Source organism: Perissodus microlepis, chromosome 5 (assembly GCF_051167445.1).
Source record: "Perissodus microlepis isolate ML-2025 ecotype Zambia chromosome 5, ASM5116744v1, whole genome shotgun sequence".
In the NCBI taxonomy this organism is placed as follows: domain Eukaryota; kingdom Metazoa; phylum Chordata; class Actinopteri; order Cichliformes; family Cichlidae; genus Perissodus; species Perissodus microlepis.
The window spans coordinates 9,650,759-9,768,820 of record NC_140465.1 but is presented as its reverse complement, the minus strand read 5'-3'; the positions used below and the strand labels follow the sequence as shown (position 1 = coordinate 9,768,820).

The window sequence follows — 118,062 nt, the reverse complement described above, 5'->3', positions numbered from 1 at the left end:
CGTGACTCTGGCCAAACGAATCAAGCTTCGACACAGTGCTTCTGAAGTAGTGTGTTGATTTTTTTGACACACGCACCGGAGCTTCAGCTTCAAACGGGCCATCACTAATAAAACCCATTTTTTTTGAAGATTACATTTGTGCCTGTGTGTTCCTGGCTGCTTGGTTCATGACAGTCCTTTTTAGAAATATTTGGAAAGTTAGTTATGACTTTAAAGCAGTAGTTCTCAGACTTCAGAGGGCATATCCTCCAATTTTTTATCATAATATAATTAACATTATAATTTTATCAATTATTAAATCTTTTAATCTTTTTAAAACGTTCCTTTAAAAGGCTGCTGTTGGTTGAATAACATTACCTTAATTGCTTTATTAATTTCCTAGCTCAAGCTGTCTACACTAATTCCCTTTATTCAGCCAGTAATAAAGATTTGTGATACAGTTTCTATAAGAAAATGTATGTTGGTGTAAAATGTATTAAATAAAATCCTGAATCTTTGCCCTTGTGGCTCGCTGCAATGTGAAGTGGTGGGGTTTGGAAAGCTTGAAAAGTTATGAAATGTGTCACACACATCTGGCACGATCAAGACCAGTGTTGGTCAAGTTACTTGAAAAAAGTAATCAGTAACTAATTACTGATTACTTCCCCAAAAAAGTAATCCCGTTACTTTACTGATTACTTATTTTCAAAAGTAATTAATTACTTAGTTACTTAGTTACTTTTTAAAAACACGATTTACAACCTGAATAGGTGATAAAGCGATAGATCTGTCAGCCCAATTCTACTTTTTCTGCATAATCCATCACAAAATGTAATCAAATGGAAAAGTCCCTTTTTAAAACTTGTTTTATTAGTTTTAATCTTTTAACTTTATGCATCAAGCAAAAATTAAATTATATGCAACATTCTCTGACTGGAAGAAATTTGTTTAACATTTAAACCTATTTTCTGCATATTCCAGCACATAAAATATTTTTTTGTGTGTGTTTACACTCACTCTTTCAAATATTTGCAAGGAAAACACAGCAGAAAAATAAATAAAGTCAAAGACTAGCGGTCCTGTTGCTCTATTTTCACCTGTAAAGCAGGAGCAGGGTAGGCGGAGGTTTACCCTGGTGCAGGTGTGCCGCAGCGGTCAGTGGAAGAATCCGCGAGTTTCTCTGTGAATTTCCCATTACATCGTTGCACACTCGGTGTTTGCTTGCAAGCTTAGGGTTTTTTTTCGCTGTAAAAAGAAGTTTTCTTCCCACGCACAATGGACACTAATGTTTTTGTCACTTTTTATGGAATCAAACTCAAAATAAGGTCACTACTTCCACGCTTTAAACACTGCACGCTCATACTCTCTCCTGCACTTGATATATGATCCATTGTTGATCTGCACACAGCTGTTGTCACAAACGTCGCACTCGCTTACGTCACTGTCATGAGACATTCTCGCAAAAAAATCACGGTTTTAGTAACGCAGTAACGCAGCGTTCCTACGGGAAAGTAACGGTAATCTAATTACCGTTTTTGCAATAGTAATCAAGACTTTCATGTTTTGTGGCTCTGCTTATTGAATATGGCAAAAAGGATCAACATGGTCTTTGGTAAGTTCAAACTAAACTTGACGATGCTAAATTGCGAAACTTTTAACTTTTCGTGAAAGGATGTGTTTGTGTAAATTGTGTAAATCGTGCAAATTATTATTATTATTATTAATAATATTAATATTGTTATTATTCAGAGTTGTGCTTGGTAAGTTGTAGATGCATCATTGTAACTGCTCGTGCACTTAAAAACTTTTTTTTTTTTTATTAAACAATGACTAACTCGTTATTTCAATAACTATTTCAGTGACTTCATGTTTTCAGATTTGATAAAAACCAATATCTATATAACTTTTCTGAATTCGTTGACGTCATGCATCCTCAGTAAAAACTTTCAGCCTCAAAACAACCTGTGATTGTATGCTGACAAAGCACTGTTGGACGTACTAACGACAGCTGATCGTTTACATGTGTCCTCAGTAAATCAGCGCAGCAACATGTTCAATTCATCATTAGTAGCTCATATAAACGTGCGACTGCGCCACCAACTGGAAGTCAGAGATATATACACCACTCACAATGGGACAATCATATAATAGTGAGATACTGCAGAGAGAGATGAGGTGCAGTGGAAATACTTTGAAATGAACAAACGTGGAGAGACGATGGCAAACAGCTCAGGTAAACCTTTACCTTCAGTTACAAAGAAAAAAGCGAACGGTCCAACTGGTCACTAGCTTATAAGATGCTAATGCACGAACGTCTTCTTTACGTGTTTTATATGCTTAATATCACATCTCATAAACAACCCAGAATTACTTTGTTATGTTTACTCGGTTTTGAATTGTTTTAGGAAAGATTATAACGACCTCACATTGAAATAAATATTGCCTTATGTGTAGGCCAGAGCCCTGCGGTGGTGCAGGCTACCCTTACAAACACCATCAGCAAGTACAGCCATTTGTTAACAGGTAGTGTCCCACTGAACACGGTACTCACCTGAGGCAGGTAACATGGGACAGACCTGATTTAAACGCGCGGATATGAGGTACGTCATTCTTCCAAGACTGCAAAAGCGCAAAATGGTTATCACGCTGTATAGTGTGTGTGTGTGTGTGTGTGTGTGTGTGTGTGTGTGAAAGAGAGAGACAAACATCTAACAGAAAAAAACACAAAGGAGGCAGTGACAGTATCAGTTCAAAATTGTATAACCTCTTAATGACTACAGATTATTCTTTAGTTAATATTATTTTGTCATAAATAATCGAAACTATATCCTTTAGAAAGCCCTTACAGCGCAGATACAGTGAACATACCTGCGGTCGCTGACACATAATTAGAAAACCTTGTGTTTGTTTGTTTGGACAAAACCGAATATAAATGTGATTTTTAGTTGGCCTAATCTTGGTAGCCGGTGGATAGAAATACAATTTCTTTGGCGATATTATTTAATTCCATACAGAACTCCACCTGAGCATTGGTCTGTTCAAAAGAAAAGTGTGCCACACCCAGGCCTGATTACTTTCAGACTTGTTGAGCCAAGAAATTACTTAAATAGAACCAGTCAGACAAAGTAGGCTTAAAGATCTCAAAAACCAGCACATAATGCCAAAATCATTGACGTCTATCAGTCAGGAAGAGGTTACGAGGCCATTTTTAAGGCTTTGGGACTCCAGTGAACCACGGTGAGAGCCATTATCCACAAATGAGAGGCAAAAATGTCATCCGTGGGAAGAGGTCCAAGGAGAAAACCACTGCTGACCAAAGAGAACACAAAGGCATGGCTCACATTTGCTTTAAGGCACCTTGAAGTTCAACTTTCTGATTTAAGTCCTGTTGAATCTGGTGTAAAACTAACCAACAGTCAAAGATGGTGACGGTAGTGTGATAAAACAGGGCTTTTTTCAGCTTCAGGACCTGGACTACTTGCTGTAATCGATGGAAAAATGTCTGGAATCAGTTCATGTGCTGAAGTTCAAGCACCCGCGGGTTAAGCAGCAGGACTAAGATATTTTAGCATGACCTTAAACGGGCCTTTTATACTTGAATCTCCTAATGTGGCTCAATTAAATAAATCTGCAAAGAAGAGTGGTCCAAAATTCTTCAACAGTGATGTGAAAGACCTTTGGCCAGTTATCACAAATGCTTCATTGCAGTTCTTAGTGCCAAGAGTGGCACAACCAGTTATTGGGTTTAGGGGGGATTTGCTTTTTCACACAGGGCCAGATAGGTTTCATAGCTTTTATCCCTTAATAAATGACATCATCATTTATAAACAGCAATTTGTATTTACTCTGGTTATTTGTCTAATATTGAAATTTTATTTGTTTATCTGAAATATGTACATGCGACTTTCACTGCATGGCATTTACTACACAGCGGACACATTTTTAGCAGAAAGGTTCAGGACATGTTGAGCTATCAGGATGTTCACTTTGAAATGTAGTGACTCCGACAGTTGTCTTATTAACAATCACACACACAGTTTTGTTGTATGTTATTGCATGCATTGGTGGTTTGGTGCTGTAGTTGCCCCAACGCAGTGAGCCTGAAATATATTGTGTTTGTGTGTCTACGCGGTTTTGTTTTGTTTGTGTCTTTGGGACCTTATCCAGTATAAAAACAGATCTCCTCAGAGCCAGTGGTCCTCTTGGGGACCAGTCCCTGCTCCTAATGAGGCCAACTGTAATTTAGTCGGGGTCTTTACTGCACAAAGGATTTTTATTTTAATTGTCCTTCAAATAAGTTTCAGCCAGAGCCAAAGTAAAATTTTCAGCATTATAATAAAATTATTTTTAATTGGGGTTTCATTTACTCAAGCATTACAGACAATTTTGTTTTTAAAGTGGTCAGAAATAACAGAAAAATGCATGGATTTTAGTTAAATACGGTAACACAGACTGATTACCTTTACAGTACACTGACCAGTTGTGCGTACATGCATACTCGACCCCCCCCAAAGGCACATTCTGAGCAGGGAAAACCCCAGTGGTTTGGACTGAGGTTTGGCTAGCCACAGAGAATAGAAGTCCAAGTGATATACTACCAAGAATAGCTGTGCAAACTTGTATGAAGGATGTGAAAACTCCTTGTACTGTTACAACTCTCCAGCTCCTATTACACAGTGTGTGCACCAACAGGTCCAGGGCAAGTATGTTGACTCAGGTCATGTCGGAAGTTCAGGAGTTGAGAGGGATTTTCTGAAGGGGGTTCTTTGCAGAAGTGTTTGCGTATGTGTGTCCATCTCTTTGTATGTATGTGTTAGTGTAAGCTTTGCTGATCAACACCAGATGTCCACGGCTCACAGTGTGGGCAATAGCGTCAGAGGGCCCCACTCCAGTACTCTGTTTGGCCATTGTTGCAGAAAATGCCCGAGTGACTTCTTCACACATGGCTGATATTAATATCTTTGCCATTCGTCTCACAGATCTCCACAAGGTCACTAACATCAAGTCAATCTGAATTAAAGGAGGTTTTAACAAGGAGTTTGTGTAGCAGCAGCAGGGTTAAAGTGTAGATCTCCTGGTCCTCCACTAGAGTGCAGGAGAACTTCAAACATGTAGTATCTGTAAATTCAGGCTCTGTACTCAGGCTTGCATACAGCAGTTTCCTGAGTGAACTTTGCAGTTTCTCATGTACAGCAGTACAATTATTTTCACATTTTATTGTAGCATAGATATTATATTTTAAAGAAGAAGGCTAATTTTCCATGCAAAATAGAAAAAAAGTTTTTATTTTGATTGGTGATGCCTAATCTGTTGATTGGGATTTTGATTAATCAGTTAATTGTCACACACCTGTCCTATAATGACAGAGCCCAAACTAAAGATGTAAATGAAATAATTCATTCCCATCAAGAAACATTCAGTTAACTCTGCAAAAGAGAGACTAGCAGAAAATCCTCACATACAGGAGGCTTTGTGTTCTATACGACTTGTAACTAATTGCTTCAGGCAGAAGTTGATTATTACTGAAAATCATGGAAGTAAAAATAGTTGCATTGTCCTTTTCTTTACTCATCAATGTACATCTTACTTATTTTATCGTTAATCATCTCTTTTCTTCCTCATTGTACACAAACCACGAACACGCAAGAATGCCTGCCTCAGTCACACAACATGGCATCTCTCTGAAATCTCCCGAGTTTGTCACGTTATTATTTCTTGTCACTTCTTTCCATTCTGAACTTGATCTTCTTAAACTATGTTCTCCATCCTCCCCTCGCAGGTCTTCCCCCCTCGCCCACCCGTCTCTCCACCTTTTGTCCCCGTGTGAATATTTCACATTGCTGCTGCCGCTGGTGCGTGATGCGGGAGACTGAGCGCTCATTGTGTGCACGCAGTGTGGGCGCTGCGGTATGTGACTTCTTGCCGTGCGGTGTGTCGTGACAGGCGTGTGGCTGCTGACGCCAGCCGGCCGACTGCCCGTCTGTCTGTCGGTGCGGTTACACCTGACTTGCGCTGACATTGCTGTACCAGCACACACGTGCATAATCACATATAGATAATAAAGGACAAGGCGTGACTCCTGACTGTAGACTGTCTACATGGCTAAATGTGACACATGTAATGAAATAATACTTTTATTTCTGTGCTTATTTTATGAATGCTGTTTGAGCTCATAGACTTAAGTGCATCTAACCCTATAGCAGTAGACATTTTATACTCAAAATGCATTTCCTTTCTTTAAATGGGCTGTGTAGGTCAGTTCTGAATTGCCCTGGAAGGCTGGGCGATATTGCGGCGCACCTTGGTGTAATCCTTGGTATTTAGTGTGTTCTCTCAGGCTGCCGAGGTGAAAAGTTGAACCTGGTGTTGACCTTCTCTTGAGAGCGGGCTTAGCTCTGAAGTCAGGCGCAGGCCAAAGGCACAGGGAGGATATTCTCAAGTTCCTCTTTCACTCCCTCACGTGCACCGCTCCGCTCCTCTCCATGGCCGCCGCCTCCCCTCCTCCTCCTCGCATACGGAAACAGTTAGCATCTGTGATAAGATGTTGAACATATTTTTGCTATTTTATCTCATCGTGTTTGTTTGTTTGCTTGCTTTTCCGTCGTGACGAAAGTCTTGTGTCCTCTTGTCACAGCGTTGTTAATCACAATTACATCTGATCTAGGTGCAAGGATTTGGAGAGAGAAGGAAGGAGAAAGAGACTGAGAGGGGCCTAATGTTTATCACTGCAGGGAGTTGAATTCCAGATGCTGAGATAATGAAGAAAATAAGCAAACAATTATGCAAAAATAGACAAAGTAGGGGGAAAAGGCACAAGCAGACTGACAGACGACAGAAGAGATGTTCAAGCCAAACTGGACACGTTTTTATTTCTGCTCCCTTGAGGGGAGTTTTGGGCATCACAGGGTCACAACAAATGATTACTTTAAAATTTTACTTGATAAAACCTTGCCTCAATGTGCATCTGTATGTAAGTGCAGCTATGAAGAGGTTTAACTACTGTGTAGGACTTACAAATCTTATCATGTATCGTATCGTATGCCTCTGACTTTTGCTAAAGCAACATGACCCAGAATTCAAAACCAAAACTAAGCCTGACATTCTTCCAGCCCAGCAGAGCGAGAGAATACATGGCCTACAAATATGAGTCTGACAGTAGATGTTGAGTTGTGCTGCGCTCCGTTCTCCATCTGTTTTAGTTTTGGAGTGGTTGTGATAACCTCAGCCTGACCCCTGATTGGTCTAATCTCACCCTTATCTTTTCTCACTGGTCAGCTGACAGAACGCCGCGCTGGGATTGGTGGGCGCTCGGCTAAGGAGGAGGAATTGGTTTAACGCTGTGTTGGGGTAGCAGTTCGACAGTGAGAAGTTTAGTCCACAGTCTAAACTGTAGCAAAGCTTCAAAACACAGAAAAACAAGCAGTGTTTGGAGCGGGAATTTAAAGAGCCAAACACTGAGCTTTCTCAGGCAGTAGCTCAGGAAATAATCCTACATGACTGAATGTCAGTGAATTCAATCTAGGTGTCTGCGGTAATAGTTGAGTCAAACATACAGTGCGTCTTTGGAGAATATTGCAGGTACCCTTCATGTTTACACTGATTACATATTTGCATCAGTGTAAACGTGTTTTCCTCGGCTTTACTGTAAAATCACAGTGATAAGAGCCTGTAAAGCGCTGTGGTCATGCTACTTTAAAGTTGCTGTAAAAGATACGACAAGCCGCTGTCCGGCGTCGCAGCCTTTCCAGGCAGTCTGTTTGGAGGGCAGATTTAGAGCCAGATTAGATCAGAGGACCACTCTGTTTATTTGTTTTGTTTTGGGAGGGGCCAAGCTCCTGAGGGATACCCCCACCCCTCCACCCACCTACTATTCTACTATCCCTCCCCAGGATTCCCCCTCCGGGCACAGTCAACTGGAGCCCCCCTGACCTCTCTGTCACCCCTTCCTACCCCACGTTAGCCAAGGCATCCTGGGAATAAAAAAAAGAAAAGAAAGTGAAGGAAGATTCTGCTCTCTCTTCGTGTCTGCTGAACCAAATCACAACCAGACTTTTTCATTCGCGGATATAGGGCAAGGCACACTGCCACCCAGGTAGGCAACCCTGGAGCTCTATCAGAGGTTCATTCCAGTGAGCTGACTTCGCTTTCATGTGCATGTGGGTCAGATGTGTTCTCTCACACCCAGTCACCGTTCAAGGTGAAAGGATGTGGTTGCAGCCGCATTTGTGTCTCGAGTGTGTTATGTAATAATTTATAATTATCAAAACTCCTTTTAGCTTTGCTTAGCTTTGAGAACAAATGTGAGTGTATAATAATGGTTTGGTACCTTTTTTTTTTTTTTACTACTTATGAAACGTTCTAGCTTCCATGACTGTGTACAGTCATCTCATTTTCCACCTATTCCCATGTCTTGTCAGTGAAACACTACCCTTTTCTTCCGTTCCTTCTCTCTGTCTATCCGGGGTATATGAACTGCATCAGTCAAGCACATGCACTTTCACACGCGCACATTAACACACACCAACAACGCTCCCCCACACCTCTGCTGACCTCTTCTTCATCTCCCACAAGGCCTTTGGGGTGAGGCAGCCTGGCACCAGACAGTTATTCAAACCCTCAGGCAGATACACAACAGGTCAGAAACAGAGAGGGTTAGTGAGAGAGTGAGTGAGACAGAGAGCAGCTGATTATCCACTGATTAACTGCTGTGTTAATTCTTAGAGACAGTTATGACAAACTAACAGCTGACGAAGTGGCTAAAAGTTTAATGTGGGTCAATCAAGCTTACTATGTCCAAGAGGGAAAAGGCTGGAAAATTGTTCGCTTTGATGTTAAAGACAATCCAAGCTGAGCTAACAGTAAGTAGTATAACGACTGTGTCTGGTAGTTTGGGATGGATCCTGGATAGATAAATGATACAGTTACATATTTTCATATGTCATTATATACATCAGAATGCATTTCTTGACCAGCTACAGCTGCCATCATTATCAGAGGAGGAACAAGAAGTACTGCATAGTACAATGGAAGACCTTAGACATTAGAACCTGATAGTTTTATAAAAAATGTAACCCTTTAAAGCCTGTACCATGAAATAAAGAACAGAAAATATGTTTTTAAAAACAGAGCATTTATGGAACCGTTTGACAAATTAAAAAAACGTAATGTTTATTTTAAAATATTTGTATGGATCAAATATGATACACTAGCCCTTATCTTGTATGAGGAGTCCCTTGATAGAGGAACTCTTTGAGATTCATTAAGATTAGCTCTAATAACCCTCATATTAAAACCAAATAAATCCCCAACTGAATGTTCATCATATAGACCAATTAGTTTAAATTGGATTTGACAAAAAAATCCTTAGAATACTTTGTAGTTATCTGCACAGAAGCTCCCCAGCTAATAAACGATTATCAACAAAGCTTTGTGCAAAAAGGCGAGGATTCCACAATTTTAGGGCAGCATCACATTTCTGTATTTGCAGATTATATCATATCTTTTCTGACTAATCTAAAAAATGCAAAAATAATTGGACGCTTACTGATCTGTACATTCTGTACATTTGTCAGACTTAAATTTTTAAGACCATCCAAAAAATGTAATATTAGCAAAGATAACACAATTAAATAAAACATGTTGTTTTTGAATGATGACAAGAGGGAAATCCTGGTTCGACTGTGATAATCCCGAAGACTTTTAGTGAAAACTTCTGTGGACTGACGAGATAAAAGGTGAACGTCTTGGAGGGTTTGAGTCCCTTTATATCTGGCTGCTTTGCTGCTTCAGGACATGGATAACTTGCTGTTATTGATAGAACCATTCTCACTGCCAAGAGCGGCACAACCAGTTTAGTTTAGGGGCGATTAGTTTTTCATTTAAAACTGCATTTTGCATTTACTCAGGCTGTCATTGTCTAACATTAACATTTGTTTCATGATGTGATGTCAAGTGGGGCAAATATGCACAAAAGAAATTGTAACAGGACAAATACTTGTATTTCCATTGTTGGATGTATAAATATATTAAAAATGACTATTATGTCTAAATTCCCGCATTATTTTCAAACAATCCCATTGCTGCTACTAAAAATGTTTTATAGTAACTATAAAAGATTATTTAGTCGGCTCATATGGAACATTAGGAAACCTGGACCTGACCTTAGGTTATTATACTTGCCCTGTGAGAGCTAAATGGCTCCCCAGCTGACTTCAGCATGATACTATTTCCATACAACACTACCGCAGCCTGGGTAAGACTAGAATTAAAATCTACCATGGATGCTTTCTTTAAAAATACATTTACAGTCTGGCATGCTGCACAGAAACATATGATTGACAGACCTTCATTGTCCCAGTTTACACCTATCTGGGGTGATAAACAGTTTATACCTGGCACAAAATGCACCTTTAGATAGTTTTCTAAGACAACTTTGACCAATTGTCTCAGAGATTCAAAAGAAACACTTCTTCAAGTATTTACAGCTAAAATAATGTTCTCATTATGCTCTTAAAGAATAAACACGTAATGTGCATACTGTCATCAGCACTTAAGGAAATTACGGAGAGGACACGTGTAAGTATTATGGGATATTAGCTATGTATCCTAATGAATAATCACAGGATAATTAAGTGATTGGAAGATAGATATGGGAGAAGCTATCACTTGGACAAAGTGGAATTATGGCTGTTTTAGTCTAAGTAGCTTGGAAAGAAAAGCATCTGGACTTCTTTAAGTTTCCTTGAAGACGTTTCACCTTTCATCCGAGAAGCTTCTTCAGTTCTAAGAGCAACTGGTAGAGAGCAAAATCTTGGATTATCCACTTGTTGCTCTTAGAACTGAAGAAGCTTCTCAGATGAGATGGGAAACGTCTTCAATGAAACTTAAAGAAGTCCAGACACTTTTCTTTCCAAGCTACTTAGACTACAATGACCTAGATGACTGAGAACCTTCACAGACATATGGTCCTGGTTTGGCTCACAGGTTGAATAGGTGACCATATGCTACAAGGCTAAATGCAGCTTCCCCGGTTTGCGCCTGACCCAAAGCTCTTTGCTGCCCGTTTGTTTCCCCTTTTCCCTGTTTCATCTTCACTTGACTATGTAGTAAAGGCAAAAAATAAAAAAAACAGATGATACACAGAATATTTAAACTGTATCAGTACAAGGCGTTGATGCAAACGTATATGACTGCTGTCGAGCTACATCTTGTCCTGTTAATATTCCGGAGATGTATGCTAAGTGCCTGGATGAAAAAGGTACATGTAAATATACATATATAAAAGTCCCGTTATGCCCCAAACTCTATTTTCTTGGAGTATTTAAAAAAAAAAAAAAAAAAAAAAAAAAAAAGCTGAATTCAAAGACCACACTGTTGGGACTGTGTTGAAAGAATTCGGATTCGCTGTCAATATGATGGTGAATCCATTTATGCCTTGTTTCGTCTGGAGACACTAACTTTCATTGACAGAGGCAAACGTAAAGACTTCATCTAGCTTTGGGAACCTTATATAAATATAAATTTTTTAAGTAATGCATAAGGCATAGGTCCTAGGGAGTGGATTGTGTTAATATGTATCTTTATTGAGTACTGATGCAGGGTGTGTGTGTGTGTGTGTGTGTGTGTGTGTGTGGAGGGGGGGCTTTTTATCTTTTTTTGTACTTCTTGTTTGTTCCTTTGCTCTTGGTTTGTTTCATATAAAAACACTGATTTTTTTTAAAGTGGTGTGTTAACATTGGATGGGGAAAGTCACTTTTGTTGAACAGGGAAAACCAAAAACTGAGAGTTTTTGATGTCTTTTTGAATAATATTCAAAGACTGTCTTACATTGTTTTCTGGACTCGCATTAGAAATTCTTTGGAAAAATGCAAAATAGAATTGAAACTAATGTACTTCTTTGGCTAATTATTACCTTTGTAGATTTCCGCTCAGTCTTTAAAACCTTTAAAACTGGAAAAAAAAATGTTTTTCAGCCATAAATTAATTTTGTTTTAATATATTTCATTTAATTTTAATCCCATGAAACAGGAAATAAAAGCTGTGGGGATGCTCTGACTGGATTAAAAGTCGTCTTTGTAAACATTGTGACCCATGTCTTTGACACGCCTCCTTGAAGAAAGTCTCTTCATAACAGGAACAGCAAGAGATGAAGGTCTCTTTTTAAAACAGGACATGGGATGGGAGGCAGACTTTGGAGTCTTTGTTAGGCACGTGGGCCTGTGTTTTGTGTTGGTTTTGTTCTTCTAAATCCTCCTTGGTTTGTGTTTGTCTCCAAGCTCTGCTTTGAGCGATTAGGGACGAGGGTTTAAACAGCTTGGTTGAATGAAGACATAATTTCAGCCCTTTATTGTGCCTTTGAATAGTCTTTCTTTATATCAATAAATGACACTGGTTTGAATATTAGCTATAAGAAAGAGCTGTTCTTTAAAGAGATACAGCCCAAAGTGTTTTAAGAATTTTTCTGTCACATTAGACTCGAGGCTGGTTTGTTCCTTTATTGCAGGGGACTATATTGTATTGGACAAGTGATGTCAGTAAACTGTGCCACCAGAGATGAGCCATATCACAAGAGGCATCGCTAGAAATCTGAGTTGTGCCATTAGACAGAGAGAAAGGCAGTATCTTGAGAGAGAGACACAGAACGAATTGTTCCACAACAGACTGACGGACCTTTTAGCCTTATCTTCCTGAGCTACTCTTACAGAAAACCAAGGAGAGGAGGGAAAAGAATGCCCTGCTCTTTCTCTCCCTCCCAATTCCCATTCTCTCATTTCTCCTGTCTGCCTCTCCCTTCCTTCTTCATTTCTTCTTCTTCTTTTGTCCATTGGTCTTTACCCAGTGTTTCTTAAAAAATCCTCTTAACCCCTGAACCTCCTCCCATTGTCCCCTCCCCTCCATATCTTACCTTGATGTTTTAATGTCTTGTTTCTCTCCTCACCCACAACAACCTTATCCCTCCTCAGCTCTTTGGAGAAGCCATTGCTCCTAGAGATTGTTAAAAGGTAGGTCTGTAAGCTACTTCTAAGCAGCGATTGGCTCTTGGAATAACAGTTTGAAAAACAGATCCCTCTCTCCATCTCAGGCTCACACTGTATGCGTGACAGCTTTTCAGGAGGGGTGCCGTACAAACACGGGCCCGGCCGCTTCTGCAAGAACATCTAATTTGCATTTGTTTACATGTGCCACTCTCTGCATGTTTGGATTTGCTGCATGTCACAGTGTTTTGGTGCAGCCCCTTGCCCGTATCTTGATACATGCAGACACACGCGCGCGCAACAGTATTTTGCTTGTGATGACACTGAGTCGTCCCTCTCCTCCCTCTCTGACAGAATGAAACGGATGGATAATTAGATATCAAAGGAAGGCAGGCTGGGTGTGGCGAGGCGCGCAGGCCCCTACGATGGTAAAGCACTTATTAATGAGATAGGCCTTATCTGCTCTCCTCCCAGGAATTCTGCCTTTGATCGGCCCCGACTCCGGACTTAATACATTTTTGATTGATAGGCCCAGATGACAGAGAGAGGCGGTGAGGATAGGGTAGGTGGGTGAGGGGAGTGTGCATGTGCATGCAGAGGTGGTGGTGGTGGGGTACGACCCTCAGATGTAACTGTAACGATGCCCTTCACATGATTGAATAACTTGTGACAATAATGTTTTACCTCATAGAATAGAGGCATACACAACTTAGGGGTGTTTGCATGATGAATAAATCTTAGGATCACAGTGCACGCGTGCAGCTCCACATTCCTCTGCCCACACAGACATAAATTCACGGAGACAACCCAGAAAGACTGGCCCATTCAGTCACCTTAACCCCAACTATAACTCACACACCGGGGCACCAGAAAATCTTTTCCCCAAGACAGAGCAGGCGAGGGGCAGGCCTGCGGAGGGGGACTGAGATAAGGCCCTATCCCCATATAAGGATGAGTTATGGCCCACCCAGGAGGATGTGGCTAGCAACGACCCACCCAGACACACTGCTGAGCTCGCGGGGATTGGTGTGGCTGCTCTGCTCCCGTTAGGGAGGCAGCGGGCGACCTCATCGACAGAGATAACGGCTCCGCTCTCAATAACACCTTGACCAGAGGGAGGAGAGGCAGCGGCGTCGAATCAGCGAACGCCACACGAACCAAATCCACACAAATCATACACCTCCGCCCCCGCTCCCATCTCTCTGCCCGACAAGAGGTGACTGAGCGTAACCATTACTGCGCCGTGTCACCTTGTTATGAGTCTCTGTCAGTGTGAGGCGTCGGGTAAATTAAAGAAGCCATAACTGCTGCTCCGTCACCTGCCTGTCAGCCCCCATTTATTACCATGCCAACGGGCGGAGGGATAACTCCACCCTCCCTATGTGAAATGGACAGATCGATCAGGGTGACAGGCACATTTCAGGTCTTCAAATCAATCAGACTAACAAAGGCAGCTGAAAGGGGAGATGTTTGTAAAGGGCCACAGACGCCTTACATTTCCAGATGAGTCAGGAGAACAGGCGAGAGCCACAGACTCAAGCTTTACCTAATACCGTGGGTCAGTGCACGGGTCTCTGCTCTTTTCTCCTGTTTTTCAGGTGTTGTGTCTTCATCACACAATAGCTTCGGAGTTTCATTCACTTTTGTGCGATAATTCACTGTGGAAGGTGCTGCGTCAGTGGTCGAGAAATAACTGCAGGCAGGTTTTTAAGTCACACATCAAAGTTTTTATTTTATAGTCAGACGCGGCTTTAATGTTGGACTCAGCGTGAGAGAGCAGCTCCCCGAGAACAACGATGAAACAGAGGCAGCGCTCAACGGAGATGGGGTGGGAAGCGAGACAGCACGGGGAGGGGGTTAGATGATAAGAGTGGGAAGAACTGATAGAGTGGAGGGAGGGGAAAAAACGTGTAGAGAAAGAAAATGATTAAAAACAGCAATCACCCGTTGGAGACTGATAAACCAAGCAGTTGTTAATTGGAAGCGTGCAACTCGTGGGGATGTAGTTGGATTAGATTCACTTCTTCCCTATGCTCTCTGTCTCTCTTTATTCTCTGCCCTCCTCCGTCGACTCAAACGTGTGAGAGACACAGTCCATAATCAAAAGTTAAAATGATCGTAATGAATGTAATATTTCTATTCCTCCCCCCACATTTGCCAATCAAAGGAGAGAAATTGAATGGACTCTGTTATAGAGTCCTTCTTTTTCCTTCTGTACGTCTGAAACAAACTTCCCTCACGCCATTTGTCAAAGCATAAAATGAAAAAGGGTGACAGTTGGAGATGGAGAGACAAAAGGCGGTAGGTAGTAGCCTATTTTTGAATGATCTTAGTTTTTGGGGCATATTGGAGATGGGAGATGGGCCGTGGTCCATAAACAAAGGGCTGACAGCCCACCCATCACCTCAGCAAGTCTGCCTTGTGCTGCCTAGATAAAGCAGTGCTGCTGCCTTCTGTATCAACACCATCCATCATCCATCTTTGCCTGCCTGCCCTCCCTCGCATTCGCCCTCACATCATCCACTCTCACTCCCTACACCTGCCCCTCTGCCAGCTGTGTGTACCCTTTTACCCAATGGAGAAAACTTTCAATAGAGCAACTGCAACTATTTTTTTGTTTTCAGTTAAATCAAACCTTTGTTGAACATTTGTCCATACAAGCTAACGTTTTACATGATTTCAGGGGTCCTCTCTGCTGAATTATGCATTTGAAACCCAAGTTTGGAAGGATGAGCATTAATCACTGATACGTCCACCATCCCACCATCCTCTGAGCGCTCTCACATGCTTTTCATATTTGTCTTCCAGCACTATCGTACGATTCTGTCACATAAAAAAAATGAAAGGCTTTGTTTTCTTTCTTTTTCTTTCTTGAATATTTGACGACTGTTCACCTTCAGAGTATTTTGCTCGTCGAATCAGACAAAGCCGAGGTGTGATTGAGCTTTGGCAAAGTAGTGCCTTTCCAATATTAACCTGACAAAATATTAAACCTTGATTTAGAAAATTTTAGCCCCCCGCAAAATGACCCTTCAGGCCACCATTGTTCCCTCGTCAATTTGGGTTTTGTATGAGCATCTCCGTCCTTTCTTTGTGGCCCGCGGGGAATGGAAATTATGCAAATGGAGATGGGCACTCTGAAGGAAAAATGTTGACATCTCCCATCCACGCTGCCCCCTAAATACACACACATCATGCGCATACCATTCAGTTAGCTTTCTTTTGGCCCACTTTGGTGGGTCTGTCTCTTTTGGCTGTCTCTCAAGCGTACTTTAACAATTGCGGCCGTATTGCCTGCGCTTCAGCCTTTCTTCTATCCATCCATGGCCATTTTAGTCATGTGGACAGGTGCTGAGACAGGAAGACAGAACGCTGTCAGCAGCTGTAACAAACAATACTAGGTTATCTAACTTTGGAAGAAAGACAATGGAGGAATTAAAAGTTGTCTTGTGTTTGAGGAAAGGCGTGCATTGATTACCCGCCTTCATCACTGCCACCTCTCCACATGCTCAAATTTTTTAACACGGTGTAGCCTTACACAATGAATGGCTTTTTTTCCTTTTTTCTTTTTTTTTTTGGCTTTAAAGACACAGACAATTTAGTAATAGTTTGCAGCGGTAGAAACTTTGCAGATGCATTTTTTATTTCTTTGGTGCTTCATTCAGTTCCACCAATCACAGGGGAATTAAGAGATAGAGTAGAGACCTGGAGACTGAGCAGAGCAGCACGGTCGGGGAAATGGCTCAACTAGCGGATGAATTAAAACGAATAAAAGCCAAGAAATGAGAAAATGGGCTATCACTTGTGCAGCATAATGAACAAAGTGCAGATATCACTGTCTTTATATGCCGGGGGGCTAGAAGCTCTATGTTCTCACACTAGAAGAACAAATGAGAGTGAACAGGGCCAGAAAGCATAATGACTGTCCATTAGGCCATTGCTAAAGTCTACTTCCTGTTGTTGATGCAGAATTTTTAAATTGTGGGAACGCATCACGTGACCTCAGTCCACCCCCAATACCTCTGATCTGCCCTAAGGGTTCAGACATGACTGCCTGTGTATGAGAACGCGGGGTTCACTGAGAACTTTAAAGGCTCTCTGTGAGTCTCAAACTAGAGTAAATGACAAAGTGGGCTATTTTATAGAATGAAATGTAGTATAATACGACATGTTTGCAATAAAATGAGAATGAAAAAAGTTAGATTTTAAGAATGAAGATGCTTGTACACATCTAACCTGCTGATACAAAGTTTATTATTACTCTTACACGAGTTTTCACGCATATGCACTGTTGTATGAATACAGAATATTTTTTAAACACTAGCAGCAACCTGCTCTATATTTCAACATGGGAGCAAATTATGGTGCCTGTTAAGTTGCATACTGGCAAAGTATATTGAAAGTGACCTGTGAAAGAAACACAAACAGAGAACAGAACATTGCATTCACAGGGGGGATGATGGAATTAACATAATATATATAAAAATCAAAAAAGTTATAATCGTTTTTTTAAGACACACAGATGTTAGAAATATGTTTATTTTTGGTGATTTTCGTGCAGTTTAATTTGGATATATATCTGTGCGTGTGTACGCTGTGATCATTATATTAAGAAGATTAACATCTTATACTTAGTTGTTGCTATTGTTTGGTTTATAAAATGTGAAAAATAGCGTAAGTAGTCTTTTGTAATTTGGAAAGCCCTTCTGAACCACTGCTCAAAACCCAATGATATGATAACAAAGTCACTATGACCAGGGGATGTTTGGAATTTCTGCTTGAAAATTAACTAAAAGATTGAATTTATTAGTAGCAGGGCTGAGTCATATCATATCAGCCATGATACTGTCATAAGACATGTGTCATGTCACAGTACTGATGATATAGAGTTGCCATGACTTTACATTCCCTAGCACACGAGACAAGCCCAGACACGTCTGACAGCGAGAGCCGCGTGTCAGCCTGATGATGATTTAGTAAAAAGAGCTACTTCAACAACTTCTAACAAACAACGATTTACAAAAATATGTGAGAAAACTGCTCCTGCTAAAGGTGTAAAGGTTAAAAAAAACTAATCCTAAGATAAAATATCCGAGTTGGAAAATATTTTTCATTTTCAGTTTTATTAAATAACAATATTGTGCAGGCTCCTAAGAGTTACAAAGTTACATTAGTTTATGTCCTTATCAAGATGAAGTGCTGAGCATGTATGTGATATTTTTCGTTAAAATTTCCAGAGAAAACACTACTTAGTCTACTTTTGTTCTGCAATTTAACTTATGCTGTGTTACTGTTGCACCATAATGCTGCTGCTAGCAGCCTGTGGCAGTAGAATCACACTTTAAATTAGCAAGTCTATCATCAGCGACAGTAGCCCTTTGGAAAAAAGGATAGACGACGGCCTTTGTTTGTTTGAACCGACATGCAGCATTTATTGGTGCAAACAATAAAATCAACAATAACAAAAAAAACACTCAGTAGCTGTTTCGATATTGTCAAAAATACAATTATCCAAAACTTACTTGAAATTTTGTGATTTAATTCTGTGGATATGTCACATACACCTAATTATCAAAATGATTTCTAATTAGTTTTTTGTTAATTGTCAGCAGCTTGAAAAGACTAGACTTTTAAAAAGCAACCTAAACGCAAAAATAAAAAGTTGGCCGTGACAACAATGGCAGGAAAACATTACTTTTGTGTGGTGTTTCAACTGTTTTAAACATTCCAATTTAGAATTATGCATTTATTTTGTTACAGAAAATCAATTTCAGAGTGACTGAAAGTTACGAAGAAAAATGTCATCGGGTGCTGGTACTGAAGTCCAGCAATTCAAACCTGATGATGAAGTATTTTGTTTTTGTTTGATTAACTGAATAAGCCAGTAACAGATGTTTTCATCTGTTTCTCTTATATATGAACAGTATCTGGGTTTAATTTGCTTAAAATACCTCCTAATTTCAATTTCAACCTATTAAGGTTACTGTACTGTGTTGCATTACATTTTTTATAATTTTGTAATTTTTTTTTTACATCGTGTTTGTTAATGGAGTGGATGAATGCACCATCGTAACCACCACTTTAAAAATAAAAGCAGAATTTGGTTCATAGGGCGCGGTTTATAGGAGTGCATTCTGTGCCCATCATGAAGTGGTCTGAGTGCATATCACTTGCAAAGCAAAGTAATCAGATTTATTAGTGTCAAAGCATGACACTTTCATTGAGTGAATGAGTTATACACCCCATAGACATGACAAATGAGCATGATCATTGCTTCATCATGAGTTCATAGCTGCATAACTCTCAGCTCTAATGATGATGATCTTCAGTCACGCGTGCCCAAAGAAAGATCCTTAGGCTCGCTATGATCTTCATTAACCCCAATGACCCAGCTGCTAACACTGCCCCCCCCCCCCTTCCCCCCCGCCCCGCCTCCCTTTCATAGCTTAAAGTCCACACATCACACAGCCAACATCTCAGTCAGTCTGTGTGGCTAGACTGACATGATCGGATGTGACACAAGCAGACAGAGAGTGGACAAGTGCAATATGTGGGAGAGAGGAGAGAGAGGGAAAGGAAAAGCTTTTCATGATTTTAGTGCTGAGGAATGTTATGTGTTGGAGGTCATGTGAAACACTGCTGGCACTCTGAATAACCTTCAGGAGGGCGATTGCGACACGACCCGGAAGTAGTCGGGTCACGAGTCAGGGCAGAAGGCTCGACTTTGTTGACAGCACCCTTTCCAATCTATACACAACTCTCACTCCTCGGCTTCCTGGGAACCTTACTCCCTGGTTGTTCAGTTTAAAGGGCTCTGTCCACACAGGAAAAGACGTGTTGACACGACCGATAGAAGCATAGAGAGCCATTGTTGGCATCGGGGAGATCAGGGAGACATTTTCTAGAGGTGCGATCTGAGAGGAAAACTACCCCAGGAAGTTCTGTGGCGGACCAGTCGAAACCACATTTTGATATTTTGATACAACTCGCTGATCAAACCTCCTCTAGTTCACAGTTTCAACCCAAGGGGAAGGTGCCTCTGGCTTAAGCTACATGAAGCATTAATGGGTCATTTGTGGGTTTAAGGGAGCGGGATGGAGACAGAGAGGCAACCGGCGGAGGAAGGGCTGACGTAAAAAGTCACAGAGTTCAAGTTGCGTGTTAAACAAACAGCTGGGCTTTTTGAACGGCTGGAGCCTGACATTTGCGCAAGTTAAGTAAATTAGTGTAAATTTGCAGAAGTAACCTAATTTTGAGGGAAAACAAATGGTGGAATTTTAATTGAGTGCAATAGGCGAGTGGCACACTGGGCAAAATATGGAAAATGAAGCAAGACTGATGGAAAGACTAATGGTTTGTGTAAGCTGCAGCCACAGCAATTATCACTGGCCTCTGCTTTATCAAAGAGAGCAGAATAAGCTAATATAATGATCATGTGAATGGATAATCCAATCTCATAAAAGACCTAACGATGGCGTGAATTGCTGCTATCATCGTTAGTGAACAGCAGTTGCATTGTTATCTATGCTACGCATATACGTCTGTCTTTGTTTAAAAATGGCATTGCACATACAAATACTAAATTTACTTAATATATAGTAACCATTTCTGGGATTGATCATTTAGTGCTGAACCTGTTAGCTGATAAATTGAAAACCTTGTTGATAATTGATAAATCAATTAAGAGCCCAGATTTCCTTGTTAGTATTCAGCTGAGCTTGGTGTACTTGTACTACAAAACTGAGCTGATACGACATCATTAATGCATTCGGGTGAGAGTTTAGTAATTCAATGGCCTGCTGTTAAACATTTGTGCTCAGTGTAATTTTTGTTTTGTGTACCCCATAATATGTACGAAGAACAAATCCCTTCCATGTCAGTGGCACAGCTTTTAGCAAGCTCATAACAGCGCGACTCGTCTGCGCGCAGCACTAGTTGTGTGTGTGCATGTGCTCTAGTGTGCGCTTTAATGTTTTAACATATGCAACCCCTTATAAACAGTGTTTTATGCAAACAGTGGCAGAGCTCCCATCAGATAAGACTCCAGGAAAGGGAGAAGGATACAGCCTTGTGAGACAGAGACGGGGGGGATGGAGGAGAGACGGAGCGAGTGAGGGGTGAAAGTGGAGGCGATGGGAGAACTGAGCACGAAACATTGGGACCGAGGGAAGTTTCTCTTCTGAGCACTTTGGTTTGGTACGTTTGGTTTGGTTGAGGAAGCTCTTTACTTTTTGACCTTTCAGCATTTTAGCATGCAGCTTCTTTGGCCTACTTTCAGCATTTTTTAGCGATAAGAACCTTTAAAAGCAACAAAAATATACAGCTTCGTGTGTCTGTATACAAGTATAAAGTCACGTTGACACAATTTAGCCCCAGCATTTCACACCAGGTTTTTATTTTGGCAAAATCAGACGTGTATGCGATATCAGCTGTCCACCGCAGTCCAGGGTTTATCTCTGCACTGTTTTTTGGTGCAGTCTGTGGTGGTGTGTATCTGATGGTAAGACACGGCATGGCGTTGGTCACTTTATCATTGCTAATGTAATCTCTCGCTCCCCTCTACTTCCTCTACCAACACTACATAAAAGAGCGCTGCCCGATAGAGAAAAATATAACGCCCGAGCCATCTTTCGTTCTATCTTCTATCTCTCCGTCTTTCATTTGCTCTCTCCCTCTCTCTCTCTCGCTCGCTTTTTCTTGCTAGCAGCGGAGAGAAAAATGTCTCCCATCCTCTCTGACTTTTCATTTGCCTTCCATTTTAACTTTCTCAGCATTTCTTCTTCTCTGTATTATGATTTTCTTCTGTTTTTGAAGATTGGGGAAGCACTGTGGTGTTGACTGAACTACTACTCTGCCCTAGATCAGCTAAATCTCTCATTTTGAACACCCCCCGCCAATTTCTGTCACTCCAGGAGACAAATGTGCATCGCCGAGTTCATTCCCCCCTCTCCCCGTGCCCACTGGCTCCCTGAAACTCAGTTCCTTTCTCCTTTGAAGTGCTGCGTGCAGAATGGAGATTCTTTGCATGGTAAATTCGCCCAGTTGCCCGCAGCGTATCCATTACACAAGTTTAAAGAATGCTTCGGAGTCGTTTTGGAAGGGCCCTTTTTTCTCACTTCACAACCAATTTCTCTGTGTTTTGAACTTCGGTAGTCATGAGCCATGTAATCTGTAAATTGGGCCCTTTCTTCCGAGCTCGCGCTCCACCGTCGAGCAGCGTTTGATGTGCAATTATTTTGCTCATTACATGTTAATTTTATTGTTATAGTTTGCAAATGTTTCTCGGGGTCATGATGTTAAAAGTTTCTGAAGAAGTGAGAAAGAGGGAGAATTAGCGAGTCGCGCGAACGTCACGGCGGCGCAGAGAGAGCTCATTTGAGATGCCAGGGCTGGCTATCTCTCTGCTCACTTTCAAGCCTTTTTAGAAACAACCTGCTGGGTGGTTTGAATAGCTAAGGAGAAGTTGATCTGGGATTTAGTGTGGAAAAGGGATCCAAGACCCTTTATCTGCTGTAAAAGGTTGGGAAAATGGAGATTTGTCTTGTTTGTTAAAACCGAACCATAATCTCCTGCACAGAGAAATCTTAGGAGTATGGGAATCATACGCCGCGTTTATTTAGCCCTTTGTCCCCATTCTCTCTTCATACACGTCTTGGCAACCTGGCGTGATTATCTGCGATTGCTGGCATGTTGTTGATGTAAGAGCGAGGGATGATGAAGAAGAAAATCTGTCCCTTTTTTCTTTTTTTTTTCAAAAATAGCAGATTTGAGTGGCTTGCTAATTATATTATAGAAGAGGATCAGTGCATTAATTATGTCTGGGTCGTGAACAAAGCGTTATTTAGAGCTGATAAATGTTACTGTAGGAGCTTGGCAGTGCAAATCCCAACATTACAATAGTAAGGAATAAAACAACGCCGCTGAATCATACGCTTTTCATTTTATTTCAATAGCTGCTAAATCCACCGATGGATACGATTGCGTTTTATTGTGACAGTTTACTTCTGTAATGTTTCGTTTTATCACGACCAAATTAATTGTGAAACACTTTATTGTTTTGCCTCTCTCGTCTTAAATAAAGACAGCTGTTTTCGTTTTAATGCTGCTTTATGTTTGATCCAGTCACCCTAACTCAAACACGGTTAGAATTAGCCTTCAGCTGTGAGGCAGAGTAACTCACACACACGTGCCCAAATTGTTTGTAGACTCTCCTTTTCATCTGAGGACGCGATAGTGCTCTGCGCTCTTGCTTTTACCCCTCTTTCATTTCTTCCTGTCTAATGGCAAAGGCAAATTCTGTTGGACTGTGTTCTTTAATACCATCAGCGCTAAATAAACTTTGTTGACAACAATAGCTGCTGGCAAAGCGCCTCCACAAACAAAGGAGAGCCAACAGGTTCAAAGGCAATGCATCACTCTGCTTCTGACTCTTCATTATTCATCCTACTGTCTTTACCTCTCATTCCCCATTATCCTCTGTGTGTGTGTGTGTTTCTTTGTGGCTCTTTGTCTGTTAAACTGCTACATGGTCTGGATACTGAGGCTTATTAGCTGTTGAGTTTAATTAAAAAAGGCCATTCATATGAAAATGGGAGTCCGATAGCGATTGCTGTCCCCAGCAGCTTCCTCCTGTTACTTTTAATTAGACACCCACTTGATTGACATCAAGCCTACTGGCAGCTCAAGCTTAGTATGTGTGTGTGAGTGTGTGCGTGAGAGACCCTGTGTGTCCTCTTTTACAGCACCTATGTATGTGTGTGGAGCATGTGCATGCTTTTTCCACGCAAACACATACAGAGAAGTACAGAAATACCAGCTCTAAGGTCATTAAAGCATTACAGCAGGAGACTCTACATCAAAGTTCACTTTGTCGTCATGAGGTAATTATCCCCACAGTAGCGCAGAGTCCGGCTGCCCACCTTGTCACTCATGTCCACTGGGTCGTGTGGAACAATGAACAGTAACCTTGTGATTATGAACAGGGTGTGCAGTGAAACTGTGTGTGCTCGTGCCAACACCACCCGCCATGCTGATAGAAAAGGTGATGAGCTACTTTTCTCTTTTTGTTTGTCCTCTTTCTTTATTCTCTCTCTCTCTCTCTCTCTCCATCTGTCTCTGGAGAGAAGTGGCTTTCTTTATCTGTTTTAAGTGCACGCTCCAGCTCTTGCTACCTTATTATTATACTGTCAGCAGCACGTGCCTGGCTGATAGATGTTCCTCTCAACTGTTTACTACAAGCAGATGATTTAACTAAGGCTTTCTGTTCAACTTGACCTCTCCTCTTTCCTTCGTCTAAAACAAGATGACTTCATTTATTGTTTACGATGACTCCATTTTATTGGAGGAGGTTGTGAAATAAGCTGCACAAGTGATAGTTGTGTTTTAGAATGAACTGTGTGTGTGTGTGTGTGTGTGTGTGTGTGTGTGTGTGTGTGTGTGTCGGACTGGAAATCGAGGAGGTCCATGTTCGCCTCACATCCCTGTTTCGCCAGGATAGATTGCATGCAGCAAGGACTCCCTTTGTGCAGCTTTTATTTCTAAACACAACAGCTCGTGTGCTGTAGTAACAGTGCACCGATGCCTTCAATGTTTCCAGCTCAGCATAGCCCAGAGTAAGCAGCCTGTTTCATGTTAAGGCCTTAGTGAAGAGGCCCACCTCCGCACAGACTTCAGTCTCCAGCAGAAATGGCCCATCAGAAGTCACTGCTCTGTAAAGTTGTGTTCCTTTCCCAGTGTTTTGTTTTGATTTGCCGGACGTTTGGGAATGATTTGGGAGACGGTCCCGATGGCGGCAGGGATATCAGAACAAAACGTGCACGATGGATCTGAAATGTTGTTCCAATTACCGCCTTCATTATGAGTTTGTCATCTGCTGCTTAGACGCACTGTGGCCTGCATTTCATGGTGTGTCAGTCGAGTCTGCTTGTTGTTTTTTTTCATTTATGCTGATATATGCCCGAGGCTAGTGCTGCTCAGCGTGGCGACATCTACCAACAGGGGGCACTTTAAGTAAAAACATGAATGAAAATAACTTTGGAGGGGCCGAATTTAACGGTTTAGATAGCGATGCCGGTTTTGGCCTGTCTTCGCTATTTGCAATCGTCTGCATCGTGTTTTGAATAAAAATGTAATATGCATCAAGTTATCCTTTGATACTCATTCATCTGTGAAATAAAAACAGCTATAAGTTGTTTCTCTTTACTTCAGAAGGCTGCCATTTAAAGGCCCACAGGCCTCTCTGTTTTGTTACTCTGGTACCCAGAATTCGCTCCTTCCTCTCAGACAGATTAAATCACTTGTGTTACTCGGAAATGCTCCAAGCAATAAGGCAGGATGGAGCACGTACAAAAGAGCCTAACATGGTTTGAAAGAGCAAGACAGAGAGTGAGATGGAGGGGAGCGTGTTGATGTAACGTATCATTGTGGCGAGTCTCCTGAGTTAACACCATTAGCCAACCAGCGCAAGGGTCCAGCTGTCTCCCTGAGCTGTCGAGGTGAGTTACCTGGGCTGACTTACCTGGCCTCCCAATGCCCCCCAGGATACAGTGTTTCAGCCAGGCCCCATGTCCTCCCTTCTCCACAGCACTTAGCAGTGATTAACCCCGGATTCGGCCAGCCCACCTGCCATCTGACTACCATTACAGCCCTGCTTATCTGCCTCTCCATCTCCCTACAATAGGGCCTGGGCTATGCTGGGGGATTGAGCTGGGGAAGGCAGCCTGCCCTGTTTCATAATAAATCATTAGCTAAATACTTTTGTCCATTTGTGTCATGTTACATGTACTTCAATTTTCTGCTCTGTCTCTGTCCATCACGCCCCTCCCGTGTTTTTTTCCCCTTTCTTTTCTTGTCACTGCCACCGTCTGCTGCCACCATTCATCCTCGATTGCTCTCAGTGTCTGCCCACCAGACTTCTTCCTTCCTGCCTTTCCCCCCCTTTTATTTCTCTCTTTTTCTCTCTTATAGAGTCGACTATTATCTTCAGGTCCTGACTGTGGATGTAAATGATTCTTATCAAAGCTCAGGCTGGTACTCCCCTTCATCACATATGCAGCCACGTAACCCTACATATCCTGTGACCTGGTAAAAAAAAAAAAAAAAGTTTATGAAAAGTTCTGTGAAACACAAAATCAATTTTCCACTTTGGTTTTAATGATTTCATTGTGTCGAATGGTAATTCAAGCAGACATGTTGCGTCATGTGCTTGCGCTTGTTTCCTAGAGAAGGCTACATTTTGAATGGCACCATCTAAATTGGCCTGTTTTGGCTGCTACTGTGTCAAAACCATCCATTCAGACATATCACTAACATTTGTGCTCCACTGTGCTCCTTTCTTTTTGTTTTTTTGGTCTGGATACCACAGAGGTTAACACTCACACATATACAGCGCAGGCAATCTGGACAGCAAAGAGGAGATAAGTCTTTTTTGTTCATCTAACTTGTATAAAGTGATTATGGACATACTGAGCCCTCCATATTTAGACTTCTTGACGCCCCCACCTCAGTCACCCCCTAGTACGACCGTTGTAATCTAATTTTCCACTGACAGAGGCCGTGGAGATCCTTGGGTCACGGTGCGAGTCCTTCCAGCTCTCCCCTCCTCACCCTCACGCTCTAACTAAGAAGTCGCCATGCAGCAGACAGCACGCATTAGATCTGTCTACCACTACGTCAGCTAACCCACCCGATTCATAACCCTGCACCGCCTTGGTAATCAGAGAGAGAGCAAGAGATTAGGGGAAAAAGACGGCAGAAAGGAATTACATTTATCCTTGTATCCACTTTTTGTTGTTCCTATCATCGCTCACCACCTTACAATACCTGTCAGTGTGAAAGATGACGTGTGAACTGCATATAATTTTAAACTGTCAGAGATCATTTCCGAGGATAAAAAAAAGCGGGGGTTGGGCACGAAGAAAGCACGGAGTCTGCTTTGGCACTGAGGCGAGTGGCCACACCTGGAGAGGTCTTGCTCCTTGTTGACCTTTGGCGTGTCACTGGGGTGAGTCTCCCAAAGCTTCACCATACATCACTCTACCTGCCAACACTCTCATATGGCCTCCACTGCCGCTGTTATCGGAAACATCTCACACACTGCTGTTATAGTTTTGTCAATGGAGGGCATTTGAGCTCCTGAACTTCCTTTGCCCATTGAGGATTCGTTCCAATCGTTTGCCTGCTGCAGTAAAACATCCATGTCAATATCTGGCCCACGCAAAAAGAAACAAAAAAAAACAAAAAAAAACACGCCGGCTTTTAAAATGTCATGCTGGCGTATTTAAATGAGCACTATTTCAACCCAACTTCCAGACTGATGCTGGTTCTTTTTTTATACAGTGCATTTTGCTGTATCCACCCCTCTCTCTCTTTCTTTCTTGCTCTTTGTCTCTCTCTCCCTCTCGCTCACCCTCCCTCTCTCCTCGAGGCCGTAGCATAGCTAGAAGCTGATAGGCATCTCCTCTGGAGTCTGCTGCAGTCTGCCCCGGCTTCAGACAAAGTGCCTCCATCAGACCAGTGAGGCTCCCTGGGAACATAGCAGCAGACCCCGAGGCCCCATCACTACTCTGTGTGTGTGTGTGTGTATACAGTATATGTATGTGAGTGTGTGTGTGGATGAATAACAAGGGCTCAGAGTAGAACCTTTGTACTCCAATCCCAGCACTGTAAATGGGTTTTGCAAACTGGGATATGTGGAGATTCATAGCATGCGGGATATTTAGGCCAAAGCATGAATGCTCGGTTTATAGCACGTTACTGACTTCTTCTAATATACGTTTGTGTTCATCATGCGGTTGCGTTGTAATCCATGTGAAGGAGCCAAATCAAGATTGTCGCCATTTTTTTTTTTTTTTTTTTTGTAAAGCCTCGAGACAGCGAAGCACATTTGCACACTCATGAAAAAAGCTCACACAAGCACATACGCACGCTCTTCAAATCTCAACTTGGCATCAGGGAACTTGGGAACGCTTCGGTTTTTGACTTTCATCAGAACTAGAAAGAGAGCGACCAAATGGACAAAAACAAAAACCAAAAGAGGAAATCAGAATAAGTGCTTTTATCAGGGGCCCAGTTTGCAGGGCCTGACACACACACACACACACACACACACACACACACACACACACATACTCTTCCTGTACCTGACCCCCATGTGACCTCCCTAACTTTTCAGCATTTAAAAATGCAGTCAAGAAGGCTATTCTCCCACTGGAATTTATCCGTGTGTGTGTGTGTGCGCATTCCTCTTAGGCTATCGCCACCATCACTTGACAAGAATTATATAATTGCAGTCTGTGATCTCATTTTCCTCAAAGAACATTTTGAAGTTTCCTCTTTTGCTCTTTTTGTTTCCTTTCCCACTTTTTTTTTAAGTTAAAATGACTCACATTAAATCTCTCAGTGCTCCGTGTTATGCCATGCTGCAGCACATTAGCTCTCTTTCCAACGTTCGTGGAAAGTCACAGTTTTAAAGAGTACATTCAAATAACTGAATCCAAAGTATTTTTTATGGTTTAGATGTGCACTTTTATATAAAACTTAAGTCAAAGCCATTGAGGGTTTTTTTTTTTTTTTTTACCACGGAAAGTTCAGTTACAGAAAATGTGATTGTTTTTAAGAGAAATTCAGGGGCAGCTCCATTTTTAATTTATCCAAGACTATTCAGGTACTGCACAGAGTACTTATTTGTTGTGATGAAAAAATGAAGTACTTTTGGGGCTTTTTTGGAGACCGCGTGAGTTAGAGTGTTACTGTAATTAATGTATAATAAATGGTGAAATTATTGTTCATTGTTTCTGATTCTGATGTTTATTATAATATTATTTAATTGTTTAAAATGTGTCCTCAGACTTCTCCGTCTTCAAGTTAATTTCCCAGATTAATTTATGTGCTGCCTGTCTGTCTCGTACAGATAGCATCATTTCCCAAATCTCAATGCTGTAAAACTAATCTCTCTATAAATCATATATTTATTGAGAGATTTTAGTTTTCTCTTTTTTCTAGTATTTTTCCATGCTCCCAAAATCAGCCATTTATAGGGTTTTTTTTATAGGCTGACTTTTGGATATGGTAGCCGCAGAAGTCTGTACCGTCTTTGTGCAGCTGCAGTCCTTTTTGCAGTCAATAGAGGGCAGAAGTGATCTGCAGAGGTATGTCTGCATATGTAAGGAAATGGAGACATACAGAGAGTTTGTGTGCACGCACTTGTGTGTGAGTTTATACCTTTGATGAGCATCTATGTAACACTGATCCAGCTGTTTGCCCTGGACACTAAAGCGTGAAAAACCCTTAATAGGACACTAATAAGTCCTAAGTTATTGTAAGTGGAAATGTGTCTCAGTATTGTGCCACAATCTGAGATTTTCAAATATCTAAAGCATCACAAGATCCCCATGAATGTATAATGTTTTCATAAAAACATTAACTTTACGTCTTTAGTTTGTGGCAGCTGCTTGTAGTACTTAATTAGCCCACATATCCAGTACAGTGAGTCTCAGCAACATTGCTTTAGTTATTTTTAACAGTTTAAAGAAGAAAAAAATGCCATCCTCCTCTTTGCTCTCATAAATCAAATAGCACCAAATGTATGGAAGACTTAAAAACCTGCACACACACGCCCCCTCCTCTCCTGGCTTTATTGTCACACAGGCCTTATCTCCGATTGACACCTCTGGAAATGTCCCAGGAGAGGGACAGATTTGCTGCAGGATTAAACTAATTTACCAGATGATTGAATGCGAGTCCAAAGCCACTCTTTTGGAAATAAATGCAAAAAAAGGGGCTCATGGCCACCACTCCAGTGGCCATGATACACGAATGACTTGGCAGTCATGTTTACATGTGTGTCTATATATGAGTGTGTGTAAAATATCAGGGCACAGTATGTTCTCCCTTAATATTATCTTAAATTTCTGTGCACACAGAATTCATAGTTTATTTAGTGTAGAGTTAGGAGCAGGTTTTTGATTGCGCTGCAAAATGCTGTTTCACTCTTAAGGTTTTGGAGATGATCATTTAAAAGCAGGCAGCCTGACACCCAAGCCAGGCTCCATCTCTGGATTTACAGCATTAGCAGCAGACGTGAATCATCATCAGGATATAGAGCAGATGGAGACGGGGAGAGATGGCTTTGGGACTGACAGTCAGGGAGAAGGAGGCTTCTCTTTAACGCTCCGCAGGGACCGAACATCTTTCTCAACACTTTAGAGGCACGTAGCAAACTCTGTATTTTCTTCACGTTCTTAACTGTCTCCCAAATATGTAAAAAATACGGTTTCAGTGCGTCCAAACCGATTTGCGCCTGAGGGATGTTTCTTAATTGGAACACATTCAAGAGAACACTTACATGCTCCCGAGTGGTATACAAAATATTACATTAATTAACATGCAAAACAGCCCTGCTCGGCACATGCGCGCGCGCACACACACACACATACCCACGCGTACTACATGCACGCAAAAAAGACTGCAGCGACAGCACAAAACAGACATAGGCTAAGAGGAAATAAGGGCAAAGAATAGGAAGGAAATTTGCTTGAAAATTTAGCTGTAAGCCTGCTGAAGATCTTATTACACAGGCTGGAGATAGTGATCTCAGCTGGAATAATACTTAGCACATGCTGCCCTTTTAATTAAGCAGTAATATCTGCAGAGAGGGGTGGAGAGCAAAATCTCTCCGTTTCTGTCTTCAACATCCTTGCTCACTCACTTTCATATCGCAGTCCCCCATCTTTAGCCTCTGCTGCTCTCTCTCCCCAAATAATCTCCTGTGAAAAGGATGGGCCAAGGTGTGGGATGGGGTGGGGGGGCAAGGGACACACTCTGCTGTGAAGCAAGTGTCTTCTTGAAGGTCATACATGTGTTTCTGTGTTTCTTCCTCATCGGGCTGTCTTACATGCCCTGGGGCTCTCACTTTGTGGGTGAGGGCCATCTCGAAAGCTGGTGGGTGGTAGCGGGCACCTCTCTAGCACAGCGTTAGGCTGAGGCCCGGCCCCGGCGTGCCCTCAGGCTGCCAAACCTTGTAGGATAGGAACCACTTGTCTAAACAGGGCCGTCCAGTGCGGTTGGCTCTGAATATGAGGATCTCTCACCATGGGGCAGCCGTCGGGGACAGAGCCTCGGCGTCAGGACCACAGGCCTCATTAAGTTGAGTCGCCAACGTGTTTACAAGTCAAACTCAACAATATTGAGTTCTTTATTTAAGCTTTATTTAACCTCTGTTTAAGTTGGAAGTGAAACACTCTCATAATAGTAACATATCTGTTAAACGCACTGGTAGCAGTTAGTGTAGGTGAGCACGCTCTTGAATGCCTGCTTGTTACACTCTTCTTGTTTCACTGTTCTTAGGTATAAAGCCTTTTAATCCTGCGAGGATGCTTTTTAATCTAGTGGTTGGGCGACGCCTATGCGCACTTTCAATTGTGACACGTAGCGCATAAAGCCTTTATTCAGATGTGTTAACCATTGCGCTTTGCTCCATAGAAGTGCAAATCGAGTTAACGCTCCGTGTTCGCCTGTGTTTGCACTCCCTGCGTCATTACTCCGCTCCTACCGCCGGTGCAGCTGATTCTCTGTGCCTGCACACACGCAGACACACACACACTGCACACACAGATCCTCTGAAAGGCCACATGTTAATCAGCTGTGAGTTAAACTTGCAGCAGAGAAAAGACAACAGATCAGCTCAATTAACACAAAAAAGAAAGTGCTCCCTGCGCACACAGTCACACACGCACCGCCTTAGCCATTGCACCTGCAGCTGAAGGGGCATTGTTCCAGCAACCCCCTCCTCTCTCTCTCTCTGTCTATCTGCCCCTTGCTCTCTCTTTCTCTGTCTCTCTGGAGGGAAACTGTTTTGTGGCTGCTCTTTTCTCTCCTCTCTGGGCCTTGGCCTTTCCACAGAGACCCCCCCCCCCCTTTTCTCCCATTTCCCTGGGTCGCCACTCTCTTTCGGAGATGCAGGGCGCCCCTCGCCTGCCTTACTGCAAACACAGCTGACAGAGGGCTGCTCACGTGCCGCTCCGCAGGGCCCCCAAATCCTTTCGAGTGTGAGCAAGTGCCAGCGAGAAACTTTGTTTTTTTGTTTTTTTAGGGGGGGCCTTGTGTATTTTAGGAAAATCAGCGCCATTTATCCCATTGCTCTTGATGCTGTGGATGTCTGTCCATCCTCAGTTGTCTAATTAAATTGTTTCCTTAAGCAATTCAAACATCTTACAGTGTCCATAAAAGTTGAAATAAAGTGCTCAGCTAAATGTGGTTTATTTAAAAAGCTAATTTGTGTTCCCTGAAAAATGAAAACTTTCTTAGATTGTGGTCTGTGAAGCACCTGTGTTACCGTGTTTTTTCTCCTTAGTGACTCAAAGCTAAATAATATAAGAACGCGGAGAAAAAGACTGAATGACAGATATCAGGAGGTTATTGTTGACCCGCTCGCACTAAGACGGTGAAATGTTTTGTCTCCACTCCTCTTGGAACATCACTCCGTCCTTGGCTCTGACGCCGTTTTGCATCGCTCTCCTCTTTGGCTCCCTGTCCCATTTGTCACCGCAGCCCGTATTGCTCATTCCCACTGATCATCCTATCACAGTGCTATTTTTCATATTTCTCATATCCGCTCCCCTTATCTCTCCTCCAGTGCCTGGGCCAGACACGCAAAGCTAATACAGGCTCCCAGTACGTGCGCAGAATTCAGTGACCAAAGATTACAGCGGTGTGAAATACATATAGATTTCATATGTTATTCTGTGTTTGCTTGTAATAGGATCAGGCTTATCCCATTTCCAATAACTCAGGAGATAACATAAAAGTACACGCCGGTGATCAATGAGGAGGTGAAAGTCCTAACAGGCCCTCAGCATTCCCAAATTATGACATCAGTTAATTATTTCCAATCTTATTTATTCATTGACCAGTGAGTCAATTTGTGTATTTATTTTCTAACACACTGAAAAAGATTTGCGATTTACACAGAGCTTATATTTTGTGTGTGTGTTTGTATGTGTGTCCCAGCAGTTGTGCATATGCAAGTATCTGTGTCGAGGCTGTGACGGATGAGCTGCTGTAACTGTTTGAGGGCTGCTGCTGGTATTCTAATCATGCCGACTGTGTGTTTTATTGCCCTGCTTTCATATAGAGCCTGCATGGCTGCATCTATCTCCCCAGGTTAAAACAAACAGAAACAGCTTCCACCAGCATTCTGCCCAGCCTGCTTGGCCTGCCCTCCTCCTTCCTTGGCTCCAACAGCCCCGTCCAGGGGGCAATAAACTCGTTATCTCCCCTTCTCAGATCCTAATCTGACCGCCCGCTGCCCTGTGCGCTGCCAGGTGACCTGGGGTGGGGTAGGGTGGAGGGGAGGCAGAAGCTCCCTCTTCAGCTCCCAGCTTCAGCTCCCCTCTGCTTGCCTTTTAAATCTCTTCAGCTTTCCCTGCCTGTCAGCACCATCTTAACCCCCACTTTCTGAAACCCTCCCTTGCCCGGGGCTCTGAAGACCTCCTCCTCCTTCTTCTCAGTCTCCTCCTCCCCACACCCTTTCAGCAATTAATCCAGCTATTGATCACAGTAAAAGTCTAAAGGCTGGGAGGCTGTGGAAAGACTAGTCAAGGCCCATTCAGGCCTGTGGCTACACAAGGCCACACTAAGAATGACGTTAGAGCTTCATGGCTTATCTCAATTGGTAACTTTAAATTAAAAAAAATATGATGGTTAAAAGATTGAATTTCACACACTGGCTTCAGTTCTCCAGAGTGTAGGGACAAGCAAACTTTGTTTTTCACGTCTGAGCTCTATTACTTGTCAGCTCTGCCATATTGTAGCAGTTGATCTGTGTGTCTGAGAGGCTGCAGGGATTTTGACTGAGTGGACGATTTTGGCAGAATTCCAGTCATTCTTCACCTCTTTTTGAGGCGTGTTTTAAGATACTGCCCCACATTTAGATTATTATTCTTTGCATGCAGGGTCAAGAAAGGCCCTCCAACATTTTACAGGAAAGTAGAACCAGACAGATGCTGTGACACTCCTTTGGCGCACTCTACTTTTAGATTTATTCATAATGTTGACATAACCTGACTATGTTTAGTGTGGCTCAGACAGCATCTAGGGGCTAGCTCATAAGCCAGACCACCACCTGTGATAGTTGCTCAGGAACTGCGCAGATGGACGTAAGCTCTGTGTGACTGCCCCAGTCATAGCATATGGAAAAGTCCCCAAGATATCTATTGATTAAACATCTGTCTGACGGTGTTGTTATGCAGGTTTATCTTTCAGTATGTATGCGTAAGATTTTCTTCCATGTAGGCGAATGTGAGTTTAATTCTTGGAATCACAGCAATCTTCTAACTGTGTCGTCAGATGTGTTTGTGAAACATCTCACGGGGTTTTCCGTGATGATCACAACTACATTTTAAACCGCTGTGCTTCTCCCTGGTGACACAGTCACTCTCTGTGCTGGAGCTGAGGGTGCAGTTTGGGTCCAGGTCTTTGATGTAAGGGGTGAGGCAGGCTGTTTGGGTGTTTGGGCAGGAGCTGGGACAGACGAGGGCAGAATGTGATGGAGTGATTACTCTCCTTGCTGCTCTCCTGTCTGCCCTGGCATGAATGCCCCTCTTCATCCATCCTAAAAGGCACATTATTGGCCCGAGGAGAGTGGGATATCCTGGCCACTGACCCCAGTGTAGGGGTCAAGGGGAACAGGGGGGCAGATGAAAGGGAGCGTAATTATGGGCAAAAGACAAAAAGAAACCTTGTCTCCAAACAACTATTTTGGTGGGAAGTGGAGGGGGAGAGGGTCGGGAGGAAGGAGGGGTACAATTGAGATCAAGACTTTTTCCCTGGCAAGTTATGTCCTTATCGCGTCCCCTGTCCCGCCGTGTAAAGATGAGGACCAGCTCTGATTGGTAGAGATGTGGTTCTTATCTGATGGGGATTGGCTGAGGCCCGCGGGCACAGGAAGTGACAGCATGGTTCCCACAGTCCCACCTCTGTGAGAAAGATTCTGATTCACTGTGGGAGTGCACTGGTGTGTGTTTACATCTGTGTTTTGGTCATCCATGTCACCATATATTCAGTTTTTTATTTATATTCATCAGCATCATTATTATTACTATTATTATTAGTAGTAGTAGTAGTATTAAAATCTACACATATATGCATGCTGGCTTTCGCACTGTGTTCTATATGTTTAGTGTTTTGCGCGTTGGTGATTTTATGCATAAAAAAAAATATTTGCAGAATATATATTTAGTCTGTGTGGGAGGGATTTCCTGCACTCCTGCTTTGCCCTCTGACATTGTGGCAGCCTCAGGGTCTATGTTTATTTGACCTAGCATGCTCTAACTGGCCAAATGACCACCTGACTTTGAGTTTTTCAGGCATATTTTCCAGGAAAACATTTTTTTTACTGTAAGAAACCTGTCAGTCCCTGAGTTTGATGGGTTTCAGATGGCTGTTCATTGCATTTAAAAGCTCATCTAAGAAGCTACTATACTTCACTCATCACCAAAAAGGGCCACTGTGGGACACGGTGGTTTAGTGCGGTTTAGTAATGTGATGGCTGCCTTTGTGAATTAGGGGAGTTCCCAGTTTTTGAAGAATGACCCACCATATTGTCATGGGAGCCATTTACTGAGATATTTTCTGCTTTTGCGGTACATATTTTAATGTTCTGTTGTTGTTGTTGCTTTTTTTCTTTCTTTTGTTGTTTTTTATAAAAGCCCATCCTTGAAAAAGAATCACAACAAACACTGTGGCACTTGTCATTCCTGAGTACTCCCAAATAAGAAGTAAATTAATGATAATTTTTAGTAAGACTTGATTTGAAGGAGTGCACATCAATTTTAATCGACCATTTTTGATAAATTAAAATAGAGAAATCAGGAAAATAATCAGGACAGCGTTATTGTATTGATCCTCACAACTCATGTTCTCTTTTAAGATATAAAGCATGTCGCCTTCATCTTCCTGCTGGAGTGGGGTTTTCATTACTCTTTCTTACAGGTTTATTCAGAGAAGATGTGACACTTTAATGGGATCTGCCTCATTTCTCACGTGATATTTGGCACCTGAAGCTTGAGTGAGATGAAAGGCTGAAAAATAGCAGGGGAGTCAGTTTTCTGTTCAGCGAACACAGTATCAGGGAATTCCCTGAAATATTTTTGTGTCGGTTAAATCATTTAACACTATTAGAGCAAATCGTACTTCCTGTCTTGAAATATTTGACAAGCTGAATATTTACTGGTCATTTGAATGATGTTTGAGTTTTAAAACAACTTTTTGCTACTCGTGAATGCTAAATGGGTTTTTTTGACTGCTTATGTATGAGGAGCATCTCCTTGCTTAAACTTAGATTCAAATGTACTCATTCAAATGGTTAGGGAAATAAATAGATGGATGGATGAATCTGTTTCTGTTCCTGTTTGTCTCTTTGCATTAGAAATGGAGAATAAGTTGAGATAATACATGTATAACATCTTTCTTAGAAGGGTGTTGCTACAGCCTTAAATTAAATGGGATAAGTTATATGTTTTGTTCATTTGTGTCATATACATACTGCTAGAGTTGGATACTCAAGGTTAAGAAGGTTAACATAAGTACAAGTAGAGCCTAACTACCAATATGTCGGGCATTATTAGCTATTGGTTAGCTGTTGTTTTGGATATATCAGTATCTGAAAATATAGCAGTCGATAAATAAAATAGACAAAAGTGTGTGTAAGAGGCGACTCTACAACTTGCCTGCTGGCAATAAGAAAAAACAGCTGAACCAGCTGAAGGAGCTCGAGCAGGGCATAAAGAAATAATCCACAACTTTTTGTGACAATACTACAAGATTATTTTTTTTCATTGTGTTATTACCTTAGTAAGAAAAAAGTTTAAATCTTAGATAAATCGTTTATGTTTTGAAAGAAGACGACATATGACCTATGCAGGTCAACAAATATTGGTTTTAAAAATCTTCAATTAGTCAGTATTGGTTGGGTTATATGTAAAAGTAATGGCAATAAAGGCATTTATATAGCACATTTCCTTACAGATCATCTCAATGTGCTTATATAAAAGATGGAAACATAAAAACATGTGTAGGTTTGCCGTCCCTTCAAGTACCAAAACAAGAAAGCCAAGTTTACAGAGAAATTAATTCCAAGCTAAGCCACACACAAAAATGCACACAGAGTAATTAAATGTACACCTTTGAGAATAAAAAAGGTTTTAAATTCGTTTCCACCTTTTCTATGTCCAGTTCTAAAAATTTTCTAGACATCCAGCAGTTGATTTCATCTGTGCAGTTACTTATTTGTGAACGGAGGTTAGATCATCAGAGAAAAATGATGGGTATAACAACTCAGACTGAAACTCTGAGTCGCTGTTGATCTGTAGGTCATTGATGACTTTAGTAAGAGTCATCTGTCCTGTGATTGGTTCTGAAACCTGATTGTTGCTTATCATAAACTCTATGAGTTGAAAGTTCATTCAGTTATTTCACATTTCTTAAAAATCTTTTGTTTTAGAAACACGAGTAAATATAATATGGGTCTATGCTATTTTTCTTAAGTTGTTGAAATACAGATTTGCACATTTTGATTACGATGACAGCAAGAAAAAAATTGCAAGACTTTATCTGATCTTCCAGTTTGTTTGAATTACAAGTGAAAATGTAGACACCGAGTTTCGTGGCAGTCATTTAATAAGAATGTGAGACTAGAATATGTGCTAGATAAATGACTACAAGAGGCCTAGATATTACCTTGAATATCAGAAACTTTACTCAGGAAATGAACAGATTTGTTGCGTTTAGTGTTGGAAAGAAATCAAGTTGGTATCGTTGTGACAGGATTAAATAGTTAACAATGGATCAGAATAAAAAAAGTAGAATTACACTAATTATTAGCCAATGGCTCAGGCTTCACACTGGTCTAAACGCTCAGTTTCCCAGTGGTTTCTCTGTTCTTGAATCTGTTTGATATCAACGATAGGACATGTCTCCAGGGTTGTCACCTTCTGTTTAAACCTTCAATTTGGGTTGGGCAACCAACCAGAAGACAGTTGGTTTACGGATATTTTGCTCTTCCCTCATAAGAGACAGAGGATTAGGCTGCACCAAAGCCCAGTATAAGAAAAATAAGGATTATTGTGAACTGTGAATCATTTGAACTGTCCAAGAATAGAAATATAGACCTGGCAACTGTAATCTCACAGGCAATCATTTCAGATTAGTGTTGTGTTGAGGATGATGTAGGGAAACCGGTTGGTCTAGTCAGACTTAAAGTCAGGACACGGTTCAGGCTTTCAGTTCTTATAGTTTAGAGGGTTTTTTTTGCTGGAATAGAGGAAAACTGATTTGAGAACATTTTGTGCAAAGCTGAAAATGTTTAAAGTCACAGTAAGAAATGATATACCAACCTTAAAGTGCTATAAAACTGTACATATAAGCAGACATATAAAAGCAGATTTCTGCCTCTGACGGGCCTCAAAAATAATCTAGTATGGATCAAGCATTAAGCTAGGTTGGCCGCTCTTTCACTTTGAGACGAGTTTAATAATGCTTTGCTTTGTCATAACAGAGATCACATTTCTGAACACAGTGAAATCAGTAGTTTTCTATGAATGACATGATTCAGTGATTTTGGGACATATCTCAGTCCCCTAAGGCTCAGCTGTTGAAACATGCATGGATCCTCTTACCGTAGACCAAAAGGATGTGTTTGTAAGTGCAGAGGCATCACGGAGCATCCTAGAATAGAAAATTATGGCACTTTTTATGAACTGTGTGTGAGTTGTACTTGCTTTTCTTAGGTGACACTCTGGCTGCTCTCGTAATCATCTTCAAATATTAACATTAGTCTGCCCTTGCTGTTGATATAATTAAGGATTTGTAACTGATGAGTGAGGAGTTGAATATCTGACCACTTGACAGCATTATCTAAAAGTTGACCGATTAAATAGTTGTGGGCTGTGTGCTTAAAGCGTGTTTTGACACCTGTGGGCTGCTGGAGTGGATGTGCTCAGTTTGCACGTGTCTGCATGAAGGGCAGATGGATTTAGGATAAGTAGAAGTGAGCACTCCCCATCACTCTGATGGATGGAGGTCAGGGAGGTGCGGGGTTCTCCTGCCCACCCAAGGAAGATTTTATTGGGGATAGGAGGAGTGCTGCCACGGACTGCTTTACCAGTTCAGGACTCAGATTCCTGGCCAAGATTCATGATTGCCCTTTACAGGAATGTGGTCAGGCAACAGGAACAGTGTGTGTGTGTGTGTCTGTCTCTCTCTGCATGTGTGTGCGTGCATGTTGTTAGAGGTTTTTGTGAAGTGCCCAGCACACGAGCAAACTGAAGTGTGCGCTTACGGTGTGCGCCGCTACACTCGCGTATGTGTTTGTTCTAGACTAGACTGATACTTTTAAACCAGGATTGAGAGCTGACACTTCAGGATGACTTAGTGGGAGCAATGAAAGACAGTCAGGGCTTGTCTTGTAAAAAGTACAAATTTGCGATTAGGGAGAGAAGAACCAGCATTAGGAAGGAACACTGGCCTGAGCAGCTTTATTACTGCCGGAGATTTACGCTCGACTTTATTCCCAACTGTCACTCGTAAAACTAAAGGAGAGGAGAGGCGCAGGGAGGGAGGGGATGATAAAGTAGCACGGCGCTATATGATAATCAAACCCAAACAGGAAGTTAGGCGGAGGACTTGGCAGGGGACGAGGATGTCATTGCGAAGCTCGATGCTCTGATGGCGAATGATATTTCTGTTATTACTCAATTCACCTTCAGTCAGTGCCCCCCCTCCCCCCGAACCGTCTTTCAAATCAAACACTTTTTTTTTAGTATTTCAGAGAAAGAAATTCAATAAAGAAAGCTAATAATAATTTCACTTACATAATGGCTGACTGCCTTATGCAATAGGATAATTGCCGTATCCTTATTAATTTCTTTCTAACATAAACATCCTCTGTCACACAGGCACACACATGATAGTGTGATCATGAATGTGTGTGGAGGGGCATATCCTCGGGTGATCTTTCTAAGAAAAAAAAATAGGAAAAAAAATGCTTTGACAACTTGAGGAGGAATTTGAAAAACTGTCCTGAGGAGTGTTTCTGAGAAAATAGATAAGATAAACCGATGGAGGAGTTCAATGAGGCATTCGGAGAGATCAACCCCTTTGATAAACTGGGAGATAGAGAGGGGAAAAAGGGGGGGTTAGATAGTTCAGGTATGTGTGAGGTAGTCAGATTTAGGAGATGCAGTTGGCGGGTTTTGTGTACGAGATTGTTGTTAGATTGCGGTATCTTATTTGAGAAAGCTAGATACATAGAAGTGGTAAGAATCACTTTTGAGCGCGGTGCCTGAGCATGCGGAATGGGCCGCGTGCTGTTGTTCAGCCACGCTTGGCTCTACGAGCCCCTCACTCGGACTGCATTGTAAAATCACATTGATCTGGCCTGACAAGGCGTTGAGTCTTATCCCCGCAGCGCAAGCTTAGGGGTTGACGCCACCGGCTGAGGAGGATAGCAGCGGCGGATAAGATGAGGGAGAGGCGAAGATCCTCTGCCTCATCGGCCGCATTAAGAGATGGGAGGAATCTAAAGTGTAAAATCGGCCTCTTTTGCGATCAGTTGGGATTTAGCACTGGTTTATGGCAGTCGGCACTGGCGCTGAGTTCTCCTTCCTGACAGGGTAATCGCCCAGGGGCTTAGCGCAACAGGAAGAACAATACCTCCCACTTCCTCTCATCTCATCTCACGGATGATCTGGACAAAGTACACGTCCACATCGACCATATCTGCCGGAGCGAAGCAGCCGGGGAGAGACAGGAGGATGACAGGCCGAGGCCTGAGAGAACGCTTAGAAGACCAGCATGCTGTCAGTGAGGGGCAGGCATGAAAGAATGTTTGTGTTTGTCTGAAGTGTATATGTGTGTGTTGTGGTTGTTGTCTATGCACCCCTCCGTGTCTCTGAATACACTGTTTATGCATTTGTGCATCACTTTGTGAGTTTGTGGGTTTTTTCGCTCTCTGTGTGGTCTGTTTGTGTGCACACAGCTTTATTAGATTACGTCTTTGCACACCTTAATCATGTATGTGTGTTTACGATATTATTGAACGTGTGTACCTGCACTCAAATAATATGCTTATAAATGTATGTGGGGAAAAAACACGGCAACCACGATCGGGGGGGGGGGGGGTCAGTGCTAATCTGCCTCAGGTTTTAGAATCTCGAATCCTTCCTGTTCCCACTAATAAGCACCCTAAATAAAGCTGTATCTCTGACACATGCAAATGAAGCAACGCAGCAGTTTAAAAAAAAGATCAAAAGATGAGAAAGGCTGCTATTACAGTAATCTACCTCAGCGGAGATGAGAGGCTTTTATCTGGCCTAAATTAACTGTCTGATCCGCAGTCCATCATCAGCCACGGGATCAGGAAAGCGTCAGGTACCGCTGCGCTGCACAAATGTGTTTCCAACATAAAACACTAAAAAACAGCCAGCGGTCTCCTTTTATCAGTTATGCAGAGTAAACTCATTTTAAATCTTTTCATCTCCGCCGAGCTCTTTCGGTGTGGCTCCAAAAAAAAAAAGAATGCTGCATGAGGGGGTGAGTTTGGCAAAACTGCGGAACTGCTGAAGTTGTTGAATGCAAATGGGATACACTTACGATCTGAATCAGGAGGCAGACGCTACTCTGCCAGCTTTCTCTGTTTCATCTGCGCGGGCTGAGCCGGCTGCATTGTAACTCGAGATACAACTCTCTTCCCCGTAGTCCCTCTGTCCAGGTGCTGGGCTTCACTGCCCGTCTAAATCTGTTAAGTACAGTCTCACTCCTTTCTGTCTAGCACCGTGATAAGAAGCAGAGTTTTCCCGTCTCTACCTCACACGTGCATTCTCATATAACCCGGCCATTACTTTCCATCATTGGGGTTTATTTTACACGATAAGCGCACTGAGGGTCCATTCTCTCACAGCAGATCTTAAGGAGGACCCGGTGCCCTAAAAAAGGTTTTTGCTCTCTGAGGTATGATGGCCATTTTTATGGCGCTGGCCATTGCATTTAGCGGCTTGGTGCCAGGTTCTCATGTCAGGCTTTTACACAGCAGAAAAGTACACCACTGTGTAAATAAAAACAATCAGGGGTAATTATGTTACCATAAAAGTCCGCTGCTCAAAAGCCTGAGAGTCATTAGAGTGAGACGGAGTTGTTTTTACACGCATAAATCACTGATACACACACATCGGCACACACAAACACATCTGTGCATGCACACACAGACACGTAATGTAGCCCGAAGGCATGACCTCTGCCCTGCAAGAGCTGCTAATATGCTTAAATGACTGCCCGACAACTTAAAAAACATCAAAAGGGTGACTGCTCAGCGTAAATGACATGTGCCTTTGACCATGCAATTAGCACCGCAACCGGCCACAAGAGGTCCCGCCTGTATGTGTCAGCGTGATACAAACTGAAGTTCATATCCATGCTTGTTTGACAAGCGTATATTCCCGTCTTTGTTTAGTGTGTTTGTGTGTGCGTGTGTGTGTTCGTTTGTTGTGTGTTACCTGCTTCTTTTGGCTGGAAACTGTCACTGTCTCTTTCTAATCGGATTGAGAGAACACCAGCGGCTAATGCAGCCTGCTGCCATCAAGTCGTCCATTTAAAGCAGCGCTGATCTGATTGCCAGGGTTTATTGATAAATGGAGCAAGCAGGGGCAGGGCCGAGCTCCCCCGCGTTCCCTCTGCTGTAGCTCTTTTCACTGGGAAGTGCTTCAGCTTTTACCTAGTTAGCACCCTTATCAGTCACAGTGAGTTTGGGGTCACTTTGGACAGGGACCTAGAGGGAAATGTTAAATGTAATTTCATTGACAGGAAATGGGGCTTTGGATGCGATTAGATACTTGTGGGACAGGTAGGAGAGAAGAGAAGTGCTGTGTGGAGTTTGTTTAAAAGCTGAATGTGCGGCCTGCGGTCCTTGTATCGCTCAAAGGAATCAGCCGCACTGCAAAGTCATTCAGTCACTTCACTTCAACCTCTGGCTGGGATTAACCGGCTGCTACAATGCATCCATTTGGTTTTTATTTTTCTATTATTTTTACCGACTCGGGGGTCTGAGAGAGCCATAGGTGCCCTGCTGTCACCCAGTAAAAAATGTTCGTAACACACTCAGATTCAAGAAAGCAAACTGCAAGGGTGAGCAAGGCTGCCGCTCCGGTGCAGCAGAAAGACAAAGATTTTCAGATTGAAATGTTTGTGTGAATAAATAGCTCTCCCCAGTGACTTGCGTTCAAGTATGTGAGTGTGTGTGCAAACCCTTTACTAGTCGTCTCCCTCCTTTTCTATGACTTCCTGCGACTCCCCCACCCCTCGCACCCCCACCTCCCCCCTCACGCTTGTGGCCACCACTCTCCCAGTTTCTGTCGCTCTGCGATCTTATCACACCTCTTCTGATTTCATTTGACCGTCGACGGCTAATCAGAGGCCAACATCTGGATGGTTCCCATGGCAACCGGCAGGACCAAATATTCTGGGCCTTAAAAGGTGGGTTGAGGTCTCGGTGCGGGGGTGCAGGGGAGCAATGAGAATTTCCCCGAGATTGACAGCTTTGATGGAGAGAGATGAACAGAGGCCTGAATGGTGCTACACTGCCGCTGTGTTTTGTTTAGGGGGGTTTTTTCATGCAGTGTGTCTGTGTGTGCGCGCGTGCGTGGTTTGGGTGGGAGTATATGTGTTACCTCATTTCCCCTGAGTCCGCTGCCCATCCCATGGACCCAGTGGGAAAGGGTGGAGCGGAGGGCTGTTTGTTTGTGAGTCTGTGTGTATGTGTGAGTGAAAAAGAGTGCAGGTTTAGCAACGGAGCTATTTTCTAACTGTACCAAAGGGTTACAAGCAGCCACAACAGTGGCCACAGCTTATAAATACATTCATACGCACAATAGTGTTTTTTTTCCAATAGTGGGAGAGAGGAAGTGCGCTGAGCGGTGTGTAGACCCCTGCCGCCTTCATGTTGAGTCACTGAGAGCTTTACAGCATTACCAAGGCTTTAGTTAAATCATCTACTGTCATAGCTGCCGGTAGACATCAGTAATTCTGTTAGCTTTCTTGTCTTTAGGATGCAGCTTTGTCGCCACCAGCAAGACAGATAGGTTCGCATTGGATTGATCAGTGGATTGAAGGATCACTTCACCTGTTAATTACTGTCACTCTCCTTCTTTCTCCTCTCATATGAGCATCCCTCGCTGCACTGGCCTGCCTCTCTTCTTCATGTATTCATTAACCAAGGTCCATTAAAGTTGGACTCCCCGGGGCAAGTAAAAACCTCATTTAGTGCAGTCGGCTCAGCCAAGACGGGAAACGCCAGACCCCCTTAGCTCTAACTGGATTAGGAACCAGCCAACGGATGGGCCGCAGGACAGAACTCTCTGGTCCAACCACTTAAGACCATGCTACACCAAATGAGAGGTGGATAGGATGTGAGTAAACCGCTAGGCAATTTGGGGATTTCCATAAAAGAACATTAGCATTTTACTATAGTCTGTCTTTGCTTATTTTTCTTATCTTTTTATAGATTCGTTTTGTTCCTTCTTTAATGTAAGGTGTGGAGAAATGCACAGAGGATCATAAATATTTACGGACTGATAAAGGAGAGTACTTAAAGCTCCAGGAGATGGGATCTCGAGTAGTATTTCTGTTTCATTAAACTGCCGTAACTAACGTCAAGGTTAACGCTGGAAAAAGTAAGAGTTTAACACTGAGCAGTTAGTGATAATGGCTATCGGGAGTCCACTGATGTGGTTTGATAATAATATCATCAAACGGTCCCATGAATTCAATGATTCACATCTTGCTGATTCACTATTGCTGCGTATTTGATACATTTTTGTCATGGTCCTGGGTCGAGCGACCCAGTGTTTGAGTTTTATGTATCTTTTGTATTCATTTGTGCCTAGCGTAGTTCACCTAGTTAATTTCTAGATTGCAGTTTAGTTTTGTTCCTTAGTTGTTTATGTCATCTCCCCCTGTACTAAGTCTCCCTGGTTCATGCGTCATGTCTGCATGGTTATGTTTAGTTCATGTCATGTCTAATCTCCATGTTTCCTGTTTTACTTTGAAAGAATGTATTCAATGTCAGTGTATTTAGTTTCACCTCTCCTGTCCTGTCGTTAGGTTCATGTGTGTCAGCTGTGCTCCCATGTGTGGCCACTTCCCCTGATCATCCCTCATGTGTATTTAGTCTCTGTGTTTCATGTAGCCTGTGTCGCGTCGTCTGTGTTCCCATCCTCCATGTTGTCACAGCCAGTCCTTTGTATTCATAGTTATGGTTTCCTGTGTCTTCATAGTTTATCCTGGTATCACTTTCCCAGTTTAGTTATAGTTTAGTTTTGTCACTGCGCTTCTGCCTAGTTTGCACTCCTTGTCTTCAGCCACAATAAAGGCTCGCTTTTCGTTCGAACTCAGTTTTGTGTCCACGCCTGTGTCTGCACCTGAGTCCTCCACACACTCTCCACACGGTCTGCCACTGCGACCGTGACACATTTTTAGCTGAGCCTACTTCAAACCAGTGAAGCAAAATTTAAATTTAAATGAAAAACACGCCACATTTGGAGGACCTATTGCTCTTTTTTGAAATTTAGGCAATAGATTTTTTTTTTTAATCTCTTTTTTTTGTGGTGTAAAAAAAAACTTGTGTCATTGCCAGTATTTTTTTATTTTAATTTTAAAAAACTGTCAAAGGAAAAAGAACTATCACTATTAAATAAAATTATGTTTAAAAAGAAAAACACTTGACGTATGAGGTGTGTTTTAGCAAGTAAAAAAAAATATTTGGAGATTTCAGGTCATTCAAGAGTTTGAACGATCACTGATAAACACAGCGGTATGTAAGCACTCCTCTCATCCTTCCAGCCCTCCCTCCCTGACTCGCTTATCTGGCTCTCTCTTGTGACACATTTTAAGACTATTCTTTGATGATTTACACATCTTTTCTAAACAGGATCACAGATCCCCCCAGCTCAAACCGTGTGCGCCGTTCTCCCCCTTTCAGATATTACTCACACGGGACATTAATATGTTTTATTACAAGAATTTTGGTTTGTTTCTAACCACAATGATTCATTTCTTATTGTTGTTAGTCATGTGTAACCATTGGGTTTCATAAGAAGAGGAATTTCTAACTATGAGACTTTGCACCTGATGTGTTTTTCCTTTTTCTGGAAGGTAAAAAATCACGAACTTTATTATATTTGAAGAAAAAGTTTTAAAGAGGTAAAGGTGGGGTTACGAGTCAGAGACAGGGTGGGACTTTCCTCAGAGAGCGCAGCATACCAAGAGAGGACGGGAGGGAAGGAGAGAGGAAGACACGTTTTAGACCTACACTAACACAAATGTTGTTTGATCTGTCGGGGAGCTGTAATTCACAACAATAAAATTAACTGCTGTTTCATCTCCCCTCCCCTCTCTTTCCTCTCGCTTTGACACCTAAATCAATCACCTCGTTTCCTTGCGGAGCTCCGACGTTCTTTTAGAGGTCAACAGGCGATAAATTTCTGCACAGTTTACATTAAGGTCTTCGAATGCCTTTATGATGTCTCATCATTTAATTTATGTTGCTGATTATTAAACCCCCACCCACCCACCGTCTTTTTTTTCTAGCTGTTTAAAGCTCAAGATTATGTGTGATGTGATCATAATCAGATACAGTGATATTATCCTGTGTTGTTAGCTCATTACCAAGTAAAAGCACAAACAAAGCCCGCAGCAAGATGACGTCTCAGTTGACAGTTGTGGGCGTTTTCTCATTATTGCCATGCACTATTGGTCAGTGTGAATCATTGCACACCAAAATACATCAACCATGCCTGCACCAGACTGGCCTTATAAACCCTACCGTTAGAAGTAATACTCCAGGGAACACAGAGAAGCTGTGGGTGTGTGCATGTGAGCGTGTGTGCCTTTTTTTTTTTTTTTTTTTTTTTGGGGGGGGGGTAGAAAATGAGGGAAATAGAAAGTAGAGAGAAAGCCACTGAGTGTCAGGGGGATTGTATGGATCCATTATGGTGCAGCTATAATTAAGAGGGACAAACAGAATGTGTAGGAAGAGCACTGCGGCGCTAACCACGGCCCGCTGGGATCAATAAGTGTCTATTTACATCAGGCTGGACAGGAGCTGTCCAGCTCCAGAGTGCTGAGCCTCACTTTGTATGACTCAGACTGAAACATCGGGGGCTTCCATTGAAATGTGAAATATTATCTACTGAGATGTACAGTGTAACACGCCGTGCAGACAGCGCACTGAAAGGATCTCATGTCTAACACCTGTTGAAGACGGCTAAGAGTACATGGGAGTAGAATAAGAGAGGGACCCGTTGGGGAAGATAATGAAATCAAAATGACAAGACAAGAGAGACGGATAACGGGAGCCCACGTTGAGAAGATGATGACAGGCAGAGGGAGGAGCGCTGATAACCTTGCTAGCTAAAAAGCTTCCTCTGGAGCTTAATCAGGCGTCCCTATTACAAAGACGAGCTCCCAATGGCTGCCCCCTCCCACTGCCTCCTCCCTCCACCCTTTCCAGCGCCTGATGCTCCCCTCGATAAACGGCATTATTAATTAAAAGGCTCCAATTGAATCTGTGTCTGATGGACGAGCCTTGGGACGATTAGCTACAGGACCTGACAGAGCTTATTTCTACATGACGGAATCTGTCGATAAAGGGAAGGAGACAGGTTCACGCACCAGTACAATGTCAGACGCACAGAGACGGGGACAGTCACACTGACGGAGCCTTTTAAGTGAATATTTGTTTTCTGTTTGGGATTTGGCACTGTAATATAAAAACTAGGGGATGACTGTAAAATTCTGGGATGCTGCCAATGACAGTTTCTAATATCAGAGTTTGGCTGATAGCTGATTTTTTTTTTCTTGTCTTTCAGCTGTTTATCATACAGTTTACAACATTTCAGTCAGTGCAGAACAGACACAATGCAACAAACAAACATTAGCCTCCGACTCTGCCAAATGCAATGCCATGGTGCCGATATTTGAACAAAATCACAGAGAATAACAGCATTTGTGTCTTTGTACCTGTTTGGTCATCTAAGAGGTCGTTGTCTTAATTTAGGATTGTTAAAACAACAGCAAATAGGACGATACCTTTACCAGCTCAGACTTGTCATAGAGCCTTTGAAAGCTTACCTGAGTTAACCTGAAGTTTCTACCTGCACATTGCTGTGTGTCTCGAAATGCTTGGCCATATAGGGGGCAAGAACACACCAAGACCACTCATGCACTCATGTGTAGGGACCAGTTACAGAAAGCATTGTCAAAAAGAAATGTCTTGTTTTCATTTTACAAGGTTATATTAGGTAAACTGACTTTGCATCAGAGTCAAATTTTCTCAGAGGGATGGTCTGTCTACTCACATTAACACAGTTTTTACTGCGTGCGCAATCAAAACAAATCAAAATAAACCCAGGACTGCTGTCGCTACATTTTTCCGTAATTGTGCAGGAACATGGACATTAAAATGCTGCTTAATGTGAATTTATTAGTCATAACAATTTATTTATTTTCCAGAATATGGGAACTTTTCATTTATGGCTCTATTCCTTTTGGTTGTCTGATGGTTTTCAACAGTTTCATCTTGTCAGAGATGTCTAACTGTTAATATATTCTCAGCTTCATTTAAATATATTTTGTGACATCGATCATATATTAGGACCCGTGAAACCACCTATTAGGACACATTCTCACAGGTTGTACGTCTCTGATTGAAAGTTAGGCAATAACTGCTTATTGGGAGGTATGTAGACATGGCTTGGCTTGGCTGGGACGCCCCATCACCTCGGCTCCTCATCCTCAGGGGAGGCTTGAGGGATCAGATAAGACCAGGTTCCCAGATCCGGGTCAGATTGACAGCTGAATGCCTGAGGAAGAGTGATTGGCTTGGGACTCAGATTGGGAGGAGGATCCCTTATACTGGAGGGCCCCCAAAGGGACCTCCGGGGCCCAGAAAACATTTGGACCATATTGGTACTGATTGCTTGATTGGAGAGAAATCGCTCTGGTGACAATTCGTTACAAATAATAAAATTGGTTATTATCCAGCTGATTTTATAGGGCTGTATGTGGTATATTTATTTGTTTGTTTGTTTGTATCCAGTTGGCTTGTGAATAGGCAATAAAACATTTATAGCTCATGCAGTTTGAAGAGAAAAAAACCCTTGATAATTAAAGTCTCCTGGGATGCTTCGTGTCTTCCTGCAGGGCAGAACAAGATAGTTTAATAATGATAGCTTTAGTTGTTGTTGATTCCTACATATGCATCAACCATGGATGCAACCACATGTTGGAGTAAAGGTCAAAGGGTAAACTCAAGGATTTTATCTAGAGAAAACTATTCAGTATAAGCAGTAAGAGTCGCCCCTCAGGGTCCAAGCGTGGCTTTAATAAGACTGTAGTGTTAGATTTTTGTTCATCAACTAAATAGACAAAGTTAGCTCTTTTATAAGTTGTAATTAATTTTAACTACATTATATAACTTGTGGCCTTGTGATTAAGAAGTTGTGTTTTGTCATTTTTTGTTTGAACATGCTTATTTAACATAGTAAACTAAAGAACAGATGTAGCTTTCAGCAGCTTCTGGGAAAGGGATTGTACTCTGTGTTATTCTGTGTTAAAAGGAGAAAAAATGAAAGAATATGGAGGGTTGCTAGAAAAAGAGGCAACTTGCTCTCAAGGCCATCTAGGACTGCTCCGGGGCTTCTGACTTAACCAGAGAAATAATGTTGGTGCAGACACAGACAGCATTATTGTCCTTAGCCTGCAGACAACCTTTCACATATTTTCCCTTTTTGGTTGATGGAGCTTTGAGACTTTATGTCTCTGGTAGACACACATGCAGGCGCGCGCACACACACGTTTGATTATATACACATACACATGCCCTTTATAACCGTGAACTGACCTATTAACCTACTACAGAGCGCCATTTACATCCAGTCACACACACTCACATATGATTACGCACTCGCACGTCGCGCTGCGTACGCAAGCAGACTCGTGGACGCGGGCGCTCCGCAACCGTCTCCGTGTGGCACATACACGTGCTGAAACACACACGGTGTTGGTCGGACAGACTAACTGGCTCTCGAGCTAATTGAGTAGAGTGTGTGGCCCCGTGTGGCCCCGGCCTGACCCCTCTGTAGCAGGGGACGCCGCTGAGCCTCGGCTTTGATACATTTGATACGGTTTAAGTGAGGAATGAAGACCTGAGCTTGTTTACATTTGACCTGGATTAGCGTTGGTGATGGTGCAGTAACGACAGAGAGAAAGTAACTGACAATGAGAGTCAGAAAAAGCAGAACTTTTGGAGGGCATGAAAAGAGGAATCAGTTGCGTGTTGTCATTGTTTCATGCGCATCTTTGTCATCTCCACTTTTTTGTTGTTGTTGTTAATGCTAATTGTGTGGACACAAGATGAATATGTTGACATCGCTGAAGTCGGCTCGTGCTCAGTGTTCAGCTTGCCTCTTATGAAAATAGCATTTGCAAGGCCTGCCGGAGCAAAGGGAGCAGCGTTCTCTCTTTGCTTTACTTTGTATTATGTCTATCATTCCATTGTGTATTAGTAAAATCACTACCTGGGTATTATTGTAATTGACTGACTAAAAACAAGAGATATCTGATATCTCTGTTTCTGTATGTGTCTGTTGTTCGATCTCTTACTCCCTTTCTCTCTCACTCTCTCCTTTTTCCTCCAGTAATGATTTGATGTTGCTAATGGCTTCCTAAATTTTGTAGAAAGGGCAGAACTAGCAACGTCTAGAGTTTCAGGCACTGGAGGTCTGCCAGACAAGAAGGGGAAAGCATGGAGGGAGGGGGGATTCAGGGGAGGCTAGGCTGGATTGGATAGTTTAGGTAAGGATATTGATTATTGAGGACCGACAGTGTGTTATCCTCATAATGGCATGCTTTCAAGATCTTCATATTTCATGTTGTTCCAACATTCATCCTTAACAAAATTGAGAAATTCCCCCAAATAAATCAAAGTGCATGAAGTCTTAATTTTCTTTTTTCCAGGGAATATTAATAGCAGTGGTGTCGTCAAAAGACGGAGCATAAAATAGCGTGGAAACTCTGATTCATAAGTAGCAATAATTGACTTGTCACATAGAAAAACAAGTAGCAAATTCTGGATTGGGCAAGGCCATAAGTGCAGTGAGTAAGTGATAACATTTTGCCTCAAGGTGTGTCTGGCCACTGCTGGGACTAACACACACGGACACACAGCCTTGGTGCTGCCAGTAGAATGGATCCTATTGTTGAGAAGCTCCACTGCCCATTCAACTTAGCCCACATGAAAGCAGTCAACGGAAGGGAGAATGACGAATGAGTGTGTTGGTGCTTGTAGTTTACATGCTTCTACATCTGCTGATGTGTGCGCGTGCATGCCTGTGTGTGTGTACGCGCGCGCACTGCGGCGGCGGCGGCATGTTTGTGTGTGTTTGCTTGTTTGTCACATGATGTCCTGTGGCGATCCCTAACTAACCGTACAGGCGCCAGTAGAAGGTGGGGGGGAGTGAGGGTGGGAGACGGGCATGAGCAGACACAGAGCAGGGAAGAGGAGCTATGGAGCCGTGGAGGGGGGCGCTCTGGCTGACTACTGTCACATGATGGGCATATAATGAAGCCAAACTACATTCAAACTGTTGAATAACTGCACAAATGACTCATGACCTGACTTAGCATTGTGTAAACATGTGGCTTCAGTTCAGTCTTCTTAATAAACCACCATATGAGAGGATGCACTGCTGTCAGTGCTGGACGCAGACAGCTTCACACTCTTTTAAGAAGTCTAATGAACGCTAAGAACCCGTGCCGTAGAGCTGGGACCTGCTAATGTTCTCACTGTCCTTTGATAGTATATGTGTGTGTGCGCGCGCGTGTGTGTCCTAGAAACTTGGATCTTGGATCTCCTGCCAGCTTTCAGTACACGGCCTGTGAAGTATAATGTCGGTATTAAAAATACTTCACCGAGGCAGAGCATTTCATCACTTTCAAATTAAAAACGAAAGATTATGCCAAGGTGCTGTTTCAGACCACTTTTCCTCACTGGCTTGACAAGAGTCCATAGTCAACAGACAATGTATGGACGCAAGCGATGCTGAAAGGAACCACAGTGGCTTTCTGGAACTCTTTATCACAGAGGCTTACTAATCCTGTCATATCTAATGCTCACACTCCATTAATCAGCCAGGCTGTGTGTGTGAGTAGGATTGCGTGTTCCATGTGGCCGAGGTGGTGGTGTTTACCCAGTGCGCAAGCCTCGGTTGGCCGTAGGCTTGGTAAGCCTGGCCTTGATAGGCCACTGTGAAATGTAGCTGACAGAGGCAGCCCGTTGCCCTCTTCATTGTAATTGCGTTTGAGTGTGTGTGTGTGTGTGTGTGTGTGTGTGTGTGTGTGTGTGTGTGTGTGTGTGTGTGTGTGTGTGTGTGTGTGTGTGCGCATGAGCATCTGTGAATCTGTCTCAATCACTGTAGACTCTGCTGACTTTACTGTGTTGTGTACACATTGTTTCCAGCTTCAGTGTGTACAAGTGTTTTTGTGTCAGTGTATAGGGATTATTTTTAATACTGAAAGAACAACAAGGCGTTTAGCTAATAGCTGAATAGTTGAGGAAGGGATAGAGAGAATGTTAATAGGGTGGGAAAGGGGAAGTGAATCAGTGGAAGGCCCTGGCATTTTAGCTTGGTCAGCCCGGCCCCTCTCCACTAGTCTGTCGACTATATTTTCCCCTCTTTTCGTTCTCGGGCTTGCGATCAGTTCTCTTTCCCCTCTCCACTGCATTCCACACAGTTTTGTCATCCTGCCAAGGAAACAAATCAGAGAGCCCTCTCTCAGCCGCCACACTTTTCCTTTGTCTCGTTCTGACTTTCTCTGCTTCTGTGTGCTCCGCTTTCCTGTTCGGTCCCGCACCCAGCAGTCTCACCAACACTTCGCCGTGACCGGCCGCAGCCTATGATGTCACGCAAGGAGCAAAGGCTGTTGGGTAGTGACCCCAGGTCAAACGAGCTTGTGTCCAGCAAGCATTTCTGCTGCCTGAAAGCATGTTGTAAAATGCTCATTCTTCCTTTCCAGGAGAGTGCTTCCCTTGTTTGGAGAAAGTGTCTCCTGTTTCAAGAAGTCCGTCCTGCCCTTTTAAAGAGTTTCAAAGTGGCTCCCCGATTCCCTATTTTTCTTCCTCAGCTAATTTGATGTGTCTGTACTTGCCGGTTATCATACTACAGAGCTTGTTATTTGCGCCAATAATTGAATGAAGCCATTTACTGCGCTGACTTTTTAATTAATTTTCATGGGTTGTTTTCTTTTCCTTTTTTTCCCACGAGATGATCTCCAGTGAACCATGGCAGTTGTGAAATGTTTTAATCAGACGTGTAAATGGAATAATTCTATCAGTCAATTTGGTCTTGTTTTTATTTTTTACACGGGTGATTAACCATGTTACCAATTGGCTGGGTGGATTAGCTGGATTAGATGTTCCGTGTTTGTGTGTGTGTGAGAGCATGTGTGATGCCAATTAATGATGGTTTGGCAAGCTAGAAGTCAATCAGGGGCATAAACATAGCAACAGGGAAATGTACTCGACTTCACCAGAGCAAGAGAAGTGAGATTATACCTGCCCACATGACCGCAGGCCTCTTTAAGTGCCCCACCCAGGTGGAGAAGAAGTAGAGGACGGGACGCCTGAGATGTTATGCAGGATCTGTTTGAGAGTTTCTTGCTGGATTTCTGCAGGTGTAGATGCACCAGGAACATGTATGAAGAAGCTCCCTGTGACAGTTAAACCTCTCACCATCGTCTATGTTCTTGGCAACCCTTAGTACCGTGAGCAGCTCGGTGGTAAACGTGTTGCTCTGCTGTCTCCCGGCTCTTATCAGTTCATATAGCCCTCACATAGACATTCATACCCGCACAGTCAGATCCTCTGCTAGCCACAGCAGTAGATGGAACTGATGCAAGGCTTCTATGACGACAAGAGGACAGGGCCTTATCTGAAGTTATGGTGATGGCCATGATGGAATGATGACAATCTGCTTCTTGTGTGTTTTCTTATGGGTAGTACTGCGCAGATGTACACCTGTGCAGGCCCACAAGCACGGTCCGCGATCAGGTGCTTTACAGTGTACGAATGCAAATAGCGACGTTTAACGTGGTGCATCAGTTGCATTCGAGACGAACATCCACTCGGCCAAGGAGTCCATGCAAACAAGCAAATGATCATGGTCATGCAGAAACCACAGGGAAGTGAGTTTATGTCACTGGCCCGTTTTTTTTGACTCATCGTGCTTTCACCGCTGTGTCTTTCTTTCCGACAAATATGACAGATGCATATCAAGCTGTGCAGTCTGCTCAGGGGAGATAAGGACCAGTTAGGTGCTGGGGTTGCAACATCCCACTGAGCCAATGAGTGAGCACAACACCTTTCTCATACCGATCGTCAACAGATAGGCCTGCAGTGCATGTGTGAGTGTGCGCACGTATGATGCCTCTGATAATTCCTGTCTCCACTGAATTCTGGCATCGGCAGTGTTATGGTTCCAGGTCTGCGCACATCTCCTGTTCTGAAACTTGTTTGAAGTGAAACAGAAGTTGTGTAAGCAGATTTGTCTGTCCAGTACACAAAAGTTAAGGTTTCTTGTTGTAAAGAAGTTCAAGGCTGTAGTCTTACTGACCTTACTTATTTGTTGCTTTTGTTTTGGTTTTATTCTTTGTTTTGTTTTCTTAGTGCCAATTCACAATGACAGTCTTCTCAATGTGCTTTATAAAGTAAGGTAGATTCCCTTGAATATTAAAGAGAGAACTGCTGCTTGGTGACGTGGCAGTGGTGAAGAGAAAGAACTCCTTTTTAACAGGAAGAGCTCTCCAGCAGACCCAGGTTCAACGAGGGCAGCCATCTCTCACAGCTACATAGAAGATGAAGGGAAAGCAAAAAGAAAAGTGCAAAGCATAGAGTAAAAACATGCTATGGAAGAGACAAGACAAAAGTAAGTCATGGATAAATATAGTGACTGCAAAAACGGGTTTGTGATATCTAAATGTTCAAATCTGTCTAGAAACCAAAAGGTTTTCTTCTTTTATCTCTGGTTTGGATCTAAGAGCAGTCGTCATGCAGTTTTTCCTATTAAAAATAACACTCTGACCTCTCTCATTGATCACATTGTGCCTTTTTTAAAAATTAGTTTTTGCTGAATAAAAATGTCCTGTATATGTTACTATGTCTTCTTATCAGCATTAACAAAGTCAGAGACACAACAAGATCTTTTCCTGGAGATAAACAGATAAATGTTGTCTAGGAATGCGCACACCCGATGTAGTGTTTTCCGCATGAGCGACTGGACTCGCAAGACCGAAATGAGATCTGGATCCTGTGAAATTTAGCAGCAAGGTTTCTCTGGTGTACCAGCGCATTTATGCAAACTTGATTCGTGCTTTTAGTGGAAGCAGGTAATCTGGGAGAACCTGAATACCTCAGTGCATTAGGGGTAGCCATGCTTTGTTGCAAGGACAAGTTGGTCCATGAGAATTAAGGAGGCTTGAAATTAAATTCAGGGCAGCCACAGAGCAGCTCTGTCACTTAATCCACCTCACAAGCAACTATCGTTGGTCTACAATAGCGACTTGAACAGCTTGGGAGTCTGAGCTTGGCACATCAGGTCTCTGTGGGCTTCTACTGTCCTCCTGTTCTCTGTCTGGTCATCATTTTCCAGTGGGAGTGTCCAGAGGATCCATCCAGGGGTAGGCACCTGGGTCCTATCCGTTCACTCCTGGCTTTGTTCCAGGATGCCCTCAACTCCCCCACTCGAAGCTTTCTCCAGTTACCTGTGAATGAAAGCGAGAGGAGCGGGACCGGGGCTGGGAATGGTGTGGGACATTATATGGGTGCGGAAGAGGATGGCAGGTCCAGACGCCCACTCCCCTGAGCCCTCCGAGGTATTTGTACTGTACTTGCCCACCAGTTTGTCAATGGGAGCCTGCAGATGAATGGGCTCATTTGTCCTCAGACAGTGGGGATGAATTTTGCCTGTTGGAGCAGGTGAGCAGGAGGGCCTTAGTGCAGCATAACACAGCATGAATGAGAACGTGAACACTACCTGTCCCAGGTGAACATCCTGAATGCTCCCTGTCCCAGGTGTGAGGAGGCTGACCTCGTTTTTCAGGGTGAGCTGAGGGAAGGGTGCTCTGCATGTCCACACCCTGCTTCCGACATGGACTTCTCAGCAGGTTACAGACAAATTACACACAAAGGATGAACGCATCGGTGCAAAAGAGTTCAGCAGTTGGATGACTGATGCTAATTTATAAAGGTCTCAGGCTGAATCGCAACAAACTTCCTGTGGTTAGGAGAGCTGGAAGGTGTAGGAATTTTGTATCTGCTGTGTTTTAGCATGGAAGCAACTTCCCCAGAGTAGGACAAATAATCATTGTGGAGTACGATGTGGGAAGCAGAAAAGAACTATAACTGTATGCATAATTCAGAAACGTCTTTCAGTATTAGAGCACCACTCCCAGAAACCTTTTCGTTAACCACAAACTATGACAGTAAGGTGGGTTTTATTTCCCTCTTTCACTTTTCAAGTTTCATATTAACAAGCTATCCAAACTTACTGATGCTGACCAAATAAATCACGAAATAGTCTCCTGGGGTTAAAACATATTACCTTTTTATTTATACACTTGTTTTTTCTTTAACTCTTAGACTGTAAGGCCTATTTGGGGTGATTCAAATGATGTAACATGATCTCAAGAAATATATATTACATATAGAAGAGTTGTATGGTTGGCTCTCATGCCCTGATATAGTTTGTGGGACAAAATCGTCCCGACCTCAAATAATTCAACAAATAGTGAACATTATTCTAAAGTCAGTGGCAGAGTGATTTTTAGCATTAGGTACTCATACCACAAACTGAAAGCTGCCTTGAAGCATGAAACTTTGCACGGAATTACTCTTAAATACTGTACAACCATGCATCCCTTGTAATCAATCTCTTTTTTCGCTGTCTCTGTCAGACCTCTGTGGTCTTAATTGGTCTTAATAGTACAACAGAAGTATTTCCTGTTTGAACTTCTCGCTTCCTGTTTTTCTTTTTTTTTCAGTGCTTTGAAAAAGCTGTGTCCTCAGTCAAGCTTGGTATGCAGCTGTCACTAGCTGGTGTCCTTTCAGTGCTCGGCGCGAAGGGGAAGAAAATAAAGTGTCAAGGGCCGTGAAGGTCATAAAAAAGTGAAAGATTACCCAAGATCAAAACACTTCTGAATAATTTTCGACACATGGAGAGATCATTGGTGAGATTTGGTGTTCTAGTGGATCATGATGCGGTAGTTTCCTGTCAGCAGAGGTCATCGCTGATAATCTCCTGTCAGCTCTGGATCGCTCTCTGAGTGACAGCTATGACTGTCAGAGCCCCGCTCATCACATCATTGCTACGTGCTATACTTGATTAATCTTAGAAGAGTTGCTCGAGTGACAAATGGTGTGTATAAGTAGAGGTTTCCATGAATAGTGTTCACCAGGTGCTTTACTGAACATACACACCTTTTTCCTGTCAGGCTCAGTCAGACGGGTATTTCTATGAATTTCTCTTGATCCGTGAAAAGAGGAAGTTCCCGTGTCGGCCTCTTTATATAGCACAAACACTAACTTGATAACCAGTACAGTTCAAACAGCTAAAAGCTCAGTTAATGCTTCATCATAGCATGACTTAAGTTCTGTTTTTGACTCCACAAATGAACTACTTGGGGAACTTTATAGCGACCCAAGGCATGAATAAATGCCCTGTGTTTGTATTATCTAAATACTGTCCTGACTAGCAGTCTTAATATCCTTATAGGGGTCTGAGGAAGGAGGGATGCTTTTTTAGCTAGGCCCAGGCAAAGGTCAACCCCCATTGCAACACACACACATTGGGAGACCTGCATTTGAACTGCACTGCACTTCCTTTCATCTTCTACGTCTCTCTCTCCCTAACTCAACTTTGCGAGGGGATGGTCGGGATACCTTTTGATTCCGCTAATTCAATTTGATGGAAAAACAAATACGCTGGAGGAGTGGGAGACAAGAAGAAAGTGGGAGTAGTAGGGGGATTGGGGGGGGGGGATGAAGAGATGGTTAGTTATATGCAAGCGCAGGGGGGGAATGAGTGGTGGTGGGGATGGTGGCGAGGGAGGTTGAGTACAAGCGGAAGAGCAGAGGGGAGAAGGAGAAGGAGGCAGGGAGTCGAGATGAGTTGAAACATCCAGTTCCAGGTTGAAGTCGTAAACCTCTCGGTGCTCTGATCTAGGTGGCCACCATGTTCAACCCCGCCAACGCATCTGAGATCTCTCCTCTTCATCTCCTCTATGGAATGCCACTCTGATAGGGAAGATAAGTAACATCCTATTTTACAGCTTTTTCTTTCTTTTTTGTGTCACATAACTCAGGATGTGAGTTAGAAGGAGATGTCTTCTTCAATGTAGCTGTTGGTTTGGTGAGACCTAGTGAGTAAAAAGGATACAAAACCCTCTTGTTGCAGAAACTGAATCAATTTAATGGGGTAGAAAATTGAGCAGGAGTGGCACATGCAGACACCGAAATACTTCACCGAGAAGTCATTTCATGTGCAAGCGTGCGTGCCTTGTGCCCGCTACCTAATGCTACCTAACCCTTGTGAGGCATGTGAGTTAAAATGTAGGCCTGCTTCCTACAAATATGCACACCAGGTTTATGATGCTTGGTCACACACCACACCAACCTTGTATACATGTGCACTTGCATGTTCATGTCTGCATATGTGCTTGCGAGCTGCTGGCCTGGCAGACTCTGGTATTATTTTTGGGAGAGCTTCTCCTTCCCTCTGGAGGGCCTCATTGAGAAGTGCTGGCTCTCTCCGTCTCCCTCTCTCAGTCCGGGAGTCTGGCCAAGCCCGGCCGAGCAGGCTCGCTGACTATAGCAGTGCACAACTCGCTGGAGTCGTGGCCCGTGCGAGGCCCAGCTCCAAAAACACTGTGCTACACACAGATGCGAGGCTGCTTGCTGGCAGTGGAGCGTTACGTTTTCACTTACGTTCAGCAAGTGGATCAAGATGATCCCACCCCCTCAGTGAAAACAGACATTCACATGCAGTCCTTCAGTGCTGTGTTCATGCATGTCGAGCCAGTCAGTGTTGGGAGTTTGCTACAATGTAGCATAAGCTAACCACAGAGCCTTCCAGCTTCACTGGATAGCAACATGCCCTCTATATGTAAAGCCTGGATAAATATTATTTTCAATGTGAACGGATCAAGACTCTGGGAAACCCCAGCAGATCAACCTCTGCAGCAGTCCAGCAGATGTGAGGAGGGTGGAGGGTTCAGGGAGGGGTAGTTGTCTGATTTCACCGTAGACCATTTAATCGGATGGTTTGTGCTGTGGGTGTGTGAGGGCATGCTGAACTCAGCGATGATGACCTCAAATTGGCCCTAATCGAGCAGACTCATTAGCGGCTGGCTCTGTTCAAAGTTTCTCCAGCCCCGTTATTTTACTGTAATCGTCCAAATGGGAGGGAAGAAGTAGAACGACAAGCGCGGAGGGAAGAATAGAAGACAAACAGAAAATAATGAGAGCGCACGAAGAGGGAGAGTGAAAAAAAGATAAACAAAAGAGAAAGAAAAAGAGGAGGAGATGAGGGAGAAACAGAGCTGACGCCTGCTTCCTGGCAGCCTCAGCTGCGAGCACATCTGTGTGCGAAGGGTTCAAGCAGACCCCCATGTGTTTGCTCAGGTCGCCTGATTGCCTTTCCTTCCTCTTCTCTCTCCCACTAAAGACCCACTGTCCTTCCTCTCACTCCAATCACCCTGGCCGAGGCAGAGAGAGAGAGGGCTACTCCGACAGACGCGGGGAGCAAGAGCAGCTCCTGCTGAACTGAACTCATGACTCAGTATTTTTCACATGCAAATTCATCAAGAATTTGGCTGTTAGAGATTTTTTTTAAAAAAGAAAAGAAGAAGGAGACCTTGCATGTATTACTTGGTTAAATTAGGTGTGAATTAGGGTTTGCATTTGTGTGAGAGCATGTGGGTCTGTGCATATGTATGACTGTATGACTTGGGAGCCCTTGGTTGGAGCCTGCTGTCTGGGTACAATGGTCCAGCCCGGGGCTTTAACTCCACAAAGAGGCCTTTTCTTAACAACGAGCCATCACAGATAGAGGAGGAGCCTGACCAAAGCATTACCACGCTTAAGGGATCACAGAGCTTCCCTTGATACATCTGATATCACTTATGATTTTAATAATCAAGCAGTCTTCATTAAAAGGACCGTTCAGGCCATAATGTCTGTCTGTGTGCACAATACTGTGAAAACACTTCAGACACATGATGTGTTCTATCAAAGAGGTACATTATCAAACCTTAAACAAACAGAATCACAATGAGAAATCCACCAACATAGCAGGAGTAGTTTAAAAACAAGCTGGGCTCAGGTATAGAAGTTGGGTTTTTTTAAAGGCAAGGTCACGCTGTTTTTCTTCTCTTTACTGCCCTTTGTCAGTTGGAATGTGTGCAGTGTATAAGGATAGAGACAGATCTTACCTCAGTATTAAACTTTATTTCCTTTTCTGTGTGAGATGGAAAAATGATAAAAACGTACAGCTCAGGGACTTTTTCATCTAAGACAGGTCAGTGTTTTCTTTACATAATAACCACAAAATTAAAATCAGACATTTTCCGTGTGTTGGACAAAAGCTTAAAGAGTGAAAATAAATTATCGTAGCAATAATTATAACAATATAACAACAATAATAGCAATTAAGCATTTATAAACACTCTATTTACTGCGTTTTTTTTGTTTGTTTGTTTGCTTTGTTTTCATAAAACTCTGTTATCAAAAACAGGTGGTGTGTACAATCCAGCATGTTAGAGGGGCACTGGTTTTGGGGTGTACTGTTGGTTGGGTCTGACTGGTCAGGAACAGGGGTGCATGACTTCTGCGGGAGTCTGAAGACTTCCAGCACTGAGGAGCAGTCGTGAACGACAGCCTGGGGATGGACAGGGCGCGTGTGTCTCAGTATATAATGAGATGGTCGTGAGGTGAAAACAGCGGTTCTTTTTAAGCCCTCTCATGAGTTTCCTGTTGCAGGATCAAGGAGAGGTGGGTACCAAAGTGACTTAGTAAAAAATAAGCAAAAAAAGAATGACAAACATCTCCAATCCTGCTATCCCCTGTCACCCAAGGACTAACAAACCCCTCCTCACATTAGCTCTTCACAGAGTCCACTTAAGTCTCGCTCTCCGCAGCGGCTCATCAGTGAAGTCAGGCGTGACACAGCCTTAAGTCATCAAGTCCGACTGAAAGTCTTTTCCCTACAACCACTGTACACAAAACAAGGCTGCTCAGCTGTCGTGACTCGGGAGGCCATTTAGTGTTTATGGCGATGTGATGACTCCTACAGGCGAAGGGGGCTCTGGGTCTGAAAAGGCCTCAGTGAGGCTCAGCCCAGACCGGCGAGCGATTGGAGTGGTGGGGGTGACCGAATGAAGGGTGAATGGGCGTGGGCGTTGGCAGCATGTGTCCCGAGTGGCTGAAGGGGGGCAGGTGCCCCATGTGGGTCATGTGACTGGCGAGGCCAGGCGCACCACCAAAGGGAGAGGCCTTGTCCTGCATGCATTTGGAGAGCTCGTCAAAGCCGTCCCCTGATCGTTTGTTCCTCTTGGACTTGCTGGACATCTTGCGGTTGCGTGTCTGGATGCCTTCTTTCTTCATGGTCAGAGGTCTGTTGACCTGTGAAGAGCAGAAGAGCGGCACATTAGCTCAGGCGTAGCGAACAAAAGCACCACTGACAGTGTGAATACAGCATTGTAGACATTTAGGTTTAGGTTACTGTCACAGCTCCTTTACAGCCTCTTTATTTTAAATCTTAGCAGAAATATGTCACATGTTGCAATTACTTTTTTTTACTATCCCAATAGCCTTTTATGAATAACCTCAGTGTTATTCATAAAAGGCTATAAATAATGAGCAGCTGTTTTGCATATATAGCTCCATTATAAAGCGAGTCAGGGGCGTGTGGGTTTTTTTAATCTTTTGTTTAATTGTCCACACCAAACAGAACCACAGTGCTCATTAATGAATACGCCGGGATGAGGACCAGGCTGGGCTCTGAAAGGAGCAGCCAGCAGACAAATCCTCATCAGTGTAACCGACGCCGTTACACTGAATGACAGTCCCACCCGGCAGCCTCTCTGGGGAGTAACGCCCCCCATTGAAACAACGATGGTTTAATAAAAAAGCCGCCCGGTGGGTTCTGCTCGACAGGGTGAGCAGGCTTTGCCTCCCCACTCTCACTTTCTGTGCTCCTAAATCGATACGAGCTGTCCGCCCACTTAACCAGTTAAGGACCAGCAGCCCTCCCCTCCTCCTTCCATCCCAAACCCCACACTCATTTTTCTCCCCCCCCCCCCCCCCCCCCCCCGAAGCTACTTACATTGTGCAGTTTAAAGTAAAGGCCGCAGGCGTTGCACACCGGATCTCCGTTCCCGTTGCGCCTCCAAAGGGTGGTGGTGGTGGTCTGGCAGTTTGCACAGCAGGTGCCTGCACGTCTAGCAGCGGACTGAAGGAAGCAGGAAAAATGCATCATAAATACTAAACTCACTTGTGGAAGGGAGGTCAGCGCAGGCGCATCACAGTAGATTTCGTCTGAACCATTAGCAGCAGCAGCAGCAGCATCATTTAGATTAAAATAAAGCCGTAACACTGATACCTCATTCCAGAAAATGTGCGACACGACGGGAAAGTTAACGGGAGGTTTTTCTTAAACTTCTTAAACGGCGGCACGTGAGGTCCCATCTCTGACCGCACAAATATGTGCAGACAAACATCAAAAGAAGCGACACACAGACTGGAGAAATTACTTAACTTCTCTATTGAATCAATTGCATGTATGTCGACCGCTACAACTATGATCAAATTTTGTAATTTGTGCAATAAGACATGGAGCCATTTTTTTTTCTTTCTTTCCCCCCCCTCTCACGCTACTCTACAGGCCCGCTAGTAATTTTATTTAATGATAAGCATGCTATTAATGGAGGTCCTGCGTAAACTCTGCATTTTATCACGATCCAAGAAAAAAAAAAAAGGGCTGTGAGTCGTGTGAGACACGGTGTCCTGTCTGACAATATGCCGCCGTGCCCATTACGGATCGATTTTCCACACATAATAAAAAGCATTAGCTTCACATGCAAGGAGCCTCCGGTTCCGTGCCGTGCGTGCAGCATCCAGGTTAGCCTTTTAATTCATTTCAGGTGGAGTCGTTGCTGTTTACCTGGCGAGCAGCAGCAGCAACAACAACCCAGGTCATTTTCATATGAGGTAAAATATAAATGCATCATAATTAAAATTTAAAAAATGCAAAGCGACTGTGCGTTAAGCCTAGCACTGCCCACCGATAATGACAAACAAGAGAACAACATAAATCCATTTATTTTCCAGTCCCCGCCCCTCGCGGTCTGTCTCTTCACACATAAGCGGCTCCTCCAGTGTTGTGATAATCTCTTTATAGTATATGTCAGTCTAGCCATAGAGAATGCAGAGCGCTGGTTGAAGGCGGAAACAGCCGGGAGCCTGACTTCCTTATCTGGGCCGGCCAGATATCCGGATAGGAAACAACTGGATGCCCCTTTGAACACAACTCTGAAAAACACTTGAGCTGAAAATGCAAAAGCTACAGCCACATGGGCCGACCCAGTGGAAAATGTAATGGTCTTTTTTTCTCTTTTACGAATAGGAACGACGTGGAAATCGTCAAGGAACAACACGAAAAACGATCATTTCAAAAACGAGTTTTAGTATTTCAGGAAAAAAAATGCGGTGGAATTTTTCGAATTTAGCAGAAAGTGTTAATGAGAGCCATCATAATGAGGGTGTGTGAACGAAGTCAAAGGTTACGCAGCTCAAAACAATTTATTAGTTTAGACCTTATTTTTTTAATACCTTAATTAATATAAATCGGCACATTATTATTATTATTATTATTATTATTATTATTATTGTTGTTGTTGTTGTTGTTGTTGTTGTTGTTGTTATTATTATGCAATTTGATTACAAATTATATCTATAAAAGATTTTAACAAAATATATATAAAGCATACTAGATAGATAGATAGATAGAGAGCCCCGTTTTTAGCAGGTTTATTGTGAATAAAGACTGAGCAGCTCTGCAACATGGCACAGCCACCACAGGATTCCTCTCTGTCATTGCTGCCTTTCATTTACTCAAGCATGGTGTTAACTAAAGCAGCATGGGCATTGGTATCAGTAACAGTATCAGAAGTACCAGCAATAATGATAGCAGGAACAATGGCAATAGTAGCAGTATTGTAACAGGCCATGAAGGCGGATCATCGGGGGGTGAGAGGGACAAACAATTCCAGGAAGATCATAGGGAAAATATAACTTTCCTGGAATTGTGCTGCCGGCATCTGCTTTGTGCTCATATTTGGGTGCCTTCTCTCAGAGTGAGGGGATGGAGCGAGATGTAGGACTCACCAGTCTCCGTTTGGGCTTGATAAGTGGTCGGTTCTGGCCGTTCATCTTGTGGTACAGTCCGCAGGCGTTGCACAGGTAGTGGCCGGTACCGTCCCGCCGCCACAGCGGGGTGGACGTGGCACCACAGTTTACACATTCACGGCCCTCTGCATATAGTTCAAGAGAAGGAGACAAAAGGAAATTTTATATAATTAAAAAGTTCCCCCCTCTTTGTGGAGCAGCATATAGCAGCTGTGTAGCACAACCTGGTCAGGTAGTTATAGTAGAGTGGTGCATGACCTCAGATGGCCTTGTAATATGAAGTCAAAAATTGGGGTAGTGACAAACATCCATATCAGTGTGCAGGTGTACCAAGTGTGCACGGCTGCCCAGGACACAGACACCTCTATGTAAATTGATCTGGAGTGGGGAGGCCACAGACAGCCAGAACATGTCCAGAGGTGTCCAACAAGAAGAGTGAGACACACCATCAAATTAAGCCTACATTATTGATCAGCTTAGTGGGCACCCACGAGAGGAAAGTAAGTGTGTGTAGGCGGTATTAAATGTGTCGGAAAGTGTTTGATGAGAAGCTTGCGTGCTGGTTGGTGTCAGAAACAGCAGTGAGACAGCATTGTATCAGCACAAGTTGTAATATAGTTTCTATCATTCTTGGTGACTGGATCAATAGTCAGTGTCCTGTGTGTGCGCATTCTCTTCTGTACAAAAAGCTGCTTAAAGAAAAACTATTCCCACAAGTTTTTCTTCCCCCGTTCAGGTTTGACTTCAAACAGCCTGTTGCTAAACCAAAGCTCATTTAATTCAAGTGTTCCCCTCTCCCTAGAGCATCACCTCATTATTTCTGTTATAATGCCAGCGACACCCAAAGTCCCACCCTTTCACCACAATAGGACCTGACCTGAGCAAAAAGGAAAAAAAAGGCTAGGTTCCTTTTGAAATGCATTTCTTGTGTTTTCGTACCTCCCTTCTCTTCCCCTTAAAGAATTTCACAAGTCAAGCGACCACACAGAAGCAGTCTCATTAATATGTTTTACATATTCGCCCACAATGACTTACAACTTTTTGCCTTGCACAATGCTCAGTGTTGAAATACGAAAAACAAATGGGAAGGCGAAACAGCTCCGTGCATAAGGTGAGCTGCACGAGGGGAAGGAGCTGTGGGTTTGAGGGCCAGTTCAACAGGAAGCGGTACCGTGAGGTATTCGTGCTGACAGAGAAAATGTCATTGTGGCATTTTGTCCAACAATCAATCACAATTACTGGCACTGGACATTGACTTTGATAGATAAGCCTTTTTTTTCTTTTTCTAACGTCGTGGCAGATATGTTTGTGTTGCTGATTCAGGCACAGTCTGGTCAGGCTCTTTTAAATGTCACAGTATAACATTTCTCCACCACAACAGCTCATATTCGCTCAGGATTATCAGGCACCGAGCATTCCCCAGGTGTGTTAAAAAGCATGGTGACAAAGGATGACAATGCAGATAATTGCAAAGCTACATTTGGAACAATTTGTTAACACACTGCATTTTTTGTTATTTCACGTCCATTCTTTCTTTTGTCCAGTAACTCAGTGCACCACAGCTGGAACAATGTAGGGAAATTACACACTCATTAAGCAGGCTGAGTTGTTTTTTCAAATGTCTGCCCATTAGTGTCAGGCATAAAGTCTAAGTATCCCCCCTTAAATTTGACTCCCAGCACATGCAGCATATTGAATCAAAATCCTGTCCAGACAGTCAGAAAATATGCTGCTTTATTATGAACATTTTAATGTATTTAAAATTAAGGGGAAATGGGAAACTGCTTGAGTCCTTTTTTAAAAATTCATGGTTGCTCATTGCACCAGAATGCACTCTCATCTTCACGGAGAATCAGATCTGCTGTGAACTTGCTCGCCCCTCCACTTCATGTCAGCGCAGCGGGCCAAGGCCGTGCTTAAAAACACAAACAGCAGGGCTCTGTCGCCTGTGCTTTGTTAGTGCTGGGGAGAGCGGTGGGCGGGGTGGAGGTCGTGATTTGTTCACTTGGAGGTATACAGGATATGGCAGGAGCCAGGGCGTCGTGACTCCCTCGTTTTTTAAGCGCAATAAAGGCCACGTTTAAAAGAAAACAAGCCTGTGGCACGAACATGTACCTGCCTGAGCACCGTTGATGGTGTGGCGTCTGAATGTAAAGTTAGTGTTGGACTTTTTTCTCTCTGCTCAAAAAGCGGCTAAATTATTTCACTTATTTTTAAAAACATATACTTAACCAGTTTATATGGATCGTTTAGTTGTTATTTATATGTAAAACCATATACATATGAATAACCAGTCAGTCCCAAAAATTATATCATCCCACTTGTTCTCTATTTTTCGCCTATTCGCCTCGATTACACTGACATTTTAAGTGAATGAATCACACAAGTATGAAAAAAGTGTAATGGGTCAAATAAGACTTGACAGTGTCCGATGTGGAAATTATCGCTCTTTTTTCCGTATAAGCAGCTCACTGGAGCAACAAGTCTGAGCCACGAAGTTTACATAATACAAGCATTAAAAAACTGATAAATGCAATTACACCTGGGAATAAATGAAAGAGAAAATAAAAGAATAAAATGATGCTCACACCATAGTGGAAATACTAATATCACCTTTACATGGAGACCAATGAATTATTCATCAACCGATGATTGGTTGTGTAAACTAACCTATATTGCGCAACGCTTCACCGCTCAGCTGAATAAACCATAACCATTTAATTAGGCCTTATCGATTTGATCTGCCATCTGATGAGAGGAAGGGGTGAGGGGGGCTCAAAACACACGTGAGACTCACCTGAGCTCGATCTGGCTTTGCTTTTGCATTTGGGCGTAAAGCTGGACGAGGACCCGCCGAGCAGGCTGCCGGGATGGAAGAGACTGCCGCCGTATTCGTGGGGTGTAGGGAGAGAGTAGGCCGGGTAGGTTGGGATAGGGTGATGCGTGGCTGGGGCCTGGCTGTTCATCGAGGCCAGGCCGCTGCGGAGCGGACTGCAGCTCTCCATTTTCATGCCGTCCGTCAGCGGCACTTGGTACTTTATCGACTCTTTCTCATCCATCCTGGTTGAGGTGGAGGTCGGAGAGGTAGGGCCGGGGTCCGGGGACACGTCTTTGGGAGGGGTAGGGGGGAAACTGTACAGGTGCGGGCTGGAATGCGACGCTGGAGTGAGCGAAGACACCGGAGCGGTGCCGGTGCTGCTACTGCAGGGGTAGCCGGAGCCGGCGGGGTGAAGGCCGGGTTTGCTGAAGTGGCTGACCGCCCATGCGTTGTGGTGGTGTGCAGCAGACAGAGCTGCTTTCCCGGGGTCCAGCCAGGGAATACCGGGGCTGTGGATGAGGTGTGGCCGGCAGACCTGGTTCCCAGTGAGGCGAGCTGAAAACCATAACAGTCTATTTAATATGGCTGTATTCTGCTTTAATTTCTCAGTAATTCATAAGTCTTATCATTAGTTTACAACCCAGTTAAAAAAAAATCTTACCTGTTAAATTCCCTGAATTTCTCAAATCCGACATTTAGCTCCAGATGTAGATAAAATATTCGTAGTTGATTTTAAATAATAGATTTTTTAAAAGATCGAAATTAAGTAACCTCTCTACAAATAGTTTCCATTAAATGAAAGCAGCCGATATAGCATTATTAAAGCCTACAAAAGTGTTAAATAAACAGAGCTCCTTGTCTGGGCATTATCTTTTCGTCCGCAGCAGCTCTCGGACTAAAGGTTGTTATTAGTAAATTTGCGCTTTTTATTTTATATCCGGGAAGTGCCTCTCTCCCTCCAGAAACTCCTGCCCCAACAGAGAGGGGTTAAGTGACATACTTCCCTTTCCTCTTGCTGTCATTTGTTAGAAATTCCTTTTATGTTGGTGAATTGACCCAGGAAAGTCAAGAAGGACTTTTTCTAACTAATTGCTGCACAGGTTTTTGTTGTTAGGCTGGCAATAAGCTTTTTTACACACAAAAATCATTAGCCTTTAATATCACACACACACACGCATTAAAATTATGGTATTATACGACTCTTTTAAAACATAGATATATAAATGGAATTTTTTTTAATACAATTTTATTTATATTATATTTTCACACATCTTATCTTATCTGGCCTCACACTTGGTGATCGTAAACTTGAGCGCATCTTACCGTGTGCTTGGCTGTAGGTGACCCTTGCTCGGGAGTTGGTGTAGTAGGGGTTCCCTTGAGAGTCCAAGTGGTTCAGAAACATATCAACCTCGTCCTGCGGCAGTAAAGGCGCCATGGGCTCCATGTAGTTGTGGCTCAGGCTGTGGTGGTGAGAGTCCGGGTGCTGACCGTTCAGCACAGCATGATGGTGCGCCATCCACCGAGACTGATCTGCCGCTGCGACCTCCATGTCTGAGCTGACAGTCTCTATTTTTTTCCCTCTCCCCTTGAATGCCTCTCTGTTTAGGCTTTATTTGCCTCCAAGTGGAAGTCGATTCCTCCTTAAAATATAGTTCCTGAACTGTGATTTACAGCAGAAATAGAATCCTTAAATAACTCGCTCTCCCTCCTTCTCCTCTGGGATACCTGCAAAGAGACGAAAGCAACATATTAGTTTAACGACACGTCTCTCCTTCCATGCAAAATCGAAGCACCCTTCGTTTTTTATCTAATTATAGCGGATGACACGTGAAGTAAACTTTGCACAATTTAGGGTTCCTGCCATTACAAGTCGGTAAAAACAAGACATCGCTGTCTCCAAGTCGAAGCAACGCATCCTGTATCCGCATAAAGAAAACACTTAAATGTCTCCTCTGGATACCTGTTGCAGTTGTGATCAGCTGATGGTATACAGAGCCCTAGATGTGTAAACCTCTTGATCCTTGCAGTGCTCAGGCGCATTAATGAGATGTGGGGCAGACTGATGCGGCTGGCGCCAGTAAATTCCCATATCAAGCCATGGGGGGCGGGGCGTCGGTCTGGACCAATCATAGCGGGCACTGCCGCAATTGGCTAAATGCGTCCCTGCTCTCCTTCTTTCAATTTTCATTTTCCTGCACCGAAAAACTAAAAGACTTATCAATCAGCAGTGTAATTTCTCGGGGATCTTTTTTTTCGCTCATGAAGCTCAAACGAAATGAGCAATCGACCTCTGATAATCTGCCTTTTTAGCGACGGGCTGAAGACAGAGCCTAACAATGTGTGAAATTTACACCATATATATGGCCCAGTGTTAGCTTTTTACAACGTACCCATGCAGGCGTAGCTCCCCTTGCTCTCTATAAACCCATTTACAAAATATTCTTAAACCTTTCGTTTTTTTTAATACTTGTGGGTGATATTTAAAATTCGCACCCACTTGCGAATGTCTTTTGGTTTTATGCCACAGTTGACCGGTTAAAGCTGCATATCAATCCTTATTACTAGCAATAAGCGTAAGTGTTTTGGTTGTTGTCTGCCCCAAGTAAATACAAACATCAATTTCAGCACCTCTTAAACCAACAGAGGAGGAGTCGATTTATGACCCCGAATTGGCCCCCTCCCATTGTTGGGAGCGCCTAATTGTCTTTAATTAGTAGCACGACATTCCTTTTGTGAAAACAGTGGTTTTTGTCTCGGGGGCAGAGCAATCAAAACATAGTTTGCATTTCTAATGACGCCCGTTGATAGTTTGGCCAGACAAAAGGGGATGGCGCAAGGCCTCACGTTGCACGTAGGGTACGAAAAGTCAGTGGGTGACAGTCAGAGCGTCTCCCGACGCGCTCATTCACAAACGGCCCACAAAAACAAAAATGAAATCTGGCGGGGTATTTAATGTTTAGACAGAAAGGGGGGGAAATGCGTTTCTGTCCAATTATATTTTTTCTTGTATTTATTTCTTTGTTTATTGAAAGCGTGCATAAAATGAGCAGCACATGCGCTGTTATTTGTGCGCAAGTAGATCTAAGTGCACTGCCGCTGCGTTTGTGTGATTGACAAGGAGTAATTGGAAGGTGCCCTGAACAGACTGGCCGCCACGCCGACGCCGGGATCCAACGTCACAAAATCTAACTAGGAGCTGAGCAGTGTGGGCGGGGGCCTGCGGGGGGTTGCCGTGATGACACGGCACAGGTCATTTAGGCGATAATCACGTTTGATGTCATACCTGCGGTATAACTGCGCGCCTGTGTGTGTGTGTGTGTGTGTGTGTGTGTGTGTGTGTGTGTGTGTGTGTGTGTGTGTGTGTGTGTCAGTCATCAGTCATTAAATCTCGGGCATGTTGCCAGAGGCAGCGAGTTGATGAGCTCAGCCCTTTGAGCTTGTCAACTCCTAAAATCAACAAATTACAACATGTGTGGCAGCAGAGGGCCAGCGACTCCAATAACTGACATTCCAGTGGAAAAGAAGCCACAGTTGGCAGGTGGAGTGAAGTCTACCTTAATATGCTTATTAATTGTCAGTGACAAATATTGTGTTGTAATTTACACTGCATCAATCAACAATACTGCACCAATTACGCACAATTTAATGCCGCACAGTAATTGCTGTCACATGTTTGAACCCTAAGCAACAAGGACTCCCTCTGTTTAAGCGTCAGTGAGTATGCAGCGATGCTCTTGATCTTGTATCCATCAGTGAAAGGACACTGCACACTGTGGCTCAGACTTGCCGGTCTGTGTTGCATTCTGGCTGTGTTAACCACTGGGAGAGTGGGTCAGGCTCAGGATAGCTGCTGTAGTATTCCCATTGTTGTTTGCATGTTTGCCAAATGGATTACTCAGCAGGATTTACCCCCTCTGTAATTTATACCTTCATTAATCCCATTTGTATCTTTGCTGGAACAAAAAGATGGGAGAGGGTGATGGAGGGTTAGTGGGAGAGGACGGGGGGTGGGGGAGTTGCTGTTGCCTTTTTCCCTCTGTCTTTCTCAAGGACACAGCAGTATTGTTTCACCCGGCGATGCCATCCAAAGAGCGGAGAACGCGTCCCCTCGCACAACGCCTCCTGAGCTGGGCGAGAACTGTGTGCAACAACTGTATCACCGTGCAGCCACAGTGGCTAATGAACAACAAGATTATCATTCCGATCCATGCTGTTATTAAATGGGATTGGCTTTATCTACCTGTTTGTTCCCATTGGGCACGGTCATCCATCATTATCCAGAGTGTAGGTGTGTGACTGTGTGCCCAACTATGTGTGTGTGTGTATGTGTTTTGGGGGGATGGGGGGTGTGAAGAGCCACTGTGGGGCTTGTGAAGATAAGCAGAGCCAGAGAGAAGAGAATGACAGAAACCAGCTGAAGCATTATTGTCCCCTTTACTCACGGCTAATTAGATCGAGCCAGGGCACTGGGTGGGTGGGGGAGCTTTATAGACACAAGCACCCACCATATAACTGCTGAGAGAGGGAGCCTAAGAGCAGCACAGTCTCCCATTTAAGTCATTTCTGAATCAAAATAATGACATTTCAGAAAAAGCGGGTAGGACATTAACATGGACTGCACACACTCAACAAAAAGTGATTACGGACTGCAAGGTGAACCTAGTTTTACAGTCAAAACCACTTATTGGAGCTATAAATACAAAAAAAACACATTTGGACCTCTTACAGTGTTTACTCACAACTCCATCTTCATGCCACTGTTCTTTGTTCTTTGCTGTAATCATTTCAATTCAATTCACAGCTTTATTTATACAGCCCAAATCTTAACAACAGTTGCCTTTATATTGTAAGGGAGAGACCCCGTGGTAACACAGAGCCTCCATGAGCAAACACTTGGTGACAGTGGGAAGGAAAAAACCCCTTTGTATAGTCACACACAATCACGCCATGCCTCTTAAATCATGCACACATAAAGCAGACCCAGCAGCACAGGTAAGAGAGGGTGGAAGAAAAAGAAAGGCACTCCTGCGTGCCTGCGGAGACCCACCAGCCCTCCCCCTGTCTCAGCTCCGCCAGTGTAGTGATGTGATTGCTCCTTCTACTGATCAAAGAGGGTTACTCGAGTCATTATGCGTTTTAAAGCGTGACAATTGAATACCTTTGTCGTCACTAATATCTCGCTGATGATACACTAAACAATTTAGTTTCTTTTTTTTTTTTTTCGGGGCCAGAACTCGCTGCCCACGGCAACACGAAAAGTGAGCCACATTAAAAAGGATTATGCGCAAGGATTAATTCGTCGATATATTTTTTTTATTGATTTATTTATTTATTTTAAGAAGCTATGGCACACATACATCCGTTTTGTTAACCCGGACTTAATCTTGAACTTTTTTTGTCGATCATTCGGGAAAAACAAGCGGAGCTGTAGAAATTAAAAGAAAAACAGAGCGCGCTTCCAGTGAATATGAATAATAATGTTGAATAATAATATGAGTAATGAATGATAAAATACATTACAACGTATGACTGCATCAAACATATAATATCACTATACCGTTTTAGAGATGTTGCGGAGGGTTATATTTGGCCTAATATCCAAATATCTGTGACATGTATAATCATAAATAAAGAGTTCATAAAGAGTGCACGTGCGATCAGTGTACTTTATTCCTCGATAGCCATGAAAATATAGCACAAGCAACCGTTTTTCTTTTTTTATGCTGAGCCTGTAGCAATGATTATTACCAGTACCTTACTTTGAATAGCCTCACATATAATTACAAAATATCAAATAAAATTAAAATAAAATCATAAATAATATTTTAAAGTTCAGATAGTTTAAAAACGCAGTAATTGACTTACCTCCACCAGTCAAACCGGAGAAAGTGGAACCATCTGATTCACTGCGCAGCTTCGCGTCTTCTCTGCCCTCCCCTCCTTCTCCTCCTCCTCCAAAAATAAATGATAACAATAATAATAACGGTGCAAAATGAACGACCAAACCGAAGAGGTGTCCAGATGTGCCCCGTTTTTATGATGCTGTCGAGACTAAATGGAAAACCCGGTGGCCTGATGGTCGCTGCTCTGTGTGCTGTGTCGTCACCGAGCGGAGAGCGGTGAGTGTCTGCGCGCAGTATCTCCCCTCTACTCTCGCTCTGTCCAAACCTCTGTGAATATGAGCAATAAAAAAAATGAAGAAGAAAAAAAAACTTGTGTGCCTGTGTGAGAGGCTGCGGGCACACAGCAGCGTAATGGCACGTCAGCCAGCAGCCTGTCTTCCGGGTCCTGGTTAAATACAAAAAACTGGCAGCGGTACCTGTTCCCGAGAGGTTCTCAACATACTCTATGATATGCTTTTCAGCATTTCATCCTTTTGTTTTTAAAATGTATATCAACGTTCCTCGAGGTCACTGTGAGCTCTGCCCTGACAGACTGATGTGCTGCTTACCCGAGCCTGTGGAGTTAATATATGGTCTACATACATGCAGGGAAATAAAGAACTTCGCTAGATGTTGGAGCCACCAAGGGAGCGAGCAGAGTCCCCGGACCCAACTTGTCCCAGCTGCATAATGCGCAGTCATTATGATTAATTTGGGGCTGAACCTGAGGCTTGTGACGGGGGGGGTGAACTTAGAAATTGCATAGCTGGGAAATGCACGGTGCTCTTTCTAAAGCTTTCCTTGCTCAATAATTAAAGTCTAAAAGCTACTTTTTAGTGATAATAAATGCTATATCTTCTTTTCCTGTTTTTTTTCTTTTCGCTTTTTGTAACAACTCGGATAGACCGAGAGCCTCGGTCCTAATTGACTTACTGAGATATTTGATTTGACAGAAACAACCCCCCCCCCCCCCCTTCCCCGCCCAAAACACTGAGTTAAACATGTTAAAAAAAGAAAGAAAAATACCCATCCCTCCCTCTCCACCCCGTTTTTTTATGTCTGTGTGTGTTTGGGGGGGGCTTTATATCCCACACAGCAACAACAACTTTGTAAAACATGCAAAGCCTCTAAAATCTCTTGCACGCGACCTGGGCTCGTGCGTTGCGCCGAAGCCAGGCAGGTGCAAGGGGCGCGAGGACCTCTGCAACTCGGGGCCCGTGCTCCCCAGAGTGCGCACACACACACATACACACATGCAACAAAAAGGGAAGAGAAAAGAAAAGAAAATGTGAAGTCTGACTGAATTGGTAAACATTTGTTTTAATGTTTGGACTCGTCAGAGCAAAAAGCTTGGAGGCACGAATAATAGAAGCCAGTAGGCTAACATAAGCACTTTATATACTTTCTCAGTATTATTTGGACTCTTAACAGTCTAAAAGTATAAGGTTTTGCGGATTTTTTTGTTTTATTTGTTTTTAATATTTTAAATCTGAAAACTGTTGGCTTATGTTAGGTTATTTTAGCGAGTTGTTGTGGACTAAACAACGTTGTGTATTTTTATTAAGTTGATAATGCAAACCCAATAAATGTGAGTTCACATATGTCTTTTAACAACAGTTACAATTTATTCGGTAGTTGTTTTTTTAATGTTTTTTTCAAATACATCATTATTATTACTTTCCAATAAGTTGAATGTTTCTCTCAAATCAAATTCACAAAAACTTAATATTATAATAAATATTTAGCAATATTTAATAAATAGTATTTGTTTTGTTAATCCGTTTTCTGTGCGTTCTGCACATACTCCGTGTGTGTGTGTGTGTGTGTGTGCGCCTGCGCGCGCGCGCGCGTGCGCACGGCTTTCGTCAGGGAGATATTATATGCACACTGCATTAGATGCCAGGGTCCTTCTCCTTCTGATTATTACCAGGGGTAATATTTCATCGGCACCGCGCAATCTTTGTTCTCTGTGAAGATAATAAATGGCCTAATCGTTATCAGCAAACTGCTGGGGGTGTCAGCACCGACCGAGGCTGGAAGCGGGGTCCAAAGTGCTGCTGAATAAATTGGTGTTCCTTATCTCTCACTCCCAGATTATCGCCGCCTTTTCAAACTTGCACAACAAATACATTCAATGCATCTAATGCATCATTTGTGGGGGGGTGGAGGGGATCCCGCAGGTTGATAGAGACAGCGCAGGGAATGAGACGTATTTACACGTTTTCCGCTGCAGCTAATATAAGCTCTATTTGACATTAGAAGGAGTTTATTGGCCGGACCACTGGTGCACGCACTTTACATATCACCGCACGCCGTGATGCTATCTCTCTGATTAGCCTCATCCTTTTCTCTGTGTTAGATTAATCTGTCTCTCCTCTTTCTTCTTCTTCTTCTTTTTTAAAATGCATCCCATCTTTTGGGAATTTATGATACAGCTTATTTTGGGATTTTACTAAATGAGGCAATATTGTCACACATTTCCAAACTAAATTTCAGTAGTTTTTTTTTTAGTAGGTTGGGAATCAGGCTATCTACAGTACAGATAAGGTGATAAAGCTCAATTTCCAGCTATAATTGCACTTGTGAAAATGATTCCGTCCTAATAAACACATCGGAACACGATAGCATTATCTTCATTTCCACAATGGGATAAGCCGCTTAACATGCACCGTTAGTTTTCTCTGATTTGTCCGGTCAGCAGGCCTGCTCCTCCACAGCAGCAACACGGGCCTCGCTTTAAAGGCCCGTGTTATCACTTAAACAAACTGCTGTGGCATTTGGTTGAATGAATGCGCCTCGTCCGCCACAATTCAGTTCATCATTTTACAATTGATGTCAGTAAAGTGCATTTTAATCTGTCCAATCCACTATTCTGAGGACTGACCTTTCTTTAAAATGGAACTTGTAATTTCACCACTAAAAAAAAAGGCTTCGTTGTAAATGTGGTAAGAAAATAGTTGTGTATTCTTAATCGAGCACGAGATGCAGCATTCAAGAATGACACTTATAGAAAAAACAGAAAAAAAGAAAAAGAAAACAGTCTCCAGTAGACACACACACACTAGCACGCACACACTCTCCCCCTTTTAATACCACGGCATCTCCACCGGCCCGGTGCTCTGATGGTCTCCTAGACAACCGAGATAACGGTGCAGCAGTTTTCCATATCGGTCCCGGAGTCTATTATAGCTCGGGATTAGCTCTCTTTCCGAAAAGGTCATATACAAAGTCACCAATCCTGCTCTTTTCGCTGCCATATGGCCCCACGCGTGAGGGCACATTCATAAACATGCGTGTGTCATTTGATTTACTGCCATTAGACTAATGGCACTGTCCCGTTTTACTGCGCTTCAAAAACTAGTCATGTAAACTGGAGCCTTGTGAGGAGACAGCGAGACCACGGTTATCCCCAGGACTGAGACTGCGAGTTTCTGCAGGAGAGACAGCTGGGCAGGAGACCATGTGCTGTTATATAGCGACCCCTGGCGAGAAAGGGATGTACTGTAGGACAAACGTACAGTACTTGGATTCAGAAAGCAAATCACCCTCACTTTAACACTTCTGTTGCAGTCCTGCTCTACAATCAGCAGTTCAAAACGTCATATGGATTTAGTTTTTAAATTAAAAGTGTTCCAGCATGTTTTCAGCAGCAGATCATTGGGTCATAGAATCTGCAGGCCTGGATTAGTGCACTTTATCACCCTGCTCTTGGCTATCATCTCTCTCTCTCCAAGTGATAGCGAATGTACCCACATCCACCCACCTGAAATAACATTTTTTGCTAATATTTATCCCCTCTCTACACTGCACTCATAACTCATTCACATTTATGGTTTCACACTCTTCCACACCTCTACCACAGCTAATTTGAAGTTCGCTTTTGCTGCAGTTGCTGGAGCTACACGGTGCACCCAGATTCAAATAAATACACACTTTGACACTGCTTTGTGGTTTTCAGTGATGGCGAGCACGTGCGGCTAACATTGCTCTGTCATTGCATTAATGTGTTTGTTTTTTGTTTCCCACCTTTTGAATTGCCTGTCTGCTGCACCAGACGCCGTGGGTGGAGCTGGTTCAAATACTGAGGTCTAACAAGCTGACTAAACCATCTGCAGTGAAAGCATAGGCTCCATTTTTATCCCTGTAGTTTCCCCACTTTGTTTCCATAATCATTTGCTCTGCTAGTATATAGAATTATTCATCTTTATATATATTTGTATAGTTTTTTAAACAGCATTTTCCAATACCCTCCTCATTGATTAGCCTGTTTTGTGGCTCTTACTTTCATTGGCCTGTATCTTTTATATTTTTTAAAACCTTTGGGTAAAACATTCCAAGGCTACACCTGTGCGTATGTGTCCTTGGACTCTGTCAGGCGGGATAGGAAGCTGTGCTATGAAAGCTGAACTGTCGCACCAGTCTCTGATCACTTTTTCAGGGTCTTCGGTGTAATTGGCTGCATTCATTCTTCACTCAGTTCAGTCCAGTCTCCCTTTTCCTGCTGCTGAGAAGTTCCCCTCTAGTCGCGATGCGTCACCGTCCTTCTCTGTAGGGATGGCTTTAGTAGTCAAAGTGATGAACACGGGGTGTGCCAGACGCTGTGCTTTGAGCTTTGCCCAGATAGTTCAGCTTTTATCTCATCAGACCAGGGAATGTCCTTTAATGTTGTATTTTACTAAATATGCGGATGTGGCAACATTTTATAGTTACGGTGGCTGTTCTAAGGGTAAATGTCTGACTTGATGGAGGGCAGCTGAGAAGGATCAGTCTCTCTGTTACTATTTCACTGTTATTGTTGTTTAACAGGCTTCTTGAGAATATCCAAGACTTTCTAAATTATTTCATACCTGTGAAATGTGCTTTTCCAAATTTCCAGCAGAAGTCTACAGAGAGTTCCCTTGACTTTGTGGTTTAAAGTGAATTGTGAGCTTTACATGTAACGGGCACATTACTCTCGTACCTTACTCTGTTCAGTTTGGCAAATGTCTCTGTCTTTTTCTTTAAAACATTAAAAATAAATAAATGAACTTATAAAATGTTTTCTCTCTGTCATTATGACACTTACGTTGATATACAAAACAAATGTGTTCGCGTTCCCATGTATCACATAAAGCAGGCTAAATTGTGCAAAGAAAGTGAAAGGGTGCAAATACTTTCTGAGTCTCTGAAGACTGGGTAACAAAGAAACGGTGGTATTCAAGCAGTACAGCAAGGGAGGGAGACTAGTGCACAGCTGGAATGTTCCAGCTGGGATTCCCGGTGGCTGGACAGGAAGTTAGAGGAGTTCTGACAGGAAGTGTGTTCTCAGAGAGGGTGGAGAGAGAGAGAGAGAAGGGGGAGATGTTTCCTGTTGGTTCTCCCCACATGTTTTGACGCCTTGCTCATTCTGGGTCCTCTTCACACCCACCATGCACACGTAGCAGTATGCAAATGCTGCTGGTCACATCCACCCGTGCTAATAGCAGACTGCTATTAGAGGATAGTGGTAAGCTGAGAGAGTAAATCACGTACGTAGGGCAGGATTGTGTCACAGGATGCAGATGTCACCACATGAAATGAAACTTCCTGCCCATCAAAGCAGTTAGTACCAGTTTAATGGACTCACAATGTGGAGCCCGTGTAAATTAGGCTTCCAAAATTCAGGAGGGAGAAATGATGGAGGAAAGGAGGAGAGAAAGAAAAAAATAAAGTGTGTGTTTGCAGGGGGGCGGGGGCGGGGGGCTGTATTGTAGGAAGAGATCTGATGGAGTGATATGTGGATTGCGAGAGGAAAACTCTCTTTGTCTCTTCTGAGCTCAGTGGACAATCAAAGTTTCCTATCAGCTCTGGAGTAGGGGAAATTGGTTGCCCTGGGAAGGAGAGGGCCACTCTCACAGCCAATGGGAAGTGCCCCTGTCACTCTAATCAGGTCTGATAGAGAAAGTAGGAAACGTGTGTGTGCCCGTGCACATGCTCCGACGAGAGTGGCTTTTAACAGAGAGCAGCTTTGTTTCACTTGTCTTCGTATGATCCAAGATGATACAAAGTAGCGTCAGGCCTTCATCTGCAGCTTATCCCCTGCACTGAGGGACAGACATGAGCTGCACGGGCACGTTTTTTTTGCCAAAAACTTGCCCTGAGAGGCATGACCATCGGTGCTTTGATGGAGCGCCATGTGGCAGAGATCAGTGGGTCTTAGTGGGAGCTGTGGACAGTTGCACATAAGGACGGCAAGGGAAGAGGATTACTGTCTCATCAATACAAATCCATACAGGGAAGGAGGCTGACATCAATATGCACAGAGATATAGGCAGGGGCTTTGAGTGAGCGTGCACGGTGTAAACATCTGCACAAGAGGACCACAACGGTGAACTCTGGATTCATGGGGGGGGTTTGTTGTTGTTTTTTGTGCCATCCATCGTTCTCACTGTCCCTCCATCCCCACCTTCTCCATACCAGACAAGAATGCCCCCCCACCCAACCCCCAATCCTCTGTTTGAAGTCCCATCTCCATCTCTGCGCTCCTACACTGTCCTTCCCTTCCTCTGCCTGTCTGAATGTCATATCTGTCAGCCTCACTCCTCCCCGCCTCCTGCAGCTGCAACCGGGGCTACAGACGCCTTCATTGTCCTCCTCTTCCTCACCCTGACGCTTCTGCACCCGGCCACATCACACCTGCCACCTGCACAGGAGGCAGAGCCCTGGGACCTGAGCCGCGGGGGCTTTCATCCACTCCTCACCTCGCCCTTCAAGAGCCTCTCATCCCCTCATCCCGGCACCCTGTCACTGAGGAATGGCCGGTGCAGAGGGCCGTGGCAGAGTGGGACACAGAGCTCCTGTTGTAAAAAAAAAAAAAAAAAAAAGGAAAGAAAAAAGCGTGTTTTAAGCAGAGCCAGAGGGAATCAGTGCAGGTGAGGCGTGTGTTTGAGGGCGAGTTTTGCGGTTAGATTTGACTCATATTTCTTCTTTTTGATGATATTCCTTTATGGCTGAGTATGAGGAGTGGATGAACTGAATGAATGTATGTCATGAGGAGCGTGGACCTGAGAGTGTGCGCATAATAACATGCTGACAGTGAGGGTGGTGGCTCTGTCTCAGTGATTTATGAGAGTGTGCTGTGAAGGGTCCTCTGAGCAGGATATTGTTCCCTGACTGGTGACTTCTGCCTCTTTCTCTCTTTGTGTGTGTGCGTGTGTAGTTGTGTGTGTGTGTGTGTATTTGAGAGCAAGAAAGATTAAGAGGGAGAGTACTGCAGGTGAGCCCTCAATGTAATCAATCACCACCACGTCACCAAGCCTAGGGACTTGTGGATTACCTCTTCAACTGATATCTAGTTTGACTCCAAATCTTTTTTTCCCCTTCTTTTTTTTTGCATATTCATTATTTCTGGCAGATAAAGAATGAACACACTCTGCATCATTACTATACTTCAGGAAAGGAAGATAATAATCGACTCCATGCCTGAGGGGGGACCGTGACAGCTCAACCGCATGGCCCAACCAGTCCAACACCCTGCACAAACCCCACCATCCACCTCAAACACACACACACACACACACACACACACACGGTTTGCCACATCAGGATACAGTGCTGCACACGAATTCCGGTTCAAACAGTATTTTGCTCGGTTTACACCAACAGATAAACCGCAGCTCTTCTGTGACCGGTAATCATATCCTGGCCCAGAACTGAAAAGACTGAAAGGCCTCCAATGAGCCACAACAAGACAAACAGCCGTGTAGGAAAGCGAATGCATCAACAGACTCATGTTTGACATGAGCATTAAGGTGCAGCCACGTTCGATGGCATCTCCGTCGGAGTAAAATACCAGAGACAATACAAGTAGAGTTTACGTACAACTGTAAGAGCGTTCCAGTTTCTAGCTTTGATACCTTCTGGTCCTTTTGTAGGTTATTCCGGGGAAAAAAGACACAGCCTGCAGTAGTGTGCAAAGGTCTGGAGCCAACCTTTATTTCTTAATATCTTCTGATGGGCCAGACTTTCTTTTCATTTTTAAAGTGAAGGTCTGCTGAAGGTCTTTTTAAGTTTTTATTTGGACATTGACTTTTGAATAATTTTAAATTGTATCTTTAGGCTGTTCCCATTTCTTTAGCTGACTCTATAGAAATGCCAAAGAAAACAGTTTGATGGGTATAAACTTGTATTGGAACAACAAAATATTTCTCAAAGAGCTACAAACTGATAATTTGGCCTATTTCAGCAAACGTTTTGTTCAGTATGTGTTTGCTGATATACGATACACAACTTCGTCCCTGTCATGATTGCAGCCATTAAGGCAGAAACTTGCTTCAATTTAAAATAAACATTTAAAGTTTCGTAACTCCACGAAAGATTAAGTAAATGAGTTCATGTTTAACTTGCAACTTGATAAATGATGTCGATGTCATTCATTCTAAAAGATGTGTTGCATATATATTAGTCTCCATCACAAGGTTACCTCTGTATGATGAAGTGCTGCTCTGAAGTTAGAGAGAAAGTAAGCTCACTGGCCACTTCATTAGTTACACCTCTCTAGCAGATCCAGTAAGGTGTTTAGAAAATTTTATCCATCGTCCAACATATTTGCCCAATTTCCTTTTCACCTGCGTCCCAAAGGAGCTCCATTAGATTCAAGTCACGTTCAAGGAATCAGTTTGAGAAGATTTGAGCCCTCTGACAGCGACAAGGCATTTTCACCCAGAGACCCGCCGCTCCCAGTAGATCAGCAGTTTCAGCCCACCTGGCACTAACATCCATGTCACTTAAATCACCTTTCTTCCCCATTCTGATGCTCGGTTTGAACTTCAGCAAGTTTTCTTCACTACATGTTGTTAGATTGGCTCATGAGGCATTTGCTATAACGAGCAGTTGAACAGGTATACCTAATTAAGTGGCTGATCGATGTATTTGTCAGTGTTCTGTCTTTAAGGTCTCAATGTCATTTAACACTTCCACATAAAAAAAACCCGTCTCTGGTGCTGAGGTGGACGTGAGCCCACTGCTGTGAGAATGAGACTGTGCGACTCTCTGGACTCACGCCGCTCCAAATCTCCACTCGAGTAAAAACATACAAACAAAATCACCATTGTGTGGTCTTTCACCAGCAACCAAGCATCAGTGCTAACAGACATTGTCTTTGCTCTCTCCCTGCTGCGTATTTACTGAATGATTATTGTATGGCACATACAATATGCGCACACTGTCATTGTGAGGGGAACTGGGCTGTTATTATGGAGCAGGAAATGACCTGCCAGGACCCCTGGTGACCTCTGAGGGAAAGCGATGACCTCAGACTGACCCTTCTGTTTGTCCTGAGCTCATACTGTGCTTGAGGCAGGTCAGCTCCTCTGCTGACTGGGTAGGAGAAGGCCATAGGTGGGGTTACTTTCAAGCAAGGAATGCAACAATGAGCAGGAAATTCCCTCTAAAGTGCCAGTTTTAAATGAACTAGTCAGTGTGGAAAAGTGGCTTTTTCTTGTTTTGATGATGTCAGGATGGCACAGCGTAAAATTTAGTTATCTCGGTATTCGAAGGCACAAGTGGGATCAAAATGCAGTTTAATACGGTTTGACTTTTTTTCTCCAGCATGGTAACACGTTAGTTATTGACACAAGCACACCCCCTTTTGATAAACCAGGGGTACTGCATGCCAAAATCACAACTTCCAACAAGAATGAGTCTCTCAAAACTTTATTTCAAATTTGACAGTTTTCCACATTACTGCCCATTTCACAAACGTGTTTTCCAGCTTCAATGTCTTTTCTCACATACAAGATAATCTCTTTTATTGTTTAATCTCACAGTCAAAAAAACATTTATACCAAGAAAAATGTAGAACATAAGACTGAGGGACATCTAAAACAAGCATTTTGGGATGACAGAATCAGAGCTTTGGATTTTTTCAAATACACACGTCGGGCAGGGGAGAGTAAAAACAAAATGCAAGTGCAAAAAAGATAAACAGATGGCAAAAAAAGTCATCTTCGAACTTAAAAGTTAGAGATGATTCAGTTTTAAAGTACAGCATACGAGTAAAGACAGGAGACTGAAAACACTCGGGCCGTTCAGCTATTCGTTTCAAAAACAGTCCCTTAACCCTTAACTTCAGAGTGGAAAAAAAAAGACAGATTTGAACATGGAACGGAAGAACAAATCTGTGACAAAGTTTTAGCTCCACTGAAAAACCAACAAAAAGAAAAACCAACAAAAAAAGCCAAACAGTTATGATGAAGCTGCTCTAGAGCTGAGTGACTTCAAGTTTATCGCAAGGCACGAGTGTTTGGATAAACCCGTCACTACCGTAAGAGCCGGTGTTCATAGTCCATGTCTGGATGGTAAAATACTAAAACAAGAAAAGTGTGAGCATGAGTCACTTCATCAGATTCTCATACAAACAGTTGGTTTATGTTACGGCAAGGGTGCCTGTCGGCGTGTCGCAGTTTAAAGGGCATCCAGCAGACTGTCGATGCGGCCGACGAGCTCTTGCCTCTTGCTGGTCAGATTCTTCTCGCTCTCGATGTAGGCCTCCTTCTTGACTTTCCCCGCCACCAGCCTCTCCGCTTCCTGGCAGGAGCGGCACACCAGCTCCTTCACCTGGCCGTCCAGCTTCTGCACCTCTCCGACCTGATGGGACAGAGAGGTAAGGCACTACTGCTGCGCGTCCCATTAATAAAAATCTAATTTTCCTCACAATCTCCTAAAATCACTCACCTTGTCGGCCAAGTCAGAGCCCTCTGCCTTGAGGCGGGCCTGCAGCGAACTGATTTCATTGGTGAGAGTGCGGTGGTCGGCCTCCAGAGTCTTCCGGCCGCTGTTGAGCGCCCCCGTGTCGCGGGACTGCTTGTAGCGGTTGACCACCTCGTCCATGTGGCGGTACAGGCCCAGACGTTTGTTGACCAGAGTGAGCACCTGCTCTGTGATGGATGCGACCTTCATGCGAACCTCAGCAGCTGGATCCTGAGCAAAGACAAGAAAACAGAGTGAAATGAACAGAATGAACACCATAAATCTACTTTTGTGCAGGGTAGCTGCTTAATGAGGAGAGATCAGGTAAAATGAGGCCAACATCAACTAGAAAGGTGTTTTCATACCTTTGTGATGGCGAAGTCCAGACGTACATAGATGATGACGGTGAAGAAGAGTATGTAGAAGGCACCTACAACCAAGAGAGGCTCCTGCAGCATCAGGATCTTATTGAAGTTATAGTGAACCTGGTGATCAGGAGAGAGGGGGCACATAGAATCACATGGAAACAGTTTAAATGTCAGCGCTGTCATCATTATATAGCCAATGTGTGCAATCAATAATTACCCCCCCCCCCCATTACTGCCCTTTTTATACAGCTCTCAATTTTACCGCTCAGCACATTCACACTCTTCTGCCAGTCTAATCAGGCTGCAGTATTTCCCCCAACAGTATCGAGCATGAAGCTTTTTTTTTTTTTTTTTTCTTTCCCTTTCTTTTTTTCCATTTTGTTGCAAAAATAACATAAAATGTGTGGAGAAATAAAGAAAAGCAGTAAGGATCTCTGGCTGTACTTGAGCCAAAGCCACTGTGATCCAGTCAGTGTGTCAGCCTATAAGTTACAATTTTTCCCTAAACTCAAAATAATTAACAGGTACTCAGGTAAGTTAACAAAAAGATTTGCCAGGAAAGTTTCTTCAGTGTGAAGTGTTAACCCCTTTTTTTTGACAGACAGAAAGAGATTACAATCGTAAAAAAGAAATGTTATGAATCAATATAACCTCTATGCAAATGATATTAAATACCAAGCTCACTGACCTAATGCTACGGCAGGAAGAAAGATGATCAAATTATCAAATAATTAAATCAGTGTGTAAAATGTTGCTGTTGTGAAGTATTCAGTGCAGACAGGTGTCTGCCAAGATCTGTTGAAGCCAAGAAAAAAACAAACAAACTGTACAGCTTCAACATACTTGGACACGTGGTTCATAAACTTGTGGTAACCAACTCAAAAACCTGCTTCTAAATATTAAGTGTTCGTGTGTACACATAAAACACGTCGCTACCATGTTAGCATCAGCGCAGATGGTCGTTAGTGGAGACCTATTTTTGAACTATGAGCTCAAAGATGATGCAGCTAAGAGCCTCCAAGCCTAAATTTACTGTGGCATTATACCCTCGTCCTGATAATACTGCATATTGATAAAGAGTGACAGGTTCTAACTGCTTCCTTAGTTATAAAGAGAAGACCACTTCTGATCTGAATAACCTCAAACCTGAGACACCATGAATGGATTTTTGTCTTCTTCTACGGTGCATCTTACCACGAAATCCTGAATGTGCTGCTCCACCAGGTTGTTCTTGGTGGCCACCAGCACTGGCCGCCCAAAAGTGTCCAGGTATGTATAGTGCAGCTGGTTCGGCATGCGACTGATTTTGTAAGGTGTATCCACATGAATGTTTCTGAGAAGACAAGACAAAGATAGAAAAGGGAAAATAAATATCAAGCCCTGTAAACGCTCCTCAAAGGAGATACTTTAGGTGTGTTTGCACTGACCTGGCTCCCTCTGGCAGGATGATTTTCACAGTCATTTCATCAATCACCTGGTCATCATACACATGGTCAACAAGTCTCATCTTCAATGCATACTGATCACCTGGGATATACAATGGCACAACATATAAGCTAAGGCATCCAGAGATTCAGTGTTTAATTAACAAAACTGGTGATCAGAAATCGACTCACCCAGCATGTAAAGGTACTCATAACTAGGCAGATTGTAGCCAATTATGTAGTGAGTCTTCCAGCCTCCAAACAAAGGAAAACGAGGCCTGACCTCTACCTCCACTGAGTCATCCAGAACCTGCAAGTGGGAGGTGGAGATGTTTCCAATCTCATCCCGATAGTAAACGTCTTGGGCCGAGGCAGGGAGGATAGTCTGGTGAAGAGAATTGATATAATTATCAGAGAAACTGTGAAAGCTCAAATGACACTGGTTGGGTGTCTAGAAGAAACAAACCTTGAAGGACTTGATAGATGAGATGCCGCTGTCTGACTGACGCTGGTAATCATAACGTGAAAAGGGGCCCTTCAGAATGGCTCCGGTGTGCCTCAGGTCGATGGTTTCTTCCACTGCAATGTTGCCCCAGTGAGACACCTCAATGGTACGAGTGATGCTGCTGATGGTGAGGAAGGGTGTGTTGTTTTCATAATGGATCTTCATTGTGTCCTGGACAGAGGAGAGCACAAGCAAACAGCAGATCAGTTTAGCAGCTGTTTTGTAGCTTCGCTATAAGCTAATCAAACTTGGTCAGAGCTGTACCTTGCTAAACGGAGCAATGTCGCGGAAGGGTCCATACTCAATAATCTCATCGGTTTTGCTTGGGTTGCCCAGCTTTGTGTAGCTCTCCGCGGTCTTGGATGCAAGGCGGACGCGTGTGGTCTGAGTGCGGGTTGGATACGGGGAGTAGAAGTAGTGGTCCCCCTGGAAAATCACCAGCTGACGCTCAGCCTGGGTGATGTGTGTGGGGAAGGGTTTCAGGACATGGCTGAACGTCATCTCCACCTTGGTCTTCAGCTGAGCACCTGCAGCCAAGCTGGAGGGCAGCTGCACTTTATAAAACTCCCCACTGTTGCAGAAGAGATGACAGAGAGGAGCACAGGTAAGACATATTTGATGGATCACATCAGATTCTCAGGACATGCACGTTAAGAAATCCTGTTTTGGATATTGATCAAAAATAATCATGACTGTGATTTTCGCCAGAAACCAGCAACCCTACCATCTTCCAGAAAATAAAATGATGCTTCAAATGCACCAGTTCTGCAGTCTGTTTTCATCATGTAAGGTGTTTATAATCTGCTTAGTAGACAGTGTCTGATCTCTCACCTTTGACCCTGAATTGTTGTCTGCTGTAGTTCAAGTGTGCCATCCTCCTCTTCATCACCCTTCACCTGTGAAAGTAGGCAGTCAGAGAATATTTGTGTAATGTATGCAGTTACTTGCACGATAAGTCTCTTCTTGAATAAATGGTAAGCGTTTCAAGTAATTTCTTCATTACTTTATGAAATGTAACAAATATTTTATCGAGTTAGGTTTGCTGTTAGCCAATTTAGGTTAGTGTCGTTGGTTTGCTAGTGACAGCTTTTTTTAATAGCATTAGCTAACTTCTTGGCTAATGCTAACTTCATTGGTCAGTAGCAATGTTGTTACTCGACTAACATTGTTATGATGATGCAGGAGTGCCACAAACACAGGCATATAGGATCGTGCTACAACACTATAGGACTTTGAGGGAATCGTTTGTAACGTATCTGTTATTGTGTCATTATTCTGTCAAACAGGAGCGTTGTTACGGTTTCATTCATAGTGGAAGGGGGCAGGCCTGTGCGCAGTCACACACGGAAGTAAGCTGCCCAGCGCATACGTGTCATTCAGCCACTGACAGAGCGTGGAGCCCTGCGGAAGTCATTGTCTTGTTACCCACATCCATGGCACTTTAAAATAAATATGGCTCTTCTGGGCATAATTAACTACATTTCCCGAACTGGGGTGAATGTACTGCACATACCCATACCAAGCTCGTAATACTTGCTACTGTTAGCTAACTGTGGCTATGTGACTCCCCGCTTGCAGAGCTCACTGCCAACAGAATCACACTGTTGAATCACACATAGCCAGTAGCTTTGCTTCCATGCATTCAATGAACAAGCCGTGACCTTTTACTACGGGAGGGCACTGACTTCTGCAGGTTTGCTGTTGGCACCTCACAAAAATAAAAAAAACTGCAAGCTGTAAAGACAGTGCACAGCACTGCATGTGTAGTTTGCAACAGAACAGCTAACAAGCTAAAGCTAGCTAGCCGGCTACAGGCGGAGGTGTTAGCGCCGTTTCATTCACTGATGTTTAGCTCACCGAAGCTCCGATGTATGCCAGATGCGGAGCCAGGCCCTCCTCCACTGCGAGTATGAAACTGTGCACGGCCGAGTTCCCCTGGTTGGACAGCACGATTTCGGCAGTGATTTTGGCCAGATGCGTGCTCAGGTCCACTGTCCTCTTCACATCCTCGTTTACCAAACCGACCGCTGAAACCTGCGGACCCAGAGCAGCCAGGAGCAGCAGGTAGGCGGTGAAACGCGGGGAGGTTTGGGTCATGGTTAAAATAATATAGGAGCTGAAATGCTGTAGTTACTGGGTTAAGAGAGGAAGAAATGTAGAGCAGCAAAGAAAGGCCGCCGTGCCGCTCTACATCGGAAAGGATGACGCCTCATTCAGTACGACGTGATGACGTCACTACGCGCACTTTTGCAACGTGCAGTGAGTCGGAAGCGGTTGCGAAACAGAAAAGCCGTCAATTAACGTGGCTTTCAAAAACTGTTTTGCAAAATAAAGGAATCATACAGTTTGTCGTTTTTTTCTACAGCGCAAAAGTCAAACATAATGATGGTGGTCGTCTCAATTTATCACTGGAGTAACAACAAGCTTATTGTGTTGCTACCATTTCTGGCTGTGATGACGTAGATTAGCATGTTTGCACAAAGTACAGCGAGCCGAAATAGCTCAGTTGGGAGAGCGTTAGACTGAAGATCTAAAGGTCCCTGGTTCGATCCCGGGTTTCGGCAGCTGTGGGGAAACATTTTAAAGATACACCTCGCCGTTGTGATACCAGTTTTTCTCTTACAACATTGGAGTTTTTTTTACAGCACACTGAGCGCACTATCACAGTAATTACATCATATCTGGTATTACATTTGTTAAAAGATTTTAAAAATGTTAAAAGATGAAGGGGGGAATCAACTACAAAAATAATTACAACACTCAACTAGCATTTCTTCTTTTTTTTTTTGCTTTTTCATATATTTGTGTTGCTACTACAGACTGTTGAATGGTTGCATAGTGCATTGTTTGTCCGAGATTCTGAGATAAGCTTTTAATACAGCATGAAAAAGGTAGTGGTATCACTGAGGGCATATATACGTCTGCTCCATTGACTGTTTTTCAGTTTAAAATGAGTAGTCTTGAAAGTACAGTCATTAACTCTTTGGGTTCTTTAATAGAAAAAACAAACAATGATTACTCATGAATCTGCATTGATTATTGTGTAAGACATCTTCCGACAAACTGATGCATTCTCATCAGAGATGGGCAGTAACGTAATCCGATTACTTTTTTCAAGTAACGAGTAAAGTAAGGGATTACTATTGCAAAAACGGTAATTAGATTACCTTTACTTTCCCGTAGGAACGCTGCGTTACTGCGTTACTAAAACCGTGATTTTTTTTGCGAGAATGTCTCATGACAGTGACGTAAGCGAGTGCGACATTCGTGACAACAGCTGTGTGCAGATCAACAGTGGATCATATATCGAGTACGGGAGAGAGTATGAGCGTGCAGCGTTTAAAGCGTGGAAGTACTGACCTTATTTTGAGTTTGATTCCATAAAAAGTGACAAAAACATTAGCGTCCATTAGCATTGTGCGTGGGAAGAAAACTTCTTTTTACAGCGAAAAAAAACCCCTAAACTTCCAAGCAAGCTCCGAGTGCGCTACCACGTAATGGGAAATTCACAGAGAAACTGCCGTATCCTTCCACTGACCGCTGCGGCACACCTGCACCAGGGTAAACCTCCGCCTACCCTACTCCTGCTTTACAGGTGAAAATAGAGCAAAAGGACCGCTAGTCTTTGATTTTATTTATTTTCTGCTGTGTTTTACTTGCAAAATTTATGTGCTGGAATGTGCAGAAAATAGGTTTAAATATTAAACAAATTTCTTCCAGTCAGTGAATGTTGCATATAATTACATTTTTGCTTGATGCATAAAGTTAAAAGATTAAAACTAATAAAAACAAGTTTTAAAAAGGGACTTTTCCATTTGATTACATTTTGTATGATGGATTATGTAGAAAAAGTAGAATTGGGCTGAAAGATCTATCGTTTTATCACCTATTCAGGTTGTAAATCATGTTTTTAAAAAGTAACTAAGTAACTAAGTAATTAATTACTTTGGAAAATAAGTAATCAGTAAAGTAACGGGATTACTTTTTTGGGGAAGTAATCAGTAATTAGTTACTGATTACTTTTTTCAAGTAACTTGACCAACACTGATTCTCATACACTTAGAATACATTAAATCAACAATCAATTAATTCAGTAAATATACAGAGCTGTGGATGTTTTTTTGGAAGCCACTATGTTTTTGCACCATCATTACTAATATACCATTCTGTCTTAATCCCATTACAAAAGGCAGAAGAGAAGAGAATTGGTACACACTCATGTACGTGGACTGGTCATGCAACACAGAGCACCTGTATAAAAAAGCCCAAAGCCGACTGTACTTCCTTAGGAGGCTGAGGTCTTTTAACATCTGCAGGAAGCTCCTGAGGATGTTTTACCAGTCGGAGGTTGCTGGAGTACTCTTTTATGCTGTGGTGTGCTGGGGGAGCAGCACAGCAAAGAAGGACTCATCCAGGCTGGAGAAACTGATCAGGAAGGCTGGCTCTGTGGTCGGCATGAAGCTGGACACTCTGGTGACAGTAGCAGAAAAAAGGACACTAAAGAAACTGCTAGACATTATGGACAATGCTGGGCATCCTCTGCACACGGCCATAAACAACCAGAGGAGTCTGTTCAGTGACAGGTTGCTTCTCCCAAAGTCAAGAACCAACAGACTTAAAAACTCCTTTGTCCCACACGCCATCAAACTGTTTAACTCCTCTCTAGGATCTTCTAGGGGAGAGGGAGGGGAAACAGGAGGACAAATGAGGGGGGAACAACTAAGCTGTAGTGCCTTTTTCACTGTGCAGTACTTTTTGTTAATATCCAACAGTGCAATAGACTTCAATATGTGAAATGTGCAATTTCCTTGTGTTCTTATTCCTATTTATTCTATTTATACCTTTTGTATACTCTGTATTTATATATGTCTCTGTATTTATATATGTGTATATATGGTATATTTCTGCTCACATTCTGTAACTTCTATCGGTGCTGTGCTATTGGAAACAGAATTTCCCAGAGGAACCCACCCGAAGGATTAATAAAGTTTTATCTAATGTAATCTAATCTAATGTAATCTAATGTAATCTAATCTAATCTATGTTCCTTGGAGGCAATTTTAAATTAATGTCTGAACCTTCAAGGATCATACCTATATTTTATCATCTGAGAAGGGGCCACCTTCACAAAGAAGTGAAACATGAAGGAAAGAAACAACATGACCAGCTTCTGGTAAAAGGTCCTCATCTTCCTCCTGACCCCAAGCCGCATCTTCTGAATTATATAATACACATGGGACTAAACATACTCCTTTATTCCAGATATTGACACAATTACTTATTGTGTTTAGCTAGCTCTCATCAGCTGTCTGACAAGAGTTAGCTAAACAGCTCGTTATAAGCTGATATTATGCCAGGTAACATCCGGCTCAAGTGACCTAAACAATTTGATTACATTTTCACATCGTATTAGAGTTTATTCACTAAGCATCCAGCAATGTTAGATCGACTTCAAACACAGTTTCATTAACGCTGGCAACCGGCAGAAAAACAGCAGCATTTACCATTTAATTTATCTTGACTGACTTTACAATTACTGTGATTACTTTCACAAAGTTTTACAGCCTCTAGAATAAATAGATGTGGACATATATTGACAGCTGAGGTAAGCAGCAGACTAACAGCTTACACTCACAAGAGAGACACAGTGGCCACCGTAGAAAGAATTGTGCAGGGATTAATTTATAAATAGATATAATTTATAAAGCTGGGGTCAATGACTGATTCTCAGTGTCAAGCAATCTTAAACGTTTTAGTTATATTATAGGCTAGCGAGCTGTATGTTTGTCTTTTTATGCAACTCAAGAGGCCGAAATAGCTCAGTTGGGAGAGCGTTAGACTGAAGATCTAAAGGTCCCTGGTTCGATCCCGGGTTTCGGCAGAATTTGGGATGGCTTTTAAAGTCTTTGCCATCATCAAATATGTCTTAGGTCATATTAGACTGTGTTTAGTTTGTATCACAGTAATTGCAGAGGTACGGAGGTATGCGGCTTTGAACCTGTAATTCATATTGTATGAGATCAAAATGCTAACCATTGTATGCATCACTTGATCAACTCACATGTCTGCATCAAGGCAGTATCTCTTAAATCATCCTTCACCTCTATGATCTTTTTTCTTCATCTGCTTCATGTGCATATGATCACTCCTGTGCTGTTTTACCATTTCATTCTTTGAGGTTCTCCCATCATCCCTCAAAGACCAGCAAATTTTTGTCTTTCTGGGGAACCCACAGTCACAATTCTCAGGACAGGGTTATAGTCATTCTCGAATTTTGTTACTACTGTGCTATATACAAAAAAAGCACCCTTGTTCAATCCTGGGTTTTGGCAGCTAATACAGCAAATTCTAAACATGGGTCAGATAAATAATGTATCAAATCCCTCAGGAGAAAAGAGGAAGAATCAGAAAATAGCAGCAAGCGAGTTGTAGAAACACAAACTAATGAGTGATTTAAACTTCGCGGTAGGTATCGCGGTAGGTAAGTGGCTAATGTCGTTGGTGTATTTATGCTTGTGCTGGTGCATAACATATTAAATACCCTGTGGTCATGGCCTGGTGTTTTATATGCAGTACAAGCCAATAGAAACTAACACAATACTTATTTCTTTCCCGTGTCCCATTATTTGTTGTGGTGAGGGGTTTTTTGTACCCCAAGTTTTTTCACTTCTTTGTACATTCCCTCACACTCATTCTAATATTTTCAATGATCTCCTCCAGGAATTTACTTATATCACTATAATGATTATAATTCCCTGTATTGAGATGATGATTGTTTTTTTCTAACTGGTAAATTCACAAACTTTGTTGAAAAAGTAGCAGGAAATTCACAGGAGGAATTGATAGTAATGAACAGGCCAATCATTTGCCACGTGTAGCTTCATTTCATATATACCCATAGCCTGTAGCACTTTTCTAATCTAACTAAGCACTCAAAGCAGTCTTTACTATACCTTTGTACATTGTCTAACACTCACACATACACTCCAATGGATGCATCAGAGGCAGCTCTGTGTTCAATATCTTACCTCAGGTAACTTTGAAATACAGATTAAAAGAGCCAGGGATTGGGGAACCAACCTACCAATTGGTAGATAGTGTATGTTTAATTCTGCCCCAGCTAGGGTCAATGACTGATCCTGAATTTCAAATAAACAATCTGAAATGTTTCAGTTCTACCATCTGGCCAGTCGCCAGTGTGTATTTCTTTTCCTACCCCATATATAGCCGAAATAGCTCAGTTGGGAGAGCGTTAGACTGAAGATCTAAAGGTCCCTGGTTCGATCCCGGGTTTCGGCAGATCAGGAGTGACTTTTGACTTAGTGCGAATGGAATATCACCTCAAGTTAGAACCTTTCTGCCAAGTTTCCCTCTTTGTCAAGTACGTTGGATAAACTGACAATGGTTATGAAGTTTCAGCTTTTAACAAAGATTCTTAAGTAAAAAACAAACAAACAATAATCATAACAATAATAATCTAATGAACTGATGGAAGCTCTTTAAAAGATGAGGTGACATTGGACAAAAACAACTTCAATTCTTATAAGTTATAAGTCAACAACATATACGACATGGTTGGATGGGTAATTTTAGCTTCATAGTTATAAAAACTCCGTAACGAAATAAAATAGTGGAATTTCATAATAAGAATAAGTTTCCTTACTTTCATCATTGAAGGGTAGTCACGGTTGTTTATTTTACTCCATATATAAAGGTCGAAGTCCTTCCATAATGTTATATATACAGTATGGGCAAACATTAGCAGCTTTGTGTCACGGTAGGGCGTGACGTCAGCGCTCATGACGGTTCTTGTTTTGGAGGAAGTGAACATAGCTCCGCTAAAAGCTAGCACGTTAGCTCGACAGGAAAAGCGAGCGTCAACGGGAACTGGACAAGAGAGCATTTTACCAAATCGTTAGACGAAGGGAGTTAAACTTCGGCACTGGCAGTATTGATTTCGATAAAAAGGGTCATTTGAGGGGCTCGCTGTCGGAAATAAATTAGCTGTCGACGCTGTGTACGTGTTGTTTTGTTACGCCAGACATTTGGAGGAGCCGTTAGCTTGCTCGCTAGCCTGTGCGTTAGCCTTCCAGACGAAGCAAAGGAAAAGTCCACTTTTGACATCTGTTTGTTGAAGGACCACTGCCCAGGTTGGTTTGTGGTGACTTTGATTGTTTATTTTAGTGATAGCATATGATAAGAGTATAGATGTCGTTATCTAAATTTTAAATTGGTCAATCAGGCTTGCGTAGCTAACGAAACGTTAGCAAAAAATCAGAAGTGTCACAGATGTGGTAGCTAGTCGACACTGTCCAAAAAAGAAAAGGAAAAACGCCCCAATCACCATTGTTTTGAAATTATGTTGTATTTATTAGTGACAGTGTTTTCAAGCTTCACCCTTTTGTTGCATTTACTCAATTAACTATGTAGCATTTAGTGTTTTAAATGTATTTTTTTTCTGACTAGCTAGCCCCTTGCAAATACGTTCAAAGTCTTCACGACAGTTTTCTTCAATGCAAGTGCAACATTGTTTTACAATGTATAAAGTGAAAATAACTATAGTTAGCCGGATTTACAGTTGAGTCCTTATCGATGGATCCTACCCCTTGGTGCACCGAGGCCAGCTAAAGTACTTATTATGCTCAACATGCTTGCCAAGTCATGGTTCCGTTGGTCCTGTGTTTTAACCATGTGATCAGTCGCTGACACAGTGTCATGGGGCACAGATTATGAGAGCCGCATAGCGCTATGCTAGTTTTGCCTCGAGCCGTGGTTACTTGTTCTCATAATGGGGTGTTCTGTGAAACACAGCATAATCTGTGATTAAGCTCTGTACCTTCTCTCAGTAATGTTGTCTCCAAGATATATATAAAAAAAAAATCCCGATTGGACTGATAAAGCCTTTCTGTAATTGAGTTTGGACTTTGGTCACTACAGCAGTGAAATGTAGTTATTAGTACGTAGCACACTCGGTCCAAGTCGGAAATGCTCAGTGATGTCTTGAGCAGGCACAAAGGATGAGGATATTTGACATCTGGATTTTAGTTATACACATACAAACAAACGAACTAGACTTGTGATCAGCAGGGTCTGGGATGTTTATTGCAGCTCTTGGATTTTGTGTCACTCCTTAACAGAGATTAAACAATGAGAGCAGGATGTACTACATTTGGGGGGGGGGGAGAGAGAATAGAAAATGGCTGACAACTATAATACATTTTCCCATTTCCTCAAATTTAACAAACGGGAACTGTTTATTAAGACTTATGAACTAAATTGTGAAGCTAAACGGTGTGCAATACCTGCCTTGTATTTGGATAAATGCAGATTTCAGAGAAGACATCATCAAAATTTATTCATACCCTTTAGGATTTGGAGTAACTAGGCATGCTTCCATTTCTTTTGACGTTTGTTTTTATAAATCTCCAAGAATGGTCGCTTCAAAATGAAACAATGTAGTTTATTCCATTGAATGGTGTATATGCTATATAAATAGAACAAAATGAATGCTTTACAGCATAACAAAAAGAACCAAATGTCAGCTCAGATCAATGGCCTCAACATTGCATTGTTATATTTTGAGCCTCGTGGTACAATGTAGCCGTTTTCTTTGTTTCCAAAGTGAAGAAAAGACAAGTACAGGAGCAGTTGGTGCACTTAGTCTTAGTCTCGTTTGTCTCATTTGAGCTTTTCTAGTGCTTACTTCTCTTCTCTTCTAATAAAGTTTGTTGTCTTCGCGGCTGTGGCACAATGACGTCGAGGAAGAAAGTATTACTCAAAGTCATCATCCTTGGAGACTCGGGGTAAGTGATGCTGAGCAGCTGCTTCAATACTAAAAGGGTCTGAATAATGGCTCACTTCAAATTAGACACCAGTAGGAATAAGTAGGATTTATAAGCTTTACAAATGAGTTAATTGTGGTGATTTTGTTTCGTTTGTTTCTTCCCTTCATGTGTGTTAAATATTGTTCTGCAATTTTTGTTCTAGAGTTGGGAAGACCTCGTTGATGAATCAATATGTGAATAAGAAGTTCAGCAACCAGTACAAAGCCACAATAGGCGCTGATTTCCTGACAAAAGAAGTAATGGTGGACGACAGACTTGTCACAATGCAGGTACTGCCAAAATATGCTTACAAAAATACTGAAAAACTGAATGAAATGTTAAGTCTTATGTACCATGACAACTTTGTTTATAAAGCACTTTATAAACAGCTGCAGCGGACACAAAGCGCTATAGACAAAAATGAATAAGTACATTGAAAACAATAAAAAAGAAGTAAAAATAGGCAACTATAAATCAGTTAAAACAACTAAGATCAATGTCTCATGCTGGGTCAAAAGCCAGGAAGTAAGTTTTAAGATGAGTTTTGAAACTGGATAATGTAGGTGACCGTCTGACCTACAAAGGCTATTAAACTAGTTATACTTTTTTTTCTCATTTTTATTTCTTAAAAACTACAAAAAAAAGTGAAAAACTCAAATTAGGGGTAAAAGTTAGATGTGGTTAATTTCAACCATACAAACCAGTGTTGTTGGGTTGTTGTTTTTTTGTTTGTTTAATTTCTATTTATTTGGGGCCTGTAAGCATAAAGATTCTTGTCTCTTAGATTTGGGACACAGCAGGTCAGGAGAGGTTCCAGTCTTTAGGTGTGGCATTCTACCGTGGAGCAGACTGCTGCGTCCTGGTGTTTGACGTCACTGCACCCAACACCTTCAAGACCCTAGACAGCTGGAGGGACGAGTTCTTGATTCAGGCCAGCCCACGAGACCCTGAAAACTTCCCCTTTGTGGTGCTGGGCAACAAGATCGACTTGGAAAACAGACAGGTGTGTTCAAATTTAACTGTGCCAGATGTGTTACATCATGTAAGTGATGCGTCATCTTTTATCGAAAATGTGTGACAGGTGTTGGTAATTTGTCATACGAATGGCTTAATGAAACAAGAATAACTTGTGTTTTGCCAGATGTTTTTAACCTCACCATCTTCTTTGTGTTTCAGGTAACAACCAAGCGAGCACAAGCTTGGTGCCAGAGCAAGAACAACATCCCATATTTTGAAACCAGCGCCAAGGAAGCAATCAATGTGGAGCAGGCCTTCCAAACTATTGCACGCAATGCTCTTAAACAGGTAAGGTGATGTCAGCAGGAAAGCTGTTGGGCAGTTTTAGACACACAACTTCATGGAGCCTGAGCTGTAGAGCTGCACACAGACTCTGTTACCTTGTTTGATTTCAGGAGACCGAGGTGGAGTTGTACAACGAGTTCCCTGAGCCAATTAAACTGGACAGAAACGAGCGAGCCAAGCCGTCAGCAGAGACCTGCAGCTGCTGAGGACTCTGAAGATCTTCAGAGGGTTGTCATGCCCTCACTACCCTGTCTTGCCTTGTCTATATATCCTCTTTCCCATGGCTCACTATGTTATTCCCTATTGCCCAACATACAAGCAGCATCCCACTTATTGAGAATACTAGTATACACAAACATGCTGCACTCACCTCCTTATGTATACAAAGTACACATTTTCTATAAAAATCTAAATTTCCTAGCCCAAAGAACACCTCGAGGGAACAATACAACATTTATTTGTATTAAGCCTATGACTTCCCAGTGTTTTCTCATACTTTTTCATGGCAGTGGTGGTATGGGCTGATCTCACTTGGAGTTCTATGTTTATCAATGCTTTCAGTCCCAGTTTTGGTTGTAACAGTTTTTATTTGAATATGTCCAAGTGGGAAATCAAAGCATTACTTCTTTAGTTATTTGTATTTCTATTTCTAATTTAAGTTCAACTTTTTTTTTAGTGGTTTTCTTACTTTCACAGCCCACTGCTGCTGCATGAATAGTAGAAACACTGCTCCCCCTTCTTACTCATTTGTGTTGTGGCTTATGTTAGTTTCACTCTGAAACACTTGTTAATGTGGTTTCACTTGACCTCATAAAAATCTTTAAAAAACATAATAATTCTGACACTTAAACAGGGATACTGTGTAAAAGTGTAGATGATATCATCATACTGCCTGCTGATTCTTAGTAATTGGTATAGAATTGGAAATGCAGATCGATAACAAGTCCATTAGACAAGTGTGTACAGATTCTTTTTTTTTTTTTTTTTTTTTTTTTTTGCTTTCATCTTCGGTAACTGAAAACTTGCTGAAACATCTCATTTTGGAGCCACAATAAACACAATTGTAGCTCAGGTTGAGAACATTGTGTGAATACAGACTCAGTTCCTGCATCCAAGTGCTGTTCCTCTGCTGGGGAAATGAAGGTTGTAAAATTCCAGATAGAACATTTGACATGAACCAAATCAAGACAGCATGTCAGTCTACCAGATAGTCCTAGAGGAGAGATTTTTCTCGAGTACAAATTGTCATTCATAACCCAGTACTATTAGCTAGTACATTTCTTTTTATTGTCAACTGTTGCAACTTTGTATATTTGCAGACCTCTCAATCATTGTGTGGGGAAAACATAAAGTTGTGTTGTAAATCTCCATATCTGACTCTGCCAGATGCTCGTGTTGGCATACGATTCAAGTGCTTGACATTTCTTTTAACTGATCAGATCTTTAACTGTCTGTTCGTATTATTTTAAAACTTTGAAACAAGATGACATACATACTGTAACTCTGAAGGACAAATATGGGGGGGGAGAGTGTTGGCATTCATCATTATTATATTATTAATATGATAATGCATAGCATTTACATTGTTTCAAGTAATAAGGGTAATAAAAAAAACCTTGAATAAAGCATTATTGTGTCTGACATTTATTGATGAACTCTTAAATTGTTGTAGAACAATGAATTACATTTAAAGTATTCATAAGTACAAGTTAAAAAATTTTCTTAAAAGTTAAAACTTTTTCTTATACAATTATACAGCTGCAGAGTACAATAAGTAAGGCCTGAATGGTCTTTCAAACACTGTCGAGTTTTCAGTTCATGTATTTACTTTGTTCTTGGTTTCTTGTTGGTTCCCTGAAGCCACTGCTGAAGTCCTCCTGCAGACTTGCGCTGATTCTGTGGCTTGCTTTCTCGCTCTTCTTTACTTTCACTTGTGTGGGACTCCTTCCTCTTAGAAGGTGAACTACTCGACAGCCAGCTTGCCATCATCTTACTGCTTGCTGTGGACTTGGGCTCCTATGAGTGAAAGAGTCAAATTTCTCAGCTGTAACCGCTCTTGTTAGTACAAAATGGCTAAAGTTCCCAACCACATCATTATATCTGATACCTTTTTGCTGTTGAGATCCACTGGTTGGAGGCATTCTGGAGAGTTGTTGCGCGTGTTGTTGACAAACGAAGAGACGGGGTGACAAGTCAAAATATTTTTTGACTGGAGCAGTTTGAGAGCTTCTAGAGACTTCACCTCCCCAAAATCCAGCCATTGCCTAACCTCTTCCTCCCCATCAAGGATCGCTGGCATCCTAAAAAGCAGTCACAATGATTTATGATTTTACACAGCACGAATTAAGGGCATGTTTCCTGGTCTGGGATTCTTACCTATCATGGATGCTTTGCAGATTTGGGGAAGCATTCACAGTTATTACACTATATGAGTAAAGGGGTTCTCCACCTCCTGGTGGTGTCCAGCAGTCGAACACTCCTGCCATAGTTAGCAACCTCCATCCTGTCCACTCACCTGCAGCTTCTCCTCCCTGTTAAATACAGAGTATAATGGGGATTTCAACAATGCAACAGAAACACCTGGTGGACACATGCACATTTTTGTCTTGGTTCATCTCCCACACAGGAAACTTAATATCCGCCTAAGCTGCATTCTCTCTACTTTTGAAGTAGATGAAAAAAATGTTTGTGGAGCTTATATTGCAACAGAAAACCCAAAGCAAACCTTCATCAAACCAGAGGAGGCTTTGGCTGGAGGGCGCACTGACTCAGAGTCTGAGTTCTTTCTTTCCTCCTGGCTGGGTCCTGGCTGAGTCTGAGGGAAGTAGATGAAGAAAGGCTGCTTGCCTTTTTCAACCTTTTGCCACTCATAGAAACCATCAGCTAGGATGACGCAGCGCTGTCCTTTCAACATAGGGTCCTATAGGGAGATGGTAAAATGGTTAAGACACTCCTATGCAACAAAAACCGACAAGTATAGCAACACGTGATGCACAGGAAATGTAACATCGCTTGCTACTAGGTAAAGCACCTTGTAGGACTTCTTCTGCAATATATTCTCACTGCGGCAATTGCTGGTACTGTATTGCATCTTGCTGGGGTCACTCTCCTTAAACCATGAGGGTACCAGACCCCACCGCATTGAGGCCAACACACACTTATCCACAGGAGCATCCTGAAGACAAAAGACAGACACAATATTCAATGCAAAAAACCCAGAAGGACAGAACATGTTTTTGAAGCCTGTAATATTTAATACATAGTCGGTCAACAGACACAAGAAATACATTAGCAAATGTTAACATCACGTTTTTAAGTTCTATAACTGTAATAAAATATATAAAGTTTTATTACGAGGTTAGACAGTGACTGACTTCACCTGGGGTCCTCTACCAAAAGCCCCACTTCACTTAAAAACGTCAAATCTTCCACCTTCCTCGGGCGCTTCCCCAATATAAGTTAAGCTATAACAAACAGTTGACATGTTAGCTTCTGTATACGTTATAATTACCTTGTCAAAATGCCTCTGTGACAGCAGGACGGGACTCATGGACTGCGGGTTCTTATTGTAGGAGGGTCGATAGTTGTCCGCGTCTCCATCCCTCCAGCGGGGCTGTCTCCTCTGCCCCCTTCGGTTTCTGTAAGAGCAGGCTCGTTTCAGCTCGTCAGGAGCAAGAGTGCATGCTGTTCTTCCACACATTTTAAATGAGACGAAGCAGAACTTTTCCAACACCTGAGAACGACATTAAAGATATCGTGTTAGCATGTTAGCCTGACTTTTTATCGACCAAAACATAGCTCTAGAGCCGCTGACACTATTTAGGACTACTTGCCCCACCACTTTTCCAATGTTGTGGTATATTTGACGTGCATGAAAAAGCTGTACTTACTGTATCTGAGCCACTCTTAACCTCTGAGTTTGTGTCCGAGGTGAGGGTTAGAATTCGGTGTATTTTTGAATATAGGGCGGAGATTTGCCTGGGCAAGAGCCGTGAAGGGGGCGCGGATGTACACGCCGTGACGTACACCGGCTCTGCTTCCATCTAGCCAGAGCCAAGATGGCGGCCGTACGGAGAATATTTTATAAGAATAAAATAAAAAATAAAATAATTATTCAAATATTATATTATATGATAGCTACAATGTTTAATTATAAATAAGTACCTAGCTCTTCTTTGTGCCACCAAAAAAGTACCAATACAACTGTGCAATTAAGACCACTGAAATTATTTATGCCAGTGCAACAGGTAAAATGTAAAAATTAATAATAACAAAGAATGAAAATGAAGAATTAAACATATATTGCATTCCATAAAATAATATTTGGCATAAACGTAAAATGTTAAGCGATTTCCATCAACACACTAACCAAGCGGAGTAGCTAATGTTAACGCCTAAATATTGCTCACATCGCAAATAGATAAAGACGGAAATGTTAGCGGCTTTCCACGAGTTGCCAAGGCAACAGTAAACAGGTTCAGGCTCAGCATGCGCTCCTGACACCTGTGGGTCTCAGCAGGTGAGAGGAGAAACGTGAGTTTACTGTGGTTAGCTACGCTGCAACGACAAGACGGTGTGGTTTGTGTTTTTGAGATTCGGTGATGCTAAAGTTCACTGGATATATATATATATATATATATATATATATATATATATATATATATATATATATATATATATATATATATATGTATCTTGTTAGTGTCTAGACTGATGTGTGTAAATCTTTGGCTCCACTTCTGGCCTTCCGTTCAAAAGGTAACTGAAGGACATATCACACCCTGCAGGGGCATTAGACACAAACCTGACAGGTGTATCAGGTGTATCAAATTAATTGCCCACCCCTGCATTAAACCGTGTCCCCGTTTTGTGTGTAACTATGAAGCAGAGCACAATGATCCTCCTCAGTATGGAGTCTCATCGGTCTGTCCACATGGACCAGGAGGGACACCAGACCACAGCTGGACACTGTGCTCCATGCCCAGAGAGTGGTGAGAGACACAAAACTATAAAAGAAAATGCTGCCTCTGTCTGAACTTTCCAAGGAGCAGGCAAATGCAACTGGAAATCACTGGGTTGTATTTTCTTTCTGGCTCCATCAATATCAACTAATGCTCCCCAGTTGATTCCCAGGTTTTGTGCCAGTAATCATACATTTATTTAAATTTTATTACCCCATTTTATTGTTAAATGTACAGATTATAACTTTAATAGAGGAAATTCTTTCAGAGGAAGCCACCATTGTTGAACTGAAACATGAACAGTAGGTTTTCACACCTCAAGATAACTTGGCCTCTTTCTTCACAGACATGGCTTGTAGATCACAAATGCAGAATTAATCATGAGGTCACACTCAGGACAGGTGGCTAAGTGTTTGAATGCCAAAACTGTGCATTAAAGTTTCATGAGCTTGTTCCTTGGTCTTCACTTAAGATACTAAGCCTTTAGCCTCTGGTACTACTACCCTAGTCTTTGTTATGCTGTACCTATCATGTGCCAACAACACTTGTGTTTAGTGTCCTTTATGCATTGGGGTGCATTAGGATTATTGTCCAGCCAATAAATGCAGTCAATATATTCTTTACAATGACTGGAATGTGATTGTTTATATGGTTGTGCATGCCAGCTACCCATCCTGAGGTCTGCCGCAATTTTGTCAGCCTGCCTGCTCTTGACCTGGATAGACTGAGAGAAGCCAGGGTTGTCGTAGACAAAGCTGTCAAGGTAAGCCTGCACTCCTGAATGTGTTCAAATCGTTCATGTGTTTTCAGGATTGCAAAGCCATTGTTTGTTTGTCTGCTCTCTGTCCTCTCAGATGCATAAGGTGTTCTCTATCCAGGGCAGGTATCCTGTTATCAGGGAAGGGCTGAGGGCTAGAGGCTGGGTTGAGCGGTGTATGGTCTACTCTAAGCGTCGAGTGCGTCGCCATCAGAGCAGTAGGAACAGAACCGGCTCGAATTATGCTGTGTGTAGTGATAGAGATGATGGTGAGCTAGAAGCGTGGCTGATTCAGAAGACTAATCGTGGGTATCTCTGCACACACCATCATTTTATCAACAGTTGGTTGTTCTTTTCAGACAACTCAAATGATGCTGAAAAAGAAAAAGATGCTGACAGACTTCACAATGTCATGGTAAGACCAGCTTTTCATGTTGAGGAAGTATACATTGTTAACCTTGGTTAAACTGATTAAAATTACAGCCAATCCCAGATTCAGATCTCATCTCTTTCCTCTGCTCATTTCTGTAGTCTCGCCTGGTGTGGAATGAAATGGTTTACTTCTACTGGACAAACCGCAGAAAGGCCATCAACACAAAAAACCTGCATAAGGAACAGATAACTAATCATTTTTCAAAGGCAGGCAACTTGACCACCAAGGTACATTTATTTGCAGTTGTTATTTCAGACAGCCTTAGGATCCACCTCTGTGCCCCCATCATTACTTCTCTTTCCCATTACAGACAGGCTTGTGTTTGAATCTGAGGAAACTACACTGGTTTGATTCGGCTGACCCAGACACCTTCTTCCCCCGCTGTTACAGACTAGCAGCACTGGATGAGAGGCATGCCTTCATTGGTTAGATCTCATTTTATGTCTTTTCAAGCTTGACCTCTTGTACTGTACCTCTTTGTAATGTTTTTTTTTTTTTCAGTTTTTATTTCTGCTTTACTCATCTCTTGTCATGGTGCTGGGTCGGTGACACACCGTTTTGTGTTTATTAATATTATCATTATTATTATTATTATTGATTATATATTCTAGTTGAGAGGTTTTCTTCCCATGCCTCCTTGTGTGTCTGGTTATGTGTCGATGTGCTCTCTATGCTCTCTTTCATGTCCCTGGGTCGGTGTCGGCAGTTCTTTCGATGGTTCCGGTTTTACTTTGAAGGTCTGTGTCTCGTCTTGTTAATTAGGATCAGCTGTGCCTCCCTTCGGTTTGCCATTTTGTGTTCCTCTGTGTGTATATTTATAGTGTGGGGTTGCCTTTGCTGGTTGCCGGTCCGTCCGTTAGTTGGTGTTCTCTGCGTCTCTCTCTGCTTCTCATCCCGTGTTTCTCCCTGCATGTTATCGTTTCAGGTTTGTTTATTAGTTGCCCCAGTTTAGGTTATGTCTTAGTTCCGTCCTCGCCATTCTCGCTTTTGTTTGCTTTCACCTTCTGTAAATAAAGCTTACTCGCATCTCAGCCAGTGCCTGCATCTTGGGTCCTTTTCTCACAACGCCACATGGCTTGCCCCGCACACCATGACATCTCTGATCTCTGTGCAGATGACTACAGGAGGACTGCGTGCACCAGTCTTCTGAAGTACATTGTGGAGAAGGACCAAGATGTTCAGGGAGAGAGAATAAGTCACACCATACAAGCTGTTAAGGGTATGACCTTTTCTCACATAAGTGTATATTACTCCGTTCAAAGAAAAAAAGAGAGAGCGATCGGTGTTTTTCGTTCTTTCCTTCAGGTAAGAAGAAACAAAGCAAACGGCAGTCTAGCCCAGTGAATATTTCCCAAATGATCAACAAGGCACTCAAAGTTTGCGAGGACTTTCTGCAGAGTCTGGAGCACAGTGACATAGACACTAACTTGGAAACACAGCAAACACCTGCACAGGAGTGGGCAGAGTTTTTAGACAGTTACTATCTAGTTGTGCAGTGAGTATACATCACCATGTGCGTGTTAGAGAATTATCCAGAGGCTTTAGCAGACCAACATGCTCTTCTCAGTCAAGTACAACTCTGTTGTGTGCTTCCTTGCTCAGTGGTGGAGCAGAGATTGATAGCAGTGATTATTTAGTGATCCACTGCAAGGCTATGCTGCAGAGGATGAAGATAGTCAATCCCCAGCTGGAGATAGAAGGCATCCATAACATCTGGATCATCAAACCTGGAGCAAAGTCCAGAGGCAGAGGTGAGAGGCCACGCACAATCAGGCCTTTCCCAGATTGTCTGACAAAGTCATGGTTGACCTGTTTTACTTTCTTTCTAGGGATCAAATGTGCTAATCGTCTTGACCAGATCCTCGACCTGGTGAAAGGTGATCCAAAACTTATCAAGGAAAACAAATGGGTGGTACAGAAGTACCTGGAGCGTCCCTTCCTTATCCATGACACCAAGTTTGATGTGCGCCAGTGGTTTCTGGTCACCGACTGGAATCCTCTGACCGTGTGGTTCTACAAAAAGTGCTACTTACGCTTTTCCACACAGCCTTACACGCTAGATTCAATGGACAGGTGAGATGAATAACATAAGAGGTGAAAATGAGAGGAAGGGGCAGACATGAAACCAGTTTGACATTAAAATAGAAAAACAGGAAGTGAAAGGCCGCACAGGGGCAACATTATTTTGCATGCCATTTTTGGCGGGAAATTTGATTTTCCATCTGTGCATCATTTGAATAGTTGTTAACTTTCTCCTCTGGGTATAGTCAAATTCTAACATCTGCCTCCGCATACTTCAAACAAATAGAAAGCCACGGTGCACAGTCTGTAAGTGCTTCCATTGAGCTGAGGGGGAAGAAATGTGGGAATCCTTGGAATTTGTGTATTAGAAATATATGAAGAAATTATATGAGTTTTGTCAGGAGGGATTAAGCTGTTGCAAACTTCAAAGAGTTCCAACTAGGTTGCAACTCATGTGGGATTTGGTTAACTATATTTACCGGCCAATTTGTTAGGTCTTGTGACTTCTCATTAATGCAAATATGCAATCAGTCAATCACATGGCAGCAACTCAGTGTACTTAGACATGTAGATATAGTCAAAATGACCTGCTGATATACAAGCATGTCCTGAGTTTGTGTCTCCTGTAACACTCTTCTACATCCTAGCCTAACAAACTCTACCTCTGTCCAATAACAGTTTTGTCTTTTATTTTTTAAGCTCCGTGCACTTGTGTAATAACTCCATTCAGAAGCGCTTGAGGCCCTTGCTACAGCGGCACAGAAGCATTCCAGTAGACAATATGTGGTCGGTTGACCAGTTCAAGACATTTCTGTGCACCAAGGACCGGGAAGCTCAGTGGGATACTGTAGTCGTCCCAGGAATGAAGAGAGCTCTCATCTATGCGTTACAGACAGCACAGGATCTGATAGAGTCACGCAAAAACACATTTGAGCTCTATGGTGCTGATTTCATGCTAGGTACAATGGGCCCGCCATACATGACACACTGTATTTCACATTACACTCTCTGCATTCATTTCATTTAAATAACATTTAAATATTTTTACTGTTATAAGAACAGAATAATTATCAACAACTAACATGTTATAACATGTTCATTTTTCAGATCGTGACTTGCATCCGTGGTTATTAGAAATCAATTCTAGTCCCACCATGGCTCCATCAACCCCTGTGACAGCCCATCTCTGTGCTGCAGTGCAGGAGGACACTTTATGAGTTGTTCTGGATTGGAGAGTTAAGCGCACAGCAAACACAGGAGACTTCCAGCTCATATATAAAAAGGTCAGGAACAGCTTTCCCTTCGTTATGCTTTATGTATATTTAAATGGAGACAATGATGGAGTACTTCAGATGTCATTTTTCATCTTTAGGCAGCTGTGAAAGTTCCTCGGTATGTCCCTCAACACCTGCGTGTTGAGGGATTCAGAGTTAAATGCCCCTACTCGCTTCCTCCCCTGAAGTCCTCCAGCCGTGCAGTGCCAAAACACCATTCCCCATCAAAGACAAGAGTCCCTCAGCAGAAAAAGTAAAGTCTCTTCCTAAGATACCATTAAAGGATGTAGCTCAAAAACACCAACTGTGGGTTTCTGCCACCTCCTCGTCTTCTTTCTCTCACCCTATGATGGTAACTCAACAATGTCTGACAACAGAAGAGATGTGTAACATCTAATAAGATAACAGTGTGGAAACTAGATAAACGATTTCGTTTTAGTGGTGATTTTGCATTAATTACAGTTTTATATATAGAAAGCCCAAAATAATCATGAAAAGGTCAGAAAAGAAGTATGAGGGGTTAAAATATACCAACAGCGATCAGGAGGAGATAGACTGAAAGAACTGGGATCGCTTTTGTGAAAAACGGAGATCACTACACTCTCACCGGAAATCTCTTTCTAACAGAGATGGAGTAAAATGCAAAAAGCTAATGAGGCTTAGTATTATTTAATATCGCTGACATTGAGACTCGCTAATGAATTCCTCAAACAGAAGATAAACAGAATGGAGAAGCTGTCAGTAACGACAGTGAACAGGTGGCGGCGATCATGCACAGCTCAACGGTACTGTAAGGGAAGTCCACGCGAAGAAGACACATGAGCGCGCCTAGGTTGTGCTAGATTGGATCAGCGGGAACTCTATTGTGTTGTGATTGGCTGCTTTCCTTCGGCTAACGAAGTCTAAACCAATAATAGCAGAGGTGCTGGCGCCTGCATCACACTGTAAGAACCAATCACGGCGTCGTCCCTTCGACAGATCCAATCTAGCACCAACCGAACAGCCGAGACTGCCTTCTGTAACCGTACGAAGAAATGGCTGCGTCCGTATGCCGAGTGGGGAGCACTGTGGGTCGAGCCCTTGCCAAAACCCACAGAGTAAGTATCTCTTTAAAGGTCGGACAGAATACTTTGTTAAAAAATGTGGAATATATTGGCGGAATGTTCCGCAACACTAAAAGTGTTCTGGTACGTGCTAGCCAGGAAGCTAGCTAGCTGTGCTATCCGCTGTACAGCTATGGAGAGTCTGTAACCGGTTAGCATTAGTTAGCTATCACTGAATGCAAGGTCAATCGGCTTATGAATCAATACATATTATAACAGCTACCTAAAGCGCTTTGTCCACTTCATTAAAGATCTTTCAAGCAGTCTTATTGTCGTTTTACTTAAATTTGGTCATTGACGAGGTAACATTTGCTATTTGTCCTCACTTGCCCTCAAAGACAAGTGAGGCTAGCACCGATAGTGTAGCGACTTTGGAAAGACACATGACTACTGTTGTTGATGCGGCTGAAGAGCTGCATAAGAACTAATACGTCAACTCGAAAATAACATGAAAACGTCGTAATAACACCCAGGTTGGATTATACTTGTGGCATAAATTCAAGATTTTACCAGATTTTGTAATAACAGTACAGTTCTGTTTACTAGTGACAGCCCCTGACATGTCATTACAGCTGTACCGTCTTAAAAAGACACTGCTCTAGAGGGATTTGGGGTTAGCCTTTCGTTTTTTGATCACTCATTCTGCAGGTGATAAAGATTGTGCTAATGAACTGATATTTATTACCTATTAGTGCATACAAAATCAGAAAAAACATGCTTTCCTCCCAGGTAATCAGTTGTAAACACAGAACAAAATGGATCATTTTAATTAAAAGCCACCGCTAGCAGGAGAGTCCTTTTGAACTTGCAGATAGATCATTGGGATGGTACACCTGTAGGACAAATGTTCTTATATTGGGATGTTATGTAGTATAATAAAATATAAAAGTGGTTCTCCAGAGTCCTATTTTAAAATTTATTGTTTTAATGTTTTGCATCTGTAACTTCTCCAGCCCATCCTGCTGTCCTTGAGGCGTGGACAGGCCTCAGTAAGCTATGCCCAGAGTCTGTTAGGAGCCCCTGAAACCCGTCTTACTACACTGGACAATGGTTTGAGGGTTGCGTCTGAGGAGACTGGACATGCTACATGCACTGTAAGAACACGTCATAAATCATGCTATAAGTTGGAGTTGTTTAAGCACACGATAGACACTTTTACTCATGTAAACCTCAGCATATTTATTCAGCACATGCCATCTCTTCTTTGTCACAGGTTGGACTGTGGATCGGTGCAGGCAGTCGCTACGAGAGTGAGAAGAATAATGGAGCAGGCTTTTTCCTGGAGCACATGGCTTTCAAGGTAAACTTCATGACCTTTGCTATCCTACAGGGCTATTTGTTAAAGTAGAATTTATATATCCAACATGACAGAGGTTGCAATTACATCCCCCCTTCAATAAATGTGTTTTGTCTTCTTTGCAGGGAACCAAGAAGCACCCACAAACAGCCCTTGAGCAGCAGGTGGAGTCTATGGGTGCTCACTTGAGCGCCTACACCTCCCGGGAGCACACTGCATACTATATGAAGACCCTGACCAAAGACCTGCCTAAAGGTGAGAGGCAAAAAAATACACAGATTGTTCTCTAGTTTTAATAATACAGTGATGGCCAAGACATCACAGTGAGATAAAATATTTAATGAGAATATAAAAATAAATCAGTCACTTATACTTGGTTCTCTACTATGAAGGGAAGAAATTCCAACTTTCATTGTTTCTTAGCACAAAGTATGTGCATTTCTCCTCTTAGTTGTGAACAACATCTGTGTTTTCCAGCTGTTGAGCTGCTGTCAGAAGTCGTGCAGAGCTGCTCCCTTAACGAGGCTGAAATCGAGCAGCAGCGGAGCGTGGTCCTGCGTGAGTTGGAGGAAGTTGAGAGCAACCTGCAGGAAGTTTGCCTGGACCTGCTGCATGCCACAGCCTTCCAGGGGACTGCTCTGGGACACAGTGTGCTGGGCCCCTCCAGCAGTGCCAGGTGGGAGGAGCTGCCTGCTCATGAATATCTCTAGATTATTATTATTATTATTATTATTATTATTATTATTATTATGTCTTAGAACAGCTGTTAGGGGAAAGACCACTCGGGCTATTTGGGTTGGCCCAGTATAGCTTGACTCAGTTTTTAAGGTTTTCCATTAGGTGGTACTACCTGATACCAGGTACTATTTTTACTACCTACTTGGCTGATGTTCCAAGTGATCTTAGGCGAGCTGAAAATATGACATCATCAGAGTGTTTGCCACTGACTTGCTAGTCAGTGGTGTCACGCGATGATTCCCGAAACCTTCATGAAAATCAAAATTGCCATTTTTGAAACCCAGCAATGAGGGAAATATGCTTACATTGTGCTTATTTAGTTGTTTTTTTTGTTTTGTTTTTTTGGAGCTACTAAATTGTCACCTATCTGTTTGCTATTGCAATGATTTTTATATTGCATATAAATTTATACTGGTATTATTGCAGACAATATGATATGGCACAGCTCTAATGATAGTTGTTATAATTTATGAACTAACACAGCAAAAAAATCACACGATTTGCAGCTTTATGTAAAAAAATGACTAATCTTTTATACAATGCTCACAGGAATCTGACCCGCCAGGATTTAGTGGATTACATCAACAGCCACTATAAAGCTCCTCGCATGGTGCTCGCTGCTGCTGGAGGTAGGTGTTCTTCCTCTTACGCTGTTAGGACGCATTACGGTGCATTGTGGTGCTCTACATTTCCTTGAAAGCCTTGATGCTTATCTGGTGTGTTTCCTCTACAGGTGTGAGCCACGACGAGCTGGTTGGTTTAGCCAAGTCTCACTTCAGTGGAGTGTCTTTTGAGTACGAGGGAGATGCTGTCCCTGTGTTGTCACCCTGCCGGTTTACTGGCAGTGAGGTGAGATGTGTTAATTAAAAAAACAAATAAAAACTGCATGTTAATTTTTTTTCTTCAGTATTTGTGTTTATAAAGGTTTCAAAAACCTGGTTCTTGTTTAGAATGAGACATGGGGACATTCACAATTATGGTAAATGGTCTTCTTCCTCTCCTCAGGTCCGTATGCGTGACGATGCTTTTCCCTTGGCACACATTGCCATCGCCGTGGAGGGTGCTAGTGCTGCTAGTCCAGACATCGTGCCTCTTATGGTGGCCAACGCCATCATCGGCAGCTATGACCTTACCTATGGTGGTGGAAAGGTTGGAAATGTTATTTATTTTTTAAAATGTACACAGTGTAGAAAAGACGGCAACGATGAAAGTGTAACTGTAGTATTGAAATGTCCACAAAAATGACATCATCATGTTGGTTCTTTATCTTTTAAGCTTTATTTGTTCTCAGGTAAAAAAGTGTTGCTGCCACAGTGTATAATATATCAGATTTGAGATTTAAACTCAGAAAGGAGGATCTTGCTGAGATGAACAAGTCTTTGTTATGTCTGACAAGAAAGTGATTAAAATGTAAACAAAAAAAAGAGTACTTATTTTTAGTAATACTGTAATTATATTGTGAGTGTCAGCTATTGAATACACGAATCAGTTCAACTGGAAAAACTTGACTCTTGGTTTCTTCTTTAGTTATGAAGAAATATAATAACATATTCCTTTTTCTTCTCTTTTTCAGCACCTGAGCAGCCGCCTGGCTCGCCTGGCGGTGGAGGATAACCTCTGTCACAGCTTCCAGGCCTTCCACTCCTCCTACAGCGACACTGGCCTGCTGGGCATTTACTTTGTGGCCGATAAGAACAACATCGACGACATGATGCACTGGTCCCAGAATGCCTGGTCAGTAATGGTTCACGGACAGAGAGATGCAAAGGGAACATCAGAGTCTGTGATTTGTTGCTAAAGGTTTAATTCCTTCATATTTTGCTCCCTGCAGGATGAATCTGTGCACCACAGTGACAGAGAGTGATGTCGCCAGAGGCAGGAATGCTCTGAAGGCTAGCCTGGTTGGACACCTCAATGGTACGTAATATCTGTAATGGATTATACACGTGCATATAGTTTTTGCACACCGTTGAAAACCTGGAATTTTTAGATCTTTTTCATAAGCTCCTTTCAAAAAAGTAAAGTCCTAAAACGATTTTGAGCTGAACATGTTCACTATTAAGCAGCAGAATGAATTTGAGAGCAATGACACTACCTGATGATACTGTGTACACTGCATCCCTGAAAGTCTCACACAGTACAGTATGTTTTAATCACAGAAAAAAAGAATGAAAACGTTCTCTTTTTATGAACTCGGACACACCACTCTCATGAATTATAAGTTGACACTCCTGTTTACCTTCTAGGAACAACACCAATCTGTGACGACATTGGCAGACACATTTTGAACTACGGCCGGCGTATTCCTATAGCAGAGTGGGATGCTCGGATTGATGTAAGTTTACTCTAAAGGACAAAAAGATCACAATGTTCTGTGTCTTCACAGCATCATACAGTACTTTCTCAGATTTGGCTTAGTCCTGTAGTCTCTCCCGGATGAGCGTTTTAACTCTAAATCTTTCCTTTCAGGCTGTGACCCCCAAGATGGTGCGTGACATCTGCTACAAATACATTTACGATAAGTGTCCTGCTGTGGCTGCTGTCGGTGAGTTCTGCTGTACTTTTAGTCTCTTCACAGCAAGGATGCAGCTCATGCTGCAACTGTTTTCTCTAACCTGTCCCTCCTTCTCTCCACCAGGCCCCATTGAGCAGTTACCGGACTACAACAGAATGCGCAGTGCCATGTACTGGCTGAGGTTCTAAGATGATTAGTTATGTGTCTCTTCTTCCTCACCCTTACTTCACCTTCCTCCCCTTATCTCTGCGAGAGTAAACAGTGGATTGTCCACATGTTGGTGTGTCAGCAAAGGCAGCCATCCAACCTCTGCTTCCCGTTTTTGTCCAACCAGCTCATTAACAGTAGCCATCAGGGGGCAGCCAATCTGCATATTTTGTCTTTAAATTGCGTTCTGGTTACATATTGATTGTACTGCACAGGTACTGCTCACCTTACACTGATTTATAAAGGGAACAGAGGGCTGACTTGAACATTGAATAATTATCAGTGTGACATAATATGGTCAGTACTGAATATCACCAGATGGAGCAAGAGTATATTTATAATTTCTGTAACATTTGTTTCTGTCCACTATTGTACATAACAGAAGCTCTCATTCCAACAAAAATTAAAAAAACTGTAAAATAATTTTCTTGTGTCCCTTTGTTAGTCATACAAAAGGATTTCTTAATGATTAAATTATTTAAATACATGTTGAATATGAATTTAAACAGTACGCGTGTGCAAAAGCCACATCTTTAAACACAATATAAGCAAATAGCTAACCTGGTCTTACTGTGAGTCGCATTCACACCTCACAATGTTTTTAAAACATAGGTTTGTAATATCAGACCACTAAGGAAAAAGTACTTTTTAAACACAGCAAGGGCTTTTCAACATAGCATTTCTAAACACAGTAGTTTCCTTTAGAAAGCATCAATTGTGTTTCCACATAAGATTTTTTTTTCAGCAGAAGGAAAAACTTTTTAACTGAGCCAAAGCACAAACCACTGCTGTGCAATGATGTACTTTAACTTTGCGATGCTTGAAACTTGTAAAATCTGGTTAAAGCTGAGGGTTATCTTCCAATTTACACACAGTATAAAAACTTCAGCAAGGGCTTGAGCTGTCTCATTTAAATTAAAAGAAAAATTCAAAGAGTGCGCCACAGAACAAGACTAAGACTGCACAGGAATGGATTGTGAGGTTAGCAAGAGAAAACTATTCGTGCAGAAGAGACACCTTGAAGTCAGACTGAAGCATACTAAGGACAAGAACAGATGAGATGAAGCTACAGCTTTTTGACCATAAAGATGCTGCTCATGTTTGGAGAAAAAAGGAGCGGCTACAACCCAAAGAACACCGTCCCCACAGTGAAACACAGGAGTGGGAGTATTATGTTGTGGATGTGGAGAAAGAAGAATATGTGAAGATTTTGAATATCAAGCTGAGTATGGTCAATGCTTTGTTTTCCAACACAATAACGACCCAAAACATGCTGCTGAAGAAGACCAAAGTGAAAGTTATTGACTGGCCTCATTTGAATCCCATTGAAAATCTGTGAGGTGAACAGAAGAGCAAAGTCTGAGAAGACCATCAAATCTAGAGGAGCTTGACAGATTGGCTAAAGAAGAATGAGCTGAGATTATTCAGGAGGCATGTTTGAGACTTGTTGAAATTCACAACAAATGACTGCAAGCTTTAAACCATCAAAAAAGGATTCTCAATTAGCATTGGGTGGCCTAATAATTTTGACCCTGGCAGATTTTGTAAAGTAAAATAATGTAAGCATCCAAAATAAAACTAGTTTGTTTGGAAGAGCTGTGTGGGGGCTAATCATTCTGTCTGGAGGTTCTTGGACGTTTAAAGCACTGATGATGTGGTTACTAGACTACCTTCACTTTTAAATCTAAAGTTTTTGCTGGAACTTAAATTGTCACAGTTTTTGAAGTATTGTAAACATCGCACTTTTTACTTTTCTGAAAAAATTGTATACATTAATGAACACATTATCATTCATGTTGTCGTCCTAAACCAGAGGTGCCATTTGTATTATCTGTGCTCAGACTTCAGATGATATGTTGGGTTAATCTGTGATCTATGTCTTGACGTTTAAATTGTGGCTGTGGCCAAAGCGCAGTTTGCCTACTTCAGTTTTGCCACAGTGAATAAGTATTTGCAGTTGTCTTCTAATAGCCTGTCCTTACTGCTGCCAATTGCTGCGTTTTATTAACAACGTCTTTAGAACTTAAACATTTCATGAATATTAAGCGGGGCGAACAGTCGGAGAATAAAGTGCTCTCTGATACGCATCAGGCTCATTGTAAACAGCCTACGTCATTAGTCAGTTGAATGGGCAAGTAGGACCTGCTATGACGTATGTTTTATCTCGAATCACACAGATGACATCGTCTGAGGTTCATGTGCTGCTCTGTGTCATGTTGAATAATGCTGCTGGTACAACTCAGTACATCTGTTTGTTGCTGTGTGACAGTACTGTGACCTGTGGGTAACTGAAACGGCTCGTAAGCCTGAGGCCCTCAAGGACCCAGCAATCGTAATCTGGCTGCACTCGTAATATATCATTAGTCGGATGAGAGTAAGTTCTTTGATGGGCCCGAATGGAGGTGACTCAGGAAACGAGATAGGCTTCGTCTTGTTGAGTTGCCCTCCTGGCCCTGTAAGACTTTTCCTCCTTGTTCTTCTCCACGGGGCTTTATCTGCAGTCACTTCTCCTTCTAACCTCTTTATACTCACGTCTTCTCCTCTGTGCTCTGTAGAAAGGAAGAAAGATGTGTTCTCACAGCATGTTCCTCTAAGAGTCAATGTTTTTTTCCCCTGTGGCATAGGCGTAAAAAAACGTCAAGGAGGGGCTGTCATGCAGAGGGTCAGATCGAAAAGACTGACATTAGTCAAAGAACAAGTTTCAAAACTGGCAGCCAGTGAAAAACTTTTATTCTGTGTTGTTAATTTGTATTAACAAACACAAAAAAAATTCATTCACCTCACTCACCTCATGTCTTATTTAGTTGCTGTGATTTCCAGCTAATGCATGTTACAGAACAGACTCACTCACACTGTTTTCAGTAAATCTAAACCAGCTCCCAACCACCTTAATGTTTCAAACTCCCTAAATACATTCAGTTAAATTAGACCAAAATGGGCATGTCTCCCACAGTGTTCTTATCACTGTCATGTTTGATGTTCACTCAGTCTGCACGGATGATTTCCAAAACATAAACTAACAAGCATGATGAAAGATGAACAATTTATGGGACATTTCAACACCCAACAATTACTGTTTTCTCGCAGCGTCTCCATGCTTAACTTCTGAATGGACGTGGAGGTGGGCTGTGCTTTGACTCCAAATTGGGGCAACTTTTCAAGTCACTCCAAGCAAGCTATTGTGATTACTATTGTGTTATTTTTAGAAAGAATAAGATAGCACTGAGTGCAAAGGAAATGAGATGAAATGAGGGGAGGGCGATGGGGTGTAGAGATGTAAACGATAAACAGAGAGGGGAAGGGGCAGTGTCACGGCGAGGATTAAAGTGGTTGAAGACGAAGCAAAGGACGAGCGGTTCATCGTCAAGTCCAGTTCAACATCGGAACGTGTTTGGTGCACATTGCTCCTCCGGTGAAGAAGCAGAAGCTGTGAGACAGAAAATACAAGATTACAGGACATCTGAGCATAAAAAGAGCTGCTGTCTTTAACACAGAGGAGGGAGAAGTGCCTTTTTGTCAAGTTACCAACTTTTGATATTGGTGACTGAGTAAGTATTGATTTTGGCTGGCTCTTGACGAGGTTTGCAAAGATTTATCTATGCATGAATCAGAGAATACTGCAGACTATAACAGGAGGATCAAATGGATGGATGATTGAAAGGTTAAGAAACTAAATATTCAGATGATCTAAAATGATTTGCAAAGAACTGTATTAAAGAATTTAGTGTTTCATCATCTTTTTATTGCTGAAGAAATAAAAAGCTATTTTTATTTTTGTACATCAGTTGGATATGTTGTTGTCTTTCCATGCGATCACTCACTGAAGTCTTGCACTGTCACAGTTGTGTAATACGGAGCTGATTCTCTGCTTGCAGACAGTCCTGACCATGAGAAGTGTGCGTGCGTGCTTCTGTCTGGCTCTGCTGCTTCCTTTGTGTGTTCAGAGCCGGAGGAGCAGTCTGGCTGTTGCCAAACTCGATGAAGACACAGAGAGGGACATGCTGGCTGTCGACATCTTAAACCGCAACGGTGCGTTGAGCTCACTGCTCCGATCACAGCATCATCTCGTGCTCAGGCGAGCCCCGCGCCCTGCCTCCCAGGTGCCAAAGAGAGCCCAGCAGGCGTCCCGTTTTGCTCTGTCCCTTGATGTTCCCACCAGCATCCTCAGTGTACTCATAGACCTGGCCAAGAATCAGGACATGAGGACCAAGGCAGCAGCCAATGCAGAGCTGATGGCACGAATAGGCAAGAGGAAATGAAAGCCCCCCGGAGAAGTTTGAAGGCTTGATGGAGGAAATCTCACTTCACAACAGAGCTAACACATTGCGGCACTGACACCTGGTTAGAAACAATGTTAGTTCATGTGAAAGTAGTCATTGCGGTCAGTATCTGTCCTTTAGAGCTTAGATCTGCATTACTTTTATACTTATATTTAATCCATTTACATTCCACACACAAACCACACCATGGACTGATTAATCACTACAGTGATGTGAAAAAACAAAACAAAAAACCAACAACAACAATCACAACAAGGACACTGCAAACAATGTAAGATGATGCTGGTGTTTAGTCTCAGATACTCACCACTGGCTCCCAAACTGTGACTCGGAGAAGTGTTTTATTGTATTTGCATGCAATCCGTAGAAAACATCCAATTAAATCCAATATCATAATCCATTTTTTCTCAAGTCTAATTCATTTCTGCACTGATATCAGGCACACTTGCCATAATTACAAGCATCAGCAGCCCATAAAGCACAAATGAATGGGTCTCAGCCAAATGAGCCTGCGTCACCCACAGCAGGCGCTGATGGGTGATAACAGGACAAAGACACGCGCAGGATATTGACCTCTGAAAAGAAGAAGAGACCCTTTCTAAAAACCTTTGTTCACTACTGATACATTTGGCAAACAAGTCACAGCTATTCTTAGTCTGAAGCCCTATCTGCTCTGGATTAGACTAACATCTATGGCATAATTAATCTGTGCTCTTACACCGAGCAAGAAATGTGAAGCAACAGAGTGAAATAAACTGCTCATCTGATTTACACTGTGAGGCTTTTTCTTCTTCTCTGTTTTATGCTGACCATGACTTTGGCTTGATTTAAATATCATCTTCACACTTTTGGACCTCAAAACTTGTGCTGATATAACAGAAACTAAATGAAACAAATCACTTCAATTACTGTGATTATAATACAATAAATATAAGTAAAGAAGCCACTAATACCCTGCTGAGCAGCAGACAAACTATCTGGAATTAAAATAAATGCTCTGACAGTTATTTACACAATAGTATTAGATTGTTGCCTTAGCTGGCGTTAATTAGCTTGGGGTTGTTTACACTGCCATGAGAATATTATAACAGTATTATCTCTGTTTTTTTCAAACCTTTAGCCTAAAAGCA

General features: G+C 42.5%; 7 protein-coding genes and 3 non-coding genes across 13 annotated transcripts; 7 read left to right on the top strand and 3 right to left on the bottom strand.

Moving 5' to 3' along the window:
- Positions 1-60,535: 60,535 nt before the first annotated feature.
- On the bottom strand, positions 60,536-73,852 carry gata2a (GATA binding protein 2a). Of its 4 annotated transcripts, none has more exons than XM_084927735.1 (6): positions 73,199-73,852; positions 68,654-69,058; positions 67,311-67,885; positions 64,492-64,650; positions 62,432-62,557; positions 60,536-61,728 (listed from the first exon to the last, which is right to left on the bottom strand). In XM_084927735.1, exons 2-6 carry the CDS (start codon positions 68,880-68,882, stop codon positions 61,429-61,431), a joined length of 1,389 nt encoding a protein of 462 aa, XP_084783861.1. In that variant the 5' UTR covers positions 68,883-69,058; positions 73,199-73,852; the 3' UTR covers positions 60,536-61,428. The 4 variants fall into 4 exon arrangements, with proteins under 4 accessions (XP_084783861.1, XP_084783860.1, XP_084783863.1 ...); XM_084927734.1 differs by lacking the exon at positions 73,199-73,852 and adding an exon at positions 69,294-69,444; XM_084927737.1 differs by lacking the exon at positions 73,199-73,852 and adding an exon at positions 69,294-69,440 and having other exon boundaries at positions 64,492-64,637; positions 67,310-67,885.
- Positions 73,853-82,871: 9,019 nt separating this feature from the next.
- rpn1 (ribophorin I) lies at positions 82,872-88,448 on the bottom strand. Its single transcript, XM_084927731.1, has 10 exons — positions 88,077-88,448; positions 87,051-87,115; positions 86,484-86,790; positions 86,181-86,390; positions 85,907-86,099; positions 85,718-85,817; positions 85,485-85,623; positions 84,288-84,407; positions 83,908-84,153; positions 82,872-83,820 (listed from the first exon to the last, which is right to left on the bottom strand). The coding sequence occupies exons 1-10, from the start codon at positions 88,314-88,316 to the stop codon at positions 83,638-83,640; spliced, it is 1,803 nt and encodes a 600-aa protein (XP_084783857.1). The 5' UTR covers positions 88,317-88,448; the 3' UTR covers positions 82,872-83,637.
- A 262-nt stretch (positions 88,449-88,710) lies between these two features.
- trnaf-gaa (transfer RNA phenylalanine (anticodon GAA)) lies at positions 88,711-88,783 on the top strand. The gene has a single exon. It is a non-coding gene; the product is annotated as a tRNA-Phe (tRNA).
- A 3,244-nt stretch (positions 88,784-92,027) lies between these two features.
- Positions 92,028-92,100, top strand: trnaf-gaa (transfer RNA phenylalanine (anticodon GAA)). The gene has a single exon. It is a non-coding gene; the product is annotated as a tRNA-Phe (tRNA).
- A 1,345-nt stretch (positions 92,101-93,445) lies between these two features.
- trnaf-gaa (transfer RNA phenylalanine (anticodon GAA)) lies at positions 93,446-93,518 on the top strand. Its single transcript has one exon. It is a non-coding gene; the product is annotated as a tRNA-Phe (tRNA).
- A 538-nt stretch (positions 93,519-94,056) lies between these two features.
- On the top strand, positions 94,057-98,970 carry rab7a (RAB7a, member RAS oncogene family). The gene is made up of 6 exons (XM_084927733.1): positions 94,057-94,369; positions 95,944-96,022; positions 96,207-96,333; positions 96,828-97,046; positions 97,220-97,348; positions 97,456-98,970. Exons 2-6 carry the CDS (start codon positions 95,970-95,972, stop codon positions 97,549-97,551), a joined length of 624 nt encoding a protein of 207 aa, XP_084783859.1. The 5' UTR covers positions 94,057-94,369; positions 95,944-95,969; the 3' UTR covers positions 97,552-98,970.
- hmces (5-hydroxymethylcytosine binding, ES cell specific) lies at positions 98,313-101,388 on the bottom strand. The gene is made up of 7 exons (XM_084927732.1): positions 101,236-101,388; positions 100,857-101,078; positions 100,377-100,520; positions 100,071-100,265; positions 99,722-99,876; positions 99,453-99,645; positions 98,313-99,361 (listed from the first exon to the last, which is right to left on the bottom strand). Exons 1-7 carry the CDS (start codon positions 101,386-101,388, stop codon positions 99,170-99,172), a joined length of 1,254 nt encoding a protein of 417 aa, XP_084783858.1. The 3' UTR covers positions 98,313-99,169.
- An 846-nt stretch (positions 101,389-102,234) lies between these two features.
- On the top strand, positions 102,235-107,663 carry LOC146386574 (tubulin monoglycylase TTLL3-like). The gene is given in 13 exon segments (XM_084927730.1): positions 102,235-102,336; positions 102,972-103,069; positions 103,161-103,332; positions 103,423-103,478; positions 103,595-103,723; positions 103,807-103,921; positions 104,611-104,715; positions 104,802-104,991; positions 105,099-105,247; positions 105,326-105,569; positions 106,218-106,477; positions 106,626-106,801; positions 106,891-107,663. Coding segments are annotated over 13 exon segments (1,950 nt in total). The 5' UTR covers positions 102,235-102,239; the 3' UTR covers positions 107,050-107,663.
- A 92-nt stretch (positions 107,664-107,755) lies between these two features.
- uqcrc1 (ubiquinol-cytochrome c reductase core protein 1) lies at positions 107,756-113,075 on the top strand. The gene is made up of 13 exons (XM_084927729.1): positions 107,756-107,889; positions 108,849-108,989; positions 109,109-109,195; positions 109,318-109,447; positions 109,670-109,868; positions 110,480-110,559; positions 110,664-110,779; positions 110,936-111,079; positions 111,504-111,664; positions 111,762-111,847; positions 112,177-112,265; positions 112,400-112,475; positions 112,569-113,075. The coding sequence occupies exons 1-13, from the start codon at positions 107,827-107,829 to the stop codon at positions 112,631-112,633; spliced, it is 1,437 nt and encodes a 478-aa protein (XP_084783855.1). The 5' UTR covers positions 107,756-107,826; the 3' UTR covers positions 112,634-113,075.
- Positions 113,076-115,983: 2,908 nt separating this feature from the next.
- On the top strand, positions 115,984-117,700 carry LOC146386572 (uncharacterized). The gene is made up of 2 exons (XM_084927213.1): positions 115,984-116,200; positions 116,528-117,700. Exon 2 carries the CDS (start codon positions 116,540-116,542, stop codon positions 116,909-116,911), a length of 372 nt encoding a protein of 123 aa, XP_084783339.1. The 5' UTR covers positions 115,984-116,200; positions 116,528-116,539; the 3' UTR covers positions 116,912-117,700.
- The last annotated feature ends 362 nt before the right edge of the window (positions 117,701-118,062 follow it).

Coding starts and splice junctions, on each gene's coding strand:
- gata2a (XM_084927735.1), bottom strand. CDS start 68,882: ATGGAGGTCGCAGCGGCAGATCAGTCTCGGTGGATGGCGCACCATCAT. Junction 67,886..68,653: donor CACCTACAGCCAAGCACACG/GTAAGATGCGCT, acceptor TATGGTTTTCAG/CTCGCCTCACTGGGAACCAG. Junction 62,558..64,491: donor TCAAGCCCAAACGGAGACTG/GTGAGTCCTACA, acceptor TGCTTCCTTCAG/TCCGCTGCTAGACGTGCAGG.
- rpn1 (XM_084927731.1), bottom strand. CDS start 88,316: ATGACCCAAACCTCCCCGCGTTTCACCGCCTACCTGCTGCTCCTGGCT. Junction 84,154..84,287: donor TGGACTTCGCCATCACAAAG/GTATGAAAACAC, acceptor GTCTTTGCTCAG/GATCCAGCTGCTGAGGTTCG. Junction 83,821..83,907: donor GCTCTGACTTGGCCGACAAG/GTGAGTGATTTT, acceptor CTGTCCCATCAG/GTCGGAGAGGTGCAGAAGCT.
- rab7a (XM_084927733.1), top strand. CDS start 95,970: ATGACGTCGAGGAAGAAAGTATTACTCAAAGTCATCATCCTTGGAGAC. Junction 97,047..97,219: donor TCGACTTGGAAAACAGACAG/GTGTGTTCAAAT, acceptor TTTGTGTTTCAG/GTAACAACCAAGCGAGCACA. Junction 97,349..97,455: donor CACGCAATGCTCTTAAACAG/GTAAGGTGATGT, acceptor GTTTGATTTCAG/GAGACCGAGGTGGAGTTGTA.
- hmces (XM_084927732.1), bottom strand. CDS start 101,388: ATGGAAGCAGAGCCGGTGTACGTCACGGCGTGTACATCCGCGCCCCCT. Junction 101,079..101,235: donor TTAAGAGTGGCTCAGATACA/GTAAGTACAGCT, acceptor TGTCGTTCTCAG/GTGTTGGAAAAGTTCTGCTT. Junction 99,646..99,721: donor CTGCAAAGCATCCATGATAG/GTAAGAATCCCA, acceptor ACTGCTTTTTAG/GATGCCAGCGATCCTTGATG.
- uqcrc1 (XM_084927729.1), top strand. CDS start 107,827: ATGGCTGCGTCCGTATGCCGAGTGGGGAGCACTGTGGGTCGAGCCCTT. Junction 110,780..110,935: donor GCCGGTTTACTGGCAGTGAG/GTGAGATGTGTT, acceptor TCCTCTCCTCAG/GTCCGTATGCGTGACGATGC. Junction 112,266..112,399: donor AGTGGGATGCTCGGATTGAT/GTAAGTTTACTC, acceptor CTTTCCTTTCAG/GCTGTGACCCCCAAGATGGT.
- LOC146386572 (XM_084927213.1), top strand. CDS start 116,540: ATGAGAAGTGTGCGTGCGTGCTTCTGTCTGGCTCTGCTGCTTCCTTTG.